Here is a 134,448-nt window from a genome sequence, read left to right as displayed (position 1 = left end):
ATAATTATTCTGTTTCATTTGTTCCCAGGGGGGAAGGGGAAGGCACTTTGGGAGTGCTTAGGCAAGAGGCCCGCGGGCATACATATACCCGTAGTATATTTACTGTCTAGGCACACTAGGTAAGACCTGGGCAGACCACCCCCTGTATTTTGGTTAGGGCACCAGGTGGTGCTAAGTTAGGTAAGTTAAGTGGGTAGGCAGGTTAGATAGGAGAGGGGGAACTTTGATATTTACTTTCTTTGCTTTGGTTCCGTCCAGCCCCTTTTCCCCATATTACCGTGTAAGAAAATAAATCCTAGTAACGGTAAATTCTGCCTTTGTCGTCCTTTCTCGCACCTACAGTCCATACCTCTTGCACTTCACAGAGAGTTGAGTTGTAGCAGGGAGTTGCGTTCCCTCTTCTCAGAGGCGTGCGTAACAGGTCGAAAGATCTACAATCACGCCTGACAAGGCCAGGTGATAAGCCTGAGGCTGGATTCATTCCTTCAATTATTCCGCTTATCACCTCGGTGCAAACAGGAACGATTCACACTACTAAAACAAACAATTAGTTATTCTTCAATTTGCTGGTGCAATGAGTAAGATGGCTAAGAAAACGACCGAGACGGCGTTGCCTAAGACGGGTTTGGGGTTAAGCACATGCCCCCAGTCATGCGGTTATAGCATTTCTCTGAAAGATACTCCCAATCTATGAGCAGTTTGTCTTGGCTTGGATCACGCTCAGGCGCGCTCGCTCGAACCAGTCCTGTGCACCAGTCCATGTGCCCATTGCCACGCACTACGTGCAAACTCCCTGGAAAGACGTGTAGCATTCTTCAGGAAGCTTGTAATTACCAATGGCGACTTTCCCCAGATGCCGGTACTTCGGCTGGGAGCGAGGCACAGGAAGCGGAGATGGATTGGGTGGTCGGAGCAAATATCTGGTCTGCCGCTCGTTTGGCCCTGCACCTCCTGTTCCTGTGCTTGGTGAAGAGCGGTAATAAATTGAAGGAATGAATTGGAGCCTGACGCTTAAGGCAGGGCTTCCAGCGAGGCACGGATTTCATTGGCCTTGTCAGGCGTGATAGTTGGTCCTTCAACCAAAGTCACGAGGTACAACATCGTTTCTGTCCTTCAGGGTACAGTAATTATAGTCATAATGTTACGTTTTAGTGTTACAAAGCAATTCATTTTAACAGTGTGGCATACATTGCATTCAGTTTATATCAGTCAATATACATACAAATCCATTTTTTATTTTTTTTAATGTACATTGAAATCTACATTGATCTGATCTTGATGGTTATATATTACTTATACCTGGCCAACTAGAGGAGGATGGGGCCCCTCAAAATCGTCCTTTTTGTGGAGTTTTTCCTTGAAGTCTTCTTTGCTTGCCGCTTTGGGTGTATGGGCCAGAGTTGCTTATAAGCATGTTGTTATAGATGCATTTGAAACGGAAACATTTAGATACAGTATATTGTAATTTACAATAGCTATCTAAAGATTGCAAAATGAAGAGCAGCAAACGACAACAGAACTGAGATATAGGGCCCTGCACGAGCATGTATTTGAATACCCCTGACACCCCAGGCCCTACCCTACCCAGCCACGAATGCTTCTGCCAAATTTAAGGCCCGGCCTGAAGCCCAAAATCAAAAAGTTTGTCAATCGATTAGCTGCTCCTCTATATCTGTCACATGCTCCCTGCACTCAGCTCGCTCTGCATGTGCTCTGCTCTTGTCGGCTCTGAGTATATAAGTATCCACAGCAACGGCTGCACTTGGGCTGCTCAATGAAGAGACACGAGACAACAGTAAACAGTTAGCTACATTTCGTCACTCCAAAGTCAGACCAAACTCAAGGAACCATATTATTTTCAGTGAAATAATTTCTCATGTCTTATCTTTGACGAGGTCGAAGCACTTCTGACACCATGTTATGATCTTAGTATCAGGAATCAAGGTAAGACCCAGACACGTCGAATTGACAGTGGTTTAATATTCCAGCAGGGGCAGGCAATAGACAGGTCAAGGCAGGCAGGGGTCAGTAAACCAGAGGTGGGGCAACAGTACTGGACGGCAGGCAGGCTCAGGGTCAGGTTAGGCAGAGGTCAATAATACAGAGGTGGGGCAACGGTACTGGACGGCAGGCAGACTCAGGGTCAGGTTAGGCAGAGTGGTCAGGCAGGCGGGCTTAGAGTCAGGACAGGCAAGGGTCAAAACCAGGAGTGCGAGAAAAAGAGAGACTGGGAAAAGCAGGAGCCGAGAACAAAAACACTGGTTGACTTTTCAAACAAGAAGAGCTGGCAATGGACAAACAGAGAACACAGGTATAAATACACAAGGGATAATGGGGAAGATGGGCGACATCTGGAGGGGGGTGGAGACAATCACAAGGACAGGTGAAACAGATCAGGGAGTGACACTTAGTCAGCTATGACTGTACTGCGCAGCAGAGCACACGTGAATGTCTCAGGTTCAAAATGTTAGTGATCAATTTAGTGATCTCTGAGCCCTGCGTGCACCCCAAATGTTGATGAATAACAGGCCCGACCTGGCCCTAACCCGATGTATAATGTCTTGGATAGCAGAGCTCTACTGAGATGTCAATCACTGGTTAATTCCCATATTCCCAACTGTCACAAAACACTAGTATCTCTATTATCGAAGCAGTAAAATTTCAGTTCATGCAGGACCATGGAATTCCCTCACTAAAGATATTTTTGTTGTTGTTGTCATGCCTAAGAGGTACAAAGGTTATTTGAAGGTTTTACTAAAATAATAGACGTCAAGAGAAGAATGCTTAAGGGAGGTGAAGGTGGACACTGGAAACAGACAGTATAAATTATTATTATTTTGCTCTCTTTACTGACTGCTAAGATTTTTCAAGTGGATATAAATGACTCTGCCATATTGATTTATCACCACGTGTCATTATTGTAATTTAACCAGACCACTGCAGGACTGTTCAGGGAATAGCTGTAGTACAGGCCACCAACACTAGATGGTAGTATAGTACCATTGCATTAGGCCTGATAGGTTGGCCATGTTGGGTTCAGCACTACCCCTCAGTCATTTTTTGTATCAAGTACCAACTTCACAAAATGGACTGTATTCTATTCATGCCCTGGTTTCCTTCTAGCAGTCCCCAATGTTAGAAAATAATATGTGAATGATTGTGGATAAATGATCAGTCTGGTGAATAGGGTGCTGCTCAACACATTTTTTTAAATGTATAAATTTAACATTTACATTACATTTAATTACATTTACATTTTTACATTTACAACCAGGCAAGTCGGTTAAGAATAAATGATTATTTACAATGACAGCCTACCTCTGCCAAACCCTAACTCGGATGACGCTGGGCCAATTTTGTGCCGCCCTATGGGACTCCCAATCACAACCAGTTGTGATACAGCCCATAATTGAACGGCGGTCTGTAGTGATGCCTCTGGCTCTGAGATGCAGTGCCTGCCCCACTCGGGAGCTCCAAATCACTTCCATCTTCATCTTTGGACACATGTTGATGCCTGGCTGGTGAATCATTTGGTGACTGCCAAGGAGTTTGGACAAGTTTTCGACCTTCTCAAACTAGATACTTTAGTATTTGGCTGTAAATGTCAGTTGGAGAGGGGCCTAACTACACTAGCCACCATCATTGTAAGAGAGGGACCATCTCTATAGTGGCCCCGTTCCTCCAATCATGTGAAGCCTTCCCAACTGATGCTCTCCACCCACACACAGCCATTATTACATCATCATGATCACCATTTCTGCACGACTTAGCAGAGTGCTTCCCCATGAATAATACAGGGGACTGGGGACAGGGATGAAAAGGGGCTGAGAGAGAGAAAGACACAGAGAGAGTGAGAGCTGAGAGAGCAAAAATAAAATAAAAAAGAGAGAGAGAGAGAGAGAGAGAGAGAGATTCCCTGCTGGGACAAAGGACACACATTCCTTCAGTAAGTACCCATCATGCTGTCACCGCTCTCTATGGCTGAAGTACACTACCATTCAAAAGTTCGGGGTCACAAAGAAATGTCCTTGTTTTTGAAAGAAAAGCACATTTTTTGTCCATTAAAATAACATAAAATTGATCAAAAATACAGTGTAGACATTGTTAATGTTGCAAATGACTATTGTAGCTGGAAATGGCTGATTTTTTATGAAATATCTACATAGGCATACAGAGGCCCATTATCAGCAACCATCACTTCTGTGTTCCAATGGCATGTTGTGTTAGCTAATCCAAGTTTATCATTTTAAAGGCTAATTGATTATTAGAAAACCCTTTTGCAATTATGTTAACACAGCTGAAAACTGTTGTTCTGATTAAGGACGCAATAAAACTGTCCTTCTTTAGACTAGTTGAGTATCTGGAGCATTAGCACTTGTGGGTTTGATTACAGGCTCAAAATGGCTAGAAACAAAGACCTTAAATGTACACCGGGAGGACCAGTAAAAGAGAATAGAAAAGCAGGAGAACGGGAAAAACACTCTGCTTGACTTGAACATACAAGACGAACTGGCACAGAGAGACAGGAAACACAGGGATAAATACACTGGGGAAAATCTGTGACACCTGGAGGGGGTGGAGACAAACACAAGGACAGGTGAAACAGATCAGGGTGTGACACAAAGAAGAGGTGACTCCGGGATGCTGGCCTTCACGGCAGAGTTCCACTGTCCAGTGTCTGTGTTCAGTTGCCCATCTTAATCTTTTATTTTTATTGGCCAGTCTGTGATATAGCTTTTTCTTTGCAACTCTGTCTAGAAGGCCAGCATCCCGGAGTCGCCTCTTCACTGTTGACGTTGAGACTGGTGTTTTGCGGGTACTATTTAATGAAACTTCCAGTTGAGGACTTGTGAGGCGTCTGTTTCTCAAACTAGACACTCTAATGTACTTGTCCTCTTGCTCAGTTGTGCACCGGGGCCTCCCAGTCCTCTTTCTATTCTGGTTAGAGACAGTTTGCACTGTTCTGTGAAAGGAGTGGTACACAGCGTTGTACGAGATCTTCAGTTTCTTAGCAATTTCTCGCATGGAATAGCCTTCATTTCTCAGAACAAGAATAGACTGACAAGTTTCAGAAGAAACTGCTTCCGGGGGCGGCAGGTAGCCTAGTGGTTAGAGTGTTGGACTAGTAACCGAAAGGTTGCAAGATTGAATCCCCGAGCTGACATGTAAAAATCTGTCGTTCTGCCCCTGAACAAGGCAGTTAACCCACTGTTCCTAGGCTGTCATTGAAAGTAAGAAGTTGTTCTTAACTGACTTGCCTAGTTAAATAAAATTACAAATGTATTTCTGGCCATTTTGAGCCTGTAATTGAACCCACAAATGCTGATGCGCCAGATACTCAACTAGTCTAAAGAAGGCCAGTTTCATTGCATCCTTAATCAGAACAACAGTTTTCAGCTGTGTTAACATAATTGCAAAAGGGTTTTCTAATGATTAATTAGCCTTTTAAAATGATAAACTTTGATTAGCTAACACAACGTGCCATTGGAACACAGGAGTGATGGTTGCTGATAATGGGCCTCTGTACGCCTATGTAGATATTCCATTAAAAATCAGTTTCCAGCTACAATAGTCGTTTACAACATTAACAATGTCTACACTGTATTTCTGATCAATTTGATGTTACTTTAATGGACAAAAATGTGCTTTTCTTTCAAAAGCAAAGACATTTCTATGTAACCCCAAACTTTTGAACGGTAGTGTACATTTATTTTATTTTACCTTTATTTAACAAGGCAAGTCAGTTAAGAACACATTCTTATCCACAATGACGGCCTAGGAACAGTGGGTTAACTGCCTTGTTCAGAGGCAGAACGACAGCTACATAGTCTACTTAACAGTTTAGTTTATAAAGCAAGTTTATAGAGGTATTGGATCGATGTGGAAGTTTATAGAGCTAATGGATCAATGTCTTACTTATGTCAGGTATGCATCTATTTGTCCTGCTAGGAAACACTACCTGTGCTGGAATAAAGGAATGAGAATGAGGCACAGATGTTTGAATCTCACCATTTTATTAAGCAGTTATTATAAAATACTAAATACAAATCATACCAAACATCAAATGTAAAATGTAATTATTCCAATGTGTGGTCATGATACTTTTGGCTCTTAGATCATACCCCCGTGTTATGAGCTTATACTGTATTTGTGTGTGTAGGCGCGTGAGAGTGCGCGTGTGTGTGGTGAGTCAATATGGGTGTAAAAATACATCAAAATATAAGATGTTTTATTGTCACATATGCTGGATAGATGCAGTGAAATGTGTTGTCATAGCAGTACTGGAGCAAATGAGGGTTAAGTGCCTTGCTGAAGGGCACATTGACAGATTTTTCAACTTGCCGGCTCGGGTATTTGAAGCAGCGACTTTTCGGTTATAGGCCTAACGCTCTAACCTCACACGGACAGCAAGATCGTGTCTCTCTCTCTCACACACTCACACTCACACTCACACTTTCTCTCTACCGCTGCCCAAACACAGAAAATGAGGCAGGGAATGAGAAAGCGTATTCAAAGTCACAGAGATGGCAATGATCATATTTCTAAACTTGGAAGTTGCTGAAAAACTCCGTCTTGGGTTGTGTGTGAGCTGAATTCATTATAACAGAATATTTTTGCACACACCCCTTCGTCTATCGCACACACACACAAACACATGCACACAGACATAAATACAAAAACACATTTGTGCTACACACGTGCTCCACACACAGACACACACTCACACATACACACACAACTCACACATACACAAATGCAACAACACACACACTACACACACACACACGCTACACAGACACACACACAGGAAGGGAGCAGAACAGAACTCCAGCTGAGGATGCGGCAGGCAGCAGCTTTACTGAGGGCCATTTCAGTAAGCGCTAACACAACCAACTGTATAATTACACACACACACACACACACACACACACACACACACACACACACACACACACACACACACACACACACACACACACACACACACACACACACACACACACACACACACACACACACACACACACACACACACACACACACAGAGCTATCACAGCCCACTGTATAATTACACACACACAAAAAGAGAGGACGAAACAGCTAAAGAAGAAGATACTCAAGATGATTACACATTCACCCGGCTTCCTTCCCCCTCGCTGCACACACAACCACCAATTAGAGGAGAGGAAGATGACGAGGGTGCAGTCCCAGACAAAGACTCTATTTAAGTCTCTCTCTCTCCCCCCTGAAGACATCCAGAGCCAGGGTGAGAGAAGAAGAAGATGGAAAGAGAGAGAAAATGGGAAAACAAGTGATAAGATAAAATGAAGAAATCAGAATGTGGTGCATCCAGGATGATCTGGCAGAGATATTCTATCCGATGTTAGTCGGGGGGGGGAAACTGGGGCCACAGTTGCACTCATTGTTCAGTGAGCTTTTTCACAGAGTCCAACCCAGCGACAGCAATGAATGTTGATTGTGACCTTTGGAGTTGAGAGGCCTTTTGGAGGGGCTGGGGGACGAGATGGGGGGGGGAAAGACCGCGTGTGTGAGTGTGCGTGCGTGCTTCTAGTCAAAGAAAGATAGGCAGCCTGTGGCATGTGTGTGTTTGTACACATTCACCTCCCGCCAGGTTTTCGTCCATCGTAACCACCCCAATTCTTCAGCTCTACTCGGAAGTGGTCGGTGCAGGCCGCGGGGCACAGTCAACGGTCGATGGTTTTTATGTGATCCATACCAAACTCACCGACAGCGTTGAATGTTCACCGAGGTGAGCGGGACCGCAGTGAGTGCGTGAGAGTGAGCAGAGCTGACAGAGGGCTTACTGAGGGCCGACGTGAGGGGACAGGACAGGAGGGAGACAGTAGGAGACAGGAGGGAGGCGCAGGTACATAGATTGATAGAACAACAGAATTAGTGCAGTGTCGACAGGGTTGGATGCACATTACCCATAAATATACAGCCACAGTGCTCTATTAGATACATTGAAAAGTTGATTGTGTCCCACCACATTATAACCAATGAAAAAGCTGTGACACAACAAGAAAGGCAGGATCCATGGCGTCTGTTCATTGACCGACAGGCCACACTGTCCGGAGCATCCGTAGAAGCACCTGAAATAGATAAAGAAGAAGAGTATTATTTTAGTATGGCTGAATCCATGTGAAGAAATGCAGTGGGAAAAGCATTACAGATACTGTATAGACTGAGTTTGCTTACATTAATATCAACACAATGGGGGATGTGTCTACTCTAAACTGGTATATGGTGTCTCGGGGGGTTGGGTATTAATATGTATATATTATTTTTCCATTCCTTGACTTAGATTTGTGTGTTTTAGGTTGTTGTTGTGGAATTGTTAGGTTACATGTTAGATATTGCTGCACTGTCGGAACTAGAAGCACAAGCATTTCTCTACACTCGCAATAACATCTGCTAACCATGTGTATGTGACCAATACAATTTGATTTGATTTGATTTGAAAGACAAAAAATGACACATTTCCCTTCTTTTCGAATGGACAAAGATATTCTATTGTTGGACTATTTAATTATTCTGCTAGCACCAATGGACACCCCGTGTAAATTGAATCCCGGAGTTAGAATGATATTGTTGGAGAATGATATTGTTGGAGAATGATATTGTTGGACCATTTCTCAGGCAGTCACAGTTTAATAGATTTGCTGCATGGGGAACAATACAACAAACTCACACTGTGCTGTCCCTGTAGTGAGACTGAGCTAGCGTGTGTGTGTGTGTGTGTGTGTGTGTGTGTGTGTGTGTGTGTGTGTGTGTGTGTGTGTGTGTGTGTGTGTGTGTGTGTGTGTGTGTGTGTGTGTGTGTGTGTGTGTGTGTGTGTGTGTGTGTGTGTGTGTGTGTGTGTGTGTGTGTGTGTGTCGACATGTTTAACCATACTTGTGAAGACCAGAACTCCCCACAAGAATAGTAAATGAACAAAAAATCTACCAACCTGGGACATTTTCCGTCCCCACAAGGAAAAAGGGCATTTCTATGGGGGTTAGGGTTAGAATGAATGTTGGGGTTAGAATTAGGGTTAGGGGTTAAAGGTTTAAGGTTAGGAGTTAGGTTTAAGGTTAGGTTTAGGGTTAGGGATATGGTTAAGGTTTAGGATTAGGGGTTAGGGAAAATAGGATTTTGAATGGGAATCAATTGTGTGTCCCCACAAGGTTAGTAAAACAAGACTGTGTGTGTGTGTGCATGTGTGTGTGTGTGCGTGTATCGCCCAATCCCCTCACGAATGAATACTCCCATTGTCATTGGCAGGTCATTGCTTGGTGGAGAAACGACCCCTGCCAGCCTCCTGGCCAGCAAGACAGCAAGATGGGCCGAGGCTGAGGTCATGATGCTACATGCTAATGCGCGCATTCATCAATCTCTTTCATAGACTTAGAGTTAACGTCATGGTGATGCTAGCCTAGCGTGCCCACTGCTCTGGGAAACTCATTGACTGGGAAACTAACGTCATGCTAGCATGCTAGTAGCTTTACCACAATGGATGAATGGAAGGACTATGCTAATATGCTAGCAGTCTTGTTACCCCACTTCACGAACTGGAGTATATGTCATGCTTGCACGCTACCACTCTAACAATGCTTTATGGATTGAGGTAATTACAGTCAATGGGATAATAATGCTAATATGGTTATCGTTCTCCCTCTCTGACTATGACAAATTCCCATAGTCTCTTTATAGTATAGAAGGCTTCTTGGTTGTTTGCTAAGACCTCTGCTGCTTAAAAGACATTAAAACTTGAAGACATTCAAGTAATATTACAGGGAGTAGGTTCTTTTCTTAATTTTTTCTTATAGACACCAACAGGTGAAGGGTTCTCTCTGAGATAAATAACCCCATTCATTCACCATCCTTGATAAGAGGCCAGGATCAAGGCCTTTATAATTAGGCATAATAATCTATATTACACACAAAAAACACACACAGACACACACAACAACACACACAGACACATTCCCTTTGTCCCCCAATGAGAATCAGTCGCAGGGTAGAGGGAGGGGAGAAAAACGTTCTCTCCATGGCAACCTCAGTGTCGGCCAGGCATTTCTTAATCCCCCCCGTTCATTGTCGCGCCCTCAGAGGTGGGTGGGGGCCAGAGGGGAGGACCCTTATTCTACAGCTGAATGTTGCCATTGTGTGTGTGTGTGTGTGTGTGTGTGTGTGTGTGTGTGTGTGTGTGTGTGTGTGTCGAGGGGAGATCATAGCTAACCCCTGCTGAATGAGGGGCCAAGCTGCAGGCTGAAGAGTCTCGACATTACACAGGGAGCACCGATTAGAGGGGATCACCCCCCCCCCCCCCCCCCCCAGAGATAAACTTCAGAAATAACTTCATAATTACACCATATGGCAAACAGCAGGGCTTTCCTTTGTGAAGCCTATTACAGTCCAACCCATGGTTTCTGCTTATTCACTTATGAATATGATAGTGTGTCTCTCTCTGCCTGTCTACACAGGACACTTTCCCTCTCAGACAAAAAGAGCTTTAGAGGAGGGGGAGGGTGGAGAGAGGCGTCAGATGATAGACTAAATAAAAAGGCTCTATTTGTCATGCACAATAAACGTCGGCCATCTTGGAAAAACGCCACAGCTACCACAAGATTGGCTTTCATTACATTTCGGGCAGGAAGGGAACTATTTATTTTTTACTGTACTTCACTGGACATGATAAAAAATTTGCTTAATTAACTCAACGCATAATGATAGTGTGATGGCTAAACCAGTGGATCTATGCAAACAAAAACACATCTCGAAAATCAAGAACCAAAGGCATGTGTCACAGTGTGTCTTGTTACTATTGAATAATGACTGTACAGTCTATTGTGTTCTACAAGCCAACAAATGCGAGAATGGGTATCTGCATGTCCAAGCTGTTATACTTTATGGGGCTGTTTCACAGACACAGATTAAGTCCTGGACTAAAAAACAAAATCCATCCAAAGTGCTTTATATTCCAAGACTATGCTTAATCTGTATTCAGGAAACCAGCCATATGTGTCTATCCTGGGAAGAATTACCTGAGTTTAAATGTTGTTCATGGATTCTCAGATGGCTAATTCTTGTAGGAACCTAATGTGAAACACAGAAAGATATGAATTAATATATTTCTGATCAAATGGGATCAAATCACCCCGTTCTTTTATATTTAAGCGATGAACATCTTCTCCAACAATGTAACAGTATATTCAAGCAGGAAGTCATAAAAACATTTCCCTGGGGGCCAGCCAATGAAAACATAACAGGAAGTGCCACTGGTCTGTCTCTAGGGTGGTCTGCCGTGGGCGAAGCTTTAATGTAGCTAGCTACAGTATGTCCCATACAACACTGTATATTATCTATTCATAATGACTTACAGACTCACCGACCTACAGTTTGCCTGGAAGAGCCTCACACAGAACAGACTTCTGACACATACATAGTACACACAACCACACATCACAACCTAAAAAATAATTATAGAAACATTTGCCACGTTTTGGATGTGGTCTTTAAAAAAAGACTTATGTGGTAACGGCCTCTAAAATATGTCCCATTACCCAGAACTATATTTGTCCCCTAAAATAGATTAAAACAAGACTTCTGTAGTAATGGCCTCTAAAATATGTCCCATTACCCAAAACTATATTTGTCCCCTAAAATAGATTTTAAAAAGACTTCTGTAGTAATGGCCTCTAAAATATGTCCCATTACCCAAAACTATATTTGTCCCCTAAAATAGATTTTAAAAAGACTTCTGTAGTAATGGCCTCTAAAATATGTCCCATTACCCAAAACTATATTTGTCCCCTAAAATAGATTTTAAAAAGACTTCTGTAGTAATGGCCTCTAAAATATGTCCCATTATCCAAAACTATATTTGTCCCCTAAAATAGATTAAAAAAAGAAATACACTGCATTGGCTACCCTTTTAGTACCCTCACACGAGTCAGAAAACTGCTTTGCTGCTGTGGAGTACCTTGTTACAGCCCCTTAAACACTGAACATTATATACAGAAGAGTAGCCTTCATAATGCTTTCTTATCCACTTCTAGGCCTACTCAGAGTGACTACGTGTACTGCAGTCATTATAGTACAGGGCCATAATCAGATGGGATTGGAGAGAATGGTTCATTGTGACTTTACATGTGGTAAAGTTATTGCCTGTGGCATACAACACACAAGGCCAGGACCCTGTTTCAGTTCAATCTACATTTGTTATACCTCTGTCAGGGAGTTTTTATCATACAGAATGACAAGGGCCAGTTATTCTTGCCACAGGAAAAACCACTGGCCCTGTAGTATAGCTACTGTTTCCACTTCACGACAACTACTTTAAACATCTGACAAAAACAATCCTTTTGAGGGTAATGTCGTTACTGCTTGTTACTGATACCGCTATTTCCTGCCGTTGCTGCATCTGCTGAGCAGGATCGGCTTCTCGCCATCATCCTCTCTCTCGCTCTCTCCCGTATCCTCTCTCTCTCTCCGAGCCCGACAGGATTAAACTAGCTGAAGACAGATTTATCCTAACTTCTGTTTGAATATGCAATAACCTCTCACTATCACCATGAGGTGAGAAAGTTATTTTAGGCTCCATTCGTCAAATCAAAGCTGTGAAAAGCAGATTTGCTCATTCGTCTCATCCAAGCAGTAAAATGTGTAAATGTGTAAAAATGTTCATGCTTGAGCCGCAGTGGCTGGCACATATCAAAAGGAACAGAAAAGGAGAACTAGTCCGTGTGTCTGTGTGTCTGCCAGTTACATCAGAGAACAATGGAATAGTAGTGTCAGACAACCTCAAAGTATCCTATCCTAGTCCAGTTACTTTGTTCGTAGTCCCTCCTTGAAGAGCCCCAAAGCACCATCTGAGTGTGAACGTCCTCTCTCCTGAAGCCTCTCTCTGTAAATCCTCCTTATTGTCCTCAGCAACCTGAGGCTTTGTCAAACAAAAGACATCACCAACTCTAACAACGTGGCCGGTTCAGTCTTAAGCCGTAAGCAGTTACTAAACATGTTTCTTCTTCATTGACTGTGTGTAAGCCAGAGAAATGTGGGATTTGGGACCCAGGCTATATATATACAGTACCAATCAAAACTGTGTACACTTATTCAAGGGTTTATCTTTATTTTTACTATTTTCTACATTGTAGAATAATAGTGAAGACATCAAAACTATGACAACACATATGGAATCATGTAATAACCCAAAAAAGTGTTAAACAAATCAAAATCTACTTAATATTTTTCAAAGTAGCCACCTTTTGCCTTGATGACAGCTTGGCCCACTCTTGGCATTCTCTCAACCAGCTTCACCTGGAATGCTTTTCCAACGGTCTTGAAGGAGTACTCACATATGCTGAGCACTTGTTGGCTGCTTTTCCTTCACTCTGCGGTCCAACTCATCCCAAACCATCTCAATTGGGTTGAGGTCGGGTGATTGTGGAGGCCAGATCATCTGATTCAGCACTCAATCACTCTCCTTCTTGGTCAAATAGCCCTTAGACAGCCTGGAGGTGTGTTTTGGGTCATTGTCCTGTTGAAAAACAAATGATAGTTCCAAAAAGTGCAAACCTGATGGGATGGCGTATTGTTGCGGAATGCTGTGGTAGTCATAATGGTTAAGTGTGCCTTGAATTCTAAATAAATCACAGACAGTCTCACCAGCAAAGCACCCCCACACCATCACAGCTCCTCCTCCATGCTTCACAGTGGGAACCACACATGCGGAGATCATTGGTTCACCTACTCTGCGTCTCACAAAGACACGGCGGATGGAACCAAAACTCTCAAATTTGGATTTATCAGATTTTCCACCGGCCTAATGTCCATTGCTCGTGTTTCTTGGCCCAAGAAAGTCTCTTCTTCTTATTGGTGTCCTTTAGTAGTGGTTTCTTTGCAGCAAATCGAACATGAAGGACTGATTCACGCAGTCTAATCTGAACAGTTGATGTTGAGATGTGTCTGTTACTTGAACTCTGTGAAGCATTTATTTGGGCTGCAATTTCTGAGGCTGATAACTCTAATGAACTTATCCTCTGCAGCAAAGGTAACTCTGGGTCTTCCTTTCCTGTGGCGGTCCTCATAAAAGCCAGTTTCATCATAGCGCTTGATGGTTTTTGCGATTGCACTTGAAGAAACGTTCAAAGTTCTTGAAATTTTCCGGAATGACTGACCTTCATGTCTTAAAGTAATGATGGACTGTCATTTCTCTTTGCTTATTTGAGCTGTTCTTGCCACAATATGGACTTGGTCTTACCAAATAGGGCTATCTTCTGTAAACCACCCCTACCTTGTCATAACACAACTGATTGGCTAAAATGCATTAAGTCAGAAAGAAAAGGAAATTCCACAGATTAACTTTTAACAAGGCACACCTGTTATTTGAAATGCATTCCAGGTGACTACCTCATAAAGCTGGTTGAGAGAATACCAAGAGTGTGCAAAGCTGTCATCAAGGCAAAGGGTGGCTACTTTGAAGAATCTCAAATATAAAATATATTTATATTTGTTTAACACTTTTTTGGTTACTACATGATTCTATATGTGCAATTTTACAGTTTTGATGTCTTCACTATTATTCTACGATGTAGAAAATAGTAAGAATAAAGAAAAACATTGAATGAGTAGGTCTGTACAAACCTTTGACTGGTACAGTATATACAGTTGAAGTCGGAAGTTTACATACACTTAGGTTGGAGTCATTAAAACTCGTTTTTCAAACACTCCACAAATTTCTTGTTAACAAACTATAGTTTTGGCAAGTCGGTTAGGACATCTACTTTGTGCATGACACAAGTAATTTTTCCAAAAATTGTTAACAGACAGATTATATCACTTATAATTCACTGTATCACAATTCCAGTGGGTCAAAAATGTTTATACACTAAGTTAACAGTGCCTTTAAAAAGCTTGCAAAATTCCAGAAAATTATGTCATGGCTTTAGAAGCTTCTAATAGGCTAATTGACATAATTTGAGTCGATTGGAGGTGTACCTGTGGGTGTATTTCAAGGCCTACCTTCAACCTCAGTGCCTCTTTGCTTGACATCCTGGGAAAATCAAAAGAAATCAACCCAGACCTTTTTAGACCTCCACAAGTCTGGTTCGTCCTTCCTGAAGGTACCACGTTCATCTGTACAAACAATAGTACGCAAGTATAAACACCATGGGACCACGCAGCCGTCATACCGCCCAGGAAGGAGACGTATTCTATCTACTTGAGATGAACGTACTTTGGTGAGAAAAGTGCAAATCAATCCCAGAACAACAGCAAAGGACCTTGTGAAGTTGCTGGATGAAACAGGTACAAAAGTATCTATATCCACAGTAAAACGAGTCCTATATCGACATAACCTAAAAAGCCGCTAAGCAAGGAAGAAGCCATTGCTCCAAAACCACCATAAAAAAGCCAGACCACGGTTTACAACTGCACATGGGGAAAAAGATCGTACTTTTTGGAGAAATGTCCTCTGGTCTGATGGGACAAAAATAGAACTGTTTGGCCATAATGACCATCATTATGTTTGGAGGAAAAAGGTGGAGGCTTGCAAGCCGAAGAACACCATCCCAACCGTGAAGCACGGGGGTGGCAGCATCATGTTGTGGGGGTGCTTTGCTGCAGGAAGAACTGGTGCACTTCACGAAATCATGAGGGAGGAAAATGATGTGGATATATTGAAGCAACATCTCAAGACATCAGTCAGGAAGTTAAAGCTTGGTCGCAAATGGGTCTTCCAAATGAACATTGACCCAAAGTATGCTTCCAAAGTTGTGGCAAAATGGCTTAAGAACAACAAAGTGAAGGTATTGGAGTGGCCATCACAAAGCTCTGACCTCAATCCTATAGAAAATGTGTGGGCAGAACTGAAAAAGCGTGTGCGCGCAAGGAGGCCTACAAACCTGACTCAGCTACACCAGCTCTGTCAGGAGGAATTCACCCAACTTATTGTGGGAAGCTTGTGGGAGGCTACTTGAAACGCTTGACGCAAGTTAAACAATTTAAAGGTAATGCTACCAAATACTAATTGAGCGTATGTAAACTTCTGACCCACTGGGAATGTGATGAAAGAAATAAAATCTGAAATAAATCATTCTCTCTACTATTATCCTGACATTTCACATTCTTAAAATAAAGTGATGATCCTAACTGACCTAAGACAGGGAATTTTTATTACATGTCAGGAATTGTGAAAAACTGATGTAAACTTCCGACTTCAACTGTATATTATAGGCAGCCTGCCTCTTTCCGTTCTACACCCAAACCACTAGCTCAAACCTCTTGGCTCAGGTTAAAAGTAGTACATAATACAGGGAATAGAGTGTCATTTCAGATTTGCATCACTGTAGCACTGTAAAACCCAGATCTGAAAGATCTGTAAGTTAGTAGCTTCAGACATCTGTAGTGTCTGGCTCCAGAGGGGGGCCACAAACAATCCGGTGGTGGTGAGACAGACAGAGAAGAGACCCAGACAGACAATTACTGTGCAGGTATGTTGGTTATATCCACCTAGGGCTGGCCAGAGGAAATGGAAGGGTTTATGATGTCATAAAAGAGGGCCAGAAGAGAGGTCTCAAGGAACCGGTTGTCACAGGACTGTAGGTTGTCTATGACCATAAAAAACTCCTGTGGTTTTACCTCCCCCAGGCTACAGAAACTGCCACTGCACTGTGTGTTGCTGCTACTGTGCAGTAACAATTATAGTAAAGTCTATGTCTGTCTGGTAAGACTGGGACAACATGCTTTTTTGTGTTACATCATATACTGTACTGCATATGGCTCCAATACTAACAAAGACATTGGGTCTGACTTTTTTGCTGACTACGTGTCTTTGTTACATGTAAATAGAGATGTAGGCTTCAATTATTTTGTAAATGTTTTTTATTTTTAAGTACAAGTATGAATAATTTCAAATTGCTTATATTAGGCAAACCAGATGGTACGTTTTTTTTTTTTTTTTTTCACGGATAGCCAGGGGCACACTCCAACACTCAGACATAATTTACAAATGAAGAATTTGTGTTCAGTGAGTCCGCCAGATCAGATGCAGTAGGGATGACCAGGGATGTTCTCTTGAGAAGTGTGTGAATTGGACACTTTTCCTGTCCTGCTAAGCATTCAAAATGTAACGAGTACTTTTGGGTGTCAGGGAAATGTACGGAGTAAAAATGACATTATTTTCATTAGGAATGTAATGAACTAAAAGTAAAAGTTGTCAACAAGTAAAGTAAAGTACAGATGCCCCCAAAAATTACTTAAGTTGTGCTTTTAAGTATTTTTACTTCAGTACTTTACACCACTGACCATTTGTTGTTTCGTAATGTGTTGTGCCCGACAGAAAACCCTACACTACTCCACATAGCATTCTAAAGGCTAAATGCTACGTACACCTCTCTCTCTCTCTCACACACATACACATGCACACACACACCCTCCCTCTTACACAAAATCACACAAAATCACACACAGACACAAACAGATACACTCACGGGGCTTGTTAAAAAGGGGAAGAGAGAAAGGGGGTTATTTGTTCTACAAGCTCTACAAGGTTTCCCATTGTAAAAAGGGGTGGCTGCACGGCCCCTGTTTCCTTTCATCCCCCTCCTCAAGGCCCCCCCTTTGTCTGGCGGGGGATGGATGGAACTGTGCGCCGCCGCGATACGCTGGTCAAAGAACCGGGAACTACTACCACTACCTGCACAGTGGGACTAAATAACAAGAGGAGGAGGAGGAGTAGATGGACGGGTGTGTGTCTTTGTGTGCGCGCGTGTGCGTGTGTGTAGGAACCGAGAACAGCTGGAGAGGGAAGAGGTTGTGAAATATAAGCTGTTATTAAATCCCAAAAAGTTATGGTAGGAGGAAGAAGATGAGGAAGGGTGGGGGGGGGGGCTGGGTGAGAGAAACACTAGTACATGGAGCCCATGGGACCATGTAGTCTGAATAGAATGACAACGAATGATAGAGGAGGTCCAGATTTAAGACTATGGCCTGGTGTATTTTGAAGGGCCTTTCTTCATGTAAATAAATGCATTTTGTGTCACTTATGAATGGCCAAATGTACCTTTTCTTACAGTAAAAATGCACCGCTCTTGCCCAAGTAGCCTCTCTTTTTCGCTCTCTCTCAGACACGCCCACACACACATACTCTCTCTCTAGTTATGAGTGTCACTGAGGACATTGAGGGTGAAAGAGGGGAGTCAAAAGTTATTTTTCTTCTTTCGTTTCTGCACTTCCCTGCCACCTCAGCAATAGCAAAGGGGTTTGTGAAACCCGGAGGGTTGAATCTCCTCCCTCAACCACCAACTGAATGGCTGACTGAATGTAAAGCTTTACAGTGTATACGTTACAGCCAGCTCTGTCTTGGCTACGATACTGTACTGTAACACCTCATTAAGTAACATACAGAGAGCTATGCAGTAAGGCAAGGGAAACGAGAGGCAAACAAGGACAAATGGGGGCCTACAAGGTTGTTGTACCACTGGAATAAAACAAATAGAACCTATATTGATACTAAAACTAAACCGCACTGCTTAACAGAAACATAGAAGGCCTACTATTAAAATGTCAAGATCTGTAAACATTTTTACATTAAAAAAGTTTGTGATTTAGCAGATGCTCTTATCCAAAGCAACTTACAGCAGTGAGTGCATACTGGTCCCCCATGGGAATCAAACCCACAACCGTGGCATTGCAAGCGCCATGCTCTACCAACTGAGCCACACAGGACCCTGAGCAACATACCTGCAGCATCACTTAATTTACAGGCAGAGGCTTTCTATCTGCACCAGACTGACTATTCAAGAGGCCGATTAGTGTACGTGGTATAAGTGTGCAGGGAAAACATTGAGTATGGAATTAGGGCTAGTGACCTAAAACTAAAACGTCACTAAAAGGGTTCTTGACTTCATCTCACAGCAGAGACAGAACCGATTGTGTCTTCGGGTTTCCCCCTGTACTCCAACCCAAGTTTATTTTTGAATCATCCACAAAGAATGCCTGTCATTTCCTGGCATTCCTGCTTCCATGCGAAACCCCCTATTTCTTTTTGGAACAATGGGAGAGATTCAACACTTTCCAAATGGAATTTTCTCCAATGGTGACAGTATTACATAGACTCTGATTCCAGTACTAGACTCTGATAGTAGGTACTGACTAACAGGGCCTATCTTTTGCCTATTGGAGTTCCTTCAGAGATGCTTGTCTGATAACTTTCAAGACAGCATGAGGAGAGTAGAGTATCTCAATAAATGGTAGTCTTACAGGACAAGTATCCTGCAGGGATGACAATGGAAAAGAGGCTTGCCTTGAGTCTTCATGACCTAACTGATTAGCAGCTTATTTGTCCATTTGTTTTAAATGCTGAACATTGGTGGCTCCTGGATGTCGTAAGAATAACTCTCCATTATTCCACCATTTTGCCTTTACTGTGTCTGTGCTATCTGTCTTTGATGCTACGCAGACTTCTGTGGTGTTTCCCAGTTCATTCAGTGTTACACCGTAAGGTGTTAAGGGGAATGAAAGGTGACGCTCACACACCGCAACAGTTTCAGAGTTCGTTTTAGAGAGCGGATGTTTTCAGACACAGCTAAGCCGCTCGGGTTCTGCCAGGTGAGAGGGGTGAGGAGTCGGTGAATTGAGAGGTGAAGGGGTGTGTGGGATAATTGGGTTGGGGGGGGGGTACCTCTAACCACCTGATCATGGGTCACTTGGCCGTGGGGAATAGCCAGGTCTTACCTGTTATACAGGTCATTTGTGAAATCGATTTAGGAGGCTCTCACACACACGCATGGGCGAGCACACACACACACACACACACACACACACACACAATTGTTAAGTTATCTGAGATATTTCATTTGCATACTGACCCTGACAACTTTACAATAAAGGGTCAAAGGGACCAAAGGTCAAAAGTTAAATGCCACCGATGTGACCAACCAGGTCCTGGGAACCGGAGCGATGACACATGGAGGGACACCTGGCTAGCTGTAGGGGTACACCTGAGAGTTACCTCAGCCCATTGGGTATACAAGAGATCAGAGGTGACACAGTCATCTATACTGACGTAGAGGCTGAAGCCCCAGGAGCAGTGCAGAGGTTCATCCATTTCCTTAACTCATTAATGTACCTCGACCCTTAGCCCCTCTCTAAAAATAGCAACTACTTAAAGCCATGTTAGGCCTCAGATAGAGAGGGTTGTGAATTAAAAAACAACTGATGGATTCATTCCATGGTTAATTGTTATACTATGGTTATAGCATCCCTGGATACCGGAAATAGTACATTTTTCTTCACAATTGTTGAAATGTAATGTGAAGCCCTGTTTCACTCCAGAAGGATGGTGTGAATATACAAAGGGATAAAAAATTACAGATCAACTCATTGCCTCTGACTGCTTCAATACTGGATGTAGAGTACAGTACAGTTTTCTCCAAGGAGCTTCCTGTTGTTTTTCTGTCTCTTCCAGATGACTAGGTGACGGCGCATCGTTTTTTTTTTCATGTTTAAATGATTTGGGGTAGAAAGCGTGTGTTTCATATCCTTCCTATGAACTGTGGACACACACAGGGGCGTGTGGGTTTAGGAGGGGCATCTTTACTCATGTGATCATGTAATGGTTAAGCAGCAAATTAAAACGGCACTAAAATGACAGAATAGTCTTTACGGGAAGATGTTTTAAATATATATAATTCATCTACAGTAATTCAGTAATTCTTGTGATTCGATCCAAAATGTAATTCATGACATAGATCCAGATAAGGACATATTTTACCTACAGATAAAGGGTTTGTGTGCATTCATCTATCAAATTCCCTCAGTTATCTACTCTCCCTGTTGTGATTAGAGAATACACTTTGAAACTCAGCACACATATTAGGCCTATGTACTGTACCTCCAGTGCGAAAGATGCTGATCCATCGTTCGCCACGGGGGGAAAGGAGATAAGCCAGGACCCACCTGTCTCCTTCTTTCTACTCTCCAGGGGGCAGACAGGATGGGGTCATCCAAATATCAAATGTAACCCTTTAATATAAAACATCCTGTCCGTTGAAAAGCATTTCCCCTCAAAGCAAAATTACACCCGCCACATGAAGGCATATGCACGCACACACTGTAAAAAAAAAATGACTCTTTGGGTGAACTAAAATAAATTGTGTCAAATGGTTACAAGTTAATAACTTAGGTTTCGTCAATTGAAAAAAACTACATTTGTCTAAACAGAATATATGATTCAATGCCAACTGTTACATTTTATTATTAACAAACTTAGATTTCAAGTTGCAATTAACTGTATTTCTTTCAACACTCACCTTACTTTTCCCCTTTGATTAAACCTAATAAATAACATACAGGAAGTACTAACTCCCCTTGACTTCCCATGTGTTGTTGTGTTACAGCCTGAATTTAACATTGATTCAATTGAGGTTCTGTGTCACTGGCCTACACACAGCAACCCATAATGTCAAAATTGAATTATGTTTTTAGAAATGTTCACAAATTAATTAAAAATTAAAAGTTGAAATGTCTTGAGTCAAAAATAATTCAACCCCTTTGCTATGTCAAGCCTAAATATGTTCAGGAGGAAAAATGTGCATGAACAAGTCACATAATATGTTGCATGGACTCACTCCGTGTGCAATAATAGTGTTTAACATGATTTTTGAATGTCTACCTCATCTCTGTACCCCACACATACAATTATCTGTAAAGTCCCTCAGTCGAACATTGAATTCCAAATACAGATTCAACCACAAAGACCAGGGAGTTTTTCACTGTCAAGTTGGTTGTTGATCATTGCTTGACAGCCATTTTGAAGTCTTGTCATAGTCATTCGAGACGATTTAAGTCAAAACTGTAACTAGGTCACTCAGGAACATTCAATGTCATTTTGGTAATCAACTCCAGTGTATATTTGGCCATGTGTTTTCGGTTATTGTCCTGCTGAAAGGTGAATTTGTCTCCCAGCGTCTGTTGGTAAGCAGACTGAACTAGGTTTTCCACTAGGATTTTGCTGTTGCTTAGCTCTATTTTGTTTCTTTTTATCCTAAAAAACTCCCTAGTCCATGCCGATGATAACTATACTCATAACATGATGCAGCCACCACTATGATTGAAAATATGTTGTGGATCCATCCTGTTTTCTCCCATCGCAGCCATTAAACTCTGTGACTGTTTTAAAGTTACCATTGGCCTCTTGCTTGAAAATATGAAGAGTGGTACTCAGTGATATGTTGTGTTGTTGTGTTGTATTCAGGACATAAAGTTAATGTCTTTACCACATTTTTATCAGTTTTACTTTAGTGCCTTGTTGCAAACAGGATTCATGTAATATTTTTATTCTGGATAGGTTTCCTTCTTTTCACTCTGTCAATTAGGTTAGTATTGAAGAGTAACTACAATGTTCTGGAGTAACTACATTGTCCTCAGTTTTCTCCTATCACAGCCATTAAACTCTGTAATTGTTTTAAAGTCACCATTGACCTCATGGTGAAATCCCTAAGCGGTTTCCTTCCTCTCCAGAAACTGAGTTAAGAAGGACGCCTGTATCTTTGGAGTGACTGTGTGTATTGATACATCATCCAAAATGTAATTAATAACTTCACCATGCCCAAAGGGATATTCAATGTCTGCTTTTTAAAAACATTTTTACCCGTCTACCAATAGGTGCCCTTTGTTGCAAACCTTTGACAGTGCTTGAAGAATTTAAAAAAGAACATTGTGCAAATATTGTACATTCCAGGTGTGCAAAGCTCTTAGACACTTACCCAGAAAGACTCACAGATGTAATCACTGCCAAAGGTGATTCTAACATCTATTTCTGACATGCTGACCAGACCGGACACATCGCGTGCGGGAGCGTCACAAAATAAATTTTGAAATCCATGTTATTCAATTATTGCATCCACACTGCTTGCGCGCGCACCAACGAGCGTCTGCGATGCCAAGGGCTAAAATAGAACTCCTTTCTATTTCTGACGCAGATCGCGCTGAAAGCCCTGCCTCTCCCATCTCCTCATTGATTTATAGAAGCAGGTACCCACGTGCCATCTCCTCATTGGTTATACCCACGTGGGTGATTGAAAGACAAACTTTGTTGCCGGTTGTCGTGGTAATACAATGAAAGTTTAGATGCGATCACCATATAAGTTCAAAGATGAAAAAGCCTGGAAGGAGGAGAGATGACTAGAAACGATTCGGCTGGCCGTTTTATGTGTGGATTAATTGTCGGAGTAGAGGTCCTTGTGCATTTCAGGTAAAATAACAACTCAATGTTTATATCCCAGGACACATTAGCTAGCAACAGCAAGCTAGCTAAATAGGACAAATTAGCTAGCAAGTGCAAGCTAACTAGCTAAATTGCCATAAATGTTTCATGCTTTTTGACCTGTCCCCAAATTAATGTAATTGGTTCAGAGTTTGTTTTGATATTTTAACCTGCGTGTAGTGATCGCGTTTGGTTTAGGAGGACAAAATAAATGTATGCACGATAGCGCACGATGGCGCACGCGCGCAGCCGGTTTGGGTTCCGTGTCAGGGGTTTGAATACTTATGTAAATTAGATATTTCTGTATTTCATTTTCAATAAATTTGCAACAATTTCTAAAAACATGTCTTCACTTTGCCATTATGGGGTATTGTGTGTAGATGGGTGAGATTTAAAAAAAGATTTCATACATTTTGAATTCAAAATGTATAACAACAAAATGTGGAATAAGTCAACGGCTATGAATCATTTCTGAAGGCACTGTAAATACAAACTAACATATACACAACCCATTTTTTCATTGATTTTTCACTTTGGAATTACCTATCCACATTTCTTCAATTGGGTTACAAACAATTCAGTCAGAAGGTTCGTTTTGTCGAACAACCAACTGATTGGTTTCGGTAGAAGACAAAAAGGCTACCCTGAGCATGTGCTACGGCTTGTGTGACTTCATCTATAATAATTTGGCTGTTCTAGTGTACTCTGTTGATCAAAGCCTCAAGTAATGAACCTATTTTTGACACAATTGGTTGAAAATGCTCAATGCTTCTGGAAGCTTTGTTCTCCATCGCTACTCTTTACGCCTCGATCACACCTAGAGCGTCATTGCGCAAAGTTGTACGCAGCATAATCTGGATATGTGTGCAACCAAAGTTCAACATTCACCTTCTGCAACCGTTTCTGTCAAGCCGTCTACGCATACAAACACAGTGTTCCATTGGAAATGAATATACTTCTGGTGTACCAAAACGCAATTACGATTACTCTACCGGTACAATATATATACAAAAGCATGTGGACACCCCTTCAAATTAGTGGATGCTGACAGGTGTATAAAATCAAGCACACAGTCATGCAATCTCCATAGAGAAACATTGGCAGAAGAATGGCCTTACTGAGGAGGTCAGTAACTTTCAACGTGACGTCATATAGTAGGATGCCACTTTTTTTCCAACAAGTAAATTTGTCATATGTCTGCCCTGCTAGAGCTGCCCCTGTCAATTGTAAGTGCTGTTATTGTGAAGTGGAAACGTCTAGGAGTCGCTAATTGGTAGGCCACGCAAGCTCACAGAACGGGACCGCCGAGCGCTGAAACACGTTGCGCGTAAAAAATCATCTGTCTGCGGTTGCAACACCAAGTTCCAAACTGCCTCTGGAAGCAACATCAGCACAAGAACTGTTCTTCTGGAGCTTCATGAAATGGGTTTCCATGGCCGAGCAGCCGCACACAAGTTTAAGATCACTATGCGCAATGCCAAGCGTCGGCTGGAGTGGTGTAAAGCTCACTGCCATTGGAGAAGTGGAAATGCGTTCTCTGGAGTGATGAATCACGCTTCACCATCTGGCAATTCGTCGGACAAATCTGGGTTTGGCGAATGCAAGGAAAACGCAAATTGCCCCAATACATAGTGCCAACTGTAAAGTTTGGTGGAGGAGGAATAATAGTCTGGGGCTGTTTTTCATGGTTTGGGCCCCTTAGCTCCAGTCAAGGGAAAGCTTAACACTACAGCATACAATGACATTTTAGACTATTCTGTGCTTCCAACTTTGTGGCAACAGTTCAGGGAAGGACTTTTCCTGTTTCAGCATGACAATGCCCCTGTGCACAAAGTGAGGGACATACAAACAGTTTCGAGATCGGTGTGGAAGAACTTGACTGGCCTGCACAGAGCCCTGACCTCAACCCCATCGAACACCTTTGGGATTAATTGGAATGCCGACTGCGAGCCAGGCCTAATTGCCCAATAGCAGTGCCCAATCTCACTAATGCTCTTGTGGCTGAACAATAGCAGCAATGTTCCAACATCTAGTGGAAAACCTTCCCAAAAGAGTGGAGGCTATTATAGCAGCAAAGTGGAATGATATTCAGACTCACAGATTGCCAAAAAGAACAACCAAAAGCCACGCCCCCAATAGGCCACACCTCCAATAGGCCGCCGCTTCATTGCACCCACTGCTATGCAATGCTAATACGCATGAGCTGTTAACAGAAATTTAGAAGCTTTCGTTCAATAAAAAATTATCACATTGATCTGTCAAATTCACTATCTGATTTCAGACAAGTTGAATAGAACAGGTTGAACGAACAAAATCCTAATTCTGGATCATAACAATCAGAAAAAACACTTCAGATGAACAACAGTGCAGTCCCACTTTTTACAGTGCACACACACGCACACACTGCTCCTCTACATCTTGAATAATTAGGATGTCCTACTCTGTCGTTTCTGTGCAGACAACAGACGAGGCTAAAATGAATTATTTGTAACTTAGCCCAGAGAGGATAGAGGAAGTAAGGATACAGTATCTCAGACCATCATCTCTGCACCAATCAATATCGTTCAGTCACTCTGGCCTGCTCTGCACAGTTCCAAATAACCATGGTCCATCCACCACCAGCCCTGTAAGTAGTAATAGACCGCATTGGTGTACTATGTTACCAACTGCTATAAATACAGAGTCCTTTTCATTATGTGTAGCATAATGTACTGTCAACAATAGAATATTCATTACCACATTACCGCATTTGTTCATCAAAGTTTATAGGGAAACACTCCACACGTTAAACATCCGCTGCCACGAAGCATCTCTACCCAGATGGCAGAAGAATTTATGCAGATTGCCTCATTAACCTGCATGCAGGCACAAAGAGAGGAACTCCGGCCGTTTGTATTAGATTTCAAAAAGCATCAAAAGCATTGCAGGCATTGTAGTCTGGGTATAAAGCAGTAGAGTTGCTGATAGAAATGCATCTAAATACGCCATTTTTGTCTAGACTAATAGCTAACAGATTCAAATTTCAGAGACATGAATGGATTGGCAAGAATTCATAAAACCACAAAATGTGCATTTCTGCGTTTCTTCCTACATTTTGAAGTGAGTCGGCTACAGTCAGACAGATGGTAACAAAACAGTAGCCTAATAACCCGTAGCATATCAGTTAAAATCCTGCAATTAGAGCACAACATGGGTCCTATTTTGCCTACAATCTCAAAAACTGTGGGGGACACGCAGTGCGCAAGAAGCTTTCCTCCTTGTACGTGGGCATTTTGTCAACTACACTCATTAATTCATGAAAGTATCGTACCCTAAGGCTCTTCTTTGATTTTATCTAGCCTAACTCTAGCAAATTATTTTTATGCGGACCTTACTGAGTCTGCGTAGGTGTGCCCGCCGCGCCACCACTCTGCGCTCAATGCGGTGCACCAACTAGAGAACATTGTGCACTGACCTGTGACTGTGCCGGTAACCGAAGAGAGGGAGGGAGGGGGTGGTCACTGACAGACCGAGGGAGGGAGACTCTGTTGATCATTCGTCTGGACTTCAGGTGTCTCTCCTCTGCTTGGCTGCGGTTGGTCGGGGGATGTGTATGATATATACTGTAGACAAAGCTGGTGTGTCCAGACCATGAGGCTCTATAAAGGTTTGACTTTATTATGGCCCTGATAAACTCTTGTTATGGATGGGATGGTTAATTTGAATTCTTCAGAAGCCCATTCTGGCCCCATTAAAAAAAATAAAAAAGCAATACTATCTCAAGATTTCTAGATACCATCTCATAATTTCAACATTTCTAGATACTAGTTCAAAATTGCGAGATACCAAGTCGAAATGTCAAGATGCCTAAGTAAAACATTCAATATACTTTCTCAAACTTATAGGACATGTTTCTTCATTTGTAACATTGTGTGGTCATTTCAGAGGTGTCATCACAGGAGTGTTTTCCTGGGGCCCAGAGTTTTCCGTGATCTGGTAGGCTAACCTAACTAGGTAAAACTCCGGACCTTAGTTGTAGGTTATGACAGTAATAAATCACCTGTAAAACAATTTTATATGGGCTAGGATGGGACCAGATTTTTTTATAATCAGTTAATATGCTTCTCTGGGCTACCTGCAGCTGTGGTTGTTATCGGTAGGCTACAGTTGATCAGACTGAAGCGCAGATTAAGAGTGGGGGCAAATGCCAGCTCGCCATACGTTTTCCAGCGACCCTGCTGTGCCGATGTCTGCAACGTGGATAGATGGAAATAATGCTCCAAATGAGGACACAAATACTATATGTATGTTTTACTATCCCATATTGTGATTTGCAGTAGGTATCTCGACATTTCGACTTACTATCTAAAGATGTTGAGATACTATCTCCACATTTTGAGATACTATCCGGCAAAAAATGTAAACTATCCCCAAAAATGTGAGATACTATCTCGAAACTCTTGATTTTACATATCTCGAAATGTTGAGATAGTACAGACATTTAAAAAAACAATTGTGGCGGGAATGAGCTTCCATAAAATCCATTGCTCATTGTGCCAGACGGGTTTAATGTAACTCCTGTACTGCACATCTGTATTCTGTCAACTGATAGCTTCCAGAGTTCACACCCTGATTAAAATGCTGAGGTTTCTCCGACTCAATTGCAACCCGCACTTTGAGAGGAGAAAAATATAGCCTATTTATTCAAACAATGGTTGAAGTTTAAATGAATGTTGATGTTTTGGATTAGATTAAACCCAAACAAACAGAGAAAATCTTTCTACATATGGACAAAGGCATAATAGGCTGATCCAGAACTTTACGAAAAAGTTGCATTGGTCGATGTGCGCAGATGTGCCAGAATCCTTATCAAATAGATAGTGAGCAATTATTCGGACATGCATAATACGCTATAGGCAGCATAGGCGCGGATATAATTTCGAGACGTGCTCACGAGTTGTCCCGGTTCTTTATAGCCGCCAATAACGGGAGCTCGAGCGTGCGGATCCCAGACTGGCGGGCGGATAAGCACCCTCCTAGAGGTCACCGAGTTTAAGCGCACTTATTAATTTATTAAAGGAAGTGCTAAACCGACCAGTCTCCATGGTTAACGGTTAAACCATAGCAACAGATAGTTTCATTGCATTGATATAGCTTACTCATTTTCTCAACGACAACGTAGCTTCAGAGAAGGCAGTGTGCGTTAAACGCATGGAAACCGTAACTATCCTGCATCCGTTATAAACAATAGCCTACAATTCCTGATTTCTGGATATAAACAATATTCTACATGATTTGGAATATGTTTTTATAGATTTTTTTTATTCGAAACATGCGTATAAATGTCCTTGAAAATAAACAAAAAACATTGAAAATATAGTCACAAAATAAAGAATTGCAATACTTACGAATCATTTCCATTCCTGCAAAGCAGCTGGATGAAAGCTCCTTTAAAAAAATATATGTTATTTGATATTGAGCATCAATTCTCAACTGTAGACGGATTCCTTGAAGTCTGCCACAGCGGCATTCTCACTGCATCCCATCTCGTAGTATCTCTGTGCTGCCCACGTCTGAATCGAAGTCCACCCGGCCTGTGTTGAGACAGGAGGGAGGGGATTCAGGTCACATGGCTCAACAGGACTGTCATGATTGGACGAGACACTGTAGTTTACTAAAATATCTGTTTCTCATTGGACAAGTAAGGGGGAAGGCGAGGGGTGAGTGGGGGGAACTTCGTGCGTAAAGAATTCGCGGAGAGAAATCGGGTGGGGTGAAGTGAATATATTAATAGAAACATAGAACGGAGAATATATTAATGTTGGCATGACTCATGAGATTCTGCAAGATGTTCTTTAATCCATTCATTTTCATAATTTCATCTCTTAATATAAACACATCTTTAAAAGTCCCTTGGATGTAATCCCTGTAGATATAATTCATGTGATTTAGGTTACAGAAAAAAGGCTGTGTGGAGAATTGCGACATTTCTATGAAGAAATTGAAAGATGAGCCTAGTATATTTTGAGTATGTCACAATCAGGAACCTTCTAGAATCAATATATTCATAGGCCAGAAAACCAAATAATACAGAAAAGAAAGTCAGTATGATGTGCTGTCAAGGGACGGAGAGTATGTCTGTGTCTGTGGCTGAGTGTGTAAGAGTGCAAAGATAATGTGTGTATGGCAGAGTGGTGGGAAATGGTGCATGGATAATTCTGACTTCAGATCCTCCGGGGCGCTTAGTGCTCAGCCGAATTGATATTCCTCAAAGCTTTCTCGTGTTACCTCTCAGCACTCTTATGATATGTTTCTTTGACAGGGTCAAGGGTGAAGGAGCTGTGAATGAGTGTCACAAGCAGGATTTTCTTCTCAGCTTTTGTATGGTATTTGTGAGGTGAGGGTGGATGCAAAACTGCTTTTCTAATTCTGAAGGTACGGTATCACTCACAATGCTCTCTCTTATTCATTTGCTCTCTCTCTCTCTCTCTCGCTCGCTCGCTCGCACGCACACACACACACACACACACACACACACACACACACACACACACACACACACACACACACACACACACACACACACACACACACACACACACACACACACACACACACACACACACACACACACACACACACACACCCTATGGTGTGGTATAGCCTCCTTAGTGAATTATTGGTGGGGAGACAGCTATAACAGACAGGGATAATATGAATAACCTCATGGGATCTCTGTAGTTAAAACTTTCACTGGTATCCATGGTGATCCAACACATTTCAACACATTTCTCCAAACTCTGCAACAGCAGTCTGTCTGTATCGCACCCAGCTTGTATTAAGTCCCTGCCCTATTACTTGGTGCTATAGGTTTTTATTTGCATTTGATTTAATACCACAACATTTTGATTACACTGTTCGCTGATGTTTAATCTGTTAGATCAGAATTCTGTTCGGGAAATGCATTCAATGCAGTGAAATGAAAGAGTCTCATAGTAAACTGATGAAACACCATGCAAAGTGATGGAGCCGTCTGAGGAAGGCATAAGCCATTTGGTACGTCTCCCTCTTCCAATCATGCTGCATTATCTCTGGTGTAAATGTGTAGGGGAACATGCATAATTAATGGAAAGGAAGATGCTCTCAGAGGTAAAACCTAGATTGGTACTGTCTAATTTTAGATCAAGGTTAAGTATTCAAATGAGGGAAACAGCCTTAGTTATCTTTCCTCTAAGCCTCTAATCTCTTTCCTTTCACTTTCCTAACTTCAGACTTTATTCTCATGGAAATAGCAGTGTGTGTGTGTGTGTGTGTGTGTGTGTGTGTGTGTGTGTGTGTGTGTGTGTGTGTGTGCACGTGCATGCGTGCATGCCTGCATGTGTGTGTGCGTGCATGCCTGCATGTGTGCGTGCATGTTCATGCCTCTTTGCATTGCATATGTGTGTGTGTGTTTGTACTGACAGTAGAGAAGAAATTGATGCGCCTTCAATCAATTTAGTTAATTGCTGTCATTAAGAAACATATGCGTTAACTGTTTCTCACAGCTTCCTTTGTCACTGATCGTACGCACCGGGGAGTGTGTCTGAATGAGGTGCAACGTAGATTTCCATGGCAACGTATTACACCCAGGGATTTAACCATATCAGTGCCATACCAGCACTAAGTAAGAATGATGTCTCCCACTGCTTTGTTGATGAAATGTACTCTACCCCCTCATCAGGATGAGGCCGAGTTGATGAAGGCTCCGCTCAGTTTCAGCTGTTCGTGCGAACCTGTATGTCAGCTGTCATTTTTAGTAGTAAAATACTTGATGATTGTGGTTGATGAAGATCGGAATGGCGACTAAGTCTGATGGACTTGAGCCAGCAGAGAGTGAAGTGGAATCCAATCTAAGAAATATGCATGTGTTCAATTTAATACCCAGCTAGTGTTGATGCAGTGTTTACCAAATGATGGGTCAGGAGGGACGGTAGAGATATTCTAATTCTGTGGCTAAACCCTGGGATGTGGCTAGAGACATGAGCTCATTTATCTGATGGGTCAGAAGACATTATTAAAGGCTTAAGATGGGTCACCGCGCAAAAAAAGCTAACTGAGGAAGCACTGTGATAATGCATTTGTAACGGCTGTCTATCTCTTCCTCCTCATCTGACGAGGAGAGGCGAGAAGGATCGGAGGACCAATACGCAGAGTGGTAAGTTTCCATGTTTTAATATAATCCACGAAAACAAGACACAATACAAAATAACAAAAGAACTAACCGAAACAGTCCCGTGTGGCGACAAACACTGACACGGAAGACAAACACCCACAAACCAACAGTGAAAACAGGCAACCTAAATATGGCTCCCAATCAGAGACAATGCAAAACACCTGCCTCTGATTGAGAACCATATCAGGCTAAATGAACAAACCTAAACATAGAAACAAATAACATAGACTGCCCACCCCAACTCACGCCCTGACCATACTAAATAAAGACAAAACAAGGGAAAATAAAGGTCAGAACGGAACAGCATTTCTCTACACCATCCCATTTAGATGTACTGAGATCACAGAACACCTCGGCTCCATACCAAGAAGTACATTTCCCGGTTGGTTAACATTCTACTGCGATGCAACGTGCAAATCCTCCATCTCAATTAATCATAGATATTCTAATGGAATGCCTTCCTTCAGGAGGAGGCCCAACGCAGAGGGGGACCTGTTTAATGCTGCTAGTAATACCGCCTGATTGCCTTCATCATACACACACACATGCACGCATGCACACGCGCACACACACACAACACTCAGGCGTGCATGCGCACGCACACACATACTACAGATCTGGATTCACTGCAGATGTCTTCTAATTGTGGTGATTATGTTGAACTGAGGGTGGTAGGAAATAGGAATATGTAATGACTTCCCTCTCGCTTTCAGATCGTTCAATCCTTGACATCCTTTGGTTATGTGCATCTGCTGTACAACCACATCCGGAGTTGCTTGGAGAGGGACGAGAGTGATGGATGGGGATTGGGAATAAGCTCTTAAATGTGTGTCGTGAATGGCAGTGACTAACTCCGGTCCTGGAGAGCCGTAAAGTGCAGGCTATCATTTTAGCGCAACAATAGCATGCCTGATTCAAATAACTGTGGTGTCCATTGAAGATTGTGATTTAGTTGATTACTAAATAATTGCACTCTATAAAAAATGGTATAGTTGTAGATGGAGCTGTAACATGTAAATTGCCTTTTCAAATTCAAAGCTTTTTGGATCAAGCAGGAATGTTTTTTGATTGCCATGTCACCCTAAAAAGACGTCAATAACGAATAGTGTTTAAATGAACAGTTCGTTTTTTCGTCTCTTCTCGAAATAGAGAATAACCTCCCAAAACACTGAAATAAACAATGACTGTTGAGAATGTAAGTCATTTGATTCATTGTGAATTTACCATTACACAGACGAGAGCTGGCTGATTCCTCTGGGGCTAAAGTCCTTGCTGTCACACTGATGTAACAGTATCTCTAGATATGAGCAGAAGCAGTTCCATGCCCTATCACCAAGCGTGTGTGTGCTACGTGTATCCGTGTGTGTGTGTGTGTGCGCGCACGCACGCACAATTTTGGGCATTTGTGTGTACATGCCCTATCACCAGAGGGTATATTATGCATTGTTGTTGGCATGGCCTACATGCTCATCCAAGCATAGCGTAGCGTGGTACAGAACGCACGTCTTCTCATTCCATTTCTCTCAAGTCACGTCCCCGGGCCTGCTTCATTTGTGTCTGCTGTTGATTTAATGGTCGTTCTTATAAACACACATACATAAATGCTATTAATTACATTTGAGCGCATGATTTACCCTACTTAAAATACATGATGTTTAAGCTCCATATCAAAATATCATCATTTCTTGAATTATTATCCCATATTTCTCCATCCCCAGTGGTTGATGACTGGTTACATAACACGGATACTAACACACCAATTATGTGCTTATTTATGTAGGCTACAAGTAAAAATGTACAACTAGTGAGTTTTTTACTTTGCCGTTTTATTTGAGGCGATCAGTGTCTAGTGTGTATGCAGATAACATGAGGTCTATGGTTTCCTGTCTACAGTTGGAAAATGAACGCAGGTGTTACATATGAAGATGTGTCATTCATTGGAAAAATAGGGCCCAAACATACAGGCGTTTGCCACCTACCAAGCGTGTGGGTTTTTACTCTCCTGTGGTACAGTACAGTGCTACATGGTAGCAGTAACGTCAGAAGCAGGCCCAATGGACGTGTAGCAATAAGCCTAAATGGAAATTGCACTGTAGTGTTCTGTTTACAAAGCTATGTTATAAGCCTTGTGCTAGATAGAACGCAAGCTTAGTAGTCGTCCACGATAGCATTTGTTTTGTATCTCAGTAACAATCAATGAGGCATTTTAGCATGCCGTAATCACTAGCTATCTTCTCCTTCATTAAATTATTCATCTTTGGCTCTCTTGCTTAACCGTTAGGATGGGTTGTTTTTCCACATAAAGAAATGGAGATTTGTGTGTGCCTGTGTGTTTGCATGTGTGTATATATATATATATGCGTGTGAATACATGAGCTTGTGTGTGTGTGTGTATGATATTGTTTGTATGTGTGAGTGCTTGTCTCAGTATGTGTGTATGATTGTGTGTGTATGATAGTGTGTGTATATGTGAGTGCTTGTCTCAGTATGTGTGTATGATGGTGTGTGTGTGATGATGTGTTGTGGCCTGTCAGGAGTGAGTGTGTTAAATTCTCTTAGCATGTGTGACGAATGAGGACCTGGGAAGAGCAAGCTCCTCTGTGGCCACTCTCTTATGCTGCATTCTAAAGAGGCAAAATATCGGTCGCACGAGGTCTCAACACTGCCCTCTCACTCTTTCTCTCTCTTGATCCTTCTCTCTCTCGATCCCTTCTTCCTGTCTTTGTAACCCTTTCTCTCGCTCTCTATCTATGTCTGTCATTGTACCTTTCTTTCCCTCTATCTCATGTTGAATGGGGACGATGCAGTGACTGTGGGAGAGAGTGAGTGAGACAGATAAAGAAAGAGAGCATCCCCCACTCATACCTCTTTTATCCTAATCCATGTCTCTTACCAAGAAACGGGCCCCCTTTTCACGTCTCCATCAAAGCCTCTTATACGTGACCCCTAGCTGCTCGCCCCCCAGATCTCTCTCCCACGCTCAGAACGTACACAACATACACCACAATGTCACAATAATATACTATGTAAGACCATGTAGGCTTCATTTGGTCAATTTAGCATATTAGCAAGGTATTAACATGGAATCTGTTATTACATACAAACGACAATGAGAAAGCTTTACAAGTTTGACTAATTCAAAAAGTGTTGTTGATTATTCGCTGATTGCATTTTCTATCAAGTGCATGGTGTGGGTGCATTGTATGTCCGTTGTGTGTGTGTGGACAGATAGTTAATGTAATAATAGCGGTATTGCATATAATAAACTGTTATAGGCCTAAACAAAGATGACCTGTTATAGCCTAAGCCATACAATGCTGAAATGGCTGCACTAAAGGCTGTGAAACTGCAGAAGTGGCATTTGTTGCCTGTTTGTGCTGTAGAGCTACAGTGTGGAGCCTCAGGCTTAAGGACATCTGACTGCAAGGCTGAGTAACACATCTGCTAGGAGAATGTGTCACTTTGTAAAGGGACTAACCCTAATAAGAACTGATGAGTTGGCAAAGTTATGTAATGAGTAAGAGTGTGAGGAGGATCCTGAAGCTGTAGTCCTTTCGTGTGTGTGTGTGTGTGTGTGTGTGTGTGTGTGTGTGTGTGTGTGTGTGTGTGTGTGTGTGTGTGTGTGTGTGTGAACACCGTCTGGTGTTCAACTTTCCCAAGTTCTCTCACGTCACCCCGCTCCTCCGCTCTCTCCACTGGCTTCCAGTTGAAGCTCGCATCCGCTACAAGACCATGGTGCTTGCCTACGGAGCTGTGAGGGGAACGGCACCTCCGTACCTTCAGGCTCTGATCAGGCCCTACACCCAAACAAGGGCACTGCGTTCATCCACCTCTGGCCTGCTCGCCTCCCTACCTCTGAGGAAGTACAGTTCCCGCTCAGCCCAGTCAAAACTGTTCGCTGCTCTGGCACCCCAATGGTGGAACAAACTCCCTCACGACGCCAGGTCAGCGGAGTCAATCACCACCTTCCGGAGACACCTGAAACCCCACCTCTTTAAGGAATACCTAGGATAGGATAAAGTAATCCTTCTAACCCCCCCCCCCCCTTAAAAGAGTTAGATGCACTATTGTAAAGTGGTTGTTCCACTGGATATCATAAGGTGAATGCACCAATTTGTAAGTCGCTCTGGATAAGAGCGTCTGCTAAATGACTTAAATGTAAATGTAAATGTGTGTGTGTGTGTGTGTGGTTGTGTGTGTGTGTGTGGTTGTGTGTGTGGGTGTGTGTGTTAATGTGTGTGTGTGAGCACGTGCACACCTGCATGTGTGTGTGCATGTTAAGATTGATATGATTTCTCTATGGTGTAAAATAGTGTCGGCTTACAGTTAAAAAAGTACAGAGCCAAGAGATTAAAACACACTAAAGCAGGCGCTAACCACTGTCCCAATAGAATCATCTCTCTATATAGTGGTCAAACCATGCTTTAGCAAGGACAGGATCCCCACCAGAACAGGAACGTGTACACCCATATCTGCCAGAGAGCTGATGGTAGCCCTGTCCTCTGTCCTGTACGACCCAGTAGACCCACCCCTGGTAAATACAGGCTAGGAGGTTCTCTCCATGTTTAAAAATACCCGGATCTAAGTTCTTATATGAGGGGTTATTATGGCTACTGTGGGGTTGAGGATCTCTCTCATTTTGTTCTTGTTAGCAGTTTTCTTAATTTGACCCCATAGAAAGTCAGTCTTATTCTTCCATCAAGCTGTATCCACACTTTATCTGCAGTGCAAACTTTCTCAAAATACTTCACACACCACAACACATTATACACACTGTTCTGTAAATGCCGCATGTTCAACAGAATACGCCATTCCCGTTGGCGATGTTGAAGCATTCAGGAACAGATATCCAAACTGGGTTCTGTAGGATCACTGATGTGGACGTTTTCTTGGAAAAAGTAGCTAAGGACTGCCATCTAATGGGCATTGAATAAAAAAGTCCCATCAAAGTTAGAAGCTGTATGTACCAATACTGCCCACTGGGAGGCAATGATGTAACATGTCAGTGTGTGAGTATTGCGGAAAAGGACTGTAAACTGCACAATCATCCAGGTAACCCCACTATATTGCCCTACCAAGCAACAGAGCAGTAACTGCTCATAGAGTGAAACTGAGAAGAATTACTTCAAAGTTGTTTTATTGTCCAGCCAGATCAATTGTAGGCAGATCATTGGAGATGTGGTTATCTGTTGTCTTCCTATGAGGTCATTTTTTTAAATTCATATTGACCCTGACCTCTGATATGACCTTTGACCCTAGATGGCAGTTACTGCCTTCAGTGTAATATAGTTTGATACTTGTATCAGCAAAGAACAATAAATAATACAGAGGTCAACCGTAGACACTGCAGCCCAAAGCTCAGTGAAACCAAGGTCAACCGTAGACACTGCAGCCCAAAGCTCAGTGAAACCAAGGTCAACCGTAGACACTGCAGCCCAAAGCTCAGTGAAACCAAGGTCAACCGTAGACACTGCAGCCCAAAGCTCAGTGAAACCAAGGTCAACCGTAGACACTGCAGCCCAAAGCTCAGTGAAACCAAGGTCAACCGTAGACACTGCAGCCCAAAGCTCAGTGAAACCAAGGTCAACCGTAGACACTGCAGCCCAAAGCTCAGTGAAACCAAGGTCAATCGTAGACACTGCAGCCCAAAGCTCAGTGAAACCAAGGTAAAAAGCACTAACTGACATGTGTGATGGCAGTTACTGCCTTTTTCCTTGGTTTTTGAGTGGCACAGCGGTCTAAGGCACCTCAGTGGTGTCACTACAGACCCTGGTTCGATTCCAGGCTGTATCACGACCGGCCGTGATTGGGAGTCCCATAGGGCGGCGCACAATTGACCCAGCGTTGGCCGGGGTAGGCCGTCATTGCAAATAGGAAGTTGGTAGAGCATGGTGCTTGCAAAGCCAGGGTTGCGCGTTTGATTCCCATGGGGGACCAGTATGCAAATGTGTCCACTCACTCTGAAACAGAGCAGCTACTAAAATGGACTATCTATTATGGACAAGCCTGCAGCTAATAGGCCCATGTGACATCTATTTTATATGTGTTGCACAATATTCTTCACTGTAGTGCTGAAATTATACGAGCAGTAACAAAAAAAACTATGCAATGCGTGTCTGTAGAAGAATTTGGTAGACGCTTATTTCAAAATGTGTTTTATGCATATCCCAATTTCCCCTAAGACAGCCTCAGAGAGTGGGGTCACAGCAGGGTCAGTCATTATCAGCAGCGTGGAGCGATAAGGTTTAAGTGTCTTGCTCACGGGCACATCGACAGATTTTTCACCTTGTCGGCTCTAGGATTCAAATTAGCGACCTTCAGTTACTGGCCCAATGCTCTAACCGCTAGGCTACCTGCCGCCCTTTATGTGTGGTGTGGTGTGGTGTGTGTGTGTGTGTGTGTCTAAGTGAGTGTGTAAAGAGTGGGAGGAGCATTTATGGGAAAGCAGAGTAAATTACTTGCATTTGTGTCTGAAAGAGGGCGAGCCATAGAAAGAGAGAATGAGAGAGGGGAGAGAGGGGGGGGAAGGGCTGTATGCCAGGTGTGAGTCTTCTCTGAATAAAATGACTGCTAAATTTGTATCCTATTTTCATTCATTGATCTTTTATTGTTATTAGTCTTTCATTCACTTACTTTCCTTTTGTTGTTGCATTGTCGAGTGGTGAAGTAAGCGTTTCGTTGCACTGTGTACTTACTCCAAGGACGTCATATGTTTAGAACAACTAAACCAACTTGAAACTTGAACTTAAAAGGCAGTGTGACAGGTCTTAAAGAAAGAAGGCGGGGCAACAACTTGGGCGGCCAGAAACCCCACCCCTTCCTGTCTGAAATGCCTTATTGTTTTAACTGTCTTCACCCAAAGACTTCTCTGCCCTGAACCCAAGCCACTGATTCAGGATCAGAACACCTCATCCCTGCCTTTACCTCAAACCTCTCATGTTCTGCTTGCTACATCTCCAACGAGAATCTCCAGTCCTATTCCCAGAGTTTTGAAAAAGATATGTTACCGTGATGAGACTAACACGATAAGAAAACGTATGCATGCTTTGGATAAAAAGTGTCTTCTAAATTGCATATATTATTATTATAGTAGCGAAAGGTTAAATAAAGATTAGAGAATATCATTTCACAGCACTGAGATTCACCCTGCTTTGATTAATACAGTATACCACCCTATACGTCCTCTTTAGGTCATCACACAGTTATTGTAAGTAATCCAAGCTCCTAATCACATGGCGTACACGACCAAAAGTAACCATGCTGGCAAACAAGTATCATTCAGCCCAGCATAACAAGATCAAAAGTAATTGTTGTAGTAGACTTAGATTTATAGAGATTTTGGGGGATACTGAGCGTAGACCTCTACTGGCATTCCAAGTGCAGAGGAAACACGTACCGCGGGAATTTCACAAGATACTTGATACACTGTATCCAGCACTGTGTCTGTGGAAGTTATGGGTGGACCGCGCATGCGCTCTGTGGGCGCTCGCCTTTGAGGCCAGTGCGGCAGGAAAAGCGCAGAGGAGACGCCGCCGTGATCGAGGGAGAGGAAAAAATAAAACCAGTTATGATGAACAATTCTGGACAAGGACAACCTTTTCCGTTTACTTATAACTTATAATTGAACTATTCCAGCGAATAGAAGTCGGGCAAATGCGCGACCCGTTTCGTAGATAGTCATAGCCACTGTATGCTTGGCAACCTGAAGATAATGTCAGGGAATCAATGGATGAAAATCCCCAAAACTACTGCAGTTGCCTGGCTGGAATTCTCGTCTCGTACTGAGAGTATCGGACACTTGGAAATAAAAACGGTTAACTTATAAGGACCACGGGAAGGAGCCACGACATATCTGAGTGTGAGGAATTATAACGGTGTCCAGTCGGTATTTGGCTAGATAACGCATTTAAAGTTTGAACGGAAAGAATAGTTTTGCTGCATCGAATTCCTTTGGACGGGATGTCATCTGCCACCGGTAGAATTCCACGAGCTAACCGACCATCTCCCTCTCTGTAAAGGAGGCCGAGCGAGCCAGGCGTGAAGATGAGTGATGCGGCAGATACCAAGGGGTTGAGGCGAACCTTCATCGTCCCCTCGATCAAGGCTTTTGATCACTATGATTTCACAAGGGCCAAAATATACTGTAGTTTGACATGGCTTGTGGCCAAAGCCTTCGGCTCAGGTGGGTGGCGCCTTTTTTTGTTTTCTGAATATTGGGGTGGAAATGTGTCAAATGTGATGCAACATTTGGACAAATTGTGTCAGTGCGCACATCTTCAGAGGGTTTATCATAATTGACCTCGGTATTCCCGATGGGCCAAGAGAGCATGTCTTATCTGTGTTAAGAATGTGTTATTTGGCCTCAATAGCCTTGTTGAAACATCATCTTCACCACGAGCGAATATTAAACATGCTAATTAGTCATTGTATTAGTCACACCAGGGCTCTCTAATTGACGGTCTGTGTCCGATGAGAAGTGCAGGTGATGGACAGACTAACTGTTGCACGTTTGTCCAATATCTCCGATTTTTCTGTTATGAACACGGCAGAGGACGCTGTTGCTGTTGTTGATAATGTACGTATTCTCCCATCGGCATTGATGTCTGTGGCATTTGATTGATCAGTAACTGCAGCTGGCTCCTGATGTTGACAGTAATGGCCACATGGCCCTATACAGGTTGTTGGAACATCTAAACAGTATTATAATCTGGGTGGTTTGATCCCCGAATGCTGATTGTCTGAAAGCCGTGGTATATCAGACTGTATACCATGGGTATGACAAACAAATACTTTTTTATTCTAATTACGTTGTATATAGTGTATAATAGCAATAAAGCACCTCGGGGGTTTGTGGTATATGGCCAATGGCTAAGGGCTGTTTCCAGGCACTCCGTGATGCGTCGCGCGTAAGAACATCCCTTAGCCGTTGTACAAATATTGGCCATATACAGGTAGCCTAGTGGTTAGAGCGTTGGACTAGTAACCGCAAGGTTGCAAGATCGAATCCCTGAGCTGACAAGGTAAAGATCTGTCGTTCTGCTCCTGAACAAGGCAGTTAACCCACTGTTCCTGAAAATAAGAATTTGTTCTTAACTGACTTGCCTAGTAAAATAAATATACCTCAGGCCTTATTGCTTAATTAGATTATTCCATGTGATTTGACAATAACACAGTTAGTGGGTGGTTGTAATTAGAATGTAACCTATTGTGAACAGAAAACATTCAGAGTACCGTTTCTGGATGACAGGCAACACGTTGCCTATATTAAAAGCTGCTACCATTGTAGTTGGGGGAAAGGCCTGGCCTTGGCCAGTAGGCAGCAGCAGCCCTATGAAGTCAGTAATTCCAGCCGGTTGACTGACTCCAACTCTCTAAGGAAGTTTTTTAATTGGGCTACACTCGGTCTGTGTATGGTAATAATGGACAGAGAGAGAGAGAGAGAGCAAGAGAGGGAGAGAGAGAGAGGTTATGCTGTAGCTAGCCTTGGGAGCCAAGGATTCTCGCGTTCAATGGCCACACGACACTATGCTAAGCCTACAGCACATAGACTAGGTAGCTCCTCCTATAGTTTCCAGCATGTCATTTGTAAGCTTTTCTCAAGTGTATAAAATGGTGGAAAGCCCTGTCAACTGCTCCACTCGCCTCACTACTCTGTCATAGAGGCTATTAGCATACCAGGACTGGGTTGTTTTTTCCTGTCCCTCCTGGTGACACACATTACTGCTCCTTTCCAGCACCATGAGAACTGTGGCCCAATTCATCAACCAAGTCTTAGTTTACACACACAGCCACGTTTGGTCTAGTTACTATGGTTCTGACAGTAGTTTGGCCCACGTAATGCAGAAAATTCAAAACAATCTCCCCCATTCAAAATGCATGCTGATCACGGATGTAGATCAACTGAAATATAGCCTAGACACAGGACAGGACTATAAGCGTGACCATAAGAGCATGTACGGACACATACACACTCACTAAATGGTTTCCTCTAATATGACACATTTTGACCAAAGGCATCTGTGTTTTCTGCTTTCCTGTCTGGCACTGGATCACTGACTAGGTCCCAATGCTCTCTCTATCTCTTTCTCGTCTCACTCTCTCTTTGCAACAAGATCTCACGGTCTAACTTTAGTGTTCAACGTTTGTCTCAGTTACATCACAATGCAGGGGCCTCCAGGCTGGAGACTGGGCCCAATGGAAGGACCAATAGAAGATGCTTCAGCTTTACATACTGGCGCCGGGCACTAACGCTCATTAGTCTAGTAACGTGTGAATTCATTAGCCACAATCAATGGGAGTGACAACATTTCTGGTATACTTTGGTCTGACTTAATTGATGTTCGTACTGCATTGGAAAAGAAGTAGTCCAACGTGAATTGGCATAGTGAGCAACTGAACAAACATGTTACCTCTGAAAGCCACTGCTAAAATATATCGAGTTATTTCTCAGCGAAGTAACCCAGTGTTTTGAATCGGACATTATCAACTGCCGATATAGGCTACACAGGTTTCTAAGAAAGTAATAACTGCATAGTAACAGACAAGTAATGTTGCTGACTGGTGTACATTCTTTAATGTTCCCTCCCTGTGCTGTGCTCCAATTGGACGACTTCCCGTGGTCGGCACGGTAACGGTCGATATTCCAGGTCTCGTGTTTGGACTTCCTGCGACAGCTACTTCCTGTCTATTTCCTGTTTGATGGCAGACACAAAGGAGATCGGTTTTCCTTGACGCGGCAGCTTTTGATGAACTTGTGGAAAACTAAAGCCCACTTACTCTGTGGAGGTTGTATCTGCACTCCACACTGTTAAAAAGAAGGGTGCTTTGTTGATCTTATAGAACATTTTTGAGGGCCATATGAACCAAGCCATAGAACCCCTGTTTGGTTCTTTATAGCACCATTTCTTCTAGCAGCACTTATATGGCAAGACTCTGTTAACATTGTACAGCATAAGATACCGGCCAGATAAAGATGTGTAGTAGACTGTGTTACTACAGTATTTTGCATTGGTGCTGTTTTAGGAGGCTATGTGAGGTCATAGGAGCTTTTGTTCACCCTCTCAGGGTTATGAGGGGGTTTTATAGTGGGGAGTGGGGACTTTATAGTGGGGACAGACAATTATTGTGACTAGCTGTTAAAGTGACTGGCTGTTAAGTGGTTGTTGGAATGGTAAACCCCCGCCATTGTCGGAAATAGCCCACTTTCGTCTTTCTGGATAAGAAATTAGCTTCTGAACCCTCCTTGGAAGAAATGTAATCTACTGATAGGGGATGAAGAGTCCTCACTTATGTCGGAAATTATACACTATAACCTTAACCCCATTTTTTTTAAACCTCCTGTAAAAATACACGTCTCTGCCTTTCATACAAGTAGGCTACAGTGTCCGCTGCACATCCCTGTTCCTTTTCGCCAGTCCACCATCCAGGCCGAGTAGCCCACGTCTTTGGAAGTGTCTGGCTGCCTAGCTCTCTGACCTCTCCATTCACTAGGCTACAATGTTAACCCATCTTTTCTGTCTTTACAAAGTAGCCTACAAACTTTGTTTACTTTTCCATTCAAAAAAAGAATCATAGGCATCAAAGCCTGTGTAGGCTTTAATAGCTTCCCGAGTGTAGGCTAATAGGACTCTCGCTTTACCAAGTCGTACAATATTATCACGATACTTAGGTGTCCCGATATGATATGCATTGCTATTCTATATGTATCACGATTTATCACCATCGATACTTGGAGTCATAGAATCGATATAATATCCTAAAAAATGATATTTTTTGCTACCAGAATACATTTTCAATCGGGCAAAAACAAATGAAGCCTATTGGACAGATTTTAATGTCAGAATACACTCACTGTTCAAAGTGGGATTGTTATGCAAAAGGAGAGTTAACCTACACTGCCTCAAACCAAGGCATGCTGCCTGCTAATTATCTATAGGCTATGTTTCAACTTGTCCATTTCAAAGGATTTTTTAAACATGTTTTATTTTCTAACAACAGTTTGAATTGAGGTGTGTTCTGCCTCCTCGTTAATTCACAAAGAAGAAGCCCATTTCACTGTTGCGGACAATTTCTGTTTGAGGCTTTGCTGGGCCGAACAAACTTCTCTCTTCGAGGAGAGCATAAGCACTTCCCCAGAGTTTCCCCAGATCAAGTATGCAGGCATTTGAGCATCTCCAGTCAGAAAATAACTTTGGAAATGTGCGTTCCTATCAAAGTAAGTGCCTTATTACGTTATCATTATAGTTTCTGTATATCGTGTTATCGTTTCTACTGTAGCACACAGTATGTATGTACAGTGCATTCGGAAAGTATTCAGACCCCTTGACTTTTTCCACATTTTGTTACGTTACGGATTTATTCTAAAATGTTTTTTTTTTAAATCCTCATCAATCTACACACAATTCCCCAGAATGACAAAGCAAAAAAAGGGTTTTAGTATTTTAAAACAAATTTATGAAAAATAAATAAATAATAACACATTAACATAAGTATTCAGACCCTTTACTTAGTACTTTGTTGAAACACATTTGGTAGTGATTACAGCCTCAAGTCTTCTTGGGTATGACGCTACAAGCTTGGCAGACTTGCATTTGGGGAGTTTCTTCCAATCTTCTCTGCAGATCCTCTCAAGCTCTGTCAGGTGGAGGGGGAGCGTCGCTGCACAGCTATTTTCAGGTCTCTCCAGAGATGTTAGATCGGGTTCAAGTCCGGGCTCTGCTTGAGCCACTCAAGGACATTCAGAGACTTGTCCTGATGCCACTCCTGCGTTGTCTTGGCTGTGTGCTTAGGGTCGTTGTCCTGTTAGAAGGTGAACCTTTGCCCCAGTCTGAGGTCCTGAGCGCTCTGGAGCAGGTTTTCATCAAAGATCTCTCTGTACTTTTCTCCGTTTAGCTTTCCCTCGATCCTGACTAGTCTCCCAGTCCCTGCCACTGAAAAACATCTCTACAGCATGATGCTGCCACCACCATGCTTCACTGTAGGGATGGTGTCAGGTTTCCTCCAGATGTGATGCTTGGCATTCAGGCCAAAGATTTCAATCTTGGTTTCATCAGACCAGAGAATCTTTTCTCATGGTCTGAGAGCCTTTTGGCAAACTACAAGCAGGCTGTCATGTGGCTTCTGTCTGGCCACTCTACCATAAAGGCTTGATTGGTGGAGTGCTGCAGAGATAGTTGTCCTTCTGGAAGGTTCTCCCATCTCCACAGAGGAACACTGGAGCTCTGTCAGAATGACCATCTTGTTCTTGGGCGCCTTCCTGACCAAGGCCCTTCTCCCCTGATTGCTCAGTTTGGCTGGGCGGCCAGCTCTAGGAAGAGTCTTGGTGGTTCCAAACTTCTTCCATTTAAGAATGATGGAGGCGACTGTGTTCTTAGGGACCTTCAATGCTGCAGAAAGGTTTTGGTATCCTTCCCCAGATCTGTGCCTCGACACAATTCTGTCTCGGAGCTCTACGGACAATTCCTTCGACCTTGGTTTTTGCTCTGACATGCATTGTCAACTGTGGGACCTTATATAGACAGGTGTGTGCCTTTCCAAATCATGTCCAATCAATTGTCCACAGGTGGACTTCAATCAAGTTGTAGAAAACATCTCAAAGATGATCAATGGAAACAGGATGCACCTGAGCTCAATTTCAAGTCTCATAGCAAAGGGTCTGAATACTTATGTAAATAAGGTATTTCAGATTTTTTTTTAAATATATATAATCACAAAAATGTCTTAACTTGTTTTCGCTTAGTCATTATGGGATGTTGTGTGCAGATTGATGAGGATAAAAAATCATTTAATCTATTTTAGAATAAGGCTGGAATGTAACAAAATTTGGAAAAAGTCAAGGGGTCTGAATACTTTCTCTGAATGCACTGTATGGAGCATAAAGTATTTACTGTTTTATTCACATGTTTTCAAGTACTGGTGACATAGATTGTAATGATGTGTGTAAAATATATTTTGGAAGGTTGTACTGATTATGATGAGCTAATGCTAAGCTAAATGCCAGCTATGTGTGGCGCCATGTTTGTTGACTTCATACAATGCATTCTGGTTGTCATGTAAACGTCTGTCAGACCAAAGATGTTATAACAAACAAAGTGGAGAGATGGTTCAATCGACTGACTTAGATTGTAACTATCGTTACTCAGGGTTGCCAGTTCAGACCCCCTTAACAGGGGTTTTATTTAGCTTATAAACTTCTGTGTTTGCCTCCCATCATAGTAATATTTCCTGCATCATATCCCCCCACGATACCTTCCCCCATTTCTACCCCCCATGGACTTGAAATCCCCCACAAATGAAATTACCCCCCCCCCCCTCTCCAAGCCCACCTAAAATAGTTTAATCCATATCTGGCAACCCTTTTTAGCTTTCGCGCTATGGTTAGGCTAGGCTGTAGGCTTGTATTTGGTGTGATGATCTGTGAGGTTATAGCATTTTATTTGCTTTGTGATTAGTCAAAAACTGTAAATTACTTGTCAAGTTAAGCGATCCGGTTCTTGTATACAATGTAACAAGTACATAGAAGATTTATAAAATGCTGAAAAGTGGCCAAACTAAGTTAATATTTTTCGGGCAATGGGCACTGTAACGGTCGTCGGATGAAGAAGGTGTGGACCAAAGCGCAGCGTGGTAAGTGTTCATGATTTATTTTCAAAAAACACTTGAACAAAATAACAAAGAGCAAAACGACAACGAACAGTTCTGTCAGGTGCAGAAACACAAAACAGAACTACCCACAAAACACAGGTGGGAAAAGGCTACCTAAGTATGGTTCCCAATCAGAGACAACGATAGTCAGCTGTCCCTGATTGAGAACCATACCCGGCCAAAGCAACGAAATACAAAACATAGAAAAAATAACATAGAATGCCCACCCAAATCACACCCTGACCAAACCAAAAGAGAGACAGAAGAAGCTCTCTTTGGTCAGGGTGTGACAGTACCCCCCCCCCCCCCCCCAAAGGTGCGGACTCTGGCCGCGCAAAACCTGAACCCATAGGGGAGGGTCTGGGTGGGCATTGATCCACGGTGGTGGCTCTGGTGCGGGACGTAGACACCGCTCCACCTCTGGCTCGGCCCACTTAGGTGGCGCCTCTAGAGCGGGGACCCTCGCCGCCGACTCTGGACTGGGGACACTCGTAGCCTCATTGGGAGCTCCGGACTGGAGGGCGTCGCTGGAGGCTCCGGACTGGAGGGCGCCTCTGGAGGCTTCGGACTGGAGGGCGACACTGGAGGTTCCGGACTGGAGGGCGCCTCTGGAGGCTCCGGACTGGAGGGCGACACTGGAGGCTCCGGACTGGAGGGCGTCGCTGGAGGCTCCGGACTGGAGGGCGACTCTAGAGGCTCCGGACTGGAGCGCAACTCTGGAGGCTCCGGACTGGAGCGCGACACTGGAGGCTCCGGACTGGAGGAAGACTCTGGAGGGAGGAGACGCAGAGACAGCCTGGTGGGTGGGGCTGCCACAGGGCCCACCAGGCTGGGGAGAACTACAGGAGGCCTGGTGCGTAGATGAGGCACCGGATGAACTGGGCTGTGGGGGAGCACTGGAGCCCTGGTGCGCAGCCTTGGCACCACTCCTCCAGGCTGAATGCCCACTTTAGCCCGGCCCCTCCAGAGTGCAGGCACAGGTCGAACCGGGCTGTGGGGGAGCACTGGAGAACTGGTGCTTACCACTCGCACCTCTCCATTTGGCTCAATGCCCACTTTAGCCCGGCACGGGCGGAGCGCAGGCATCGGACGAACTAAACCATCCCAGCGCCCCGGAGACACAGTACGCAGAGTCGGCGCAGGATACCCTGGGCCGAAACGGGCGCGCTGAGCTGGCACAATCCGCCCTAGCTGGATGCCCACTCTCGCATGGCACTTGCGGGGGGCTGGCATATAGCGCTCCGGGCTATGAGCGCGCACTGGAGACACCATGCGCTTTACCGCATAACACGGTGCCTGACCAGTACCACGCTGCTTCCGGAAAGCACGGGGAGTTGGCTCAGGTCTATCGCCTGACTCCGCCAATCTCCCCGTGTGCCACCCCCCTCCCAATTTTTTGGGGGGCTGCCTCTCGTGCCTGCTGCGCTGCCTTGCCTCATATCACCGCCTCTCAGCTTCAGCTGCCTCCAGTTCTTCTTTCGGACGGCGATATTCTCCAGCCCGTCTCCAGTGTCCCTGTCCGTCCAATATGTCCTCCCATGTCCAGCAGTCCTGAACCCTCTGCTCCTCCATACCACGCTGCTTGGTCCGTTTGTGGTGGGTAGTTCTGTAACGGTCGTTGGATGAAGGAGTGGACCAAAGCGCAGCGTGGTAAGTGTTTATGATTTATTTTCAAAAAATACTTGAACAAAATAACAAAGAGCAAAACGACAACGAACAGTTCTGTCAGGTGCAGAAACACAAAACAGAAAATAACTACCCACAAAACACAGGTGGGAAAAGGCTACGTAAGTATGGTTCCCAATCAGAGACAACGATAGTCAGCTGTCCCTGATTGAGAACCATACCCGGCCAAAACAAAGAAATACAAAACATAGAAAAAAGAACATAGAATGCCCACCCAAATCACACCCTGACCAAAACAAAATAGAGACATAAAAAGCTCTCTACTTATAGTGAATGGAATTCTGGGATTAGGGAGGTATCGCTTGTCAAACATAAACAAACATGGCTGCCATCATAAAGATTTAGCTTTATTTAGCTGTTGTTAGCTTGGCTGAAAGGCGTCTCTTTTCTAAACAATAAAAGGTGAAATTGAGAAATAAAGTTGTAAAGACCTTTTATTTCCCATCAGTACAAGATATTGTTTAGGTGCTTTTCAGACAACAATGCTGTTTAGATGCGTTTGTTACATCAAATGTTCTGTTACTACTGTTTCAATCACATATTTGCGATGGTACGCTGCAGGGACCACTCAGAAATGATCACAAATATGTAATCATACACGTTTAAGATGCCTGCCCTGTCTCCTGTTTCCCCCTGTTTGTGCCTGTGATTCACAGCCATGGCGAGGGGAAATGACCTCACGCACACACATACACACACCACAAACGCCCTCATTACCCCATACGCACCCTTTCAACTAGAGATGGTGGGAAATCGATACAGTTACAGACAATATTATATAGATTAGTCAAAAAATATATAATAATTTTGAAAACGTTTTCTTGCTAGGTAGCGTTAGCTAGCGCTAGTTGGCTGTACCTGTGTCAAAATGCTGGTATTTTTCATCCTATAGCTCGTTCTTCATCTTCTTTTTAAAGTGGAACTGACAGAGTTTTAACTACTTTGCAGATATGAAAGAAACAGACAATCATAATATCAGTAAAACATATCAAATTCCCAGTTTATGCGACAAAACCAACTTTAATAGGTTTAAAAAAATATATGTTCTATTTGACTCAACATTCCATGGCGTACACAAAGGCATTGTTTCCAGAGTAGATGGATGCGGTTCAATGCATGATTAATATCATTTACCAATACATTTCTTGGTAGTCCAAAATGTATTGCTATCAGGTTGTAAATCACAGCTGGCCTGGTACATTGTTTGTTGCCTCCATTTGGGATGCACTGTTTCAGTTTCAATGGCTCAATATTTTGGACAAAATGGACAAATATAACTAAGACTGGGAATGTCAATACAATCAAACTAGCAATGATCACAAGTCAGTCATAACGTGGCTAATAGGCTAGCACATCTATTTATGTAGCAAGCTAAAAACATGGACCCTAACGTTAGCTAGCTAGCTGCTAGGAGGATGTCATGTCATTCATGTCATTGGAGTGGGTGAGTGACTGACTTTTTCCCCTCATATTGTTTTTCAGCGGCTACACACAGCTAGAGATGCAGGTGTCATTTGGTTAGCTAGCAAGAACCTGAACGACTGTTATCCGGTTAGCATATGGCTAACTGGATAACACAAATTCACTCTCGCTATCTACTCCAATTTCAGAGTACTCTCATCTGAGTGTGCCAGAGTGCAGAATAACTGATGAATTTACTAACGTTACACCCACTGAATATGACTGACCGGTGTCAGTAAACGTAGGCAAAGAAAGTAATAGTTAGTCACGAACGATCTAGATAACATGTAAACAGCCTGACCAGCTCTGCTATGGAGAGTAAAATGGTCAGAGTGGGGTGTTCTCTCATTTGTGTCTGGAAGTAGCTAGCTAGCAAGCTTGCCAATTAGCTTTGGGTGCTTGGTTGGGACAAACATGCATTGTTGGCAGGCAAGCTGCAGAAGGACTAGGAGGCTACAATTCCCCATCGTTTATCAGTGCAATTTTGACGGCCAACAAATTGTAAAAGCTTGAGAGGGTTTATCTACTGTTCCTTCGTTAGAGTTTAGCTCATCTTTCTCAGGCTAGCATTATATTTTGATATTTTTGTTGTTGATGTGAATAATTGAGGTTGTTTGATCAATAAGACTGTGTAAAGTTCCCAAATGTAAGAGGACTCCCAAGCGGTATTGACATATTTGCAGAAATCCATTCAGGTCTATTTTGTGGCTTTTGACGAGTGTGTTCTAATGATCTAAAGTCACGCTGTTGCAATTGCCTGTAAACACAGAGTCCAGTTCAAAGTGAATGATGTCAGGTCCAACTGCCTGTAAACACAGAGTCCAGTTCAAAGTGAATGATGGCAGTCCCTACTGCTGTAAACACACAGTCCAGTTCAAAGTGAATGATGTCAGGTCCAACTGCCTGTAAACATGCAGTCCAGTTCAAAGTGAATGATGGCAGTCCCTACTGCTGTAAACACAGAGTCCAGTTCAAAGTGAATGATGTCAGGTCCAACTGCCTGTAAACATGCAGTCCAGTTCAAAGTGAATGATGGCAGTCCCTACTGCTGTAAACACACAGTCCAGTTCAAAGTGAATGATGTCAGGTCCAACTGCCTGTAAACATGCAGTCCAGTTCAAAGTGAATGATGGCAGTCCCTACTGCTGTAAACACAGAGTCCAGTTCAAAGTGAATGATGTCAGGTCCAACTGCCTGTAAACACAGAGTCCAGTTCAAAGTGAATGATGGCAGGTCCAACTGCCTGTAAAACACACAGTCCAGTTCAAAGTGAATGATGGCAGGTCCAACTGCCTGTAAAACACACAGTCCAGTTCAAAGTGAATGATGGCAGGCCCTACTGCCTGTAAACACACAGTCCAGTTCAAAGTGAATGACGGCAGGTCCAACTGCCTGTAAACACACAGTCCAGTTCAAAGTGAATGACGGCAGGTCCAACTGCCTGTAAACACACAGTCCAGTTCAAAGTGAATGACGGCAGGCCTGCGTGGCAAACAAAGGCCTACTGTAGCTCTGACTGGCTTTGGCGCACCGGTCTGCGTCGACTCTGGTCCTGGACGAGACAGACGGTTCAGGTTTTATTTAATGCAGTTAATTGTCCAAACGCACAGCTGCTTTCCCACTCTGTACTGCTATAGAATTTTCACAAATGCCCTAGTACAGTATACGTAATTCCCAAGCATTCTAAGAATTGATGAAAATGTGAAAATGAGCATGTCTAAATCCTTGCTTGACAGAAAATGTTTTTAAAAAGTCATATTCTTCCTGGGGGTGTATATGAACAGATTTGAATCATATTTAATTTAGCTAAAATGCTGTCTGTTTCACTTTAAATAGTGAGCATGTTTTCAGCACTTTTATTTCCATGACTGATCAACAACAAATTTTCTCTGCAGAAAATTTGTCTCTCTGCAGCAGGGCAATATGTTTGGAACGTCAAATCGCAATAGTATCGAATCGTAATACATATAGAATCGTGAGAATCGCAATACATATTGTATCGGCACCCAAGTATGGTGATAAAATCCCAGCCCAACTTTCAACCTCATCCGCCCCTTTCTCTGCCTCAAAAACACTCTCGGGACCCCTTGACACATCATGTGATGGCACATACCAGAGAAGAGCAGAAAGTGGTGTGCTCTTTGTCCCTGAGTGCAGACAAGTCTATTGTGTGTGTGAGTGTGTGTGTGTGTGTGTCTGGCTATTTTGAAGATAAAGATAAAGTAAATCAGATTTAGCATGTGAGTCAACAGACAAAGAATAGCCTCTCTCTGTCTCACTCACACACACACACACCGTTCCTGTACCATACCGGTGTATACGGTGTTACCATCAGTGCACACAAAGGACGCTATTTCTTTACAAATGTAACAAATAAATCAAATACAAAAAACTCAATCTTGATCCAGGAGGGGATTGATTGTCTGCTGTAAGCAAGAAGCTAGCCACTTAGCTCGTAAGTTTGCCAATGAGATGCGTAGCTAGAGCCCTCTGCTGGAGATAAATGATATACCGCCCGAGCCTAATGCATATACACACACACACACTCTTAAGCACGCCGTCAATGGAGAATGTCTAAGATCCGTGTGTGAGAGAAGCATGTGTGCAATGGGAGAGTGGGGCTCGCACAGGCACGCCTGTTGCCGTCACAGTGGACTCATTCTGCGGGGGCCAGTACAGTCATGTCAAGTTATTGTTTCACCCAACTAACCTGTTTCCCCTCTCTCCACGGGCAGCCCAAAACGAGCTGACTGTAATGTTACTTATGTAGCCCACCTATCCTCACATCCTCCACAGATGACCTCCCAGAGAAACTCTGTTTATCATATGTCCACACTAACCCGTACCTAGAACTGGGCGATATGAACAAAAATCCATATCGCGATACATTGCCTGAATTGATACGATAGCAATAAATAGAACAAGAAGTTTATCAGGTTAAGGTGCACCACAGTTTACAAAAAAGTATCCTTTAAACTACTACTACTAGTCTGATGGTTGTAGCAATCAATTGTCCCATTAACAATCACCAACATTAGCAAACTTATTTCAAACTTCACATTTCTCTAGTATAGGCTACTTATCATAATGCCTGTGATAAGTGATCGGTATGGTAAGTGTTGATCATTTGGGGTTTATCGTCCCAGCTCTACCCGTACCCGCTCTCTCCACAGACACGTCCCCAGATGACAGTTATCATATCCCCAAACTAATCCGGCGCCCTTCTTTCAGAGAAACAATGTTCATCGTATCACCACACTAACCCCTCTTCTCTCCCTTCACAGATGCGGTCCCGGAGGAGCTGGCGGACCCCTTCTACAGGGACCAGTACAGCCAGGAGCACCTGAAGCCCCCTGTGGCATGCCTGCTGCTGTCCGCAGAGCTCTACTGCCGGGCGGGGAGCCTCATCCTCCGCAGCGATGCTGTCAAACCTCTGCTGGGACACAACGCCATCATCCAGGCCCTGGCACAGAAGGGACTGTACGTCACTGACCAGGACCGACTGGTCACAGAGAGGGACCTGACCGGCACACCCATACATATGGTGAGGATGAAGAGCTGTCTGGACACACACACACACACACACACACACACACACACACACACACACATACAGATTGTAAAGAGTGTAATATTAGGGTCTGGTTGGGTTTTGTTGGGTCTCAACCCATTTTTATCTCTCTACGTTCTCTTCCTTCTCCTTCTCTCTTACACACACACACACACACACACACACACACACACACACACACACACACACACACACACACACACACACACACACACACACACACACACACACACACACACACACACACACACACACACACACACACACTCTCTCACTTTACTCACTCACTCACTCACTCATCCTCTGTCTCTTTGTGTGTGCTCTAAGGTAGGGCTCTGTGAGTACAGTATTCTCAGCGGTGTCTCTTGGAAAGGACAAAAGCAAGTCTAATGATAGGTTTCCAAGATAAACCACTTACAGACAGACAGACAGACAGACAGACAGACAGACAGACAGACAGACAGACAGACAGACAGACAGACAGACAGACAGACAGACAGACAGACAGACGGTACTCTTATGTCACATAGTACAAGGTAAAAATGCCTTTCTTCTGAAAAAGTTGTTTTGATGTGCAAAGGAAAGGCTTAAAAGTCAGCCCTTTTAAATCTACAGTCCTTTTCAATTGATCATCATCCGTTGAAGAATGTATTATAGCTAGATATGAGGGGAATGCCGTGAGCTTCCCGTGAGGGAATGCGTCAACAGTTACGAAATAGTTATTCTAAACCAATACTGTGTGGCTGAGGATCATGAGTTCAGAGACTGAACATAGCTGCTGACGAAATGGGAACCTACGTTGCAGTTCTCTCTCTCTCTCTCTCTGTCTCTGCCGCTCTCTTTCTGGGAGAATCGCAATTGCCCTATCTGCTGTGGCACACAGACTCTTTCATTCCCTAATCTCGCTCTCCTTCCCTCCATATCTCATCATCAAGTTATTTCTGTCTTTCTCCATCTCTCTTCTTTTCTTTCTATCTCTTCAACAGCACTTTCTCGCTCCCTCCCTTGGTCTTTCCTTCTTTCTCTCTCTTTTCCTCGGTCTCTCTCTCTCGCCCGCCGTCTTTCTCTCACCCCTCTCTATTATGTCTCCTTCTCTCTGGCCGTGTCTAGACTTGACAGTTAATGCAGTTTTTGTATTATGATCATGAAGTTCTGGTCATGGAATTTCGAATACATCATGTGTCTACACCCATTTTTTGTGACCCCCACCCAAAATCTAATGACACAAATTTTAATAACAATTTTTACGTCAACAAATAACCTTAAATTAATTTAATTTTCATCTCTTATCGAAATGAAAATAAACCAATAAATACATTTACTCAATCAAATTGTTTTTTTCAAGTTATCTTTCTCCAAACGTTTGTATATTGATCCCATACAATAATCGGTACTCTTTTTTAAATTATTAATAGTCTATCAACTTGATGGCAGTAGCTAACTACTGTAGCTAACTAGGGTTGGGCGATGTCAATCTTTGTCCTATCATGATTAAGTACCCATAAAACATTGTGATATATGAATTTGAGAGAGAAAAATGTATATATATTTTGCGCTGCTTTGGTGAAAATCTTAGCTCGGTCTACATTGTTCTCTTGCATTCTGTACATTGTTTATAACCAGTCGCGACCAGTCATTCAGAGCATGTTTTGAGCCCCACCTTTCTAGCAACACATTTTTAATTTTTTTTTGCGGGAATGCCTGTTTTGCATGTTATTTTGTCATTAATACGTGTCACATATCAGTTTGCAAACAATGTAAAAAAAATGTTTTACAAAATTTGAGTTAATTAAGTTGTATACAAACTTGGTCTCTTTTTTGCTTTCTTGAGTAAGGCAGCTCCAAAATGCAGGTGTTTCAGCCTAGCTCAGTGCTTTCTGTGGTGGTGCGGCAGCCAGTGGAAAATACGGAGCTTAGGGGTTGGTAATGTTCTCTAGTTGTGCCGTGATTGGCTCAGTGTTCTGTCACTCATGGGGACATTACATCACCGCTAAATCTATGGGTAGAGCTAGAATATTCAAGCCCCTTGGGTGCTGCCATAGAGTTACATTAGAAGTGCTCATCCAAGAAGGCTCGTCATTGGCCACAGATAAAATTACATTAAATCACGTTATATCTACAGCAGCTTTGATTGAACTGATCATGTCAACGTCATACTTTCAAAATCTTAGCTAGCATGCTAGCAGTCATCATCCTGAATCAAGTCGACAATCTACTGGCAAATCCTTTTTAATCCTTGTCATATGAAGAGAAATAATGAAGAGAAATGATAGATAAAACGTATCGGTGCTCATCGGCCATTGGACATAAATATTAAACAAAAAGTTGGAAATCGCAAATTCAACAAGGAATGGTTTTGAAGGAATCAGTGGCTAACTGCAAGCATTGCAAAGCAATCACTAGACTGCTATTCATTGGAGTGGGTGTGTGGTCCCAATTCTGGGTTAAAGCGTCTCTTTTCCAAGCTTAACAGATTAACATTCAACATTGGCCATGGTGTCAATCCATCATGATTTATGCCGCGCTCAAAACAACTGGAAACTCAGAACTGGGAAATCTGATTTCAATGGGTTCAAGACAACTGGGAACTTGGGAAAAAACGAGCTCCGACTGGGAAAATACGTTTTGAACGGTCATCCAACTCGGAATTGGGAACTTGGGCCTCTTTCTAGAGCTCCGACCTGAAGAACCCTGACGTCATCATGATAAGACCTTGTATTTTTCCAAGTTGCCAGTTGTCTTGAAAGCACCATAAATCCAGAGAATGCCAGACTTTGATGACAAAGTTTGATGACAAAATTTGCCGAAGAAGGACTGCCGCGCCACCTTCCTGTTCAAGTGAGTACAGCACAACAAGGTGAGCCCAAAAATGTCTTGTATGCTGTCGCATAAACTATGTAATATGCCAGGGATATATGTAAGCTGTAGCTAAGAAAGTAATACTGTATGTTGTGTAGTAAGCTGTTCACCCCCTAATAAGCTCACCCTAATAATTTGGTCCCGTTTCCCCTCCTAATTTTACCTACTGTTCTGACTTGGTGGTGCACATGTAGTCTATAGCCTGTTTTAGAGAAATGTCATCATCAAATATTGTAAGAGCTTTCATTGTCTGCTTATATGCCCCCTTTATTTATCCTACAGTTCTGACTTGGTGTACAGGGAGAATACTGTAAGAATAGCCCATGTTCTGAATTCTGTTGCTGTACATTTCAAAAGGGCTGAACAAATAGTTATATCGACTACGTCCGTCCTAGCTCGCTTAATCGAAATTATGGATTGCCTCTTATCTGCTCATCGTCCCCTTATGCCATAGTTTGTACATCGCAATTGTCAGGAGAAACCACATTTGTTTAAGCAAGTCAGACATATCAGCTATGTGGCAGTGGTAAGGTGTTGGGACTGCTGTTGGGACTCTGCTGCTTTATGTAGGCCCTAACAGTGTGTGGGCACAATTTGTCACCGTTATAGTGCAATTCATGTATTGTTTAGTGTTGTGTTGTGTCGTGTCGTGGGTTTTCTGGCATGCATCTAAAAAAAAAAAAAAAAACTGTTTGCCCCATCAAGATTTACATGATAAAATGTCCACTGTTTATAACATATTTATTGAAATAGGTTATTCAGGCTATAGCGAAGAAATAGGCCACTTGTCATGGCCTTGCTGTGGGCTACCCGGTCAGCTCTTTACTGTGTGGTGCCAGTCAACGATGGTTGTCAATCATCTTTGATATCCTATACTATCGTTATATTGCCCAACCCTATAGGTAACTAGCCAGCTAACCTACTGTATGTAGCTAGCCAGCAAGCTAGCAAGCAACGCTAAAGGGATTGCAAATGGATAATCATAACTCTATTTCTCTAACTATTAGCTAGATGGCTAGCTTTTATGAGGCCAGCAAACACGTTCCCCACACTCTAGTTGTTATTTCCTCCAACGTTTTAAGAGAAAGGTGCCTCTTTGTCCCAAAACACACGTTTTCCCGGAGACTTGTCGGCAGAGTACTGATGACTTCGCCCACTGTATGACCTTTTGGTAGCCTAATTGCATCAAGACTAGAGGTCGGCCGATTAATCGGAATGGCCGATTAATTATGGTCGATTTCAAGTTTTGATAACAATCGGTAATCGGCATTTTTGGACACCGATCATGGCCGATTACATTGCACTCCACGAGGAGACTGCGTGGCAGGCTGACTACCTGTTATGCGAGTGCAGCAAGGAGCCACGGTAAGGTGCTAGCTAGCATTAAACGTATCTTATAAAAAACAATCAATCTTAACATAATCACTAGTTAACTACACATGGTTGATGATATTACTAGGTTTATCTAGCTTGTCCTGCGTTGCATATAATCGATGCGGTGCCTGTTAATTTATCATTGAATCATAGCCTACTTCGCCAAACGGTTATTTAACACGTGCATTCGCGAAAAAAGCACTGTCGTTGCACCAATGTGTACCTAACCATAAACATCATCACCTTTCTTAAAATCAATACACAAGTATATATTTTTAAACCTGCATATTTAGTTAATATTGCCTGCTAACATGAATTTATTTTAACTAGGGAAATTGTGTCACTTCTCTTGCGTTCATTGCACGCAGAGTCAGGGTGTATGCAGCAGTTTGGGCCGCCTGGCTCGTTGCAAACTAATTTGCCTGAATTTTACGTAATTATGACATAACATTGAAGGTTGTGCAATGTAACAGGAATTTTTTGACTTATGGATGCCACCCGTTAGATAAAATATGGAACGGTTCCGTATTTCACTGAAAGAATAAACGTTTTGTTTTCGAATTGATAGTTTCCGGATTTGACCATATTAATGACCTAAGGCTCGTATTTCTGTGTGTTATTATTTTATAATTAAGTCTATGATTTGATATTTGATAGAGCAGTCTGACTGAGTGGTGGTAGGCAGCAGCAGGCTCGTAAGCATTCATTCAAACAGCACTTTCATGCGTTTGCCAGCAGCTCATCGCTGTGCTTCAAGCATTGAGCTGTTTATGAATTCAAGCCTATCAACTCCCGAGATTAGGCTGGTGTAACCGGTGTGAAATGGCTAGCTAGTTAGCGGGGTGCGCGCTAATAGCGTTTCAATCGGTGACGTCACTCGCTCTGAGACCTTGAAGTAGTTGTTTCCCTTGCTCTGCAAGGGCCACGGCTTTTGTGGAGCGATGGGTAACAATGCTTCGAGGGTGGCTGTTGTCGATGTGTTACTGGTTCGAGCCCAGGTAGGGGCGAGGAGAAGGACGGAAGCTATACTGTTACACTGGCAATACCAAAGTGCCTATAAGAACATCCAATAGTCAAAGGTACAGTGGGGAGAACAAGTATTTGATACACTGCCGATTTTGCAGGTTTTCCTACTTACAAAGCATGTAGAGGTCTGTAATTTTTATCATAGGTACACTTCAACAGTGAGAGACGGAATCTAAAACAAAAATCCAGAAAATCACATTGTATGATTTTTAAGTAATTAATTTGCATTTTATTGCATGACATAAGTATTTGATACATCAGAAAAGCAGAACTTAATATTTGGTACAGAAACCTTTGTTTGCAATTACAGAGATCATACGTTTCCTGTAGTTCTTGACCAGGTTTGCACACACTGCAGCAGGGATTTTGGCCCACTCCTCCATACAGACCTTCTCCAGATCCTTCAGGTTTCGGGGCTGTCGCTGGGCAATACGGACTTTCAGCTCCCTCCAAAGATATTCTATTGGGTTCAGGTCTGGAGACTGGCTAGGCCACTCCAAGACCTTGAGATGCTTCTTACAGAGCCACTCCTTAGTTGCCCTGGCTGTGTGTTTCGGGTCGTTGTCTTGCTGGAAGACCCAGCCACGACCCATCTTCAATGCTCTTACTGAGGGAAGGAGGTTGTTGGCCAAGATCTCGCGATACATGGCCCCATCCATCCTCCCCTCAATACGGTGCAGTCGTCCTGTCCCCTTTGCAGAAAAGCATCCCCAAAGAATGATGTTTCCACCTCCATGCTTCACGGTTGGGATGGTGTTCTTAGAGTTGTACTCATCCTTCTTTTTCCTCCAAACACGGCGAGTGGAGTTTAGAGCAAAAAGCTCTATTTTTGTCTCATCAGACCACATGACCTTCTCCCATTCCTCCTCTGGATCATCCAGATGGTCATTGGCAAACTTCAGACGGGCCTGGACATGCGCTGGCTTGAGCAGGGGGACCTTGCGTGCGCTGCAGGATTTTAATCCATGACGGCGTAGTGTGTTACTAATGGTTTTCTTTGAGACTGTGGTCCCAGCTCTCTTCAGGTCATTGACCAGGTCCTGCCGTGTAGTTCTGGGCTGATCCCTCACCTTCCTCATGATCATTGATGCCCCACGAGGTGAGATCTTGCATGGAGCCCCAGACCGAGGGTGATTGACCGTCAACTTCAACTTCTTCCATTTTCTAATAATTGCGCCAACAGTTGTTGCCTTCTCACCAAGCTGCTTGCCTATTGTCCTGTAGCCCATCCCAGCCTTGTGCAGGTCTACAATTTTATCCCTGATGTCCTTACACAGCTCTCTGGTCTTGGCCATTGTGGAGAGGTTGGAGTCTGTTTGATTGAGTGTGTGGACAGGTGTCTTTTATACAGGTAACGAGTTCAAACAGGTGCAGTTAATACAGGTAATGAGTGGAGAACAGGAGGGCTTCTTAAAGAAAAACTAACAGGTCTGTGAGAGCCGGAATTCTTACTGGTTGGTAGGTGATCAAATACTTATGTCATGCAATAAAATGCAAATAATTTCCTTAAAAATCATACAATGTGATTTTCTGGATTTTTGTTTTAGATTCCGTCTCTCACAGTTGAAGTGTACCTATGATAAAAATTACAGACCTCTACATGCTTTGTAAGTAGGAAAACCTGCAAAATCGGCAGTGTATCAAATACTTGTTCTCCCCACTGTATATGAAATACAAATGGTATAGAGAGAAATAGTCCTATAATTCCTATAATAACTACAACCTAAAACTTCTTACCTGGGAATATTGAAGACTCATGTTAAAAGGAACCACCAGCTTTCATATGTTCTCATGTTCTGAGCAAGGAACTTAAATGTTAGCTTTTTTACATGGCACTTTTACTTTCTTCTCCAACACTTTGTTTTTGCATTATTTAAACCAAATTGAACATGTTTCATTATTTATTTGAGGCGAAATTTATTTTATTGATGTATTATATTAAGTTGAAATAAAAGTGTTCATTCAGTATTGTTGTAATTGTCATTATTACAAATAAATACTTTTTTTTTTTTTAATCGGCCAATTAATCGGTATCGGCTTTTTTTGGTCCGCCAATAATCAGTATCGGTATCGCCGTAGAAAAATCATAATCGGTGGACCTCTAATCAAGACTGAGGAGAAATCCGCACACAATGCTTACCTGACCACCTTCTGTGGTGGTCAGCCGGATGTGAACACAATCAGACCACAAGCAACTTTTGTGCGTCTTTTCAATGCGGTCTTCATATTCTGATAGCAGAAGTCGCATGTAAGTGTCAAGTGTAGACACGGCCTCTGTCTCTAACACACATGTCTAGAGGATAACACAAAGTCACTAGTTCACTACGATGAAGATTTGATCAATTGAAGTAGTCGCTCAAGTGTGATGAGGGGGCGAGATGGAGGGGGGACTCTTAGTTTGACGTATTCCTCCCGTCCTCTATAGTATCCAAGGACAGCGTGTGTGTGTGTGTGTGTGTGTGTGTGTGTGTGTGTGTGTGTGTGTGTGTGTGTGTGTGTGTGTGTGTGTGTGTGTGTGTGTGTGTGTGTGTGTGAGAGAGTGTGCTTGCGGTTGTGTATAGGTGGTGATCTGATTAAGCAGGCAGCTTTAGTCGATATGTTTAAGCAGACAAATGGAGCCTATACTGTATGTGTAAAGAGGGTGTAAACAGGGAATGACCTTCATCGGCAACATAGCCCACAGCCAGTTAATTTACGAGCCTGTAGATCCTTCCTGACACATGCAGGGACTGACACACACACACAGACACAGTATACCGTTTACACCACCACACCCCCATTGTCCGTTACAAAATGCACAACCTCTTCAGTATAGGTGGGATCCCCATAGGAGTTGAGAGTGTGTATGTGTAGACTCAGCAGATACATTCGCCCAGAGAATTGCTGTATTGGGTTTATGGCTCATATGAGGAGAAATGATGACCTCGCCGTTATTTTTCACGGACCGCTACTTGGCACAGGTCCAGGTCGGAAGGCGGGATGACAGTATGTCAAAGAGGAGGACAGCAGGAGGAGGAGTGGAGAGGGGGAGCGTGGCAGACTGTCGGGATGAATAGAGAGGGGGAGTGAAGGAATGGAGGGGTATAGGGGCTGCCTCTTGGCTGGGGTCCAGGGAGGAAGGAGGGAAGGACTGTGCTTGAAGAGAGAGGGCGGGGAAGGGAGATTGTGGAGGTCTGTCAGATGAAAGGAAAAGAGAAGTGGTTTGAGGAGTAAGGGCTACTACTTGGTTAGGCTCCAGGTAGAGGAGGGAGGGAGGGTCGAGAGAAGCGGGAGGGAGGGAGGGAGGGAGGGAGGGAGGGAGGGAGGGAGGGAGGGAGGGAGGGAGGGAGGGAGGGAGGGAGGGAGGGTATAATATATCTGTGTATGGGGGATGAGATGACAGGTCGAGTATGACAGTGTATAGGAAGTAGATCGGAGAGGGGATTACATCTGTGCTCCAGAGAAGGATGGGGAATGGGTATGTGACCATCTGTGAGGGGAGAATAGGGGGTTGTAGAGTAGAAGAGAGGATAAAGGGAGATGGAAGAGTGGAGAAGGGGAATACGTGCTGGTGCTCCACTGCAGTACGATAGAGGGTGGGGTCTCAGACCAAGTCTAGGCACATATATGGCAGCCTTTATAGAAAAACACATGCACACACACACCGCTTCCTCTCTCTCTCTCTCTCTCTCTCTCTCTCTCTCTCTCTCTCTCTCTCTCTCTCTCTCTCTCTCTCTCTCTCTCTCTCTCTCTCTCTCTCTCTCTCTCTCTCTCTCTCTCTCTCTCTCTCTCTCTCTCTCTCTCTCTCTCTCTCTCTCTCTCTCTCTCTCTCCTTCCTCTCTCTCTCTCTCTCCTTCCTCTCTCTCTCAATATGCATACTACCGTACTCCACACTCTCATGCTCCGAGAGCATTCTCCGAGGACATTCTCTTGAGTCTGTGGAGAATACATTATACCTTACATTTGAGAAGCACTCACACTTCCCCTACTGTATTACCTCACGCTGCATCTACCCCTACTGTATTACCTCACGCTGCATCTCCCCCTACTGTATTACCTCACGCTGCATCTCCCCCTACTGTATTACCTCACGCTGCATCTCCCCCTACTGTATTACCTCACGCACGCTGCACTTCCCCATTCACTGAATCTTTTTCCTGCCAGGACAATGGCAATAGAGACGAAACAAGATACAATACACACAAAGCAAATGTTTTACTTAATAATTATCAGCTAGCTACATGTGAATCGTAATAATCTAGCTCGTCAGCTAGTTAAGCAGAACTTTGTTATCCAATTCTTTATGGCTAGCTAGCTAGCTAACAGTAGTAGCTAGCCAGTTCGCCCTACTGACTTACTATGGGCTTGCAATCTACGCACACTACAGTGGGTATTGTAAGCAGGTAAACATACCAAAATGAACACCGAATGTATTTATTAACGTTTTCAAGATAAAATATTGTAGTCAGGCATGAGATGTGAATGGGCAACATTTAATTCCCAAGTCTTGAGTTTTTCTCTCGCTTTCAGCTCAAATAATTGATTGATTTCAAGAAATTGGTTGCCTCATGTCTCTACTCCCTACTTTTCATTCAAGCTTGCGTCGATGCATGCTTCTAAATGTGTATGAGCGGAGTACGCATCCTAGAAGTCCCCTCCCTGCTCCGTTTCGCATACTTTGATTTGGACACATCCCGTGCTACAGTTTGCGTGCGCAGAGCACGGCAGTATGCATATTGAGAAACACCCACAGTGTTCCATCCACAACCCTCTGTAGGTGCTGAAAGCCGTCTATGAGACCAGGGAGCAGGACTGCATAGGGAGGGAAGGAGATGTAATTGAATTTGTCTGCCGAGGCAGCGTTTTCAGTATGTGTGTGAAAAGCCATCTGTGTAATAACATTAGCATTGGAGGCATGCATAAGTGACAGTCCCACTACTTAAGAGCAGAGCAATATAATGTATAAACTGTAGGCTAAGGAACAAAGGGCATCCGTCTCTCTGACCTTCATCCATCTCTGTCCTTGTGATGTTCAGGGGCACATCTCAATAGTCTAAAGGGCCCTCCTCTATTTGTCTCTTTTCCTTCACCTGTGCTGATCTGGAAACTAGTAATAGGTGAAGTCATTATGGTGAATGAAGGCCTACTTTTGAATAAGCTTTCACCGTTCCAGTAGTGGAAACAGAGACAAAGAGGGTACACCTTTTCAGACTTTTGAGCTGCAGCCCCCCGTGTGTCTTAAAGCTCAGAGTGAGAGCTATAACCAGGAGAACAGATATGGCTGTAGTCATAGATGCAATACAGTGCATCATATGTCGCCCTGACCTCTGTGGATGTCCGCAGTTGTGGCTGTTTTTATTGTCAGTAAATATCTTTGTCTCTGACGGTGTATCTTTGTCTCTGACGGTGTATCTTTGTCTCTGACGGTGTATCTTTGTCTCTGACGGTGTATCTTTGTCTCTGACGGTGTATCTTTGTATCTGACGGTGTATCTTTGTCTCTGACGGTGTGTGTATCTTTGTCTCTGACGGTGTATCTTTGTCTCTGACGGTGTGTGTATCTTTGTCTCTGACGGTGTGTGTATCTTTGTCTCTGACGGTGTGTGTATCTTTGTCTCTGACGGTGTATCTTTGTATCTGACGGTGTCTCTTTGTATCTGACGGTGTCTCTTTGTATCTGACGGTGTATCTTTGTCTCTGACGGTGTATCTTTGTCTCTGACGGTTTGTCTCTGACGGTGTATCTTTGTCTCTGACGGTGTATCTTTGTCTCTGACGGTGTATCTTTGTCTCTGACGGTGTATCTTTGTCTCTGACGGTGTATCTTTGTCTCTGACGGTGTATCTTTGTCTCTGACGGTGTGTGTATCTTTGTCTCTGACGGTGTGTGTATCTTTGTCTCTGACGGTGTGTGTATCTTTGTCTCTGACGGTGTATCTTTGTATCTGACGGTGTCTCTTTGTATCTGACGGTGTCTCTTTGTATCTGACGGTGTATCTTTGTCTCTGACGGTGTGTGTATCTTTGTCTCTGACGGTGTGTGTATCTTTGTCTCTGACGGTGTATCTTTGTCTCTGACGGTGTGTGTATCTTTGTCTCTGACGGTGTGTGTATCTTTGTCTCTGACGGTGTATCTTTGTCTCTGACGGTGTATCTTTGTATCTGACGGTGTCTCTTTGTATCTGACGGTGTCTCTTTGTATCTGACGGTGTATCTTTGTCTCTGACGGTGTATCTTTGTCTCTGACGGTGTATCTTTGTCTCTGACGGTGTATCTTTGCTGAGCAGACACTGGTGACTCAGGGAGCGGTAGGTGTCTGTCTGTCACTACTGGTATGTTCAGTATGTTCAGCTGAAGTGGCCTTTCCTCTGAGTGTCACACACACACACACACACACACACACACACACACACACACACACACACACACACACACACACACACACACACACACACACACACACACACACACACACACACACACACACACACACACACACACACACACACACACACACACACACACACACACACACGCACAGCCTTAGTTGCTGAATAACAGGAAATAAAAGCAGAATTTTTGCTTTACAACACGTTAATAACAGTTTTACTTTCGTGTTGATAACCTAATGAGAGCGGATGGGGACGTCAATTTTCTCAATGTAAATATGTGTTCTCCTCATGCAGTGACAATGTTTTAGCTGTGAGATGAGATGAGAGGAGTACAGCTCTCACTATGACCAGTAATATCTGTGTCTGGTAAAATCAAAGCCTTTTTAGGTGCTACTGTCACCAGTCAATGGTTTAGTGGCATTAGAGCTGACTCTGAAGACATACACACAGACGCACACGCTCGCGCACAAGGCAGATCTCTTTATGAGGGGATCTAAGACAGTCAGAGCATGGCTTTTAAATCCATGCTTTACTATCAACACCAGCACTGTTTTCATTCCAGAGGAGATCCCAGCTACTGTAAGCAGCCTAATACCCACAGTTTAAAACTCATCCCACCTGCGCGATCTAGCATGACAGTATCATTTCTCAGCAACAATGTAAAACCTTGAAAACAACCCTTTGAAATTGTTATTCAATAGTACAGAGAAGGTCAAATATTATAACAGCTTTTACTGTAATATTGTCATCTTTTTCCCACATATTATAGCAAACAACTTTTTCAACAAGGAATCACGGTCCGGAATGGCTGTCCCTACTATTTTCATAAGTACGTGGTGAATGAAAAAAATAAACTCTTAGTACAACACTCCAAACTGGTAAACACTTTTTAAAGCATTCATTTTGTTTGTAGACATCTTTCACCGCACAACCACTGATCCAAAATAGAAGTTTACAGTGAAATATAATGAGTACATTCATTTTAACACCAAAATACAAAATAATGACATCCTCTCAATTTAGGTATTTTAACAATCAGTTAATCCAATAGCAAAGTAAGGTGGACAAAGTATTCACACCCCTTGACTTATTCCACATTTTGTTGAGTTACAGACGGAATTTAAAATGGGTGTAGCGAAATGCTTGTGCTTCTAGCTCCGACAGTGCAGTAATATCTAACAAACTATACATATGGACGAGGGATGTCAGAGCGAAACGGACTAAGATACAGTAGAATAGTATATAACACAGTATATACACATACTGTATATACACATATATACACATAAGTCAGAAGTTTACATACACCTTAGCTGAGTTTGTCAACATTTCTGACATTTTCAGAATGTGAAATGTGAGAATAATAGTAGAGATAATTATTTATTTCAGCTTTTATTTCTTTCACCACATTCCCAGTGGGTCAGAAGTTTACATACACTCAATTAGTATTTGGTAGCGTTGCCTTTAAATTGTTTAACTTGGGTCAAACGTTTTGGGTAGCCCTCCACAAGCTTCCCACAATAAGTTGGGTGAATTTTGGCCCATTCCTCTTGACAGAGCTGGTGTAACTGAGTCAGGTTTGTAGGCCTCCTTGCTCGCACACGCTTTTTCAGTTCTGCCCACAAATTTTCTATAGGATTGAGGTCAGGGCTTTGTGATGGCCACTCCAATACCTTGACTTTGTTGTCCTTAAGCCATTTTGCCACAACTTTGGAAGCATGCTTGGGGTCATTGTCCATTTGGAAGACCCATTTGCAACCAAGCTTTAACTTCCTGACTGATGTCTTGAGATGTTGCTTCAATATATCCACATCATTTCCCTCGTGCAGCAAAGCACCCCCACAACATGATGCTGCCACCTCCATGCTTCATGGTTGGGATGGTGTTCTTCGGCTTGCAAGCCTCCCCCTTTTTCCTCCAAACATAATGATGGTCATTATGGCCAAACAGTTCTATTTTTGTTTCATCAGACCAGAGGACATTTCTCCAAAAAGTACAATCTTTGTCCCCATGTGCAGTTGCAAACCGTAGTCTGGCTTTTTTATGGCGGTTTTGGAGCAGTGGCTTCTTCCTTGCTGAGCGGCCTCTCAGGTTATGTCGATATAGGACTCGTTTTACTGTGGATATAGATTCTTTTGTACCTGTTTCCTCCAGCATCTTCACAAGGTCCTTTGCTGTTGTTCTGGGATTGATTTGCACTTTTCGCACCAAAGTACGTTCATCTCTAGGAGACAGAACGCGTCTCCTTCCTGAGCGGTATGACGGCTGCGTGGTCCCATGGTGTTTATACTTGCGTTCTATTGTTTGTACAGATGAACGTGGTACTTTCAGGTGTTTGGAAATTGCTCCCAAGGATGAACCAGACTTGTGGAGGTCTACAAATATTTTTCTGAGGTCTTGGCTGATATCTTTTGATTTTCCCATGATGTCAAGCAAAGAGTTGGAAGGTAGGCCTTGAAATACATCCACAGGTACACCTCCAATTGACTCAAATTATGTCAATTAGCCTATCAGAAGCTTCTAAAGCATGACATAATTTTCTGGAATTTTCCAAGCTTTTTAAAGGCACAGTCAACTTAGTGTATGTAAACTTCTAACCCACTGGAATTGTGATACAGTGAATTATAAGTGAAATAATCTGTCTGTAAACAATTGTTGGAAAAATTACTTGTGTCATGCACAAAGTAGACGTCCTAACCGAGTTGCCAAAACTATAGTTTGTTAACAAGACATTTGTGGAGTGGTTGAAAAACGAGTTTTAATGACTCCAACCTAAGTGTATGTAAACTTCCGACTTCAAATGTATGAGATGAGTAATGCAAGATATGTAAGCATTATTAGGTGAATAAGATACCGTAGAATAGTATAGAAAACAGTATATACACATGAGATGAGTAATGCCAGATATGTAAACATTATTAAAGTGACTAGTGTTCCATTCCTTAAAGATGCCAGTGATTCCTAGTCTATGCCTATAGGCAGCAGCCTCTAATGTGCTAGTGATGGCCGTTTAACAGTCTGATGTCCTTGAGATAGAAGCTGTTTTTCAGTCTCTTGGTCCCAGCTTTGCAGTGGGACCTTTGCAGTGGCAAATTATACACAATACCCCATAATGCCAAAGTGGAATTATGTTTTTTCGAAATTGTTACAAATTAATAAAAAAATTAAAGTTGAACTGTCTTGAGTCAATAAGTATTCAGCCCCTTTGTTATGGAAAGCCTAAATAAGTTCATGATTATAAATGTGCTTAACAAGTCACATAATAAGTTGAATGGACTCACTCTGTAGTGCAAAAATAGTGGTTAACATGATTTTTTAATGACTTCCTCATCTCTGTATCCCACACATACAATTATCTGTCAGTCGAGCAGTGAATTTCAAACACAGATTCAACCGCTAAGACCAGGGAGGTTTTTCAGTGCATCGGGAAGAAGGGCACCTACTGGTAGATGGGCAATTTTTTTTTTAAGCAGACATTGAATATCCCTTTGAGCAATGTGAAGTTATTAATTACACTTTGGATGGTGTATCAATACACCCAGTCACCACAAAGATACAGGAGTCCTTCTTAACTCAGTTGCCGGAGAGGAAGGAAACCGCGCAGGGATTCACCGTGAGGCCAATGGTGACTTTAAAATAGTTACAGAATTGAATGGCTGTGATAGGAGAAAACTGAGGATGGATCAACAACATTGTAGTTACTCCACAATAATAACCTAATTGACATAGTGAAAAACCTGTACAGAATACAAATATTCCAAAACATGCATTCTAAAGTAAAGGCACTAAAGTAAAATTGCAAAAAATTTGGGAAAGCAATTAACTTTTCGTCCTGAATACAAAGTGTTATGCTTGGGGAAAATCCAATACAACACATTACTGAGTACCACTCTCCATATTTTCAAGCGTAGTGGTGGCTGCATCATGTTATGGGCATGCTTGTAATCGTTAATAAGGAAAGGCAAGTTTTTCAGGATAAAAAAATCTACAGAATGGAGCTAAGCACATACAAAATCCTAAAGGAAAACCTAGTTCAGTATGCTGTCCACCAGACACTGGGAGATTAATTAAACTTTCAGCAGGACAATAACCTAAAACACAAGGCCAAATCTACACTGAAGTTGCATACCAAGAAGACAGTGACTGAGTTACAGTTTTAACTTAAATCAGCTTGAAAATCTATGGCAAGACTTGAAAATAGTTGTCTAACATGATCAACAACCAATTTGACAGAGCTTGAAGAATTTTGAAAAACATAATGGGCAAATATAGTATTGTACAATCCAGGTGCGGAAAGCACTACGAGACTTACCCAGAAAGACTCACAGCTGTAATCGCTGCCAAAGGTGCTTCTAACATGAATTAACTCAGGGGTGTGAATACTTATGTAAATTAGATATTTCTGTATCATGTTTTGACTTTGTCATTATGGGGTATTGTGTAGATGGGTAACATTTTTTGGGTTGAATCCATTTTGAATTCAGGCTGTAACACAACAAATGAATACTTTCCGAAGACATTGTACATGTTTCAAAATGTCCCTTGGAATGTAAAATGCTAGAGTACTGTAAGTTACAATACATTACACTGTTTTCACATTAGGCATAATTTCTGTCCCATGTATGATCATTGAAGACATCTTTCACAACGTAATCAAATGAAATAAATGAAACAAACAAAGTTTAGCAGGCACTAGTTTGTATCAAGCCTGTCAAAATCACAGTAAATATACTCATTGTTCATGTACCTGGGGGAAAACCGTTTGGCATGGCGAATCCAATCCTGACATACAGTACCAGTCAAAGGTTTGGACACACCTACTCATTGCAGGGTTTTTCTTAATTAAAAAAAAATGTCTACATTGTAGAATACTAGTGAAGACTGCAAAACTACGAATAACACATGTGTAATCATGTAGTAACCATAAAAGTGTTCAACAAATCAAATCATATTTTATATTTGAGATTCTTCAAAGTAGCCATCTTGATGACAGCTTTGCACACTCTTTGCATTTTATCAACCAACTTCATGGGGTAGTCACCTGGAATGCTTTTTAATGAACAGGTGTGCCTTGTTAAAAGTTAATTTGTGGAATTTCTTTCCTTCTTAATGCGTTTGAGGGGAAGGTAGGCGTGGTATACAGAAGATAGCCCTATTTGGTGAAAGACCAAGTCCATATTATGGCAAGAACAGCTCAAATAAGCAAAGAGAAATGACAATCCATCATTACTTTAAGACATGAAGGTCAGTCAATCCGGAAAATTACAAGGACTTTGAAAGTTTCTTCAAATGCAGTCGCAAAAACCATCTAGCGCTATGATGAAACTGGCTCTCATGCGGACCGCCACAGGAAAGGAAGACCCAGAGTTACCTCTGCTGCAGAGATCATCAGAGTTAACTGCACCTCAGATTGCAGCCCAAATAAATGCTTCACAGAGTTCAAGTAACAGACACATCTCAACGTCAACTGTTTAAAGGAGACTGCATGAATCAGGCCTTAATGCTCAAATTGCTGCATAGAAACCACTACTAAAGGACACCAATAAGAAGACGAGACTTACTTGGGCCAAGAAATACGAGCAATGGATATTAGACCAGTGGAAATCTGTCCTTTGGTCTGATGAGTCCAAATTTGAGATTTTTGGTTCGAACCGTAGTGTCTTTGTGAGATGCAGAGTAGGTGAACGGAGGATCTCCGCATGTGTGGTTTCCACTGTGAAGCATGGAGGAGGAGGTGTGATGGTGTGGGGATGCTTTGCTGGTGACACTGTCAGTGATTTATTTAGAATTCAAGGCACACTTAACCAGCATGACTACCACAGCACGTGCCAAATTCTGTATACCAGGTGTAGACCTTACTGTGAAATGCATACTTACAAGGCCCTACCCAACAATGCAGTTCAAGAAATAGAGTTAAGAAAATATATACAAAATAAACTAAAGTAAAATATGTAGTAAAAAGTAACACAATAAAATTACATAACAATAACGAGGCTATATACAGGTGGTACCGGTACCGAGCCGATGTGCTGGGGTACAGGTTAGTCGAGGTCATTTGTACATCTAGGTATGGGGCAAAGTGCCTATTCTTAGATAATAAACAGCGAGGAGCAGCAGTGTAAAAACAAAATGGTCAATGTAAATAGTCAGAATGTTGACCAGTTTAAAGGTCTTGCTCACATCGGCTACAGGGTATGCATGCAATGTCAGGCATCTACTGGCACCCTGAAGATACACTGGTCACTAGTGAGGGGGGGAAATGAATACAGTTGACTTCCGGGTTGGAGCGAGTAGTCGCATTCCGCATTCCGCTTCGCTCCACAGGTAGTATTACCATTTCATTTTCATTTTCATTACAGTACAACGGTTTGATTTGTTTGATCTTAGCTAGCTACATAGCCGTCTTTGTATCAAAGATAATTGTGTAGTTATTGAGGTTCGCTAGCCAGCTATTTTCGTCGTAACGTAACGTAACGTAGTCAACACTGCTAGCTAGCCAGCTAGGGTGGGCATTTGGGTGGGCATTCTATGTTCTCTATTTCTTTGTATTTTGCCGAGTGTGGTTCCCAATCAGAGGCAGCTGTCTTTCATTGTCTCTGATTGGGGATCATACTTAGGCAGCCCTTTTTCCCTCCTTCAGTGTGGGATCTTGTCTTTGTTTGAGTGCATGTAGTTTGCACAACGAAGCTTTTCGTTCGTTGTATTGTTTATTTGTTTTTTCTTGGTGGAACATTTAAATAAAAGAATGTACGCCACCACGCTGCACCTTGGTCTCCTTCCGACGACAAACGTTACAGGATATACTTTTTGACAATATATCGAAATGTATCATCTTGACAATTTCACAATATTATTTTTGCACTAATTGGCTATACCTGCACCAAAATAACCAGTATTTTTTCTTCAAAGCTTGGAAAAAGGGAGCCAATTTGTTTTCAGTACTTTTATTTCCATGACTGATCAAAACTCGTTTTCTCATGGCTCTCTCTTGTCCCTCTGCAACAGACATATGGTGAGCAATATGTTAGGAACATCGAAATGAAATCACAGTATCGAATCGCAGTACATGTAGAATCGTGAAAATCGTAATGTCATGTCTGCTCCCGCTTTTCCCCCCTGGCGCTTGAGGGTGCCAGCCTGCCCTGCATCACGCATTCCTGCCATGTATTATGCACACCTGCCTTCCCTCGTCACGCGCATCAGCGATATTGGACTCACCTGGACTCACTCATCACCTGTTTATTACTGCTTATTACCTCCCCTATATTTGTCAGCTCCCCTGCTCTGTTCCCTGCTGCTGCATTAATAGTTTTTTTTCTGTGTTACTCGCTTGTTGATGCTGTTCCTGTCTCGTTCCATGTCAGTTATTTATTAAATGTTTGACTCCTCGTACCTGCTTCGTCTCTCCAGCGTCATCCCATGTGACACGTAATACATATCGTAACGGCACCTGAGGTCCCTGGCAAAGTATTCATAGCCCTTGACTTATTCCACATTTTGTTGTGTTACAGCCTAAATTAAATTCATTTACATAAGTATTCACACCCTTGATTCAGTACTATATCGAATCACAGTATCGAATCGCAGTACATGTAGAATCGTGAAAATCGTAATGTCATGTCTGCTCCCGCTCTTCCCCCCTGGCGCTTGAGGGCGCCAGCCTGCCCTGCATCACGCATTCCTGCCATGTATTATGCACACCTGCCTTCCCTCGTCACGCGCATCAGCGATATTGGACTCACCTGGACTCACTCATCACCTGTTTATTACTGTTTATTACCTCCCCTATATTTGTCAGCTCCCCTGCTCTGTTCCCTGCTGTTGCATTAATAGTTTTTTTTCTGTGTTACTCGCTTGTTGATGCTGTTCCTGTCTCGTTCCATGTCAGTTATTTATTAAATGTTTGACTCCTCGTACCTGCTTCGTCTCTCCAGCGTCATCCCATGTGACACGTAATACATATCGTAACGGCACCTGAGGTCCCTGGCAAAGTATTCATAGCCCTTGACTTATTCCACATTTTGTTGTGTTACAGCCTAAATTAAATTCATTTACATAAGTATTCACACCCTTGATTCAGTACTTTGTAGAAGCATCTTTGGTAAGTCCCTAAGAGCTTGCCACATCTGGATTGTACAACATCTGCCCATTATTCTTAAACAAATTCTTCATGCTCTGTCAAATTGGTTGTTCATCATTGCAATACAACCATTTTCAGGTCCTGCCATAGATTTTCAAGATTCCAGCATACCCATAACATGATGCAGCCACCACTATGCTTGAAAATATGGAGAGTGGTAGTCCTTAATGTATTATATTGGATTTGCCCCAAACATAACACTTTGTATTCAGGACGAAAAGTTAATTGCTTTGCCACATTTTTTGCAGTATGCAGGATGCATGTTTAGGAATATTTGTATTCCGTACAGGCTTCCCTCTTTTCACTCTGTCAATTAGGTTGGTCTTGTGGAGTAACTACAATGTTGGTCCATCCTCAGTTTTCTATCACAGCCATTCAACTCTAACTGTTTTAAAGTTACAGTGCCTTGCAAAAGTATTCACCCCCTTGGCGTTTTTCCCAAAAAAATTCATTACAACCTGTAATTTAAATGGATTTTTATTTGGATTTCATGTAATGGACATACACAAAATAGTCCAAATTGGTGAAGTGAAATTAAAAAAAATACTTGTTTCAAAGAATTCAAAAAACTTCAAAACAGAAAAGTGGTGTGTGCATATGTATTCACCCCCTTTGCTATGAAGCCCCTAAATAAAATCCGGTGCAACCAATTACCTTCAGAAGTCACATAATTTGTTAAATAAAGTCCACCTGTGTGCAATCTAAGTGTCACATCATCTGTCACATGATCTCAGTATATATACACCTGTTCTGAAAGGCCCCAGAGTCTGCAACACCACTAAGTAAGGGGCACCATGAAGACCAAGGAGCTCTCCAAACAGGTCAGGGACAAAGTTGTGGAGAAGTACAGATAAGGGTTGGTTTCTAAAACAATATCATAAACTTTGAACATCCCACGGAGCACCATTAAATCCATTAATAAAAAATGGAAAGAATATGGCACCACAACAAACCTGCCAAGAGAGGGCCGCCCACCAAAACTCACGGACCAGGCAAGGAGTGCATTAATCAGAGAGGCAACAAAGAGACCAAAGATAACCCTGAAGGAGCTGCAAAGCTCCACAGCGGAGATTGGAGTATCTGTCCATAGGACCACTTTAAGCCGTACACTCCACAGAGCTGGGCTTTACAGAAGAGTGTCCAGAAAAAAGCCATTGCTTAAAGAATAAAATAAGCAAACACGTTTGGTGTTCACCAAAAGGCATGTGGGAGACTCCCCAAACATATGGAAGAAGGTACTCTGGTCAGATGAGACAAAAATTTAGTTTTTTGGCCATCAAGGAAAACGCTATGTCTGGCGCAAACCCAACACCTCTGATCACCCCAAGAACACCATCCCCACAATGAAGCATGGTGGTGGCAGGTTCATGCTGCGGGGATGTTTTTCATTGGCAGGGACTGGGAAACTGGTCAGAATTGAAGGAATGATGGATGGCGCTAAATACAGGGACATTCTTGAGGGAAACCTGTTTCATTCTTCAGAGATTTGAGACTGGGATGGAGGTTCACCTTCCAGCGGGACAATGACCCTAAGCATACTGCTAAAGCAACACTCGAGTGGTTTAAGGGGCAACATTTAAATGTCTTGGAATGGCCTAGTCAAAGCCCAGACCTCAATCCAATTGAGAATCTGTGGTATGACTTAAAGATTGCTGTACACCAGCGGAACCCATCCAACTTGAAGGAGCTGGAGTAGTTTTGCCTTGAAGAATGGGCAAAAATCCCAGTAGCTAGATGTGCGAAGCTTATAGAGACATACCCCAAGAGACTTGCAGCTGTAATTGCTGCAAAAGGTGGCTCTACAAAATATTGACTTTGCGGGGGTGAATAGTTATACACGCTCAAGTGTTCTGTTTTTTTGGTCTTATTTCTTGTTTGTTTCACAATAAATCATATTTTGCATCTTCAAAGTGGTAGGCATGTTGTTTAAAGCAAATGATCAAAAAATCTATTTTAATTCCAGGTTGTAAGGCAACAAAATAGGAAAAATGCCAAGGGGGTGAATACTTTGGCAAGCCACATGGTGAAATCCCTGAGTGGTTTCCTTCCTTCCCGGCAACTGAGTTAGGAAGGACCCCTGTATCTTTGCAGTGACTGTGCAAGCGGCACCATGAATACTGGGTGTATTAATACACCCAGTCAAATTGTAAATAATAACCTCAACATGCTCAGTCTTTTAGTTTTTTTGAGCCATCTACCAATAGGTGCCCTTCTTTGGGAGGGATAGAAAAAGCCTCACGATCTTTGTGGTTGAGTCTGTGTTTGAAATTCACTGCTCGACTGAGTGGACCTTACAGCTAATATATGTGTGGGGTACAGAGATGAGGTAGTCATTAAGAAATCATGTTAAACACTATTATTGCACACAGAGTGAGTCCATGCAACTTATTATGTGACTTGTTAAGCACATTTTTACTCTTGAACTTATTTAGACTTTCCATAACCAAGGGGTTGAATACTTATTGACTCAAGACATTTCAGCTTTTCATTAAAAAATAAATAAAAATAATAATAAAAAAACATAATTCCACTTTGACATTAGAGGGTATTTTGTGTAGGCCAGTGAAGAAAAAAACGAATCCAATTTAAATTCTGTCTGTAACACGACAAATGTGGACTAAGTCAAGGGGTGTGAGTACTTTCTGAAGGCACTGCATTATGGTGTATCAGATGAAGCAGTTCTTCATTCTTGAAAGGGTGATGTTAGAAAATGCATGCGATCTTGGATCATTTTTTGAGATACTGAAACCTATAAAATAGTAATTAGAATATCTATTAAATTTATGGCTTTCACCAAATTCTAGCTGTATGTTAAATGTGTAATGTTCCATGAGGACTTGGTCTGTAGTGACATTGTACAAACCTACTATATTTGCTGGCAGTGGAGTAGAGGAACTGGGATGGGCTTTAAAGAACAGAGAGAGAAAGCACAGAAAAGTTGGTCAGTTGGTCTCTCTTTCTTTCTCTGTCTCTGTCAGTCTCTCTCTCTCTCTCTCTCTCCTTCTGTCTTGTCTGTCTGTCTCCCCCCTCTCTCTTCCTCTCTCTCTCTCTCTCTCTTTGGAAACACAGGGCCACACTACGTGTAAACAGTCTCTTATATAAGCGTCTCTATGGGGTCATGAATAGAGGTCTGTGTGCCAAGTTCTGCCAATACGTTGCTGTTTGTGTTTTTGTGTTTCTCTGTTTTGTTGCTTGGTGCTGTTAGTTGTGCGTCAGTATTTTAAAGCATAGTATTGTTGGAATAACAGAGTAAGTTCACTTCGAGGTTTCCTGTAGGTTGTCGCGAGAGTAGGCCACTAGCTCACAGAGACTCCTTCTGCCTTAGTGTATTACTTCATATACATACTAGCTTGTTACAGAGTAATGACGTACGTTATTACACCAATAGTTATTCTGATCACTTCGTAATGTAGCACGGTGTAATGTAACATGCAGTATTTAATCAACTGATTGGAGAGCAGCTCTTCTTACCACAGTAGTAGCCATCTGACTCCGTGCTGAACGGCAGAGCTGACCTGTGTCACAGGCAGGAAGTAAACACACACACTAGAAGATGTTAGAGTGGACCAGACCTCTGGAGAGGCAGGAAGAGGAAGGGGAGGGAGAGCTGCTAGCTGTTCTGACCGCCCTGGAATGTGATTGGAAAGGCCATCAGAATGTCATGCTTCGTACTGTTCTAGTCAGACAAACACACTAAGTCACACATTTACACGGTTCCCCATTTAGAACTCAAGTGACATTCGTTAATATTGTCATAAATACTGAAACGTTTGTTTTGTACCAAACATGCCCGGGGTTTTTATGTGACCTGCATTTGACCTTAGATGGGCATCTATTACCTTTTTATTTCGGCGTGACTGGAAGAGGGAACGGGGATGTCATGTTTTCTGTGAAACATTGATGATGGTGTCCTCTCTGAGCATCCATTCTATCACCCATCTCTGAGAAGACACGGACCAACATGGACCATTCTAACACCGTCTCCCTTCCCCAGAGTTCCCACCTGGCTCTGATAGACACTCTGATGATGGCGTACACGGTGGAGATGGTGAGTGTGGAGCGGGTGATGGCCTGCGTCCACCGCTACTCCTCCCCTCCCAATGACCTCTCCTCCCACCCCGACGGATACATCAGGGACCTGCCCTACGACACAGAGGACGCAGTCACCACCTGGATCAACAAGGTAGGGTACACACACGCACACACACACACACACACACACACACACACACACACACACACACACACACACACACACACACACACACACACACACACACACACACACACACACACACACACACGCACCATTAGTATTGATGCTAATGTTGATAGCGTTCCACTCATTGGCATCCCAGTAATGTCCCAGCATCAGTAACATCCTAAAGAGTACACACTCTGGCTCCGTGTTGTCGGCTACCATGTTGACAACATTCCTCCCTGCTGCGAGCCCAAGGCCAGACGGATACACACATGCAGACACGCATGTACACACACGCATGCTTCACACACAGATTCACATGCTTACAAATATAGTCATGGAAAAATGCACACTCATGCAGACATAGGCGAAAGCCCCACAAACGATTATGTTAAAACCGCAAAATCACAGAAAAACACAGCTATATTTTCCAGCCAAAGACAAGAGTCACAAAAAGCAGAAATAGAGATAAAATGAATCACTAACCTTTGATGATCTTCATCAGATGACACTCATAGGACTTCATGTTACACAATGCATATATGTTTTGTTCGATTAAGTTCATATTTATATCAAAAACCTCAGTTTACATTGGCGCCATGTTCAGAAATGCCTCCAAAATATCCGGAGAATTTGCAGAGAGCCACGTCAAATAACATAAATACTCATCATAAACTTTGATGAACGATACATGTTTTACATTTAATTAAAGATACACTTGTTCTTAATGCAACCGCTGTGTCAAATTTCAAAAATCTTTACGGCAAAAGCACAATATTCAATAATCTGAGAACAGCGTTCAGCCACAAAAGGAAGCCATACAATTACCCACCAAATTGTGCAGTCAACAAAACTCATAAAAAGCATTATAAATCTTCACTTACCTTTGCTGATCTTCGTCGGAATGCACTCCCAGGACTCCCACTTCCACAAGAAATGTTAGTTTTGTTCGGTAATATCCATAATTTATGTCCAAGTAGCTACTTTTGTTAGTACACAAATCCAAACGCTCGTGCAGGTCCAGCCGAACGTCGGACGAAAACCTCAAAAAGTTATATTACAGGTTGAAGAAACTTGTCAAACTAAGTATAGAATCAATCTTTAGGATGTTGTTATCATAAATATTCAATAACGTTCCAACCGGAGAATTCCTTTGTGTCTATAGAAGTAATGGAACGCAAGTCGATATCGTGTGGAATGCGCGTGACCAGGACCTGGCTCTCTGCCAGACCACTGACTCATTCCCCTCTCATTCAGCCCCACATCACAGTAGAAGCTTCATTCAAGGTTCTACAGACTGTTGACGTCTAGTGGAAGCCGCAGGAAGTGCAAACAGATCCATATCCTACTATGTTTTCATTAGGCGATGAGTTGAAAATCGACCAATCTCAGATTTCTCACTTCCTGGTTGGATTTCTTCTCAGGTTTTTGCCTGCCATATGAGTTCTGTTATACTCACAGACATAATTCAAACAGTTTTAGAAACTCCAGAGTGTTTTCTATCCAATACTAATAATAATATGCATATATTAGCAACTATGACTGAGGAGCAGGCCGTTTACTCTGGGCACTTCTGTGCACCTTTGATCCAAGCTACTCAATACTGCCCCTGCAGCCATAAGAAGTTAAGTTTTGTTTATGTTTGTTGTACACGTACAACTTCACAACAAGGCTTAGTGTCACGCCCTGGCCATAGAGAGGTTTTTATTCTCTATTTTGGTTAGGCCAGGGTGTGACTAGGGTGGGCATTCTAGTTTCTTTATTTCTATGTTTTCTATTTCTTTGTGTTTGGCCGGGTGTGGTTCTCAATCAGAGGCAGCTGTCTATCGTTGTCTCTGATTGAGAACCATACTTAGGTAGCCCTTTTCTCGACCTGTTTTTGTGGGAAGTTGACTTTTGTTTAGGGCACTTAGCCTTGAGCTTCACGGTTTGTTTTTGTAGTGTTTGTTGTTTTGTTCGGCGTCATCTTTTATTCAATAAAAGAAAATGTACGCTCACCACGCTGCACCTTGGTCCTCTCCTGTTAACGGCCGTGACACTTAGAGCCAGAGCGCATCATTTATGAGGTTATGAGAGGTTGCAATGTTTTTCATGGGCTGAATGATGGAAGTCATAGGACTGTATTTTTAAACGACATTATGGTAAATTTAATCTTGCCACCAAGAATGTTTAGTCTGTCACGAGAGACTGTAGTCGGTCTCTTTCTTTCTCACTTGCACACACAAAAACAAGACCTCTCCATTCATTCCCCCTTATTCCTTATTGGTAATGTGACCTTCAATAATATCCATTCTTTTTCTCCAATCTCTCTATCTGTCTCTCTATCTGTCTCTCTATCTATCTGTCTCTCTCTCTCTCACTCTCACTCTCACTCACTCACTAGGTGAATGAGCACCTCAGGGAGATTCTGGTGGAGGAGCAGAGGTTGAGAGAGAGCTCCTGCCCTGAGAGCACAGCTACTGCATCACAGAGGGTGAGTACTGACAAGCACACACACACACTGACACACACGCTCTGACTTCTCTCCCTCATTGCCCTCTGTTGACATGGTCTGATATAACAGTCTAGACAGGGTCTCCCAGGCCCAACAGCAAGGGTCCCTCGCATATCTCACCAACTCCACTAGTACGAACTGACCATATAGATGCAGACAATTGTTTTATTTCCGTCTCTCTTGCTCTCTCTCGCTCTTGCCACTTTCACTCCTCTCGCTCTCGTTTTCTCTTTGACACAAACAAACACACACACACACACATTTCCCAAGCTAACAGAAGAACAGATGAGCTCAGTGTCATGTCAGCTGTATAGAGACATTGGCAAGAGGCTCTGCTGCACTACTGTTAGAGAGAGAGAGAGAGAGAGAGAGAGAGAGAGCAGCAGAGACCTACACAACACAGAGCAAGCGAGAGAGAGAAAGGGGAGAGAGAGAGAGCAAAATAGAGGGCAACAAATAGTGAGATAGGGGGAAAAAAGTGGAACAGAGCAAGACTGGGGGCAAGACAGAGAGAGCATCAGACAGACAGACAGACAGAGAGAGGGCAACAGAGATCGAGTGGGACAGACTGCACTGAAGGGACAGTAGTTATGTAAGGCCTATGTGACACTCTGAGTCATCCCTCTGGTCTACTGCTGACAGTACAAAGAGACACGAGAGTCCTCATCTCACCCACAGTGACCTGTGTCAAGTCACGACCCTGTCTGAGAGGTCAAAGATCAAACCTAAAATGTTCTTTAGTGGCCAGATCAAATCGCCTCATTGAAAAACAGTCAACTCACTGTGATAACAAAGAATATAATCACAAAAAAGGTGGTAACCCAGCTAGCACGTTTCCTGACTAGTAAAACTATTAAAAAAATATTTAAACATCTGACAACAGAAGTGAACATGTTCTGGGAAGGTTTATTTTTAGTTTGCAGGGAGGTTCTGAGAACATTTTACTCTTGTTCCTTGAAAGTTTTCCCGCAAGGTTTTACTAACGCTCTGTGAACGTTAATAACACTTTAGGTTATTTGGAGGTTTTTGAATAATGTCCTTAAAAAACTTTCACTGAAAGTTCCGATAACACTGTTAATAACACTGCAAGCTTATGTTGGGTTCACTTTGTTGAACTCCAAGCACAGATAGGAAACATGCAAACATTTTTTACCTATTTCTGCTCTCTATCCATAGAATTAGTCCATGCCATGTTTTTTTTTTACGCATACATAGCTGTTTTAGTCTATTCAAACAGACCTCATTTCAAAGAAAACACGCATTCATTAACATCAGGTAGGGCCAATTAGTGGGCGCAGCCAACACACCTGAACACACTTAACAAGAGTGTATATGTAATGTATACGGAATGTATATGTTTTTCTTAGAGCATTCTCCGAATGTTACTCAAGTTTTGTGGTGGTTTTTGTGGAACGTTTTCTTCATGTTCTGAGAACGAAATGTTTCAAATGTTTTAAATAACATTTCTTAAAACGTTCTCTGAACTTAAAAATGTTCTCGTGGTTTTTATGGAAAATGTTCTTAATATTCTCGGAACAATTTGAGAACATGGCATGAAATAAAACCATGAGGAAACCTGTACGAAATGTTATGGCGAAGTACTGAAATTCCCGCACAAGAAAGTTGTTTCTTAACGTTCTCGGGACAATTTAAGAACGTGACTTTAAAAAGAACCACGAGGAAACGTTACAGTATGCGAAGGACTGAAATTCCCACCGAATAACTTTGTTTCTTAATGTTCTTTGAGCTATTTGAGAACATTCCTTATGTCAAACCAGTTGGAGAACATTAACAAGATGTAAATTAAATGTAACTATGATTTAACTTCTAGTAAACATTCTTTTAAAGGAATTAAATACCAAAAAAAAAACGTTTTTTTGTCAAGTTCCTTAAATGTGTTCCAAATGTTCCAAAGCCAAGTCACTATCAGTTAATTAGAGTTGCCTCTTTGTTAATTCTCCTGCCCCGCAAAAAACGTAATGTGAAAAAGTAGATTTTCAGTCCGGGCCTGATATTCTAAGAGTTGATTTGGGTTGGGTCGGTTGGGTCGGGCTTATGGTTTGAGCAACATTGCAACCTATGTTTGAGATCAATGCCTGGCCGTGGCTGTGTGAGAAGCGAGCCTGTATCTCTGAATGAGAAGTAGATTCACTTTAAATGATCTCTCTCCTTTTCTCTGCTCTGATAGACCTGAGTCTGCAACTCTCATCTCTTCAGCGTTGGTCATTTTATTTCCTTATAGAATCATAGCTTCAGCACCCCATATAAATTGAAATGAATTTGCTAGAGTTATAGAATAACTACTGTCTGTTCAGAGAGAAATTAAGTAATTCAGAATAGCCTACTACACCATGAGAAGGCCTGTAATTTAGCCACAGAGGATCAATAACTTATTTTTTTAAAAGCCTAGCTGTGGATTGTGTGCAGCCCAATAACAAGGCATAGCCTACAGTTGGGAACGCACTGCAAATCTGTCAGTGAACAGCACGCAGACAAAACAGACCTTTCCCAATATTTCAAATACAATTGCGGGAAAACACAGGTTGGAAAGCAAATGGCTCCTGCTGAAAAGAGAAGACTAATCTGTCTGCTGTAGGCTCCCAAAATATTTTGATCAACTTCCAAATATTGTTTTACAATGTAAAACAAGAGAAAGATAGGCTTTTGGCACGAACGCATCGGCCGTCACCGGCGAGTGAGCCGCGCATCATTGGGTGAGTCAGTGACACTGTAAAGCGTTTGTAGGACTATAATTTCCTCCTCATATTGCAGCCTACATTACGCGTCTCCACAAGACACGGGTGTGTTGTTGATCTCAGATGTTCGGTTTGTCGGTGTCAAAGTAGCCTGTCATTTCCATCATTTGGGCGGTATGAAAGATTCTGCCAAAGTCTCCAGTCACGTAAAATGACGCTGAATTGCGTGAAATGCGTTTATAAAAAGGACACGTTTTCCCCTGACCCTAGGCTATTAAAAATGGTCCCCATGTGTGTAAGTTCTGGAAGCACCTCTTACTGCTCTGTGCAAATGCAATGATATGCATGCAGTGCTTTATTATAAAGGGGATTTTTCTTTTATGCGTTCCGGTCAGTCAGAGCTTCCCAGGTCGCCCCCTCTGGCGTTCACTTTTTGTTCTGGCACCTCTCGGATTTACAAATGAACCACGGCTCGCACCAAGCTCAAAGAAACATATGGTTCTCAGAACTTTGTGTTACCTGGGAACTTCCCTGTCAAAAAAAATCATTTGACTTACCTGGCTAAATAAAGGGGAAACAAACAATACATTTCCTTTGACTGTTTCCTTTGGCAAATGTTGTGAGCATCTTGTGACCGGAGCTTAACTCCGTTAAGCTGGGGAACTTATTGAGAAGCCGCACGATTACATCAGGAGCCAAATCACATCAGACGACCTTTTATCAAAAAGTTACTACTCTGCCTATGATATGATAAGAGAGAGATCTTATCACACACACACACACCGATACCTTCCTTCCCACACATACCACCCTTTTCAAAGTAAAAAATGAAGGGAGGCCTTGACGTGCTTGTTAGCCTCAGCCAGAGAAGAACTGTACGCTCCTAATAAACTGCTAGGGCACATGCTCTGTCAGAACCAACTCTCTATCACTGCCTTTATCAGGGTCAACACTGGACAGGGATGTCTGTTCACTGGACAGGCCACACTGTAAAGAGGGTCTTACGTCCCAAATGACACCCTTTTACCTACATAGAGCACTACTTTTGACCTGAGCCTTTATGAGCCCTGGTCAAAAGTAGTGCAATAGATAGGGAATAGGGTGCCATTTGGGAAGGGGACGAGGGCGTCGATTTAGTGTCACAGCTTGAATACAGACAACAATCCCTTTCTCAGACGAAAGCCTCAGACCGTCTCGGTTTAAGGGCCACGTGTGTGACTGTGAAGAGTCTTTGAACTTGATCTGATGACAGAGCGTGTGTTGCGAAGCGATCGGAGGGGGGTACTCTTTCAGTTGTGACAAAGGAGACACTCACAGTAGCTGCTGGGTAATTTGATATTGAGTAGGATGCATAGGCAGTCTATCAGCTGCAGCTCCATACGTCCCGTTGGTCTGGATGGAGAAGAGTCACTGTGTGAAATTAATTGACACATGAACCAATGTTTATTTATTTTTTTAATCAAGAAGACAGAAAACATGTCCCACAGGATGATGTGTGTGGATACAGTAGACCTGAGCCTTCCTAGGCCTAATGACTCTCCCCTCTCTTCCTCTTGTTGGCATCGTGTCCATTGTTATCTGAAGGCTCCAGACAAATGGTATTGGAGACTGGTACCTGTAAGTCCATCTATCAGCCTTTCCCTCTCCCCCAGACCTCCCCTTCCCGCAAACTCCCCAATCCCTTTCCCCTGGCCCCTTACCCCTACCCTATCCCACGTACAGCCCTGTCTATCACCCCTACCCTCCACTGATGTTCCGCCCTGTTCCTTCCCTCTTACCTCCCATGTTGTTTGTTAGAACGACCGTATAACATCTGTATAGAGATGCTCATACTGCACCACAACGCCAGGACGGCGCAACCATACGCAAACAGCCCGCTCTATCACACGAAATGCTAAATCACACACCGGACGAAACGCAACTCGACACCCAAAGCTCTCCTCTCTCTGCTTGAAAAATGGTGACCACTCTTTCCCCGGGTAAAGTAATGGATGCCCGGCATGTTCCTTTTATTAAAGGGCAGACTGGGAGCGGAGAGGGGAACCAGTCGTTGTACTGGTGCGGCCCCAGTGTGTTTTATAGGCTCTGAGAGAGACACATCTACAACTATAACGTATTCCCTCTTGTCAGAACAGCTTATTAAACTGTAAATCATCACCCTGCCCTTATCCTCACCCGAATCATTAAGGGTGGAAGCTCAAAGTGACCCCTGGATCAGAACCTGATCTCACCTCCATCCAGTCAACACTGCAGGACACCATAGTACAGGAGATTTTATATTGGTTGGATACTGTGGCACAGTAGATTTATCTGGTCGTAACAGTTCATGTAGGAACATGAGACGAGTGTAAATCGCTAGATGATATAGGGACATTCAGACTCAGTCACACCTAAGTGTAATTACAGTACACGAACTCCAAACCCAGTGGAAGTGTAGCCTTGGTGCCTGACTGTTTTTCGCATTCGACAACGATACAGGATCTTTGCCGTAGAGGACAATGTCAATGTAGCCTGTAAAGATGGCATTGGTCGATCCGTCAAAGTCTCCACAGTCTGTTTTCTTTGCATGCAGCGACACCCTACTACCTGTTTAGTTGAGTCTGAACCCTCCAATGCTTGAATAACCCCAGACTAAACTACTGTATGAGGTGTGTGTGTGTGTGTGTGTGTGTGTGTGTGTGTGTGTGTGTGTGTGTGTGTGTGTGTGTGTGTGTGTGTGTGTGTGTGTGTGTGTGTGTGTGTGTGTGTGTGTGCGTGCGTGCGTGCGTGCGTGCGTGCGTGCGTGCGTGAACCGTAATCTCTCTCTGTTGTTGCCATGGCTGCAGGCTCGCTATAGGAGGGAGCATGCTAAGCAGAGGACAGCTCCCTCCCTCCCCCTGGTGGACAATCTGCTAAAGGACAACACAGACGGCTGTGCCCTGGCCGCACTCGTCCACTTCTACTGCCCAACGTCTGTCAGACTGGAAGGTACAAGAGGGTTATCATACCACGTCATACCTGTAGCCTCCTCTGGTCGGCCTACTTTATACTAATAGTTTACAGTAACAGCATCTGTTATAGCTCACACTCACTCAGAATGGTAAGTACATTAGTCTGCCGTGACACAAGTGATTGACCAGAATCTGATGAGCATAGGGGCATTCATTCACAGCAAACTATATATTTTCTAGAAACATGATAGCTACAAGGTTACATTATGCATACAACAACTGTTGAAGTATTACAGAGGGACTCTTTGGGCACAGAATCATCTTAGGGATCAACAAATGATTGTAAATGGAAAGAATGACCAGTACTATCAACAGCTATATTGTTTTAACCATCACACATACAGTACTTATTGCAGGGTTTTTCTTATTTCAAAAAATAAATAATTCTACATTGTAGAATAATAGTGAAGACATCAAAACGATGAAATTATACACATGGGATCATGTAGTAACCAAAAAAGTGTTGATGACAGATTTGCACACTCTTGGCATTTTCTCAACCAGCTTTGTGGGGTAGTCACCTGGAATGCATTTCAATTAACAGGTGTCCCTTGTTAAAAGTTAATTTGTGGAATTTCTTTCCTTCTTAATGTGTTTGAGCCAATCAGTTGTGTTGTGACAAGGTAGGGGTGGTATACAGAAGATAGCCCTATTTGGTAAAAAACCAAGTCCATATTATCGCAAGACCAACTCAAATAAGCAAAGAGAAACGACAGTCTATCATTACTTTAAGACATGAAGGTCAGTCAATGCGGAACATTTCAAGAACTTTGAACGTTTCTTCAAGTGCAGTCGCAAAAACCATCAAGCGCTATGATGAAACTGGCTCTCATGAGGACTGCCACAGGAAAGGAAGACACAGAGGATAAGTTTATTAGAGTTAACTGCACCTCAGATTGCAGCCCAAATAAATGCTTCACAGAGTTCAAGTAACAGGCTGTATCACATCCGGCCGTGTTTGGGAATCCCATAGGGCGGCGCACAATTGGCCCAGCATCGTCCGGGTTTGGCCGGGGTAGGCCGTCATTGTAAATAAGAATTTGTTCTTAACTGACTTGCCTAGTTAAATAAAGGTTAAAAAAAACAAAAGAAACAGACATCTCAACATCAACTGTTCAGAGGAGACTGAATCAGGCCTTACACCAGGAACGCACAATCCCTCCATCAGTGCTCAGACTGTCCGCAATAGGCTGAGAGAGGCTGGACTGAGGGCTTGTAGGCCTGTTGTAAGGCAGGTCCTCACCAGACGTCAATGGCAACAATGTCGCCTATGGGCACAAACCCACCGTCGCTGGACCAGACAGGACTGGCAAAAAGTGTTCTTCACTGACGAGTCGCGGTTTTGTCTCACCAGCGGTGATGGTCGGATTCGCGTTTATCGTCGAAGGATTGAGCGTTACACCGAAGCCTGTACTCTGGAGCGGGATCGATTTGGAGGTGGAGGGTCCGTCATGGTCTGGGGTGTTGTGTCACAGCATCATCGGACTGAGCTTGTTGTCATTTCAGGCAATCTCAACGCTGTGCGTTACAGGGAAGACCTCCTCCCTCATGTGGTACCCTTCCTGCAGGCTCATCCTGACATGACCCTCCAGCATGACAATGCCACCAGCCGTACTGCTCGTTTTGTGCGTGATTTCCTGCAAGACAGAAATGTCAGTGTTCTGCCATGGCCAGCGAAGAGCCCGGATCTCAATCCCATTGAGCACGTCTGGAACCTGTTGGATCGGAGGGTGAGGGCTAGGGCCATTCCCCCCAGAAATGTCTGGGAACTTGCAGGTGCCTTGGTGGAAGAGCGGGGTAACATCTCACAGCAAGAACGGGCAAATCTGGTGCAGTCCATGAGGAGAAGATGCACTGCAGTACTTAATGCAGCTGGTGGCCACACCAGATACTGACTGTTACTTTTGATTTTGACCCCCACTTTGTTCAGGGACACATTGTTCCATTTCTGTCAGTCGCATGTCTGTGGAACTTGTTCAGTTTATGTCTCAGTTGTTGAATCTTGTTATGTTCATACAAATATTTACACGTTAAGTTTGCTTAAAATAAACGCAGTTGACAGTGAGAGGACGTTTATTTGTTTGCTGATTTTATAAATATATGGATGAGCAATGTCAGAGTGGCATAGACTAAGATACAGTAGAATAGTATAGAATACAATATATACATAGGAGATGAGTAATGCAAGATATGTAAACATTATTAAAGTGACTAGTGTTCCATTTATTAAAGTGGCCAATGATTTCAAGTCTGTGTGTTGGCAGCAGCTTCTCTGTGTTAGTGATGGCTATTTAACAGTCTGATGGCCTTGAGATAGAAGCTGTTGTTCAGTCTCTCGGTCCCAGCTTTAATGCACCTGTACTGACCTCGCCTTCTGGATTGTGGCGGGGTGAACAGGCAGTGGCTCGGGTGGTTGTTGTCCTTGATGATCTATTTGGCCTTCCTGTGACATCGGGTGCTGTAGGTGTCCAGGAGAGAAGATAGTTTGCGTTTTGCAGACTGCACCACCCTCTGGTGAGCCCTGCGGTTGTGGGCGGTGCAGTTGCCGTACCAGGCTGTGATACAGCCTGACAGTATGCTCTCAATTGTGCATTTGTAAAAGTTTGTGTGGGTTTTAGGTGACAAGCCAAATTTCTTCAGCCTCCATTTCAGTTTGTCACTTTCCACCTTCTCCACCGCTGTCCCGTCGATGTGGATAGGGGGGTGCTCCCTCTGCTGTTTCCTGAAGTCCACAATCATCTCCTTTGTTTTGTTGACATTGAGTGAGAGGTTATTTTCCTGGGACCACACTCCCAGAGCCCTCACCTCCTCCCTGTAAGCTGTCTCATCGTTGTTGGTAATCAAGCCTACTGCTGTGTCGTCTGCAAAGGGTGGCTACTTTGAAGAATCTAAATCTAAATGAATCTAAATGTGTTCATTTGTTTAACACTTTTTGGGTTACTACATTCAATATGTGTTATTTCATAGTTTTGATGTCTTCACTGTTCAAACCTTTGACTGGTACTGTACATACAACTGAACAGTGATTTTTCCGACAGTTTGACCTCCCAATCCGTTCTGAGACAATGACCCCTGACCCTGATATGACTCCAACTGACAGGAATACCCCTTATCACCATGACTGCAGTCTAACAGACTAGCTTAGACTAGCTACAACACAGAATAGTTAACACACACACACACATACAGAGAGAGAATAGCTTATCCACTATCCTGCCCAGTAGATATGATATGAAAAAATGCTGTTGGAAGGAAGGTTAGCCCCCCAGTGATGAAGTCAATGTTTACAATTTCATCAATACTTTCAAAAGGGTCCATAAGGTTCAGGTTTATTCAATGACACATGTTATTCAGTGGTAATGGTGTCAATAGAAGACGCCACGGGTTGTGGGTTTTGAATCCTGCTGGGGCTACCCATACGTCAAAAAATATATGCACACATGACTGTAAGTCTCTTTGGATAAAAGTGTCTGCTAAACGGCATATATTATTATTAAAGTATTAAACCTGAGGGGTTTACATGACATGAGAGAGAGAAGGAGTCTGTTGAGACAGTACCCAGTGATCCAGCCTCCACCCACTGTTCTAAAAATGCCGCAGGGCCAGGCTAAGATGTGATTGGTCAGTAATGTGACAGCAGCACAGTCCTTCAGACAGAGGACAACCGTTGACTGTTATTTTTTTAAAGATAAACATTGCCACTCCCCTTCTGTGAGTGCCCAGTCATATATAGATGTCTCTGTGTGCTAGAATGAGATACTGTAAAGAAGGATTGGATAGTAAGGGAATATTCTAGAACACGGCAATTTTTAACAGTACATGTGACCCAGCTGTGACAATCGTTTCATTCAGTTCCATTTCAATGAAAGCTCCATTTGGCTCCCATTGTGGAAATGCTGTACTTCCTGCAGAATCTGGTAGACTGATGACATCACTGTCCAATCCTTCTTCAGCTCATTCTAGTCTGCGTGGGCTCTCCCCATCATGACATCACCATCTCTGTTCCTCTGTGTACTCTCCCCTGCCTTCAAACCTTGCCTCCTCTGACCATTATTCTGGCCAAACACTACAAATAATACGAAGTATTTTATAAAAGGAACATTTATAATAAATAATAATCATACAAATAAATTAAAAAAATCGGACCAGTGCACTTCTCAATTGCATTAAAAAAACAGAAAAGCCATTGATGCACAGCTGAAGCTTTTCAAATCCATGCGAATCCAACCCCTGAAGATAGAAACACTAACCCCGCCCTTTCGCTCTCTCCTCTCCCCGCCCCTCCAGATATCTGTCTGAAGGAGACTATGTCGCTGGCTGACAGTCTGTACAACCTGCAGCTGGTGCAGGAGTTCTGCAGGGACAGCCTCAACCACTGCTGCCACTTCTCCCTGGAGGACATGCTCTATGCCCACTCTTCCATCAAGGTAGGACCATGGGGAACAGAAGGGGGGCTGGGGGGGACAAGGGAGGTATAATGGGGGGACAAGGTAGGGGGATTGGGGGAATAGGGAGGGAGGGAGGCTGTGGGCGACAGGGGAAGAGGTCTGGGAGGACAGGGATGGAGGCTGTGGGGGACAGGGGAATGGGTCTGGGGGGGACATGGCGGCTGTGTGGGACAGGGGTCTGGGAGACAGGACAGAGGGTTGGGGTGAAGAGGGGAGGCTGGGGGGACATGGGAGAAACCAAGACTTGGTTAGTTGGATAGGGAGGGAAATGGGGTGTTGACATTGGAGGTAGAGTATACAGTATATATACACTGAGTGTACAAAACATTAACACCTTCCTAATATTTAGTTACACCCCCTATCATTTTGCCCTCAGAACAGCCTCAATTCGTCGGGGCATAGACTCTACAAGGTGTTGAAAGCGTTCCACAGGGATGTTGGCCCATGTTGACTCCAATGCTTCCCACAGTTGTATCAAGTTGACTAGCTGTCCTTTGGGTGGATACACACAGGAAGCTGTTGAGCGTGAAAAACCCAGCAGCGTTAAAGCTCTTGACACAAACCGGTGCACCTGGCACCTCTGGTACTGTATGGCTCTGGGCTTAGCTATACCACAGCCTCTGGTACTGTATGGCTCTGGGCTTAGCTATACCACAGCCTCTGGTACTGTATGGCTCTAGTCTTAGCTATACCACAGACTCTGGTACTGTATGGCTCTGGTCTTAGCTATACCACAGCCTTTGGTACTGTATGGCTCTGGTCTTAGCTATACCACAGCCTCTGGTACTGTATGGCTCTGGGCTTAGCTATACCACAGCCTCTGGTACTGTATGGCTCTGGGCTTAGCTATACCACAGCCTCTGGTACTGTATGGCTCTGGTCTTAGCTATACCACAGCCTCTGGTACTGTATGGCTCTGGTACTGTATGGCTCTGCTCTTAGCTATACCACAGCCTCTGGTACTGTATGGCTCTGGTACTGTATGGCTCTGGTCTTAGCTATACCACAGCCTCTGGTACTGTATGGCTCTGGTCTTAGCTATACCACAGACTCTGGTACTGTATGTCTCTGGGCTTAGCTATACCACAGACTCTGGTACTGTATGGCTCTGGGCTTAGCTATACCACAGCCTCTGGTACTGTATGGCTCTGGGCTTAGCTGAACCACAGCCTCTGGTACTGTATGGCTCTGGTCTTAGCTATACCACAGCCTCTGGTACTGTATGGCTCTGGGCTTAGCTATACCACAGCCTCTGGTACTGTATGGCTCTGGGCTTAGCTATACCACAGCCTCTGGTACTGTGTGGCTCTGCTCTTAGCTATACCACAGCCTCTGGTACTGTATGACTCTGGTCTTAGCTATACCACAGCCTTTGGTACTGTATGGCTCTGGGCTTAGCTATACCACAGCCTCTGGTACTGTATGGCTCTGGTCTTAGCTATACCACAGCCTTTGGTACTGTATGGCTCTGGTCTTAGCTATACCACAGCCTCTGGTACTGTATGGCTCTGGTCTTAGCTATACCACAGCCTCTGGTACTGTATGGCTCTGGTCTTAGCTATACCACAGCCTCTGGTACTGTATGGCTCTGGGCTTAGCTATACCACAGCCTCTGGTACTGTATGGCTCTGGTCTTAGCTATACCACAGCCTCTGGTACTGTATGGCTCTGGGCTTAGCTATACCACAGCCTCTGGTACTGTATGGCTCTGGGCTTAGCTATACCACAGCCTCTGGTACTGTATGGCTCTGGTCTTAGCTATACCACAGCCTCTGGTACTGTATGGCTCTGGGCTTAGCTATACCACAGCCTCTGGTACAGTATGGCTCTGGGCTTAGCTATACCACAGCCTCTGGTACTGTATGGCTCTGGGCTTAGCTATACCACAGCCTCTGGTACTGTATGGCTCTGGGCTTAGCTATACCACAGCCTCTGGTACTGTATGGCTCTGGTCTTAGCTATACCACAGCCTCTGCCATAGAAACAAATGGAGCATGGCTTTGTGTCCGTGGTTGCACCTTTACATGGCAGAAAACCTTGTCTGTAGCCCAAAGCGTTCAAAACTAAAGACCAATTTTACGGGAGCTACATTTTCTTCTTTCTGGTGCAGATTTGCGGGACGCTTTTAAAGGGGTACACACAAATTAGTAAAACTGAAAATATTTCAAATAAACCCTATTTAATCTAATAGAAAATATATGGTTTTCAGTATGGATCAGATGAGATGGCAGCCATTGCCACTAAATAAATGAATAGGGAAATTGTCGATGTGCTTCATTTTATATCCCATCAAGGTGTGCCACGGTTCAAAAAAGGTTGTGAACCACTGTATCAGTGTACTGTACTCTATGTGGGTAGAGGAGATTTGGGTGTGCGTGTTTGTGTAGGAGAGGTCCATTCTGCCACACTGACTGTTCTGCCAAGTCAAATGAGAGTATGAGTCACTGTGTGTGAGTGTGTGTGCGTGTGTGCGTGCGTGTGTATGGGGTTATTCCAGAACAGAAGGGTCAAAGTGGGCCAAAGTCTCCCCCTCAGACAAACAGAGGCTGCTTAGAGAGAAGTGTCATGCTACTTTCTCTGTGCCTGCCTCTCCCTGCCTCTCTTGTTCTGTTGTTGTGCCATTTTCTATCAAAGGAAGACAGAACTGTCATTAAAGAACTGTTGGTTATTTATGTGCTACATAGAATACTGAATGGTTCTGATGTACTAATCACACATACAGAATTGATCACTTAACTGAGATGTTTTCAATGTGAGGCTGGACAAAACCGATAGAAAACCATGTCATCTGGCTATAGACCCCCAGAATGCATAGCATGTAGTATAGGACAGTGGGGGGGCTGCTGAGGGGAGGACGGCTCATAATAAAGTCTGGAATGGAGTCAATGGAATGGTATCAAACGCGTGGTTTCCATGGGGTTGATAACATTCCACTGACTCCATTCCAGCCATTATTAAGAGCCGTCCTCCCCTCAGCAGCCCCCACTGGTATAGGAACATTAGTCAGAACCAATTAGGATTCTGGTCCTCCCCTGACCGTTGGCACACTGTGTCTTTTCCATAGACTGCTTGTTGCGTGTGTGTGTGTGTGTGTGTGTGTGTGTGTGTGTGTGTGTGTGTGTGTGTGTGTGTGTGTGTGTGTGTGTGTGTGTGTGTGTGTGTGTGTGTGTGTGTGTGTGTGTGTGTGTGTGTGTGTGTGTGTGTGTGTGTGTGTGTACCAACCTCTTATTGAGTGATACAAACACAACCAAGGGGGTGCACAGGGTCCCTTTTGGTCTAACAGACACACACACACACCATGCACTGCTGGGTGTGTATAGAGTGGAAACAGTGCTACAAGGGAGTGTCTCAGGCAGGGAGAGAGAGTGAGAGAACGGCTCCTGAAGAGCTGAAGAGCAGCCAAAAGCTGGCATAGAGCCAACTCCCAACTGGCCAAATCTCCAGAACCCCTAACCAACCAGCCACAGTGTGTGTGTGTGGGCGTGTGTGAAAAGGGACACTGTTCACACCCGTTATTTGTGGAGGAGTGTGTTCTAGGCTCAAAACTCGACTTGATGTCCAAGAACTATAACAATACAAAGAGCATATCCAAGCAACCATGTTCTGGAATCTAAAGTCTTAGTTTTGTGGTCAATGGAGATGCTATTTTCCGTAGAGAGAGAGAAGCCCAGTCAAAATATGTGGTTTAAAAGGCTCTCAACAAATGAATGACTCTTCTATGGAGGTCTCCAGAGTCTGTTTTTACCATTAAAGCATAAAATGATATTTGAGTTACACTCTATGGGGTGTGTATTGCACACTAAACTATACCAGATGGTATTTAGTCAGTTCTTCCACTACACACTAGAAGTTGAGGTAACATAGCTATATGAGGCTGCCAATAACGCACGCACACACACACACACACACACACACACACACACACACACACACACACACACACACACACACACACACACACACACACACACACACACACACACACACACACACACACACACACACACACACACACACTATCAGTTACCTAGCAACAAAGGCAGCTCAGAGGCAGCTTTACCTGCTTTCTCTGGCCTCAGTCACAGTACCTTCAGAAAGTACTCATACCCCTTGACTTATTTCACATTTTGTTGTGTTACAGCCTGAATTCAAAATGGATTAAATAAAAATAAAAAATCTCTCACCCATCTACACATAATACGCCATAATGACAAAGTGAAAACATGTTTTTTATTTTATTTTAGCAAATTGATTGAAAATGAGATACAGAAATATCGAATTTACATAAGTATTCAAACCCCTGAGTCAATAGATGTTAGAATCACTTTTGGCAGCGATTACAGCTGTGAGTCTTTCTGGGTAAGTGTCTAAGAGTCATTACAGCTGTGAGTCTTTCTGGGTAAGTGTCTAAGAGTCATTATAGCTGTGAGTCTTTCTGGGTAAGTGTCTAAGAGTCATTACAGCTGTGAGTCTTTCTGGGTAAATGTCTAAGAGTCATTATAGCTGTGAGTCTTTCTGGGTAAGTGTCTAAGTCATTACAGCTGTGAGTCTTTCTGGGTAAGTGTCTAAGAGTCATTACAGCTGTGAGTCTTTCTGGGTAAATGTCTAAGAGTCATTACAGCTGCGAGTCTTTCTGGGTAAATGTCTAAGAGTCATTACAGCTGCGAGTCTTTCTGGGTAAGTGTCTAAGAGTCATTACAGCTGTGAGTCTTTCTGGGTAAGTGTCTAAGTCATTACAGCTGTGAGTCTTTCTGGGTAAATGTCTAAGAGTCATTACAGCTGCGAGTCTTTCTGGGTAAGTGTCTAAGAGTCATTACAGCTGTGAGTCTTTCTGGGTAAGTGTCTAAGAGTCATTACAGCTGTGAGTCTTTCTGGGTAAATGTCTAAGAGTCATTACAGCTGCGAGTCTTTCTGGGTAAGTGTCTAAGAGTCATTACAGCTGTGAGTCTTTCTGGGTAAATCTCTAATATTTCCACATTATTCTTTTTTAAATTCCTCAAGCTTTGTCAAGTTGGTTGTTGATCATTGCTAGACAGCCATTTTGAAAACTTGCCATGACGATTTAAGTCAAAACTGTGACTAGACCACTCAGGGACATTCACTGTCATCTTGGTGAGCAACTCCAGTGTGAATTTGGCTTTGTGTTTTAGGTTATTGTCTTGCTGAAAGGCGAATTAGTTTTGCTGAAAGATGAATTAATCTCCCAGTGTCTGGTGGAAAGCAGACTGAACAAGGTTTTCCTCTAGGATTTTGTCTGTGCTTAGCCCCCTTCCGTTTCATTTTTATCCTGAAAAATATGAAGAGTGGTACTAAGTAATGTGTTGTATTGGATTTGCCCAAAACATAACACTTTGTATTCAGGACAAAAAGTTAATCGTTTTTCCACATTTTTTGCAGTATTACTTTAGTGCCTTGTTGTAAACAGGATGCTTGTTTTGGAATGTTTTATTCTGTACAGAGTTCCTTCTTTTCACTGTGTCAATTAGGTTAGTATTGTGGAGCAACTACAATGTTGTTGATCCATCCTCAGTTTTCTCTTATCACAGCCATTACACTCTGTAACTGTTTTAAAGTCACCATTGGCCTCATAATGAAATCACTGAGCGGTTTCCTTCCTCTGAGTTAGGAAGGATGCCTGTAAGAATTGGTTCTTGACTTGCTACATCTTTGTAGTGACTGGTTGTATTGATACATCATTCAAAGTGTAGTTATTAACTTCACCATGCTCAAAGGAATATTCTATGTCTGCAAAGGAATATTCTATGTTTTTTTAATCTACCAATAGGTGCCCTTCTTTGCGAGGCATTGGAAAACCTCCCTGGTCTTTGTGAATGAATTTGTATTTGAAATTCCCTGCTCGACTGAGGGACCTTACAGATAATTGTATGTGTGGGGCACAGAGATCAGGTAGTCATTCAAAAATCATGTTAAACACTATTATTGCACACATAGTGAGTCCATGCAACTTATCATATGACTTGTTAAGCAAATTTGTACTCGTTAAGTTATTTAGGCCCACCATAACAAAGGGGTTGAATACTTATTGACTCAAGACATTTCCGATTTTCATTTCTTATTAATTTGCAAACATTTCTAAAATCATAATTCCACTTTGACATGATTGGGTATTGTGTGTAGGCCAGTGACACAAAATCTCAATTGAATCCATTTTAAATTCAGGCTGTAGTACAGCAACATTTGGAAAAAGTCGAGGGGTGTGAATACTTTATGAAGGCACTGTATTTTGCCTCCTGTGTGTCTTAACAGAGGCACCTTGTGGACAAATGTAGGTATTTGGTTGTATTACATTTTCTTTGCCCTTCTCTAACTCATACTGTGTGTGTTTTTGCCCTGTTGCAGAATAACTACCTGGTGTTTATGGCAGAGCTGTTCTGGTGGTTTGAGGTGGTCAAGCCTTCGTTTGTGCAGCCCAGAGTCTTTGACCCACAAGGTAAGCCGAAGAGGGTGACGCTGAAGATGACGATGGGGATAATGAAGATAATCCACTGCATTGACATAGTATATTTCAGTTTTCACCAGAATTCAGAGCACGTTCAGAGCAACTACCTTTTATTGACTTGAGTATCCTGACTGATTGGTGTTTGTTTTGTCAGCCTGGGATCTAGCTCCGTCAGCAAGGGCTATGGCTCCTATCTGTAGCCCAGCCAAACAGGACTTTGGGGACATCCCAGAACACAAAAGGTATGATTTAATATTGAGTGGACAAATGTAATAATCTGGAGTTCCCTTATTGAAGAAGCTTGGGAAAGGTCGAGCGTAGTTCAACTTGGCAGTTACAGGAGGTGTGATTTAGAGTTTTATCGTAATTCTCTCTCTCTCTCACTCTCTCTCTCAGGCTTCAACCAGACTCTGCTTCAGGTAAGAACACAGGAACTACCCCTTTCCTCAGAATCACAAACACTTATCTGTCAGAGGACTCTGAGCTACTATTGGTTCTCTTTGATTTAGTCTCTGTGCGTGTGGAACTAACCTTTTTTCCCCCTGTTTCGGACAGGTGTGATAAAGAGGACAGCATCCATGTCCTATGTGGACGGCTGTGTGGGGACGTGGCCTAAGGAAAGACGGTCTAGGGGCATCTCCTTTGAGATTCCTTTGGACGGGGATCCTAACGTCCCTCCCTGTTGGGGTCCCTCACTCCGGGACATGACCCGCTCTGCCAGCACTGAGGGCCTGGGGCGGTTCAAAGTTCACCACGCACCCCAGGGGGACATGAAGAGCCACCTCTCCTTTCAGCCAGTCAGTGTCAACGGCCCTAGCAGCACCGCAGGACACATTACTGAGGGGGACTACAACAGGGACTCACCAAACTCCCACAAAGCACTGGGGCGCGGGCAGACTCAGCCACACAAGAACCGGAACAGGTACTTATGATGGCTCTGACGGTAGGACACCCGAGTTGTGTGTACAAGGGATACATATGCTGAATATAAATATGTTACTGTTAGTTTCTTCTGATAAAAGTGTTTAATAAATTATCATACCGGTCTGTCAATCTAGATATTCCAATGGTGTTCTCAAAGAGAACGGCAATGGCGGCAGCGGCCCCGTCAGCCCGTCGAGCCCCCCTAGCATCGAGGAGGCTCTGAAGATCATCCACGACACAGAGAGGCCCCACGGCAGTCTGGGGCCCGGGGCCAACGGCTTCTTCCTCCACGATGGAGCTGAACCTTCAGACCCAGGGGACGACCCTGATGACTATCCAGGATCGGCTAAGGCCCGGGCAGACGAGGCCGACCCCTACTCAGCCTCTACGGAGGAAGTGGACACAGGGATCCACGTGAAGTCGGAGGACATCCAGGAGAGTTTGGATGAGGACAATTCTTCCCTCAGGGACTACTCTGATATGGACCCTGACTATGAGGCTATGACCCGATCCTGTCCCTTACCAGAGGGGAATGGAGAGAGGGGGGTGAGGAGCAGCCCATACCCCAGCTCGGTGTCCCCAGCCCCTCTGTCTCATGCTCCCAGCCCTGCCTCGTCCTCGGGTGGTTCTGGCGGCGGACTGGTTCGCATGACCAGCTTCGCCGAGCAGAAGTTACGGAAGCTGGAGGGGCGGAGCAGTGGAGGGACCACCCCCGAGAGCGCTGAACTCTACGTTCCCAACACGCCCCCCACACGAACTGCCACGCTCGAGGTCAGTAGAGAAACTCGACCTCTCTCTCTCTCTCTCTCTCTCTGTCACTATGTTAATGTCTCTTGGACTCTCGCTCTCTCCCTCTCTCTGTCACTATGTTAATGTCTCTTGGACTCTCGCTCTCTCTCTCTCCTCTCTCTCCATTGATCTATTTCTCTGTCGCTCTTTCAACTCTTTTTGGTCCTACTCCACATTTCTCTTTTGCTTTTTCTCTCTCCCCTCTCGTACCTCTCGCCCTCCTCTTCCCACCTTCTCTCTCTCTCTCTCCCTCTCCTTCTCAGATCTCCAGCCCCATCTGCCCAGCCCAGACCCCGGCCACTCCCTCTCCCAGAGACCACACCCACCTGTTGCCGTCAGATATGGTGCACCTGAAGATGAAGCTGGAGGAGAAACGCAGAGCCATCGAGGCCCAGAAGAAGAAGGTACAGAGAGCTTCTCGTCTTTGGCAGCGTCTCAAGCGGCATCCTATTCCCTGTTTCCATAGGGCTCTAGTCAGAAGTAGGGCACTATGTAGGGAATTGGGTGCCATATCAGACGCACCCTCAATGTACAATCCAAAACGAAAGAAAAATAACAAAACTCTGGTCTTCCAGCACTACTGCAGGTTTTCGAGCAGTCTAGTCAAATTATACCAGTTAGTAATCAAACAGAAATCATTTGCACCATCATCTTGTTGGATAATTTGGTATGTTCATTGGTTCCCCCCCCAAAATTGCCGAAATAATAAGACATTTTCCCTCTGTTTCAGGTTGAGGCAGCGTTCACCCGGCATCGTCAGAAGATGGGCCGGACAGCCTTCCTCAACGTGGTGCGAAGGAAAGGGGTGACCCCCTCGCCCACCAGCCCCATCCCTGGGGGCCACGACCTGGACAAGCCCTCCCCAGATCGCTTCTTCGCCCCTTCGGAAAGCCTGGGCCAGGCGGAGAGGTGCAAGCCCGACGGAGCCGCTCCCAAGTCCCCCTGCGAGGAGGGTGCAGGTAGTCACCACTATAGCTTCTGATGAAACCAACCTTTGTTTCCTACTTTTGGTTTCCTACTTTTTGGAGCAAATAGCCTGGTCCCCAGCTCTGTTTGTGCTGCGTTGCCAACGTTGGCTTGACAAGACAGCACAAAATGATAGAGGGCCAGGCTAGGGAGCACGTGTACTGTTTTATGTGTCGTGTTTGCTGCATGTGTAACAGCCACCTTATGGACGAGAGGTGTCTGCTGTGTCGTGCTCCAGGTGTCGGGGTTGGAGAGGTGGACCTGGGCGAGTACACTCGCTCCATCGAGAGGCTGAACACGTCCCTGGGGTTCCTGCAGACGGAGATGCAGCGGCTGGCCCAGCAGCAGGACAGGATCATGACCATGAGGGAACAGCAACAGTCCTGGGTCATACCTCCTCCAGCGCCCTCACCACACAGGTACGGTCATCAATATCACATAAGTGGTACCCAAGACTGGCATGAGAATTGATCATGCGGACTAAAAATAGGGTCGTTTAATATCGGATGAAGTTAAGATATTTCACCTAAAACCATTTATCATCATACTATTATCCCTAATTTATCGTGATAAAAGCAGTTGTCGCAATACTATTATTGCTTAGTTAGTTCTCATTGCAAATGTAAACTCTCTCTACAGGCAGCTCCGGGAGCTCCGCAGCAACAGTGTAACCGGCCGGGGGTCCGTGGGGTCCTTGTCCCCAATCTTGTCCTCGGCGGGCGGTTCCCCCCGCACCGCCCACCGTTCCCCCGGCGGCCTCAAGCGCCGACCGGCCTCCTTCCATGCCAGCACCCCTCACACCCCACGCACCCCACGCCCCACCGAGCTCAAGGTAACCCCCTTCCGACGGATGCTCGACACCCCCACGTCCGTGGACAGTCTGCCCAGGCTGAGACGCTTCTCACCCAGCCAGACCCAGGTGACCTCCTTTGCCTACCTGGGACACGACGAAGGACCTGGGGCCACGGAGGGCAAGGAGAGAGGCGCCACAGGGGGAACAGAGGAGCCCCAAAACCAAACCAAACCACCTGAGACAGAGGTAGCGGGGGCGGGGATAAGGAGTGCCGGCGCTCGTCCCTCCTCGCCCACCGCAGCGCCAGCCGAAGGGAGAGAGGAGGAGAGGAAGGAGGAGAGGAGAGACGGAGGGAAAACGGAGAAGTCGGCAGAGGTGCTGTCTCAGCCAGTGAGAGACCTGACGGAGGTGCCGCCGTCGTCGCTGAAGCCTTTGGGTGGACAGGGTCTCGAGACAAGTGGAGAGGGGGAGAACAGAGGAGAGCCGTACGGAGAGGACCAGAAAATGTGCTGTGGTTTCTTCTTCAAGGTAACTGTACTTCACTGTACGTTTCAGAATTGTGAGAGGACGGGACACGTGCTGTATGTAGCATGTTACGACGACGGGTTCATTGATCCATAGGTACTGTAACAGCAACACATGAACTATGCAAAGACTCATGAACTATGACTTCAAATGGGTCCGGGACAGTAATTGTGTGTGCAGTATCTAGGATAAAGGGTGAGACAGCTCACATACTAATGCTAGAACAGTAGACTAATGAGCCGTGCTAGGAGAATGGAGCCAACAGAGCTACTGTATGCCACGACATAAGGGATAGCTAACAGTGTATCTGCTGGAACATACTATCAACTTCAACAGACACAAATGTTATTATCCCAGTCTAAAAAATATCTGGAAATGAAGCCAACACTGTACGACATTAAAATGGGTCATATACACTGAGTATACCTAACATTAGGAACACCTTCCTGATATTGTGTTGCACGAGGTGTCGGAAGCGTTCCACGGGGATGCTGGCCCATGTTGACTCCAATGCACAGTGCTGTCAAGTTGGCTAGATGTCCTTTGGGTGGTGGACCATTCTTCATACGCACGGTAAACTGTTGAGTGTGGAAAAGTCTGCCGCGTAGAAGTTCTTGACGCAAACCGGTGCGCCTGACACCTACTACTATACCCCGTTCAAAGGCACTTCAATCTTTAGTCTTTCCCATTCACCCTCTGAATGACACACATACACAATCCCATGTCTCAATTGTCTCAAGGCTTAAAAATCCTTCTTTAACCTGTCTCCTCCCCTTCATCTACACTGATTGAAGTGGATTTAACAAGTGACATCAATAAGGGATAATAGCTTTCACCGGGATTCACCTGGTCTGTCTGTGAAATGGTAAGAGCAGGTATTCTTAATGTTTCGTATGCTCATCTGCCATGAATTCCCTCTGACATACATTTGACCAATCAGAGCCGAGGATGAGTGTTGATCGTTGAAGTGAGAGGATGTGACAATGCTGTCTGATCTCATTTTGTCTCTGGCGCTACAAATAACCGCAAACTAGCCTTCATGTTGGCACCAAACGTTCTATGACAACAAGATTACAATTTCCAATCTAAGCAGAATTTGGATGTCAACTTGGCAGCCATTCAAATTCTAAACACAGTTTGCCAACCTATTTATATATATATCTGACTCCGTCTCCACCCCACACCCCTCCAGGACGATGGGAAGGGAGAGGAGGACATGGCGGTGAAGAGGGCTGCTCTGCTGGAGAAGAGGGTGAGGAGAGAGAAGGAGACGCAGGAGAAGAAACAGCAGCAGGAGCTGGAGCAGGAGCAGAAGAAGGAGGAAGCACGGTCAGTCTGGACCTCAAGGGCCCTGTACCTTTTCCACTGTTATGCTGGGTCTGAAAACTACCATTAGGGGTGAAACCTTACTCCCACTTCAAATTTAGTCATGCATTGTTGTCAATGGGTGACTCAGTGAAAATATGCCTCTGAGTAACTTCTCTTTAATTGGGTAATAAGTATTGAAGCTTCTCGTCCCTTCTGTCCCTCTTCCCTAGGCTGAAAGCGGAGGAGGAGCAGCAGAAGCGAGAGGACGACAAGCAAAGGAAAGACTACATAAAGAACGAGTACATGAGGAGGAAGCATTTGAAGCAGGTGGAGGATATGGATGTCAGGCCCCGCCATGGAAGTCTCAAAAAGAAGCCCCGCCCAAAGTCCATGCACAGGGACGTCATGGAGTCACCCAAGCCACCCGCCAGAGCCACAGGTAACACACACACTCTTAGACACACACACACACACATACACACAAACGCATACACACACACACACACACACACACACACACACACACACACACACACACACACTACACATGCTCATGTTACACATATATCAGTGGAGGCTGCTGAGGGGAGGACGGCTCATAATAATGGATGGTACGGGGCGAATGGAATGGTATCACACGCGTGGTTTCCATGGAGACCATGTGTTTGATGTTGTTGATACCATTCTACTATTCTACTCAAGACATTATCACGAGCCCGTCCTCCCCAATTAAGGTGCCACAAACCTCCTGTGACATAAACTCAGCAAAAAAAGAAACGTCCTCTCACTGTCAACTGCGTTTATTTTCAGCAAACTTAACATGTGTAAATATTTGTATAAACGTAACAAGATTCAACAACTGAGACATAAACTGAACAAGTTCCACAGACATGTGACTAACAGAAATAGAAAAATGTGTCCCTGAACAAAGTGAGGGGGTCAAAATCAAAAGTAACAGTCAGTATCTGGTGTGGCCACCAGCTGCATTAAGTACTGCAGTGCATCTCCTCCTCATGGACAGCACCAGACTTGCCAGTTCTTGCTGTGAGATGTTACCCCACTCTTCCACCAAGGCACCTGCAAGTTCCCGGACATTTCTGGGGGGAATGGCCCTAGCCTTCACCCTCCGATCCAACAGGTCCCAGACGTGCTCAATGGGATTGAGATCCGGGTTCTTCGCTGGCCATGACAGAACTCTGACATTCCTGTCTTGCAGGAAATCACGCACAGAACGAGCAGTACGGCTGGTGGCATTGTCATGCTGGAGGGTCATGTCAGGATGAGCCTGCAGGAAGGGTACCACATGAGGGAGGAGGAGGTCTTCCCTGTAACACACAGCGTAGAGATTGCCTGCAATGCCTACAAGCTCAGTCCGATGATGCTGTGAGACACACCGCCCCAGACCATGACGGACCCTCCACCTCCAAATCGATCCCGCTCCAGAGTACAGGCCTCGGTGTAACGCTCATTCCTTCAACGATAAACGCGAATCCGACCATCACCGCTGGTGAGACAAAACCGCGACTCGTCAGTGAAGAGCACTTCTTGCCAGTCCTGTCTGGTCCAGCGACGGTGGGTTTGTGCCTATAGCCAACGTTTTTGCCAGTCATGTTTGGTGAGGACCTGCCGTACAACAGGCCTACAAGCCCTCAGTCCAGCCTCTCTCAGCCTATTGCGGACAGTCTGAGCACTGATGGAGGGATTGTGCGTTCCTGCTGTAACTCGGGCAGTTGTTGTTGCCATCCTGTACCTGTCTCGCAGGTGTGATGTTCGGATGTATTGATCCTGTGCAGGTGTTGTTACATGTGGTCTGCCACTGAGAGGACGATCAGCTGTCCGCCCTGTCTCCCTGTAGCGCTGTCTTAGGCGTCTCATGGTACGGACATTGCAATTTATTGCCCTGGCCACATCTGCAGTCCTCATGCCTCCTTGCAGCATGCCTAAGGCACGTTCTCGCAGATGAGCAGGGACCCTGGGCATCTTTCTTTTGGTGTTTTTCAGAGTCAGTAGAAAGGCCTCTTTAGTGTCCTAAGTTTTCATAACTGTGACCTTAATTGCCTACCGTCTGTAAGCTGTCAGTGTCTTAACGACCCTTCCACAGGTGCATGTTCATTAATTGTTTATGGTTCATTGAACAAGCATGGGAAACAAGCATTGGATTTTTACGAATTGTCTTTGAAAGACAGGGTCCTGAAAAAGGGACATTTCTTTTTTTGCTGAGTTTAGGCTGTTTATGTGTATTTAGTACACACATATATTCACACACACACACTCAAACATGTCTTCTGTATTTACCTCCAGGTACTCGACCGCGTGGGTTCTCAGTCTCCAGCATGTCCCTGGCCTCCCTCAACCTGGTTGACAACGACAGCAACGCCGGAGATAAGAGGATCCCCAGGTGAGGCCAGAAATTGCCTGATTACAGACTTCCTCAATCGCGTACAAGCAATTTTTGGATCTGTGTTGAGACGCATCTATCGTAGAACAGCAATGATCAAACGCTTAAATACATTTAAAGAACTTCTGATCCAAAATGTGCCTTTGTACCTGACTTGCATATCTTTGACCACCTTTTGCAAAACTTTAAAAGCAAATGTCATCAGTGAATACAAAATTCACTGTTTTTTTTAAAATAAATTTTATCCCCTTTTCTCCCCAATTTTCGTGGTATCCAATCGCTAGTAATTACTATCTTGTCTCATCGGTACAACTCCCGTACGGGCTCGGGAGAGACGAAGGTCGAAAGCCATGCGTCCTCCGAAGCACAACCCAACCAAGCCGCACTGCTTCTTAACACAGCGCGCCTCCAACCCGGAAGCCAGCCGCACCAATGTGTCGGAGGAAACACTGTGCACCCGCCCCCCTCGGTTAGCGTGCACTGCGCCCGGCCCGCCACAGGAGTCGCTGGAGCGCGATGAGACAAGGATATCCCTACCGGCCAAACCCTCCCTAACCCGGACGACGCTAAGCCAATTGTGCGTCGCCCCACGGACCTCCCGGTCGCGGCCGGCTGCGACAGAGCCTGGGCGCGAACCCAGAGACTCTGGTGGCGCAGCTAGCGCTGCGATGCAGTGCTCTGGACCACTGCGCCACCCGGGAGGCCCACTGTTAAGTGTTTTGTTCACAGAATATTAACACATTGTTTAACACAACATTTTAAATGACCCTGTCAGTGTCGTACATGTGCAATATAGGGAAAGATCTAGGCAGAGGGACTGTCAAATGTTTCGGACATGCAGAGAATTAAGTTGGGTTACTGCTAAGTCATCGTCTCCAACATTGTGACCTACATTTAAGAGCTCTGCTTTGGTGTGGATGGAGGCATACGGTGCATTCAGAAAGAATTCAGACCCTTGACTTGTTCCACATTTTGTTATGTTACAGCCTATATGACGCTACAAGCTTGGCACGCCTGTATTTGGGGAGTTTCTCCCATTCTTCTCTGCAGATCCTCTCAAGCTCTGTCAGGTTGGATGGGGAGCGTCGCTGCACAGCTATTTTCAGGTCTCTCCAGAGATGTTCGATCGGGATCAAGTCCGGGCTCTGGCTGGGTCACTTAAAGGACATTCAGAGACTTGTCCCGAAGCCACTTGTGCATTGTCTTGGCTGTGTGCTTAGGGTCATTGTCCGGTTGGAAGGTGAACCTTTGCCCAAGTCTGAGGTCCCGAGCGCTCTGGAGCAGGTTTTCATCAAGGATCTCTCTGTACTTTGCTTCGTTCATCTTTCCCTCGATCCTGACTAGTCTCCCAGTCTCTGCCGCTGAAAAACATCCCCACAGCATGATGCTGCCACCACCATGCTTCACCGTAGGGATGGTGTCAGGTTTCCTCCAGACATGACGCTTGGCATTCAGGCCAAACGGTTTAATCTTGGTTTCATCAGACCAGAGAATCTTGTTGCTCATGGTCTGAGAGTCCTTTAGGTGCCTTCTGGCAAACTCCAAGTGTGCTTTTACTGAGGCGTGGCTTCGGTCTGGCCACTGTACCATAAAGGCCTGATTGGTGGAGTGCTGCAGAGATGGTTGTCCTTCTGGAAGTTTCAACCTAGAGGAACTCTAGAGCTCTTTCAGAGTGACCATCGGGTTCTTGGTCACCTACCTGACCAAGGCCTTTCTCCCCCGATTGCTCAGTTTGGCCGGGCGGCCAGCTCTAGGAAGAGTCTTGGTGGTTCCAAACTTCTTCCATTTAAGAATGGAGGCCACTGTGTTCTTGGGGACCTTCAATGCTGCAGAGATGTTTTGGTACCCTTCCCCAGATCTGTGCCTCGACACAATCCTGTCTCTGAGCTTTACGGACAATCCCTTCGACCTCATGGCTTGGTTTTTGCTCTGACATGCACTGTCAACTGTGGGACCTTATATAGACAGGTGTGTTCCTTTCCAAATCATGCCCAATCAATTCAATTTACCATATGTGGACTCCAATCAAGTTGTAGAAACATCTCATTAATTATCAATGGAAACAGGATGCACCTGAGCTCAATTTCGAGTCTCATAGCCACGGGTCTGAATTCTTATGTAAATAAGGTATTTCCATTTTCTAAAATGTCTAAAAACCTGTTTTCACTTCGTCGTTATGGGGGTTTGTGTGTAGATTGTTGAGGGAACAAAATGATTTAATCAATTTTAGAATAAGGCTGAAATGTAACAAAAGGGGCCTGAATACTTTCCAAATGCACTGTATACATTCATATTTACAGTTTAGTTATTTAGCAGACACGCTTATCGAGAGCGACATAAGTGAGTGCATATATTTTAGTACTGGTCCCCCATGGGAATCAAACCCACAACCCAAGCGCTACAAGCGCCATGCTCTACCAACTGAGCCACACGGGACCAGTGTTGTTACCCAAGCGCTACAGGCACCATGCTCTACCAACTGAGTCACACGGGACCAGTGTTGTTACCCTAGCGCTCGAAGCACCATGCTCTACCAACTGAGCCACACGGGACCAGTGTTGTTACCCTAGCGCTACAAGCACCATGCTCTACCAACTGAGCCACACGGGACCCGTGTTGTTACCCTAGCGCTACAAGCACCATGCTCTACCAACTGAGCCACACGGGACCAGTGTTGTTACCCTAGCGCTACAAACACCATGCTCTACCAAATGAGCCACACGGGACCCGTGTTGTTACCCTAGCGCTACAAGCACCATGCTCTACCAAATGAGCCACACGGGACCCGTGTTGTTACCCTAGCGCTACAAACACCATGCTCTACCAATTGAGCCACACGGGACCCGTGTTGTTACCCTAGCGCTACAAACACCATGCTGTACCAACTGAGCAACACGGGACCAGTGTTGTTACCCTAGCGCTACAAGCACCATGCTCTACCAACTGAGCCACACGGGACCCGTGTTGTTACCCTAGCGCTACAAGCACCATGCTCTACCAAATGAGCCACACGGGACCCGTGTTGTTACCCTAGCGCTACAAACACCATGCTCTACCAACTGAGCCACACGGGACCCGTGTTGTTACCCTAGCGCTACAAACACCATGCTGTACAAACTGAGCCACACGGGACCAGTGTTGTTACCCTAGCGCTACAAGCACCATGCTCTACCAACTGAGCCACACGGGACCAGTGTTGTTACCCTAGCGCTACAAGCACCATGCTCTACCAACTGAGTCACACGGGACCCGTGTTGTTACCCTAGCGCTACAAGCACCATGCTGTACCAACTGAGCCACACGGGACCCGTGTTGTTACCCTAGCGCTACAAGCACCATGCTCTACCAACTGAGCCACACGGGACCCGTGTTGTTACCCTAGCGCTACAAGCACCATGCTCTACCAACTGAGCCCCACGGGACCAGTGTTGTTACCCTAGCGCTACAAACACCATGCTCTACCAACTGAGCCACACGGGACCCGTGTTGTTACCCTAGCGCTACAAACACCATGCTCTACCAACTGAGCCACACGGGACCCGTGTTGTTACCCTAGCGCTACAAGCACCATGCTCTACCAACTAAGTCACACGGGACCCGTGTTGTTACCCTAGCGCTACAAACACCATGCTCTACCAACTGAGCCACACGGGACCCGTGTTGTTACCCTAGCGCTACAAACACCATGCTGTACCAACTGAGCCACACGGGACCCGTGTTGTTACCCTAGCGCTACAAACACCATGCTCTACCAACTGAGCCACACGGGACCCGTGTTGTTACCCTAGCGCTACAAGCACCATGCACTACCAACTGAGCCACACGGGACCTGTGTTGTTACCCTAGCGCTACAAGCACCATGCTGTACCAACTGAGCCACACGGGACCTGTGTTGTTCTTCCATTGCATTCACCTTCACTTATTTCTGTTGTGGATTGTTTTTGTGCGCCAATGGAAAGTCTATAAAACTATGAGCGAACCAGCCAATGTATTGAAAACATGGACTTGGATTGGGATGATACCAATGAATGAATCTTACACACTTATTAATGGGGCTTTTTTAATATAATTTTTTTTATAAATTAGGAATAGTATTTAATTTGATGTGTATGAAATTGTTTCGTGAAATATGCATAAAAAGGACAGTAATTGCCCGTAACTCTGCAACTTTGGATAGTTGTACTTCCAATTTTGATGATTATGATATCGTGACTGCAAAGAAATCCCAGTGGGCACAGACGTCAATTCAACGTCTAGTTTTGATTGACATTTGGTCGAGTTGTCAACTGACGTGAATTCAACAACAAAATGTCACCGTGCCGTTGGACTTAGGTTAAAAGTTGGGTGAATAACAATTCCCTTACGTTGATGACTTTTTGCAAATCCAATCAATTTTCCACGTTGATGCAACATCATCACATTGAATTTTTGGGGTTGAAATCACGTGGAACCAATGTTGATTCAGCCAATTTTTGCCCAGTGGTATATAATTGATCTAGTTGGACTTTAAAAAAAAACATACACATGTTCTATTTTTTCTGCTTGGACTCGAAGATCAGTATGGTAGTGTTCATCTGTTTGCAGGCAGTCGTGTTCTATTGTATGTATTTGCAATTTTTGACGGTATAATATAGTTTTGATGAATGTATTTATGTATTGAGAAGGTAATTGTGTTTCGAAAACACATTTTACTGTTTTTCCAAAAGGACACAGAGCTCCGTGTCTTGTGGACTCTGTTTTTGAACTCGACAATATTGTTGAGAAAATCTGTAAAAAGGACATACAGTTTAGCCAACTCCTTTAGCATGACAACGTCAAAAGAGTTGACTAAAGCACAAACAGACCAGGCTGGCTACGATACAAAAAAAAGGCCTTTACAGAGCATCAAAAGCACAAATACTTCTTCAAGAGGACATTCACGTGTCTTATGACTTGTCTAGGTATTGCAACCAAAACGGTTTTCGCTCTCTTCATCTTCTCTATTCCTCTCTCCCTCCTCGCTCTTTCTTTTTCCCCCCTCTGTTTTGCACGGACTTCCCGGAAGCAGTAAACTCGGCACTGTGAGAGGCCATATCTCTTTCTTTTTAAGCTCTCCCAAAGAGAGAAAGGGAAGGTTTGTACGGTCCCTCCCTAGACCAGCCTAGGGCCTAGACTTTCATCTAGACTTTCATCTCAGTGCATCACACTCCAGATTGATCAATCAATCTGCTTTTACTTGAGGTCATATCTTTGAGAACAATTCCCTGTAGCCATACCTAACAGAATCTATCTCTCTATATTTATGAATCATGTTTGAGCAAGCCACATACAGTACAGCAACATTCTTTCTGAGTATGACCTGAGACGTAGAGGACACATCCATATGTTTTTAATAGGTGTGTTATTTCACGGTCATGCTGTATCGGTTAAGTGTTGGCCAATTACCTCCATTAAAACAGAAGAAAAAAATTCCGCTCAGTACCACAGTTGCTTCTGCCTCATTTCATACATGCCCAGCCTCCTGCCTCCACTCCTGCCTCACCGACTCTGCCCTTTCTCTGCTCCGAGGCTGGTCCTTGCTAGCTGCTCCATGCTAGCTGCTCCATGCTAGCTGCTCCATGCTAGCTGCTCCTAGCTGCTCCATGCTAGCTGCTCCTAGCTGCTCCTAGCTGCTCCATGCTAGCTGCTCTACGTTAAGCTGCTGTCTCTAGTTGTTACCTCTAGACTAGACCCGGCGTCAGAGCCATCCAAGCTGCAGCAGACGGGCGCTCTCCCGTCCCAGGCACGGTAACTTCCACAGCCATGCTGGCTCACATGGAGCCATAGGCCCTTTGTTTTGTATGCAGAGACTTCAAACTAGGGTACACACTAACCCTAACCCCAATTAGGACATGAATGAGCCTGGTCCTGGGACATGAGTGTGGCTGCTGCAGTTGTATTCTGTCTTGTCACTGTACAGGTGCCTAAAGCTGCTGTTGCATACTGCAGTGTTTCTTCTCCATCCTAGCAGATGATTGGACTGCACAATAGCTTTGCTCTACTGCACATGCCTCTGATCTGATCCAGGGACACAGAGATCACTGGGGATGATGTAATATGAGGGAACAGGGAAGGCTGCCTGGGAGAACTGTGTCTATGTCTGACCCTGTTTCTCTGTATGTCTCTGTGTCTGTGTATACGTGGTGTATATGTCTATGTCTGTTTTTTTTTGTGTGTGAATGTGTATCTGTTATTGTGTGTGTGTCCACGCATGTGTCACTCGTACTGTATATGTGTGTGTGTGTACATCCCTAGGCCAGACTCTGCTAGGCCAGACTCTGCTAGGCCAGACTCTGCGGAGGGCAATCTGTCGTCCTGCCCGTCTCGTAACGGAGAGAAGGACTGGGAGAACGAGTCCACAACCTCCTCCACTCCCTCCAACCAAGAGTACACAGGTACGGACCGCTCCGCTACAATCACGGTATTCTGCTTTCAAAAGGAGACCAAACTCTTGCAGTATACCAGAGCTATGTAGTCCATGTGTAGAACAGGCTGTGTTGTGAGTTTCTGTTTGCTTGTTACTGCATTCCTTATGCTGGTATTCGCTTCTTCCCTCAGGGCCAAAGCTGTACAAGGAGCCCAGTGCTAAGTCCAACAAGCATATCATCCAGAACGCTCTGGCCCACTGCTGCCTGGCGGGCAAGGTCAACGAAGGACAGAAGAATAAGATAATAGATGTAGGCAATTTACTGTACACAACATGTTTCTTTCTCTCTAATTTGACTTCACTCTTTTACCTCACGTTTGTTCCTTTCTTCTCCTCCACTATCTCTTTCAGGAAATGGAGAGGTCGGGGGCCAACAACTTCCTGGTTTTGTTCCGAGACACGGGTTGCCAGTTCCGCTCGGTGTACACCTACTGCCCTGAGACGGAGGAAATCACCAAGCTGGCGGGCATCGGGCCCAAGAGCATCACAGCCAAGATGATCGAGGGCCTGTATAAGTATAACTCAGACAGGAAGCAGTTCAGCCACATCCCTGCCAAGACAATGTCAGCTAGTGTAGACGCCATCACCATCGCCGCTCACCTGTGGCAGACCAAGAAGCTGGGCACGCCCAAGAAACTGGGTAGTCTCAAGTAGTCACAGCAACCACCCCTTTCATACCAAACCCAGGATATTGTTGCTAGGTGTCCTGAGTTATAGTTGAGGACTGAGGGGAGGCGTTGCGGGTTATCCGACCCAGGAACGGCCAAATGACCTGGGATATTACAGGGTCTGGTTTGGTATGAACAGTGCTAAAGAGTCCATCTTTCTAATCTTCTTTCCCATTCAGATATGTTAATGAACACTTACACTTGGCATTCGTCTGGATCTGATATCGGATGTGCCGTTTAATTTGATGAATATGTGGTAGGTGGTTTTCTTCGAAACAGGACACTATTGACTTTATGCACAACTGGAATGTAGGGGGAAAGAACATCAACACAAGCCTCAAGGGACATTGTTGTTGTTATGCAAGACTGTGTGTGTGTGTGTGTGTGTGTGTGTGTGTGTGTGTGTGTGTGTGTGTGTGTGTGTGTGTGTGTGTGTGTGTGTGTGTGTGTGTGTGTGTGTGTGTGTGTGTGTGTGTGTGTGTGTGTGTGTGTGGGACCCAGAGTCATTCTAATGGTGCACATGTGTGTACGTTCGTCAGCATGCATGGGTGCCCATGTTCTCGTGTGCCAAAAAATAAGGGGCTGATGAAAGGCTTACTGAATCGGACCACTGAAGCACTGAATGTCATTCCTTTCGAAATAGACCGAGTTTGAGTTCCCTATGTTCATCATGTGTGGCCTTATGCTTGTTTTGTGGAAGCGCAGTGATTAGGTCATATTTCAGCGCCAAATGTGATGTTTTTGTGAGTACAGGATGATACGTATACGAGAGCTTGTTGAGAGTGGCTGTGTGTGAGGCTTGCTTTTCTCTGTGGCTGAACGATGAGACTGAGAAGTTGGGTTTACATAATGTGTCAATAGTGAAGTAGGTTGTCATAACTTCCGATAAGAACTAGATTGTAAAATCAGTGATTAAGTATAATCTAGTTCACAGGAATGTCATCAACTGACTCTTAATTTATTGTATGTTTTTGATAAGGCTTTGGAAGTTTTTAAAGGTCCACTGCAGATGTTTTTATCTCAATATCAAATCATTTCTGGGTAACAATTAAGTACCATATTGTGATTGTTTTAAATGGTCAAAAAGAAACAAAAATAGCTTATTAGCAAAGAGCAATTTCTCAAGCAGTAATTTTGCTAGGACAGTCTGGGAGTGAGCTGTTATTGACAGAGAGGTTTGGAACTCTTTCTTATTGGTCTAGTAACTAATTTACTGCATGGTGATGTCACTATAGAAGGCCAAAACCCCTCCAACCAAAACAGGCTGAAATTTCAGGATGGTCTTTTCAAACAGCTCTTACACTAGAAGGGCATTACCATCCTTTTCACTATTTCCCAGTATTATTCCAACCTCATAGTGTGGACATATATATAAAACACAGGAAAATTATGCTTTTGACTGCACTGGGGCTTTAAAGGCTTTTAAAGTTTCATCAACAGAGGTGCGTAACATACTTTAAGACCATATATAGTGTATAAGTTCATTTAGTTTGTATATAATGGCTATTCCATTCAAAATGATTGAGTGAAACTAGCGTTTATCATTTAATATGGACGTATATAAACGTACTATACTGTATATGGGGCCTTCTATTGTTTAAAAAATGCAATGTATGATCCCTTTTCAATGTCACTGGCAGGACAATTTCAAGCTTCAGAATAGAAGCAAGTTCCACAAATTGTGTCATGAGCCTGTGCAATTCCGAGAAAATATCTTATAAAAATCCTTGTTGGCATACAATACCAGTCAAAAGTTTGTCATGGGTTTTTCTTTCTTTTTACTATTTTCTACATTGTAGAATAATAGTGAAGACATCAAAACTATGAAATAACACATATGGAATCATGTTTTTTTTACGTTTAAAGTTTATTTAACTAGGCAAGTCAGTTATGAACAAATTCTTATTTACAATGACAGCCTACTGGAGAACAGTGGGTTAACTGCCTTGTTCAGGGGTAGAACGACAGATTTGTACCTTGTCAGCTCGGGGATTTGATCCGGCAATTCGGTCTTTCGGTTACTGGCCCAACACTCTAACCACTAGCCTACCTGCCGCCCCCCAAAAATCATCAAAAAAATTATGCAGTAACCAAAAAGTGTTAAACAAATCAAAATATTATTTTTTTGTTTGATATTCTTCACAGTAGCCACCTTTTGCCTTGATGACAGCTTTGCACACGCTTGGCATTCTCTCAACCAGCTTCATGAGGTAGTCACCTGGAATGCATTTCAATTAATAGGTGTGCCTTGTTAAAAGTTCATTTGTGGAATTTCTTTACTTAATGCGTTTGAGCCATCGTTTGTGTTGTGACAAGGTAGGGGTGGCCCTATTTGGTAAAAGACCAAGTCCATATTATGGCAAGAACAGCTCAAATAAGCAAAGAGAAATGACAGTCCATCATTACTTTAAGACATGAAGGTTACTCAATCGGGAAAATTCCAATAACTTTGAAAGTTTCTTCAATTGCAGTTGCAAAACCCATCAAGCTCTATTATGAAACTGGCTCTGATGAGGACCACCACAGGAAAGGAAGACCCAGAGTTACCTCTGCTGCAGAGGATAAGTTTGTTAGATTGCAGCCCAAATAAATGCTTCACAGAGTTCAAGTAACAGACACATTTCAACATCAACTGTTCAGAGGAGACTGCGTGAATCAGGCCTTCATGGTCGAATTGCTGCAAAGAAACCACTACTAAAGGACACCAATAAGAAGACGAGACTTGCTTGGGCCAAGAAACATGAGCAATGGACATAAGAGCAGTGTAAATCTGTCCTTTGGTCTGATGAGTCCAAATTTGAGATTTTTGGTTCCAACCGCTGTGTTTTTGTGAGACGCAGAGTAGGTGAATGGATGATCTCCACATGTTTGTTCCCACCGTGAAGCATGGAGGAGGAGGTGTGGTGGTGTGGGGGTACTTTGCTGATGACACTGTCAGTGTCCAGCATGGCTACCACAGCATTCTGCAGCGATACGCCATCCCATTTGGTTTGCTCTTTGTGGGACTATCATTTGTTTTTCAACAGCACAATGACCCAAAACACACCTCCAGGCTGTGTAAGGGCTATTTGACCAAGGAGAGTGATGGAGTGCTGCACCAGATGACATGGCTTCCACAATGACCTGACCTCAACTCAATTGAGATGGCTTGAGATGAGTTGGACCGCAGAGTGAAGGAAAAGCAGCCAACAAGTGCTCAGTATATGTGGGAACTCGTTCAAGACTGTTGTAAAAGCATTCCTCATGAAGCTGGTTGAGAGAATGCCAAGATTGTGCAAAGCTGTCATCAAGGCTAAGGGTGGCTACTTTGAAGAATCTTTGTTTAACACTTTTTTGATTACTACATGATTCAATATATGGTATTTCATAGTTTTGATGTCTTCACTATTATTCTACTGTAATGTAGAAAATAGTAAAAATGAAGAAAAACCCTTGAATGAGGTGTGTCCAAACTTTTGACTGGTACTGTATATGTTTGGACCTCACAGATATTCAAAAGCATTTTACTTTATTGTGGATAGTATCTTTACTGTTGAATTCCTATTACACTTAAAGTAGTCCACAATACGTATGTGTACATATTCAATAGAGAGTAAGGAATAGAATTTCATGACTCTGTCCCACTGTAGATTGCAGTATTTGTAGTTGATTTAAATGCGTACTTACATAAATTAAGTAAAATACAGATCACAAAAACATAAAACATATTTTTTCAGGACTTTCAAAACATCTGTTACATTATGCTTCAACATGTTACATTGTTCTAACCTATGAAAGGAAACTGACATTTATTAGTATTTTATTTTGGAGCAAAGCAGTGTTTACGCTGTACATATATTTTGTCGTATAAAGTATTTTTTGTAAACCATTTACCATTTTGAGGTTTCATATGAGCAGCATATCTGTTGCAAAAGGAAATGTAAACCATGAGAGGGTACAATATGTTTTGTATGAGTGACGGGCAGGAAACGGAGAGAGAGAACTGACTGCAAACTGTTTCCACTGCATACTCTATTGTAGTGGATAATCAGATATGTGTGAGATGCCATTCTGTGTTTTCCCCATCTAAATTTGTTTTATTTTAACCTTGTCAATATGTTCATGTATTTGTTATTTTTTATAAATTCCTTTGAACAATATTAAAATGCAAATGTTCATCAACACTTGTGACTGGTGTTTTTGAAGCCTGGTTATCCACCTGAATCTCATTTTAGGCTAGCTCAGATTTGGATTCCTTGTTGTGCTAAATGTTCACATTTCCTACAGCACAATATCCACTTAATTACAGAACAAGTGGGTCTTGAACCTGCAACCCGAGGCCACAGGGGACACAAACGCAGGTTCTGTGCCATGAAGGTCAAAACCTCATGGAAGAGGTGTAGGTTTACATGCAGGGATGAACATACCAGTGGTAAAATATCAAGATAAACCGTTTGTCATTTTGTTACAGAATTTCTCATAAAAATGCTGGTCCTTTGAATGCACTTTTACTAATACCACTAGGTATCACCTAATGATTGAGAAGTAATGCACTAGTCGTCCTCTCTTGTATTCAAGAAGAGTAACCGGAAGGCTACTGGTTAAGAATAATAGCCTACCAACCAGATTTACTTCTTATCACTGTCTGTCTTAATCCTCTTAAAGCCTTTTCAGGGAGCCATGTTCTTCAAGCATTTAATCAGTTTTGAACTTTCCACTGTGATTCTGCGATTAGCCTACACGCAAATGGAACACACCATCTAGTCTGAGCAGTCGAAGGCATGCGGATTAGGCCTAGCCATCCACCATCAAGTATTCTCTTGGAAGTGTCACACACCCTGACAAGTTATTATCTCATTGAAAGTGGCATAATTGGACTTTGATGACAACTTGATGTGCATACTCAATGGATGGTAGTAGCCAGGAATGTTGATCCATAGCCAAAAGCTGTGTGGTTTTGACTTGCAAGACAAGAGATGCTTGGAGCGCCCTTGTGAAAATGCTGGGATCTGATTGGTAGACGAAGCGGTGCGCTTGACAACCGAAGGGGTTGGGTAGCAGCAGCAGACTCAAGGCAAGAAAGGAAGGAGAAACAAATCGAATCAGGATCGCCGTGACAGCTACGCTTTTTCAACAACATAGAAACAAATCCAGGAGCGTGTTTTCAGCCCATGTATTTTTAGACCAAGGTGCGCTTTAAATCGCATTTGGGAGCGTGTTTGTTAATTATGCGTGAGAAGTATCGCTCCCCACCTATCCCGCCTGTGCTGCTAGCGGATGATTCCCTTCTGGAGTTTGACCTGGGGGTGTATTCATTACACCGTGTGTTGCAAACCGTTTACTCCAAACGCTGTTGAGTTTTGTTTTGTTCTTAAACGAAAGTTGTAGTTCAGTGGTGTCTCGCTTCAAAAAATAAATACGCGGCTGAAAGAAATTGTAACCCCGCGGAATTCACGCCACTTGAGAGCATGGAATAATCGACTATTTGGCTCGTTCCAAACACTTCGCAGACTATTCAGATTGGAATGGCAACTCGTGGAAACAATAACATTAAAATGAACTAGCTAGCTACAACTTCCGTTTATGAATACAACAGATTTTACGTGACGTTGAAGAGCGTTTGGAGTAAACCGTTCCTGTTGCTAAACGTTTTGCAATAGAATTGACGTAATGAATACACCCCTGACTAGCCGTTCTCTTGTCGGCTGGCTGCTTGTCATGATCTGAATCTGTTAGTGGGTTTGCGTTCCTGACAACATTACTCTTCGTGGTATGTAGTTACCAGCTAACATTGGCTGTTAGCTAGCTAGTTAGATAGCTTGCTAATATATCTGAGACAGCTTGTGTTGTCCTGTTATGAAATAAACGACAAGAACAGCTTGGGGTGAAGTAGCTAGCTAGTTATCTAGCAGTTAGCTAGCTAATTTGCTGTGTTTGAACCCCACCCATAGCTGCAGTGCATAGCTTCATAGCTAGCTAGGTAGTTATAGATTGTAAATATATGTTTACTGGAACCCTCCCGTACAAGTAATACTTAGCTCATCCTTTGTTTAGGTGATACGCATAGTTTATTTGCTGTTAAATTGTTGCCGCTGCTGCCGTCATTGTCCCCAGCAGTGCATCTGGCATGATCTGCATGCAACTTGGTTGTTATTTTTCTCTTCTGAATGGCCTGTTATGTTGATTGCCAGATATCTAACAATGATCTTTGTTGACTGCACCAAGGTCTATTTAAAAGCAGAATGATGTAACGTTAGCGTCAGTACGTTTTGAGCAACCACTTGCTTGGACACCTTGTCAACAATGCAGGTTGCAGTGGAACACCAAGATAGGCTAACTAGCTATGTCAATAGTCATGCTAACACCCCATAATAATAAAAAAAAATGTTTAACCTTTATTTAACTAGGCAAGTCAGTTAATAACATTCTTATTTACAATGACGGTCTACCGGGGAACAGTACCGTGTTCAGGGGCCAGAACGACAGATTCGACCCAGCAACCTTTCGGTTACTGGCCCAACGCTCTAGCCACTAGGCTACCTGCCGCCCCAAATTAAATGAACATCAAAGCAATTCTAGTCCATAATGTTTGACTGTTTGTTACTACTTAATTAATAGCACAGCTGTGTGTGTGATTGGATTAACTCTCTACTGCAGACTTCGTACTGACACTGTCCTGCTGCTAATCACAGTAGCCAGAGAGTTGGGGCTTGATTCCATTAGGCACAATTGAGGCTTTTGTCATTTTGTCCACATTAAGTAGGTGCGCAGAGAAGTACCTATATTTCCTGTGCTTGTTTGCAGGAAGGAATTGAAATGAATTATGCTAGACTTCTTGAAAGCCTATTCAAAAGCAAGGTCAACAATTGTTGGCCAAGCAAAAATATTGGGAACAAAAAAATAATTGGTTGAACACAGTGTGGCAATAACGTGACATTGTTACATTAGAAATTGATGGTTTACCAGACAGCTGGGTCAGATGAAAATATTGGGTTTTCACGGATACAGTATCTTCAACCTAGCTTCCTTTTCCTTTGAAAACCGGATGTGGGGACCTGTTCAGTCGTTTCTTTATGCCCGCTACGCTAGGTTAACCAGACAGATACTAGGCTGCCTTTCTAGGATCACCAAGAGAGCCTCCGTTTGTGGTTTGTATACTCACTCTGAGTTGTGTTGCTGGTCTATGTGTGTGGGTGTGTCAGCCCGTCGTCACCATGGCAGCAGAGGAGATCATCAATGTGAAGGAGGTGGAGATCATCAAGGTGATCCTGGATTTCCTCAACTCCAGGAAACTTCACATCAGCATGCTGGCCCTGGAGAAAGAGAGCGGAGTCATCAACGGACTCTACTCTGACGACATGCTGTTCCTCAGGTACACCTGGGTCGTATTCATTAGGCACCAACAAAAACGAAACGCAAGATTAAAACAGGGAGGGACTACCTGGATTTATCCAACAAGGATCTTTTCATTTTCAGTTGCAAAATGATTTGCTACGGTGTGCCCTAGTGAATATGACCCTGACATTTAATGTTTGGGTCTTACTACATGGCTAGGTTTGGAATGACAAAGGTCTGGCTCGCCCATAGCATATCAGGACACCTCCATAAGTGTTTGCTGCAATACAACAGTTGACAGACTAATTAGACAAGATTGTTGCTGTTCAGCGTTCCAAAGCATTTTCATCAACTTCATGCAGGTTTTGTTTTTCAGTCGCATATGAATAGGTCACTGGTTGCTAAACTAATGCTGAAACACTAACAATGTTCAGAAAGTGCAGCATCATTTCCTTTGTTCGTGCAATAATGATCTAGACCTCTTCCATGCTGGATTGGAGTGGACATTTGAATGTCAGCCAGCAATGTAGACCTCTTTGGCATTCCACTCAGCTGAGTGTGTGAAATGCCTGATGGGATTGGAGTTGGACCCCTTTCACACGGAGGGCCCCCCTGTTACCTGGTGACCATTCACTGCCTGTCTTTCATCTGCCAATAAAAAAACAATCTGTTCTGTTACCGTAAGACATGGCATAGCAGGGAAATCAAATAGAAAACCCTTTGTTTATTTTTGTTCTGTTTTGTTTTTCCTGAAATTATCTGGCTAGTGTGAATAGGCTCAGAGCACGTAATAGGTGTCACAAAGACCAACATTTTACATCAGATGTATTAACTGCTAGGGACCGGGGACAATTACCATTATCGTGATACTCGTTAGGATCGTGGAAACAAAACACAAAGCAGATTTAACTTCTTTAGGAAAACAGCCCTAATATTGGAAACAAACATTATGTTGTCATCCAGAGTCACATTTATTTATTTTCCAGGCTATAGCACACAATATACAACAGGTTTTTAAAGGACCAAAGAGTTTGGTCTGCTTTGCGTTTTTAATTTTTGCCATGGGAAAAAATATTGCGATACTGGTATCAACCCGGCCCTATAACTGACTCGTTTGTGCATTGTTTATCTCTGTCCAGACAGCTGGTGTTGGATGGGCAGTGGGACGAGGTGCTCCAGTTCATTCAGCCATTGGAGTGCATGGACACGTTTGACAGGAAAAGGTGAGGCATCGATACAACACTAAATTCTGTGGTCAGAAATGAACGTACGTAGTCTTGACTATGCCTGGCCATTTCTGCAGTTAGCAACGCTATTATTGCCTTGTCAAACAACAACACGTTAGCCAACTGACACCCAGGCTAGAATGTTCAGGCAGATACTGGGTTTGAATTACTTTACTGACACGTACATATACTGTAGGATGAGACAACCCAGCACTGGGGCTATATTATATTGTTGTGCTGTCATAGGTTCCGTTACATCGTCCTGAAGCAGAAGTTTCTGGAGGCCCTGTGTGTGAACAACGCCATGTCTGCTGAGGGCGAGCCACAGCATGTGAGTCAACAGACAAAGAATAGCCCCCCACCCCACACACACACACACACACACACTTTGTTCTAGTGTCTGTCTCTGCCCTTACATTTTCCATCTCCCTGTCTTTGTTTGTCTGTCTCCTTTCCTCTGTCTCCTTCTGAATGAGCAAACAAATGAGCAATGAATCCTGAAACAGTCCCGCTTTTATTTTTCCATCTAATTATTTTCTATTTCTCGCTGCTTCTTTTTCTCCTAGCCCACACACTTTCCTTGAGCTTTCTCTACCCATCGTCCTATATTAGCTTAGTCACAGACAGTGTAGATGTGAATCCAGCTTGTGTAGCCTGGCTGGATTAGTCTGGGCTCCTCAAGCCAGCTGTGTCTGTGTGTATAAGTGTGTTAGGTTGTCAGCCCAGCTCTTCATGAGTTAGTGTGTAACTGTGTGTGACATGTGAGTCAGATTTAGGTCTAGGTTAGATCTCGGGAACATCTCTTTTGCACATTTATTCAAAGCAGTTGAAAGCAACACAGACCTGTTCTTATTTCTGAGGTTTCTCCTTGGACGTGATAGAGATCTTAGCCCTTCTACCCTGACGTTTAGAATCTAAGGGTGGGTTGCACCAACATGGTTTAAATTAATCTAGGTTTTAAAGTGAACATTTAGATTAGAGGAAGGATTTAATTTAACTAGGATTCATTTAAAATTAGGTTTAAAATTTGGTGCAGCAAGATTAATAGATAAACCTTGATTTAACTCAGTTTAAGAGATAATCCATGTTGGTGCAACCCAACCTAAGCCTCAGAGAGCGATAACAGGTAGCTGCTTTTCTACAGGATCTACAGACATTCTGGGTTTATATGTTCAAAACATACTTTTTCATCCCCCCTCTGTCTCTGAGGGAATGTTGAGTCTGGAGGGAATGGGGATGGTATTGCTACATTGCCTCTAGAAATGAATAAATATGATCAAAGCGTTTTTTTATTTATTGCAAACCTAGAGTGTATCAAAGTCCTGCTACATGTGAGAGCGTAACATGAGCGAATCTGATGTGGCCCAAAATCCACTCTTTCTTTCTCTCCCCTCTACCGCTCTCTCTCTCTCTCCTCCCTTCATCCCTCTCTCCCTCAGTTGGAGTTCACCATGCAGGAGGCGGTGAAGTGTCTTCATGCTCTGGAGGAGGTCTGTCCCTCTAAAGATGACTACAGCAAGCTATGTCTGCTCCTCACCCTGCCTCGTCTCACCAACCACGCTGAGTTCAAGGCATGACACATTTTTATATTTATAGCATACTATATCATATTATAATAATATATATTATTATGATTATTATTTTATGGCATCTGACCTTCTGAATTGTACTGTTATTCTAGCACAGTTGATTGATTCGAATACTTACTTTGAAGAAGGTTAGGTAACAGTTTACTGAAAGCAGGTGTCAAAAGGAATGGAACTCTAGTCACTTTAATAATGTTTACATATCTTGCATTACTCATCTCATATGCATATACTGTTTTCTATACTATTCTACGGTATATTAGTCCGTTCCGCTCTGACATCGCTCGTCCATATGTATAGTCTTAATTAATTCCTACTTAGATTTGTGTGTATTGGGTATATGTTGTGTAACTTGTTAGATATTACTGCACTGTCGGAGCTAGAAGCACAAACATTTCGCTACACCCGCAATAACATCTGCTAATCACGTGTACGTGACCAATAAACTTTGATAAGGCATTACTACATTGTTCATTGTTCTAAGCATGTATGAGCGCTTACGGTTTATTATTCTCTCATAATGCTCTATCTGATGTATTTCAATGCGGCAGTTTTCAAACCATCACAAAATGGATCGCTCTGAGAGAAGACCGAGCCATTTCAAAGGTGTCATCGTGTTTTGGGTTTTAGCTAAATGACTAAACGGTATAACGTCTTCCCTCCAGGACTGGAACCCCAGCACGGCGCGGGTGCACTGTTTCGAGGAGGCGTGCACCATGGTGTCAGAGTTCATCCCTGCAGACAGGAAGCTGAGCGAGGCGGGGTTCAGGGCCTCAGGGAACCGCCTCTTCCAGCTCCTCATTAAAGGCGTTCTGTATGAGTGCTGCGTCGAGTTCTGCCAGGTACTTACGAAGTACCTATACGATTCTATCGATGGCTTGATATTACTGTTTTGGTTGAATATGATGTTATGATTTCATTGCTCGCTTGATTTATATGAATTAGTCATTGATTCATTCAATGCTTGATTGGCTGATAGATTGATGGATTGACTACCTCTGTGTCCAGAGCAAGGCGACAGGCGAGGAGATCACGGAGGGCGAGGTGCTCCTGGGGGTGGACATGCTGTGCGGGAATGGCTGTGACGACCTGGACCTGTCCTTACTCTCCTGGATGCAGAACCTGTCCCACAGCGTCTTCTCCTGCGCCTTCGAGCAGAAGCTGCTCCAGATCCACGTGGACCGCCTGGTCAAGCCCGCCAAGGCCGGCTACGCAGACCTCCTCACCCCGCTAATCAGCAAGCTGTCCCCATACCCCTCCTCGCCCCTCCGCCGCCCCCAGTCCGCCGATGCCTACATGTCCCGCTCCCTGAACCCGGCCCTGGACGGGCTGTCCTATGGTCTGTCTGGCCAGGAGAAGAGGGGCCCAGGGGGGGACACGGCGGGGGGGAAGGGGGTGTCCCCCATGTCTCATTCCTTCGCTAACTACCACACGGGGGGCCAGAGTCTGAGCAGGAGTCTGATGCTGGAGAGCTCCGACTGCCACAGCATCTTTGAGGAGTCGCCTGAGAGGTGAGAGGAGGATGGGTTGGATTCATGTAGCGCTTTTCAATATGGAGGTCTAAAAGGGTTTTCCATTGTAAGTGGGGAATTTAACCGTTAATGTGTAGTACCCACTTGGGTGATGCGCTCTACCTAGTCATTTTCCCCTGTAGAATAATCCCCAAACATTGGCTAAGGAGGCCAAGTAATTACATGAATTAACCTGTTTGATTTAGCCCAGACACTGGAGTAGCCTGTTGATTAGCCTGCGTGGTAGAAAACACTTGAGACTCTACTGTTGAAGGAGAAGCTCAGTGATTATCTTGAAGTTTTCTACTGCTCAATAACACCCACTTACGCGGACACTGTGACAGTAGGGAGTAGCTGAGTGACAGTAGGGAGTAGCTGAGTGACAGTAGGGCGTAGCTGAGTGACAGTAGGGCGTAGCTGAGTGACAGTAGGGATGATCTGAGTTGTGTCTGGTACATCTGTTTGTACTCTGCAACCCTCTCTCTGCACTTGCATTTCACTGTACCGTTTACACCTGCTGTATCCTGTGCACGTGATGAATACACTTGGATTTGATTTTGATTTGATGTTTTGCTAACTTCATTGCTGTGATTGGTGTTGGCAAGAAAGCACAAACAGATGTGGGACTCAAATCAAATGTTATTTGTCACATGTGGGGGGCAGTGCAGATAGTCTGGGTAGCCATTTGATTAGATGTTCAGGAGTCTTATGGCTTGGGGGTAGAATCTGTTTAGAAGCCTCTTGGTTCTAGACTTGGCGCTCCGGTACTGCTTGCCATGCGGTAGCAGAGAGAACAGTCTATGACTAGGGTGGCTGGGGTCTTTGACAATTTTTAGGGCCTTCCTCTGACACCACCTGTATAGAGGTCCTGGATTGCAAAAAGCTTGGCCCCGGTTATGTACTGGGACGTACGCACCTCACTCTGTAGTGCCTTGCGGTCGGAGGCCGAGCAGTTGCCATACCAGGCAGTGATGCATCCCGTCAGGATGCTTTCGATGCTGCAGCTGTAAAACCTTTTCAGGATCTGAGGACCCATGACAAATTTCTCCTGAGGGGGAATAGGTTTTTTTGTGCCCTCTTCAGGACTGTCTTGGTGTGCTTGGACAATGTTAGTTTGTTGGTGATGTGGACGCCAAGGAACTTGAAGCTCTCAACCTGCTCCACTACAGCCCTGTCGATGAGAATGGGGGTGTGCTCGGTTCTCCATTTCCTGTAGTCCACAATCTCCTTTGTCTTGGTCACGTTGAGGGAGAGGTTGTTGTCTGGCACCACCCGGTCAGATCTCTGACCTCCTCCCAATAGGCTGTCTTGTTGGTGATCACTGTTGTGTCATCGGCAAACTTAATGGTGGTGTTGGAGTCGTGCCTGGCCGTGCAGTCATGGGTGAACATGGAGTACAGGAGGGGACTGAGCACGCACCCCTGAGGGGACTCTGTGTTGAGGATCAGCGTGGCAGATGTGTTGTTACCTACCCTTACCACCTACCACCCTTACCGCCCGTCAGGAAATCAAGGATCCAGTTGCAGAGGAAGGTGTTTAGTCCCAGGGTCCTTAGCTTAGTGGTGAGCTTTGTGGGCACTATGGTGTTGTACGCTGAGCTGTAGACAATGAATAGCATTCTCACATAGGTGTTCCTTTTGTCCAGGTGGGAAAGGGCAGTGTGGAGTGCAATAGAGATGGCATCATCTGTGGATTTGTTGGGGCGGTATGCAAATTTGAGTGTGTCTTGCACCACCAGGAGCTCTGCCTCTGGATGAGCGTTTTCTTGTTTGCTTATGGCGGTATACAGCTCATTGAGTGCGGTTTTAGTGCCAGCATCGATCTGTGGTGGTATGTAGACAGTTACGAAAAATACAGATAAACTCTCTAGGTAGATAGTGTGGTCTACAGCTTATCATGAGATACTCTACCTCAGGTGAGCAAAACCTCGAGACTTCCTTAGATATCGTGCACCAGCTGTTGTTTACAAATATACATAGACCGCCACCCCTTGTCTTACCAGAGGCTAGTCAGGTAGTCCATAGAGCAGTAGTTAATGTAGTCTCTCTGGTTCTTCTTCCTAGCTCCAGGACAGACACGCCCGTGGATAAGATGATGAGTTCGGGCACCCTGCGCCCTGACTCCGCCCCTGGAGAGGATGCCCCGTCACCAGGCTCTGCACAGAGGAACGAGGTAAAACACCTGATGGAGGAGAGGAAGATGAGATGTAACCAGGTCTGTCTTGCAAAATATACAGATTTCTAGAAAATACATTTGAAGTCGGAAGTTTACATGCACTTAGATTGGAGTCATTAAAACTTGTTTTTCAACCCCTCCACAAATTTCTTGTTAACAAACTATAGTTTTGGCAAGTTGGTTAAGACATCTACTTTGTGCATGACACAAGTAATTTTTCCAACAATTGTTTACAGACAGATTATTTCACTTATAATTCACGGTATCACAATTCCAGTGGGTCAGAAGTTTACATACACTAAGTTGACTGTGCCTTTAAACAGCTTGAAAATTCCAGAAAATGATGTCATTGCTTTAGAAGCTTCTGATAGACTAATTGACATCATTTGAGTCAATTGGAGGTGTACCTGTGGATGTATTTCAAGGCCTACCTTCCAACTCAGTGCCTCTTTGCTTGAAATCATGGGAAACTCTAAAGAAATCAGCCATGACCTCAGAAAAACAATTGTAGACCTCCACAAGTCTGGTTCATCCTTGGGAGCAATTTCCAAATGCATGATGGTACCACGTTAATCTATACAAACAATAGTACGCAAGTATAAACACCATGGGACCACGCAGCCATGATACCGCTCAGGAAGGAGACGTGTTCTGTCTCCTAGAGATGAACGTACTTTGGTGCGAAAAGTGCAAATCGATCCCAGAACAACAGCAAAGGACCTTGTGAAGATGCTGGAGGAAACGGGTACAAAAGTATCTATATCCACAATAAAACGAGTCCTATATCGACATAACCTGAAAGGCCGCTCAGCAAGGAAGAAGCCACTGCTCCAAAACCGCCATAAAAAAGCCAGACTACGGTTTGCAACTGCACATAGGGACGAAGATCATACTTTTTTGAGAAATGTCCTCTGGTCTGATGAAAGAAAAATAGAACTGTTTGGCCATAATGACCATCGTTATGTTTGGAGGAAAAAGGGGGAGGCTTGCAAGCCGAAGAACACCATCCCAACCGTGAAGCACGGGGGTGGCAGCATCATGTTGTGGGGGTGCTTTGCTGCAGGAGGGACTAGTGCACTTCACAAAATAGATGTCATCATGAGGGAGGAAAATTATGTAGATATATTGAAGCAACATCTCAAGACATCAATCAGGAAGTTAAAGCTTGGTTGCAAATGTGTCTTCCAAATGGACATTGACCCTAAGCATGCTTCCAAAGTTGTGGCAAAATGGCTTAAGGACAACAAAGTCAAGGTATTGGAGTGGCCATCACAAAGCCCTGACCTCAATCCTATAGAAAATGTGTGGGCAGAACTGAAAAAGCGTGTGCGAGCAAGGAGGCCTACAAACCTGACTCAGTTACCCCAGCTCTGTCAGGAGGAATGGGCCAGAATTCACCCAATTTATTGTGGGATGCTTGTGGAAGGCTACCCAAAATATATGACCCAAGTTAAACAATTTAAAGGCAATGCTACCAAACACTCAATTAGTATATGTAAACTTCTGACCCACTGGGAATGTGATGAAAGAAATAAAAGCAGAAATAAATAATTATATTATTTTGACTTTTCACGCTCTTAAAATAAAGCGGTGATCCTAACTGACCTGAGACAGGGAATTCTTCCTAGGAATAAATGTCAGGAATTGCACTGTAAGTGCATGAGATGGAAACAATTTTTACCCAGTTCCAACAAACTCTGGAGTCGTCTTCTCTGCTGATGTGTATGGATTGGGGTTGTGCATTGTGGAGAGGATTACTTTCAAAGATGGTGGCCTTCTCCCTCAGTCTAAATATAGGCCGGACTTAGAGATGAATGTGTGTGTGTGAGAGAGACACACTGAGTCATCGACCGTCTGGGGCTTACAGGGCCTGAATTACAGCCAAGAGAGATGTCACCTGCCCTGCTCTTTCTCTCTCTCTCTCTCTATCTCTCTCTCGTCCTCTCACATGAGTTACAGTACAGCCCAAAGGACACTAGTCCCCTGACTCCACTCCAACTCTAGCCTTCGAAGAGATCAGACTGTGTGAATTAACAGCCCTGCTCTGCCATGTCACCTGGGAGACTGATCAACTGACCAGGAGCAGAATGGGAAATTAGACTGTGTGATTTCACCTTCAGATGAGACTCTGGTTTGTGGGTCCCTCTGCCACACTGTGTGTGTGTGTGTGTGTGTGTGGTTATTGGATTTCACACTGGCTGTGGTCCATGTATCAACGAGGGTGAGGGATGGCAATGCATGTCATGAACGGCTTATTTCTTCCAACCCTCTCTCTCTTTCCCTCGGGATCTCCCTCATCTTTGGCACGCTGGCCCCTGGTCAGTGTGTAAGTTAATGCCTGTCAGATGGGCACTGCAGAGGGCACCGTAAGGGAAGTTGTCTGTCCTCAGGCCTATGACACACCGTCTTTTCCCTCTCTCTCTGAAGTTACAGAGGGAAGGGTTGTGGGGTCAATGCTGGCTTTGAATGTGAATGGCAGTATGCAAGAAGTTGGCTGTACTTCAAACAATTATGAATTTGGTTTATTTTAGTATGGTGTGTGTGTGTGACTACTGAGAAGTTGGGAGGGTTTTACCAGCAGTGTGTGTCGGTGTATGTACAGTGCATTCGGAAAGTATTCAGACCCCTTGACTTTTTCCCCGCGTGTTATTACGTTACAGCCTTATTCTAAAATGGATGAAATAAAAATTGTTCTCATCAATTTACACACAATACCACATAATGACAAAGTGAAAACCGGTTGTACGTGTGACGTTATGTTCACTGTGTGTGTGTGTCTTACCACCTCAGCTGCATGACTCAACAGAGAAGTTTGAGGAGTTTTACCGCCAGCGTCTGAGAGTGCAGCAGCACCTGGAGCAGAAGCAGCAGCAGAGACAACTCTACCAGCAGATGCTTCTGGAGGGAGGGGTACAACACAGTGACCAGCCAGCCCCCGGGACAGACGCCACACAGCACAGCCTCACTGAGACGTTCCTCAACAGGTTAGCGATTGGAATGTGGACACACACACACACACACCCTGACACACACAGCACAGGACTTCAGGTCGTCAACAGGTCAGATCACCCATGACTGCACAGCACAAAGTCTGAAACCAACATAACAAACATGAGGTTGCTTTATTGTCTGTGGTTTGATGAGTTGCCATTTCGTCCTAAACCTTGTAATGACTCTCCTGTTGGACTGCTCTATCTGTGGCAGACCACATTCTGTCAGATGTTAAATGATGTCATGTAGTTCATGTGACGAATGGAATAAGGGTTTGGAATAAGGGTTGTTGCTAAACATATTGTTTAAATCAAGCACGATTGCCTCAGCCATTTGCAAAAAAAACAAAACTTGGCCGATTTTAGAACACACAGACCCCTCCCTGTACAGCCCATGGCTTCGGCATAACACGAGGCAATGGAAAGACACGTGTTAAATCCCCAAAATGCAGGACAGTCTGGGTTCAGCGTGACACAAAAATATGGGAACATTTTGAATCTAGTTAAAATAGGAAAGGACAAAGAAAGATCCCAAGAGAACTGTGGAGACACTAAGGATGTCATTATGCCCTGACCTTATAAATAATGCAGGGTGGGGGGGGGGAGAAGGGTTAGATAGGGAGAGATCAAAAGGGCTTTGTCCTACTGATGCACACCGCAGTCTAGAAGGGAGGGCATTAGTGATGGGTCGTTGGCGAACAATCCGATCTTTTTGGTGATCGCCTGGAACCGAATCGCATCTGTGAATGCGCCGTTCATTAGGCTCCCCGATTTGAATACTGCTTCTTGAGCCCCAAACAGCGGTGATCTGTCGGTAAGTTCTAGAAACATGAAGGTGGTTATTCCTCACTGCAGGAACAACGGGAAGAGGAGTGCAAAATGGTGTGTTAAAAAAAAGAAAACGGCCTTTTTATTGCAAGAGATGTAATTTTGTCAGGTAAAATGTATTCGAACTCAGGTATACAATCTGACATAATGGTAGGCAACCTTTTTCTGCTTACATTAGAAATGTGCTATTTTTCAGTTTTTTTTTGTTTGTTTTTTACTACTGAACGAAGAGTCGTTTCGGAGCCAAATGAACAGCTAATTTAGATGAGCAGAGCCAAAAGGTTTGGACTGCCAATCACTGGAGAGCATGACCTGACCCTATGATGTCATCTCGACTATAGTGAAACCACAGGTCAATGAGAGAATCTAGCCTCAGCCTGGCTGGTTCAAAGCCTGGATGTGACTGTTGTATTGTCCTGTTGGACAAAACTGCTGACTAATGCTTAGAGATACAGATGACTTGACATACTGGTGTTTTTCTCAGTAACAGGTTCTGAAAGGGGACGTTGGTTTGTGTGTGTTGGGGGGAGGTGATGGTGGTGTTGCAGGTTGGTGATGATAAATGATTGGGTGTATAGTGGAGCTGAGTCTGGTACCCCAGATGGAGCAGGGTGTGCCTAGGGGTTGGGGGGGGGGAGTGGAGGAAGCCACAAGGGACCCCTTATTGTCACCCCCCCCCCCCCCCCGCCTGCTGCTCCTCTCTGTTCTTTATGAACGGTCTTTAATGTCCTGAGCACCAGCTGCTCCTGTGGTACCTGCTCCGTGTGTCTCTGGAGCAGAGCCAGACTCCGACTGTCATCATCCAACATATTTAAATGACTGACACTATTAAAAAGACAGAGGTGTCTCTGGCTCTCTCCTGTCTGTGTATTAACCTGTGTGTTCTGTCTACCCAGGTCTATTCAGAAGCTGGAGGAGTTGAACGTTGGGATGGAGAGTCTCGAGGAGGATGTCCAGTCTCTGGCCCAGCAGTGCAATGGTACGGGCCCCTCTCCCGAGAACAGCAATATCGGTGACCCCGTAGGCTTGACCCCTGACCCCGCCGTGACCCTGACCCCCGAGCAGGGCCAGCCCCATGGAGGAGGGGTGGTCAGCAGCACCCCACAACGCACCGCAGCGGGTCGGGGGGTACCCCCACCGAACGAATCCCCCGTGGTCTCCCAGAGGTGAGCTACGGGTGTGTGTGTGTGATACACACACGTCTGTATGGCAGGTTTGTATACATTTTGTTGATGTGTTTGTCTTTGTGTACATACACGGGGTAATGTACTAATGTGTTGTATCTGTGTGTGGTCTAGTCCTCAAGTAGCCGGACAGCCTTCCGCATTAGACGACTCACCAGGAGCCCTAACCCGGAGTAAGGAGGTAGGTTCCTATCCCCTTCTCTTTCGTACGTACACACACACACAGTCTGTCTAACCTCCCACTGTAGGCTTAGTACAACTCTTTAGGAGTGAGAGGCATTGGGGCGGCAGGTATCCTAGTGGTTAGAGCATTGGGCCAGTAACCGAAAATAAGAATTTGTTCTTAACAGACTTCCCTAGTTAAGTAAATCATTTTTTTTTTTAAAGAGTATCAATTCAGTGTATCCACTGAGGTCATGCACAGTAATCCTAGATGATGCACTGTGATGAGTGGAGATTGAATCCATCAGATTATAGTTAGACCGGCAGCGATAAAGGGTATTCCATGTTGGCATGAGCTGTTGGCTCTATTTCAGAATAATGGCATAGAAGATCAACCCAGATTACACTGGTAATTATGTTAAACCCATTGCCCTTGTATATGTGCGGGCAGTTCTGTGTGTGTGTGTGTGTGTATGTGAAAGACATTGTAAAAAATAGTTTTTATTATTTTATTTAACCTTTATTTAACCGTCAGTTAAGAACAAATTCTTATTTACAATGACGGCCTACACCGGTCAAACCCGGACGACTCTGGACCAATTGTGCCCCGCCCTGTGGGACTCCCAATCACGGCCGGATGTGATACAGCCTGGACCTTCTTAATCTGGATCTGGATACCCCAGATGCACCGCTCTGCTGACGGGCTAAAAAGCACTTGCCTGGGTCAAGTGGGAGATCTTCATTCTCATCCCGAATGTTTGTTTGTGTGTGTTGCAGGGGGACATCGGGGACAAGCCCAAGGCCCTGTTTGTAGCTGTGAACACCCTGGAGGACACTCAGGCAGTGCGCGCTGTAGCCTTCCACCCCACGGGGGCGCTGTACGCTGTCGGTTCCAACTCTAAGACGCTACGCGTGTGTGCCTACCCAGATGCACCGCTGGACACCAGGTAACACACACACACAGCCTAAAAACTAATAATTCCTGAAATTGTTGATATCTACTGTTCAATTCCTTTGCGAGGTATTCCGCTGTAATGAGACTAAGCTTTTATCTCTCTCCGCTCGCTCTCTCTCACTCAACCCCTTTCCTTCCCTCAGTGGGGTGTCGGGTATGACCAAGCAGCCGGAGGTTCGTTTTAAGAGGAATAAGCACCATAAAGGTTCTATCTACTGTGTGGCCTGGAGTCACTGTGGAAAGCTACTAGCCACCGGCTCCAATGACAAATACGTCAAAGTCCTGCCCTTCAGTGCCGAGACCTGCAACGCCACAGGTAAACTCAATACAGAGTTTCAAATCCGTTAGAAATCCATTCGATTCAAAGGTTGGGAATCTATAACATTTAAATCCACTCTATACTCGCGTTGGGGTCAATTCAGTTTAAATCCTGAAATGTAATTCATCTCCTGAAATGACTGAATTAAATTGGAATTTACTCAATATACACCTGACAATGAAAGTTCCAGTTCTCTTGATTTCAGTTCGGTACTCTCGCTCTCGCTCGCTCGCTCTCACTCACTCACTCACTCACTCACTCTCTCTCAGGTCCAGACCTTGAGTTCAGTATGCATGATGGGACCGTCAGAGACCTGGCGTTCATGGAGGGACCAGAGAGTGGAGGGGCCATCCTGATCAGTGCCGGAGCCGGAGACTGTAACATCTACACTACTGACTGTCAGAGAGGACAGGGCCTACACGCTCTCAGTGGACACACAGGTACACACACACAAACACTCATTTTTGCATTGCACTCATGTACTACTTAGTTAATCATTGTTATTCCTAAATGGGAAAATAAAGTCTTCCGTGCGATGTGAGACTGATGGGTCCGTATGTTTATCCTCAGGTCACGTTCTGTCTCTGTATACGTGGGGAGGGTGGATGATAGCGTCAGGCTCTCAGGACAAGACTGTGAGGTTCTGGGACCTGAGAATACCCACTTGTGTTAGAGTGGTGGGCACTGCCTTCCATGGATCAGGTTGGTACTGCTACCCTACACACGAAAAAACAGACCCACACGCATTTATGACACCTACTTAGTAGTCTCTCTCCCTCTTCCCCCTCCGTCTAATATTACATTTTTTATTTTCTCTCCCCCTCTCAGGCAGTCCCGTTGCCTCGGTAGCGGTTGACCCTAGCGGTCGTCTCCTAGCGACGGGACAGGAGGACAGCGGCTGTATGCTCTATGACATCAGAGGGGGACGCGTTGTGCAGACGTACCGGCCCCACTCCAGCGACGTGCGCTCCGTTAGGTTCTCCCCCGGGGCACACTACCTGCTCACTGGTTCCTACGACACCAAGGTCATGATCAGCAACCTGCAAGGTAAGGAAGACATCTAGGGAAGATCTCAATTGCCTACTCCTCACTCCTCGTTTCCTTCTCAGTGCCCGTTGGAGGAGAAGGTCACAGGGAAGGGACCGCCGGCTTTCTCACCCAATGGGTTTTGAGAAGGAGACAAAAAGAGGGCACGAGGAGTATGCAATTGAGTTCTTCCCCTTGTCACTGAATAGTCTGATGGGTGTGTTGTTCAACTGTGTAATTGTTAGTTGTGTAACTGCGCGTTAGTAGTTTTACCGAAGCACAAAGAAGCTAGTGAAGTATTTTATTTGTTTAAGCTGCTATCAATGACTTGGACTCAGAAGTCATTTGTGCCCTTTGTACTCACAATATATTGAAATGTGTGTTTGTCTCTGTAGGTGACTTGACGAAGCCGTTGCCCCTGACTCTGGTAGGGGAGCACGGTGACAAGGTGATCCAGTGCAGGTGGCACACACACGACCTGTCCTTCCTCTCCTCCTCCGCTGACCGCACCGTCACACTCTGGACACACAACACCTAACACACACACACAACCTGTCCTTCCTCTCCTCCTCCGCTGACCGCACCGTCACACTCTGGACACACAACACCTAACAGACACACACTCACACAACACAACCCGTAAAACACACAAACCCTAACACACACATAGCTCGCGAACACACACAAATATAGACACACAAACACAACCCCTAAGTCACATATAGTGGACATGCGTAACCCGTGATACACAACCTGGACACACATATGCACCCTTTACTTACACTCTTTTCCCTCTTGCAACAAACAGGACAGTTTGTCCCGCTGTACATTTGGTTGTGTGGCTGTCTGTGGGTATCTTTTGGCTGTATTTAGGTTTGATTTCGTATCCTGCTCAGCTCCCCTCAACATCACTGCTTCTGTGAACAACTCTCACTTTAGCAAATGCATCCCCTAGTTGTGTGTGTGAGTGAAATGGGGAGAGTGGAAAAAGTGCACCAACTGACCCTCCCCTTCGCTCTATCACTCCATTCCTCCACTCATCCCATGACTCTTCACATTTTCATCTACAAATGGTACATCTACTCCATCATGTTTTGAATAAGGAGAGGGATGTTTTGCTTTAGTGCATTGTCTCATATGGTGCCTTGAGTTATCCAGTCTCCCAATACAGAAACCCATGTGGGTCCTTCTCCATTTCAGGGTCAAAAAGTTGTACGTTTTCTGTGAGCTCTTTTCAAGAACAAATTGACATTCCTAATTAGTTTGCACGGTCAGTGTTTTTGTCGCAGCGTGTGTTACTACGCTGCTATTAGTTGAGAAGAAACCAAGGCAACGATGTTGCGATCTAAACTGCTGACAATATATCAGGTGCTCCTTGCCGGAGTTGTAATCTGTTGCATTGGTCGATCAATTAGCTATCGGTTGCTTAGCTGTTGTCAATACTACTACTGTGGGAGTTTCTGATGTCTAACGTTGCCGTGCAAGTCTGCCCGCCGCATTTCTGCTTCAGGCTTTGTAAATATCGGAAACAAAAATGTGTACATTTGCTTGTACGTTTTTAATGTTGAATCAGTGTTTGGTGCAAAATGCTGTCTTCAGACAGTTGTTATGGTGTTTTTTTGCTACGGCTTGCCTGCAAATAGGAAATGATAAAATAGTTGTTTTATATCGACATGGAAGGGAATAACAGATCTACTTTTTGGCTTGGCCAGCTTCAGCGTACGGTTAAGCAACCCTCCCTGTGTAGTGTAGCTTTGCTTTCATCTGCAATGTTACTGGTTGCCACCTAGATGGCAGGCTCTGCCTATTTCGAAAGGGAGTAACTTATAGCACAATATCTTATCAAATTATAAACCCGTATTGACGGTGTTTTGCGTTTCTTACTTTCAGTTTCTGTATTTTGCACTTTGGCACTAGACCCACCATTTAATACCGTTTTGTTTGATTTGTCAAAAAATCAGGCTTGAGTTTTAGGCTTTGTTCTTTGTGTACAGATTCTCATTTTAAATTAAAAGGCCAAACTAATAAATAGATGTATTTATTTATCTTTTATTTTAAAATTGTATTGTAATATAGGCATCCTTTTCTGTTGATATGAAATTAGATAGTGTTTCCGGTATGTAGCTTTTCTAAACCTTGTTTTAAGTGACTAAGAGAAATGAATAGAGCTTATTGAAGTGTGATCGCTGCTGTGGTATCTAAATAAAATCCTCTTTGACATTTCATACTGAACTTGTGTGATCTGTGATGTCCTTCGTAATACAGTGAAATCATGATATCATAAACTCAGCAAAAAAAGAAATGTCCCTTTTTCAGGACCCTGTCTTTTAAAGATAATTTGTAAAAATCCAAATAACTTCACAGATCTTCATTGTAAAGGGTTTAAACACTGTTTCCCATGCTTGTTCAATGAACCATAAACAATTAATGAACATGCACCTGTGGAACGGTCATTAAGACACTAACAGCTTACAGAC

The 134,448-nt window shown here is 43.9% G+C and overlaps 2 protein-coding genes across 7 annotated transcripts; both read left to right on the top strand.

Moving 5' to 3' along the window:
* The first annotated feature begins 38,960 nt into the window (after window positions 1–38,960).
* Window positions 38,961–114,856, top strand: LOC139560486 (calmodulin-regulated spectrin-associated protein 2-like). Of its 5 annotated transcripts, XM_071377307.1 has the most exons (24): window positions 38,961–39,321; window positions 39,482–39,645; window positions 52,538–52,797; window positions 76,585–76,773; window positions 79,175–79,264; window positions 83,566–83,598; window positions 84,807–84,948; window positions 89,259–89,398; window positions 95,780–95,870; window positions 96,034–96,121; window positions 96,276–96,298; window positions 96,435–96,801; window positions 96,938–97,574; window positions 97,856–97,996; window positions 98,323–98,551; window positions 98,797–98,977; window positions 99,198–99,879; window positions 101,069–101,205; window positions 101,415–101,623; window positions 103,486–103,582; window positions 108,627–108,695; window positions 109,856–109,995; window positions 110,159–110,277; window positions 110,379–114,856. In XM_071377307.1, the coding sequence occupies exons 2-24, from the start codon at window positions 39,507–39,509 to the stop codon at window positions 110,679–110,681; spliced, it is 4,506 nt and encodes a 1,501-aa protein (XP_071233408.1). In that variant the 5' UTR covers window positions 38,961–39,321; window positions 39,482–39,506; the 3' UTR covers window positions 110,682–114,856. The 5 variants fall into 5 exon arrangements, with proteins under 5 accessions (XP_071233408.1, XP_071233410.1, XP_071233407.1 ...); XM_071377309.1 differs by having other exon boundaries at window positions 38,961–39,645; window positions 108,630–108,695; XM_071377306.1 differs by having other exon boundaries at window positions 38,961–39,645.
* An 866-nt stretch (window positions 114,857–115,722) lies between these two features.
* LOC139559602 (WD repeat-containing protein 47-like) lies at window positions 115,723–134,194 on the top strand. 2 transcript variants are annotated; one of them, XM_071375744.1, is made up of 17 exons: window positions 115,723–115,863; window positions 117,877–118,046; window positions 119,149–119,232; window positions 119,482–119,566; window positions 120,675–120,806; window positions 121,487–121,663; window positions 121,830–122,332; window positions 124,396–124,504; window positions 127,298–127,491; window positions 129,222–129,491; window positions 129,624–129,690; window positions 130,449–130,618; window positions 130,770–130,942; window positions 131,215–131,385; window positions 131,516–131,647; window positions 131,774–131,992; window positions 132,367–134,194. In XM_071375744.1, the coding sequence occupies exons 2-17, from the start codon at window positions 117,889–117,891 to the stop codon at window positions 132,507–132,509; spliced, it is 2,787 nt and encodes a 928-aa protein (XP_071231845.1). In that variant the 5' UTR covers window positions 115,723–115,863; window positions 117,877–117,888; the 3' UTR covers window positions 132,510–134,194. The 2 variants fall into 2 exon arrangements, with proteins under 2 accessions (XP_071231845.1, XP_071231844.1); XM_071375743.1 differs by lacking the exon at window positions 115,723–115,863 and adding an exon at window positions 116,086–116,444.
* Window positions 134,195–134,448: the final 254 nt, after the last annotated feature.

The sequence above is a fragment of the Salvelinus alpinus genome, chromosome 30 (assembly GCF_045679555.1).
Source record: "Salvelinus alpinus chromosome 30, SLU_Salpinus.1, whole genome shotgun sequence".
Lineage (NCBI taxonomy): Eukaryota > Metazoa > Chordata > Actinopteri > Salmoniformes > Salmonidae > Salvelinus > Salvelinus alpinus.
Note: the sequence above shows the minus strand (reverse complement) of the source record. Positions and strands in the feature narration are given on the sequence as shown.

Bases quoted from the DNA above. Each gene is read 5' to 3' on its own strand.
- LOC139560486 (XM_071377307.1), top strand. From the start codon at position 39,507: ATGAGTGATGCGGCAGATACCAAGGGGTTGAGGCGAACCTTCATCGTC. The intron at 76,774-79,174 runs GTAGGGTACACA...CTCACTCACTAG, and splicing joins TCACCACCTGGATCAACAAG to GTGAATGAGCACCTCAGGGA. The intron at 97,575-97,855 runs GTCAGTAGAGAA...TCTCCTTCTCAG, and splicing joins CACGAACTGCCACGCTCGAG to ATCTCCAGCCCCATCTGCCC.
- LOC139559602 (XM_071375744.1), top strand. From the start codon at position 117,889: ATGGCAGCAGAGGAGATCATCAATGTGAAGGAGGTGGAGATCATCAAG. The intron at 121,664-121,829 runs GTACTTACGAAG...CTCTGTGTCCAG, and splicing joins GCTGCGTCGAGTTCTGCCAG to AGCAAGGCGACAGGCGAGGA. The intron at 130,619-130,769 runs GTAACACACACA...TCCTTCCCTCAG, and splicing joins GATGCACCGCTGGACACCAG to TGGGGTGTCGGGTATGACCA.